Genomic DNA, 124,730 nt, shown 5'->3' on the forward strand with positions numbered 1-124,730 from the left:
TAAAGTGTCGGGACTGGGGTGAGAGAGTCCAGGACAGTGTTGGGAAGATTGGCAGGGGGCAGGGGCTTTAGAGAATCTTGGTTGACTTTTTGGGGGTTTTTCTTGGGAGGGGAATTTCTGGTGCGAATCAATGTGGGGATTCTGAGTCAGGGGCAGATGGTATTGGTGTTAGCGGGGTCGAGTAGGTTGGGGGAGGGAGGTTTCAGACAGAGGGAAGGATAGAGAGGTGAGCAGAGTAGGAGGAGAAGGATCCAGAAGGATGGATTCATGGAGGGGTGGTTGGTGTGTGAGAGTCTGCAGCAAGGGGGAGTAGGGTTGGTTGAGGAAGGAGCAGGGGAACTTAAATTAAGCTGGCTAAGTACGGGGCCGAGAGAAGGGAGGAGAGGCTTTTTTTTTTTTTTAGGACTAAAGGGGGGCTATATCAGTAAGGACAATTAGCGGCTAAGCGCTTTACATGTGGTGCCTAGAGCGGAGAGACTTGGGGCAGTAAATGGGTAACAGGGGGATTGCACGGTTAAGGTATGTGTGTAGCCCAGGATGTGCTAGGGGAAACGGGGCAACCGAAAAGTGAGAGACTAGTAAAAAAACTTTGGCAGAGAGTACAGTTTGGTTCAGAACTGAGCAAAAAAAACAGAAAAAGTTTAGCATCAAAACATGAGCAAATACAATAGTAAAATATGGTGCAGAAACAGGGGTATAAACAGTGGTAAACTTTGACAACGGGCAGAGTCCGGGTTGGATAAGGGGAGCTGAGAGTCTGGAGGCCCTCAGTGGACCTTGATGGCCAAGGAGAGGGGAGGGCGGTGAGGTGAGGTGAGGCAGAGAGGAGCCCAAGTTGCAGGGGCTTCGGCAGCTCTTGGGTGGGCTGTGGGGGCAGAGTTTCTAGTGAAGAGCAGGTCCGCACACTCCTGCAAGAGTGGCGTCGGGTGGAGGAAGGAGGAACAAGATGGAGGAAGCTTCCTCCTTCCTCTGCCTTGGAGGCGCTGGAGCGGAGAAAAAGCTTTCAGCGGCCCGCAGTGGGCTGAAGAGGAGCCGGGACACGCTGGCCTTTAGCAGCCCTCGGATGAGTTGGGGAAGAGCAGGTTAGCAAGTCAGCAGGGCAGGGCAGATCCCTCCTGCACGAGTGGCGTCGGGCGGAGGAAGGAGGGACAAGATGGAGGAAGCTTCCTCCTTCCTCTGCCTTGAAGTTGCTGGAGCGGAGAAAAAGCTTTCGGCGGCCCGCAGTGGGCTGAAGAGGAGCCGGGACACGCTGGCCTTTAGCAGCCCTCGGATGGGCTGGAGAAGAGCAGGCTAGCAAGTCAGCAGGGCAGGGCAGATCCCTCCTGCACGAGTGGCGTCGGGCGGAGGAAGGAGGGACAAGATGGAGGAAGCTTCCTCCTTCCTCTGCCTTGAAGTCGCTGGAGCGGAGAAAAAGCTTTCGGCGGCCCGCAGTGGGCTGAAGAGGAGCCGGGACACGCTGGCCTTTAGCAGCCCTCGGATGGGCTGGAGAAGAGCAGGCTAGCAAGTCAGCAGGGCAGGGCAGATCCCTCCTGCACGAGTGGCGTCGAGCGGAGGAAGGAGGGACAAGATGGAGGAAGCTGCCTCCTTCCTCTGCCTTGAAGTCGCTGGAGCGGAGAAAAAGCTTTCGGCGGCCCGTAGTGGGCTGAAGAGGAGCCGGGACACACTGGCCTTTAGTAGCCCTCGGATGGGCTGGAGAAGAGCAGGCTAGCAAGTCAGCAGGGCAGGGCAGATCCCTCCTCCTCCAACTTTAAATCCCTCGGTGCATTCGGAATAACATGTGGAACAGTAGCTGATGTGAAAAGCCACCACACCAAAGTATTGTCTTCCTGGTCGAGGGCAACTATTGCTTCTTGATTCCCGGTTCCTGACAGGAAACCAGAATCCTCCAGGAAAGCAGCTGAGTCCTGGGACAATAAAGGTATGGAGTCTGACCTCCAGTCCTCCCAGCCCTGTTCTGCTTGGCCACTTAGGTTGGGAGCCAGCTTTCTCCATGGCGGGGAGACCTGCAAAAGAGGAATTTCTCTCTGGCTCACTGCCAGTGCGCCTTCAAGTAGCACAGCACATCCCGGACCCATCAAATAAGCTTTCCATAGGAAATTCACAAACTTTGGATAATATCCTTGAACAGGAGGCCCCATAGACCCCTGCAAGACCTCTGCACTTGTGTTTCGCATCTTCGCAGTTTGAGGTCTCCAGGAAGGATTTTCTCTCTACCACTCAGACCCCCTGCATTTCCCCAGCTCTAAAGGACTCAGAGGAGGTTAAGCCAGAAGCTCCCGCCCCTCCCTTGTGTGCCCCATGGCATATGGTGCACAGCACTTAGTCAACTATCCAGCGTATAATTAGCATGATATAGGGGCATGGTATAAGATAGATACTGATGTTTTGATTTTGATATTCTCTACTTTTGTAGTTGGTTTTTCAACTCTAGTTTGTGGTAGCTCTGTGTCTTTTTTTCTTTTTCTAATGATATAGGTGCAGAACAGCCTGAAGAGTCCATCCCAGTCATTTTGAGTCAAATCGAAGGGTTTTGAGGCAGATGGAGGCTTTAGAAAAAAAAGATTGTTTAAAATCCATGATAGTCACTGCCAGCGAGTTCATGCCAAAAACTGCCCGTGGGGGATCCCTGAAATTCAAAAATTTCAGGGAAAGGAGTTTTAGAGAAGGGAGACCCTAGCTCAGGCCCTTGAAACCCTTAAAATTAACTTTTTCAGACCTCCCTCCCTTCCATCCCCATTTTCCCCATAGGGAGTATTGGACTGTACTTACTATGCTTTGCTGGTGCCTGCCTGTGTCAGCTGTCTAGCCAGACTGAATGGGGAGGACTTTCTGCCTCAAATCCTTGTAGCAAACAGTTCACAACTGGAAATCTTCAGGCTGCCAGTCAGATAAACTGAGGACTCCAGCCCCACAGATCCTCACAGCACAATGGGGGGAGATTGAACCACAGCCTGCTCCCTGAAACCCAAAGGAATTCACAGGGGATCCCCACAGTCTGTGCTCAAGCCTCTGATACATCAGAAGGTGAGCTGACTCCCAGGGGAACAGACTCCAAGCTTTGAAGAAGCACAAAGCAGGCTGACTCAACAGGTACACCTGGGGGTTGCCTTGTGAGCCTGCATCCTCTCCCAGGCAAAGTAGCCCCCAAAATGGGGTTTTCTGGCACCAAAGCCTCCCAAAATTGAAGAAAAATACCCGAAAATAATAAAAACCAAAAAGAGCAGATCAGAAAACAACTTCAGTTTGCTTGCAGAACGATAAACTGAAGAGGGCACTATAGTCCACTGGTGATGGAGGAGCTGAAAGATGTAATTGACGCCCTTCTGCAAACAGTTCATGAGCATGGATTCCTATCATACAGATTCCTGTAGCGCACACTAAACTTTAGCAAAAAGGCCCTACTATTAATAGACAAGTCCCTTAATTTGGTGTTTTAAAATTGTCCTCTTTCAACATGGTTAGAAATTTCAATATTCTTCTGCAACATGCACTGTTTTAGCCAAACTGATAAGAAGCATACAAGAAAAGTGCATTTTCAACCATATGGACATACTTTTCCAGTTATTTCAAATATCTTTTATTGATCAAACAGAGCAAAAAACAAGTAACAGAATAGAACAGTACATTAATCTGTTTGAACAAATTGTATTCACAGTCCAAACCCCCCCCTAACCCCCCACCCACACAAAAAAGAACCTTTTCCAGTTAATAAAATCTCTACCCACTTTTTTCTCTATTGCTGGACCTTTTCTTTCACACATTTTTGTTTAATAAAACAAAAATGTAAATCCATGTTAGAACTCTTTAATGCATGCTAATCAACTTAATGCATGTTAATGTGCATTAATTCATGATTAATGTGCATTTTATTGATTTAGGACTTGATTCTGTAAACAGCGCCTAAATCAGCACCGGCTGTGTCTTAGGCGCCATTTAATAATCATGGCTAACAGTACCCATCACAAAATTTAGGCACGATGGTAATGTAGGCCAGGGTGTTACTGGCCTACTTTGCAGACACCTGAGATCTTTTGAGAATTGCACCTAACAATGCCTAAGGTAATTTCCGCCTCCTAACCATGCCTACTTTGACCTTAGGTGCCTTGCTGTAGACGCGATTTCAACACCTACCCTAGTAGGTGCCTCCCAACACCTACTTTTTTTCTAACAGGTTTTTCTTTGGTTTTTAATGGCACGGTCAATTATCACACCGATTAACGCCAATTAAAACAAGTTAGGCAGCAGTAGGGTGCCTACTGCTGCCTAGCTTACGGTGCAGTTTATAGAATCAGGCCCTTAGTGCATACTCCAATTTTTAAGACGTGCTGAGGAATCTTTGCCCGCACCCTAATGAATGCACATTTCCAGTGGTTAAATATCCCATATTTAGAACAACTGAGTACCTGAATGTAAATCATGTGGGCTATAAGTGGTATATAAATACTATAATAAATAAATAATAAAACTGCCCACACTAGTTCACAGAATGCACATGCTCGTTACAAACACAAGCCTCTAAAAGAAAGTATGCAAGAATATTTGTTTCAAGGGTCATGAATGCGAGAACATATAGACATATCCTACTGCTTTTCCAGTGAGTGGAATGTTGGTGAAAAACTATGCACCTATATTTAAAAAAAAGTCATTCCCCCATCTTAAAAATTGGAGAATGTGCTAAAATGCATGTTAGCCATGAATTAACATGCATTAAGTTGATTAGCATGCGTTAAATAGTTCTAACATGGATTTACATTTTTTTTTTAAAATTAAAATGGCAGTGTTCAAGGCCCAATTAAAAGCCCACCTCTTTGAGAGTGCTTTCAACTCCTCCTAACTCCTGCATCCTAACTTCTGCATCCCAACCCATGTCTGTCCGTCCAAGTTAGATTGTAAGCTTTTCTGAGCAGGGACAGTCTATAATGTCAAAATGTACAGCATTGCATATGCCTTTCAGCGATAAAAAGTAGTACCGTAGTAGCAATAGCAGTAATAACATACCCAAGGAATATACTCTTAGCTAGGGTTACCATATGACTCCAGAAAATGGAGGATGGATTAAAACATCCAGGTTTTACTTCCATTGCTTTCACTGAAAGTAAAGCTCGGATGTCTCAATCCGTCCTCCTTTTACTGGAGCTAAATGGTAAGGCTACTCTTAGCCCCTCCCAATGTGGTCAAAAGCATGTGTAGAATTTTAGCCGCTGTACTGAGGGAGGGACATTTTACCAAAGTGTTTTAACCCACCTATAACACTTTGAAAATTGTCCTCCTTTTCAATATTCAAGAAAACATAACATATTAGCTGATATTTGTTTTTTGGAGAAGTGTCAGGGGTGAATCATCTCTAGTTGTTGTTTGTAGCTGAAAATGAAATTACAGATGGAAATATTCAGCAATATAGACACTGGACTGCGAACATTACTCTTCTGCGAAATACAGGTAATCATATTCAGTATACTTACATGTAGACTCTTGAGAGAACAGCATGTTAGCTATGAAAATATGCTGTGTGTATATGACAGGGGGAATTTTCATTAGAACATGAGCGTTTAGGACTGCAAGTTGCACTCTCAAGTAGACTTTTATGAAATTGCATGGGGTTATATGCGTATGAAAAGCAAGTGCACTTAAAGACAGCGTGCGCTTTTACGCAGTATGCAAGGAATTCCATAAATAGCGCAGTAAAATCAGTGCCAAAAAAAATCAGCACAGAGCGCTATTCTATACAGACTGCTCTGGGTTGAGTGCCATTTATAGAATAGCGCTTAAAGCTGATTCCTGGGCCAAACACTGGGCGACGGTATTTATGCCAGCTGAAACCTGGTGTATATGCTGACGAAAACTAGGCTATTCTAAAACCCCAAGTGAAACTTTTCTGAATGTCCCTAACCTTTCCCTGGCCATAAGCCTTTTTGAGTGGCGCGCTAGGATATTTAGGTGCTCGGGGTTGTAGAATAGTTTGCAGGCAGATGCGCACACAAATCCCAATTATTACCAATTACCGGTAACTGTAATAATTAATTGTTAGTTAATGGCTTGTTAGCTAATTAAGGCCCCCTTTTACAAAGCCACGTAGACGAGTACCATGCAACAAATGCTCTGACGCCCTTTCAATTCCTTTGGGCATTGGAGCATTCACTGCGCTGGCCCACGCTGTCAGCTTTAGCAAAAGAGGGGGTTTAGATGCATGTGCACCAAGGGTATACGCATATGTGTATATCTGCTGGAAATGCCTCTTTTATGTCACATATGTGCCTGTTGTTACTGGCATTTGCATACAGAAAATGACTCTTGCCTTGGAACAAGTGTAACTGGACAGGGGCTTTTGGGGCGGCAATTTTGTAAAGGCTTATAGACACATATGTTGTCCTTATAAAATAGGGTGCAGCATATGTACCTGAGTACCTTGATAGTGTGTCTAAGAATCAAATACACTGTGAGCAAATTGTCTGGAAGAAAGCACCCTATTTCTATTAGGAGCATCCATTGTCTGGTCCAGCAGCAATGCAGAAATGGTTGCATGTTCTGCAATCATATTGGAAGTTAGGAACTGACTGGCTGAGAGCAAGAACTGTAAACAAATCATCCAGTGAAAGCAAGGGACACTAGCAAGTCTTCAAGCATTTAAAAAAAAAAATGTAAAAGGCTCAGTTCTATGCTGTGAAAACCCCCTTCTCTCCCTCCCCCACCCGCACACATAAATCCATACATCCTTTAAAGATAATGGTGGTCAAGTTAGCAGAAATGGGCTAAAGATCAGATTGGTAATCAGAAATCTGCCTATAATTTGATTAGTTGCCCATTGGCAGCATTTATAAAAGGTAAAGCTGGCAAAGGGGCCCTTTTACTAAAGTTTAGCATGCACTAATGGACACTAGCTTGTGCTAAATGCTATTCATCTTATTTTATACCTATGGGACATGCGTCACTTTTAGCGCATACTAAAGTTCGTTAGCCCATGCTAAGCTTTAGTAAAAGGGCCCCAAATTTTGCTGATACTGAGCGCTCTCATTTTTACCTCTCTTTTCCAAAGTTGTACTGTCATTATCAGCAATCATAACCTACGGAGGAGAATGCCAGGAATGTGGGTGGTTAGCAAAACCAATTACTGTTTGTGATTTTTGGACTTTTCTCCACAAGCCTAGTGCACAACATTAATACTGACATTTTTCTGTTCCTCACTCTCTACCAAAATGCTACCTGTTAGTGTTGATAACCGAAAACTAAAACCCAAGAAACTAGAATTACACTTCTGATTTTGCTTCTGAAAACTGTTCCATTGCATGTCCATAAGTGCAGAGAAAACTTGATATGGTGATTAATTGTCTGTGTGATAGCTACGATGATTCTCTCCAATTAGTTGGGTTTTCTCACTTGCGTTGGTCGGCTGAAGTACAATTGGACTATCTCCATCTGGAAATAAAAAAAATGTAAATATTTTTGGATGTAGGAAACAGGCCTAATTAAGGAGAGAACAGCTTGGCAGCATAGAAATATTTATTGCAGGAAGCTTCCAGTTAGATAAAGTAGTGCAGTCGATTTAGCTGAAAAAAAATTCAGCTCTTCAAATTTAGCTTTCAAAATATTCTATATTAAAAAGTAAATAAGCAGTGAAAGGAAATTAAATCAACATCTGGCCTAGTGTAAAAAGTAAATAGCTTGCCATGATTATTAACGATTTATTTATTTTATTTAATCTAAGTGAATGCATTTATTTATTATTGATTTATTTTGGCTTTTAAGACAGTGCCCTAAAGCAAAGCACTGCACAACAAATCAGACAGAGGTATAATGAATCTCTGCTCTGAATAAGGTAATTAGCTACCTAACAAAGCAATGTAGGCTACAGCCATTGGTCAAAGTCTAAAAAATTGTTAGAAATTGCACAGCAGAGAAGTGGCGTACCTAGTCTGATCGGTCGGGATACACCCTGAGGCAGCATATTTGTGAAACGCTGGCCACCGTTGGTGTACCGATCAGCTGAAGATAAGTTGAAAAATTTTCTTCTATCTTTTATTTTTCATTAGTGAAGTACAGCATAAGGCTTTGATTCACATTGAAGGTTTTTTGCCAATGAGGTGACCACTCGGCCACCTTTAACAAACCACTCTGGTGGAGGTGGGAGGGCCCTTTTCTGAGGCTTTTTCCTTCATTTTTGAGTCATTTAATAGCCTATGCTGTTCTTATATCATATTATATGACATTACAGCATCAACCACTATTGAAAGTGTTTATTATTTTACATATTGTACCTAGGGTATGTGACACTCGGGGCCCATTGTTTTTTGACACCCCTGCCATCATTTTTGACACCCCCCCCAATGTAAAAAAAAAATATTTTTAGTAATGTTCCCCCATGTGCAAGCCATGAGGGGGGTGTTCCCGGCCTGGGAGTCATGGTCTGGGAACTTCCCTTCTTACGGCTCAGTGCCAAGGCTCTGGATAGTCCCCGTGGCCCAGCATGTTCCCAGCCTTCTCTCCTGTCCGATGGCCCTTTACCTTCCATGAAGCTGAAAAAACTGCCGGTCTCGGCAGTGATTCAGCTACGTCGCCCGCGGCTCCCCTTCTTGATTACCATGTCTGCCTCTGCCGCAATCCACCTGGGCGGAAACAGGAAGTTGCATCATTGGCAGACACGGAAAGCATAAAGGGGAGCTGCGGGCGACGTAGCTGAATCACTGCGGAGGCCGGCAGATTCTTCAGCTTTACAGAAGGTAAAGGGCCATCGGAGAGGAAAGAAGGCTGGGAATATGCTGGGCCATGGGGACTATCCAGAGCCTTGGCACCAGGCTGTGAGAAGGGCAGTTCCCGGACCATGACTCCCAGGCCGGGAACACCCCCCTCATGGCTTGCATCTGTGGTGGACCCCCCCCCCCCCAGCTCCCCCCTTGGTATGCCACTGCAGCAGAGGCCTCTAGTGCTTCTGCCAGTTTTAAGAGTGTGAACTTCTGACTTAGAAAGCTCCGTTTCCAGAGAATGAGCTGCCCTCCTGCCTGAGAGGGCCATGCAGAAAGCTTTGCTGTAGAGCTTGTACTCTATTATAGAATTACTGCAAATAAAGAAAGAAAAAATACCACAATATATTATATTCAATGAGCATGCAAAATACTGTTACATTAAAATTGTGGCAGTAATCTGTGGCTTATCAGCAAATGTCATCATCCTATGACGCCTTTAGAAAAGCCATAAAAACTGCCTTATTCGACAGAAATATCACCTAAAAAGTATCTACACCAATCACTAAATCAAATTCTATTATTTCTAATATGTCCACTCTTGCGTATAAGTCTGAAATTTTTAACAAGTTTTAACAATCTGTATATTGTAATTCGCTGTGTATAAGTCTGAAATTTTTAACAATCTGTATATTGTAATTCGCTGCTTTTTAAGATTCTGCATACTGTAATTCACTGACTATCTGCATATTGTAACTCGCTGACTGTCCAGCTCTCTTCAATGTGAACCGCCTAGAAGTCACACGACTATGGTGGTATAGAAGAATAAAGTTATTATTATTATTATTATCCTGTCAGTGTCTGAGTGGTGATTGGAAGGGCTGAAATAATACAAAACCCACAAGCATACCGCAGAATGCATCAGCCCCTTAAACCTACCCCTCAACCAGAGACCTCTTACTACCACTCCCAAAATATATCTCTGGTGTCTTGTAGCACCCACTCCATAATCAAATGAGCAACACACCCTCCTTACCCAATCCCTCTCTTAATATTTAAGAAAAAAACTGCTATGGAAGTCTAGTGTCCCCCCAGCTCTCTCTCACTCTCACCTACACACACATACACATATACAAATAGACACACCAAAAAGACCCGTCCATCCGGCCAACTTTCAAGGTAAGCCGGGGGGGGGAGGGGTTTCCGGGGAGGTGGGTTGTGGGGTGTGCTGGGGGGTCCGGGAAGGGGGGGATCCAGCAGGAGGGATTTGGCCCCCTCCTACCAGCAATCTTTGGGGAGGGGTGGGGGGTTTCATTGAGGGGGGTCCGGCAAGAGGGATTGGGCACCCTCCTTCTGGTGTTCTTCAGGGAGGAGTGGGGGGTTTTGTTGTTGGGGATCCAGCAGGAGTGATTGGGCACCCTCCTGCCGGCGATCTTCGTAGGGGTTGGGCGGTCTTCGGGCAGGAGGGGTTGGGCCCCTTCCTGCCATGATCTATGTGGGGGGTGAGGGGTGTTCTGGCAGGAGGGGATTGGCCCCTTCCTGCCGTGATCTATATGGGAGGGGCTGTCTTCGGGCAGGAGGGGTTGGGCTCCCTTCTGCCACGATTGTTCAGGGGGGTGGGGGGACTGGCAGCCACAGCCACAGCCGCTATATTTATCGTGGCAGGGAGATCCCTTGCCGCGATATATGTAGAGGCCGCGTCTACTTACAATGTAGGCCAGCATTTTGGTGGCCTACATTGTACGCGTCTCCCACTGGCCTAGGGAGACACGTACAGCTGCCTAGGTTCGCCTAAGGCTATGCCTAGCCTTAGGTGAGCTTAGGTGGTTTTGCGGGGCTCCCTAGGCTCCCAGAAGCGACTTCAATATAGGCAGCCTGCCTAGGGAGCATTTTTTTTTTTTAAACGTGTGTCCCGATTGGCTGGTTAGACAGCTGTAGGATGCCTATAGCTGCCTACAATCGGGACGCAGTTTACAGAATCCGGGCCATAGTGCCCAGCTCCATGAGGATGATCTACTACAAACCAGCCCCCTCTGTGAATAAGGTTTGAGAAACAACAGCTGTAAAGGTGCTATAAACCTCTATCAAGATAGAGGGTTCAGGCAAATAAATACTAACGGCTCCTTTCACGAAGCCGCGTTAGCGACTTTAGCGCGCGTGACTTTTAATCACGCGCTAACCCCCGCACTAGCCAAAAAAACTACCGCCTGCTCAAGAAGAGGCAGTAACGGCTAGCGCAGCCGGCAGTTTAGCGTGCGGTATTACGCGCGTTAAACCGCTACCGCGCCTTCGTAAAAGGAGCCCTAAAAGACTGGAAGTTTGGGATATTACCTTTATTCTACTAATGACTGTAAATAGAAAGTGCTGAAATTATTTCTTTGGGTTTCCTGCAATCATCCAAGTTTAAGTAAACCTTTGGTTAGATTTTAAGGCTTCTGGCATGAATTGACATTGGATGAAAGTGAGTGAGTAGATCTGTAGTGCCTTTTGGCCTCCCAGCATCTGATCCTATCTCCTTCATTCACAAACAGGTCTAAAAAAATTACTTAAAAATAGCTTGCCCTGCTTTTCACAAAATCCATGAAGACTAACTAACACTGTATGAAACATTTCAAACCTCTGAAGCAACCTGCTCTACTCTATAACACCTCTGGACATGTCCAGAAATCCTCTTCTGTAATCCGCCTTGAACCGCAAGGTAATGGCGGAATAAAAATCACTAATGTAATGTAATATTAATTGGGCAAATTAATGCTACACAAAAATACTGAAGCATTTAACAGCTACAAGAATCTTACTGTTTTCAACATGAGGATAAAACATTTTATTTCAATGCATATTCTATGCCATTGATTTTGTGATGGGGAGAGAATACATTTTTATTTATTTGGATTTCTATCCCATTCTCCTGGGAGCTCAGAACGGGTTACAAATGACATTCACAGTTAAATACAGGACAGGTTACAATTGAAGCTATAAACCCAGCTAGTGATATCCAGTCACCATCAAGAATAGCAACTAGTAGGGTTTGAACAAGGGGCTGCTCAGAAAAGCAGACAATGCTCTGGCTACTAGGCTAAAACTCTCAATGCGCTCCATGCCAGGTTTGATTATCAAGCCCTCAAGGAACTTAATAAGATCATTAGCCTTATAAAAGGTTGCTGTGAGCCAAGAAACTGTTCCTGATAATTTTACACTTATCTGGCCCAATTCTCAGAGCTAAGAATCTGACTCCGTATTCACTCATGAATTAATGTTACTTTCCTATTGTTTTATGGAGTTCTACTTTTATCCTTTAAATATTTTTATTGCTAACCGATTTGATTTGTCTGACAACTAAAGTGGTATATTAAACTCATTAAATGATAAACACATAGAAGTGTTTTGTAAAGAGAATGACTTGATCAATTCCAGTACAGCGAGAGATTACAAGTCTGGGGGTATTACTAGATTCAAATCTCCACCACCCTTGAAAAAATCACTATCACTCTTCCTATGTAAGAAGTAATCTAAGCATTAGTTAGCTCACAACTCATTACCAGAGTAGATACTGAGGAATCCACAAATCACTAAAGATATGTGAGGATTTTCTAAAGGAGGAGGAAAAAGCCTCAGACTCACGCATGCACCCAGGCTTTCAAACAGAGCTACCTTATCGGCATTAAAAAAACCCCTCCTCCGTCCATTCCTCCAAATTCTTTTTCTATAAATATGTATTTGTATAATTTTTTATTTTATTCTATTTTAAATGTTGAAATACAACCAAAACTCCGCAAAGTTGAGAGCCAACGGTATTACTAGATTCCTCTTTGCCTTTTCGAAGAAGGAGCCGTATTTGCCGGGAGGCGAAAGGCTGATATGCACAGATGGGGAGAGGGACCTTGGAGTGATAGTATCCGAAGATCTTAAGGTGAAAAAACAGTGCGACAAGGCAGTGGCTGCTGCCAGAAGGATGCTGGGCTATATAAAGAGAGGCGTAACAAGTAGAAGAATGAAGGTGTTGATGCCCCTGTACAGGTCGTTGGTGAGGCCCCACTTGGAGAAGACTTGAAGCGGTCCAGAGGAGAGCTATGAAAATGATAGGAGGTTTGTGCCCAAAGACTTATGAGGAGAGACTGGAAGCCCTGAATATGTATACCTTAGAGGAAAGAAGGGACAGGGAACACATAATTAATATGTTCAAATACTTGAAAGGTATTAACATAGAACAAAATCTTTTCCAGAGAAAGAAAAATGGTAAAACCAGACGATATAATTTGAGGTTGAGGAGGTGGTAGACTCAAGAGCAATGTAAGGAAATTCTTCTTTACGGAGAGGGTGGTGGATGCCTGGAATGTGCTCCCGAGAGAGGTGGTGGAGATGAAAACGGTGACAGATTTCAAAAACACGTGAGATGAACACAGAGGATCTAGAATCAAAAAAGAATAGTAAATATTGAAGAACTAAGGCCAGTACTGGGCAGATTTGCCCAGTCTGTGTCTGTATATGGTCGTTTGGTTGCAGATGGGCTGGGGAGGGCTTCAATGGCTGGGATGGTATAGATGGGTTGGAGTGAGCTTTGACAGAGACTTCAGTAGTTGGAACCTAAGAACATTATTGGACAGAGCTTTGAATTCTTTCCCAGAAATAGCTAAGAAAAAAAACCAACAACAAATTTTTAGACTGAATCAGGTTGGGCAGACGGGATGAACCATTCGGGTTTTTATCTGCCGTCATCTACTATGCTACTATATTGCCTCTTCTTTAAGATTCTTCTAGTACTGAGGCTACGTAAGTTACTGTCTCAGGAAAATTTTCGACAGGTTATGCAATGTTTTGTGTTACATCATTTGGATTATTGTAATACTCTTTTTTGTGGACTGCCTAAAAAGGCATTGAGGGTGTTGCAAATAGTACAGAATGTGGCAGCGAGAGTAATTGGAGGCATTCCTCGTAATGAACATGTAACTCCTTTGTTGGTCAAGTTACATTGGCTTCCAGTTTCTTGGAGAATTCAGTTCAAGAGTCTGGTGTTAAGTGTTTACAGCCATACAGCATAAACCTTAAACCAAGAATAGACAACCTTAAACCAATTCGCGCCCTATGCTCGAGCCTAGAATAGCTTTTGGAAATACCCTCCTTCAGAGACATCAAATACAAAAGCATCAGGAAAAGAATGTTCTCAGTGATGGTTCCAATGTGGTGGAACTCCCTTCCGAGGGAAGTAAAACTAGAAAAGGACACCAAAAAGTTCAAGAAAGGAATAAAGACAATACTCTTCACAGAACGCTTTAACAAATAAAGAAACAATTAGGGGAATGGGAATAGCAACATGGAGGAAACAGCAGGCTACTACCTACTTGGAACATGAAAGGGTGAACTCATAAATAATACAAAGAAAGAGGAGATTGAGAGGGGACATGATCGAAACATTCAAGGTACTGAAGGGAATAGACTTGGTAGATAAGGACAGGTTGTTCACCCTCTCCAAGGTAGGGAGAACGAGAGGGCACTCTCTAAAATTGAAAGGGGATAGATTCCGTATGAACATAAGAAAGTTCTTTTTCACCCAGAGTGGTAGAAAACTGGAACACTCTTCCGGAGTCTGCTATAGGGGAGAACACCCTCCAGGGATTCAAGACAAAGATAGACAAGTTCCTGCTGAACCAGAACGAACGCAGGTAGGGCTAGTCTCAGTTAGGGTGCTGGTCTTTGTTAGAGGGCCGCCACGTGAGCAGACTGCTGGGCACGGTGGACCACCGGTCTGACCCAGCAGCGGCAATTCTTATGTTCTTATGATGAATATATGATATACAGAAACTATAATAATAGTATATGTACACAGATGGTATAAATAGGTAAGATATACTTATATTTAACTCATGTATTGTAACACCTTTACTGAAGCTCATGCAAACCACTCTGAATTGACTCTCCAGTCATTAATAGCAGTATAGAAGTTTCCAATAAACATTGCCGAAAGCAATCTCTAATTCAAAAGTACAATATGTGCCCACACGTACACTACAGTCTGAGTCACAGCATTTGTTGGAAGTTCCTTCATTGTGGTCTATTGTCAAATCCTCAATTTGTGCTAGGGTCTTTAGTGTACTAGGTCCACAAATGTAGAATATACTACCTGATAATATTCATCAGATTTCAGTGTTCCTATCTTTTCATAAGTCTTTGAAGGCTTACTTTTTTTCAGGAAGCTTTTGGAAATATATGAAGGGGAAATGGTGGTTTGTGTATTTAAAATTTTAGTTTTGTTTTAAATTTTGTACTATAATCTAAATTATTTTAGTGATTGTAATTTATTTGGAGAATGAAGTTATTTTATGTTGTTTGTCTATTAACTCATTTGTGTGTATATTGTAATCCACATAGATTTTTGTGATATGTGGGATATAAACTTCTTATGATTTAAAAATATATCAAAAAGTAATTGTAAAGTGCTCTGAGCACTTTACAATTACTTTTTGATATATTTTTAAATCATAAGAAGTTAGAGCTGTGATTTGTGGCGTAAAGTTAAATAAATAAATAAAATAATACTTGCTTATACTCCAGCTTGGACTGGACTTATTACTACTGAACTCATTTGCTACTCTTTGCTACTGCCAGAGTGACCCTGGCCTGGTCTGACCCTCCCCCTCCCCATCAAAAAAATAAATCCCAAAATCTATAACTGGTTCCTTTCCATACCTGAAAACCCTCTGGTTGTCATTCAAAACTCCAAGATTCCAATTACATCTCCAGCTTTTCTGGAGAATACCACCCCAAAATCTCTGGCTACTCTACATTTGACTGAACAGAGATTTGGGCAGCAATCCAGCACATAAGATGGAAGCAGCAGCATTGGCGTCAGCACCGGAATCAGCCATGCAAGAGACATTAGCTTGCACAAATAAAAGGAAGCAGCAGTGGTGAAGGTGGCAGCTAAATCCACAGGGCATCAACATTAAATTCACTTCTGATCTTCCCACCCAAATCCTATTTTCACCTTATGCTGCTCCTGTGTTTTTTAGCAGCTCACCCTCACTGAATGGGTGAGATATGATTGAAGTTACAAAATCCTGAGTGGAATAGAATGGGTACAAGCGGATCCATTTTTCACTCTGTCAAAACTTACAAAGACTAAGGGACACTCAATAAAGTTACAGGGAAATACTTTTAAACCCAATAGGAGGAAATATTTTTTCACTCAGAGAATAGTTAAGCTCTGGAACACATTGCCAGAGGTTGTGGTGAGAGCGGAGAGCATAGCTGGTTTTAAGAAAGGTTTGGACAGTTTCCTGGAGGAAACGTCCAGTCTGTTATTGAGACAGATATGGGGAAGCCACTGCTTGCCCTGGATCGGTAGCATGCAATGTTGCTAAGCTTTGAGTTTTGGCCAGGTGACTTGGATTGGCCACCGTGAGGTCAGGCTACTAAGCTAGATGGACCATTGGTCTGACCTAGTAAGGCTATTCTTATGTCCTTATGATTATCCTGGCACCAAAGTAACCCTGTTAGTACAATCATGCACTGCTTATAGAAGGTTATTTCATAGAGCAAGTCATTCTCACCTCCCATAAGCAGATCAGAAATCCCATATTTACTGCCAAAGAACAAAAACATGATCTACCACAAAGATGTGCTTTGTGCTTTCTTGACATGACCAGTGGACATCTAGCCTCTGAAAGAGAGGCTCCCACCCCATCCTGCTATCAGAATCAATCAGCTCTTCTATATGGTTTTGTTTTGGTTTTTGGTGGTTGTTTTAACTGAATATGTTGGACATTTGTTTTTTTGTTTTACAGCACCTCTTTCCATATCTGTCCTGATTTCTTCCTCTAAATCCTCTGGGGACACGTAGCAATCATCATCTCCCGGGGCTTTGGGTTTGCATTTTCCAAAGCAACAGTTGCAGCAGCAGCAGAGGCAGCAGCAGAAATAGCAGCCAGTCAACAGACCACAGATGGCAAACAAACCCTACACAAAAGAGAAAAAAGGGACATAAGTAAATAAATACAAGTATCACTAATAGGAGATTATGTACTTACCCTGGTAAGCTCTTTTTCAGTAGATATTACTAAGATTTAGGTCTCCTTTTACTAAGGTGCGCTAGCATTTTTAGCGCGTGCTGAAGATAAGCGCACACAAACCACGCACTAAACAAAAAATACTAACGCAAGCTCTATGGAGGCATTAGCGTCTAGTGCGCGTGGCATTATAGCGCTAAAACCGCTAGTACACCTTAGTAAAAGAAGCCCTTAGTTTGCCTAATTTCAAGTTTACCTCATTGATTGTATTTTATGCTTATATTTGGTCAATTTACTATTTTTATGCAGTTAATACAATGTACATTCATGTCAAGCTACACCTGTTGTATGAACATCGCCATGGGTGTATCTCTTCAAAGAGACAGTTAATAAAACCCAATAAATACACGAATAAATAGCAATTCAAATAGTCTGCAACTATCTGGCAGATTGCTGATTAATATAACAGAAAGAGGAACGGCCTTAATGCCAGCCGAGGCTCCAGAGAGGAAGCCCATGTCTGCTATCATTCCAAGAGGCTTAGTTTTCAGTAATAAAAGTCACTCTCCAGAGTGCAGCTCAGCTGTAGTATTAAACACAAGGAGTTATATTGATAAACAGAAGCAAATAATTGGTGGAGCTATAAAAGGAATACAAACCAAAATTAACATTTTTTTCTAAGACACAAGTTACTGTGAGTGCATGCAGAACAGTAGTATTCAGGAAAACACAAAACATGGAGTCTCAACAATGCTTCAACCAGGGAAGTGAGAGAAACTAAAAGTTGTAACTATTCCTAAGAAGGAATCTTTTTTTTTTTTTTTAATGCAAATTGATTTGACCCAGGAATCTTTACTCTTACAAATTAATTTGACCCCACAATGGCCATGTTTTGGCTCCACTGAGCCTATATCAGGGGTCAAGAAGTTAAGAACTACAAAAAATAAAATTATATATATATATATATTTATATATTAAATTGTACATCGCTTAGAATTACGATTAAGCGATTAATCAAATGAACTATTAAACTTGAAACTTGATATATATATATATGAAAAAAACAGCAAATAAATATATATTAGCACCTTCTGATCTGTAGCAGCCAGGAGAAGTTGGGAGGCAGAAAGAGAAGGAAGAAAATCAAACGAAGAGAAGCAACAGAGCTAGAAGGGAAGGGCAGGAGAAGGCAGGTGAGTGGGGCAGCGGCAAGAGGTAGCTCCGCCCACCCCTCTGACGTCAGCGCTCAGATCTGGAGCTACCCCTTAAAAGGGGAGGGGCCAACAGTGCTCAACCATTCGGCGCTCATCGAAGGCCCGAGCCACCACTAAAAGAGAGCAGAAGGAGACCGCAGCAGGCGCAGAGGACACACAACCAGGCAAATGCAGAGGATACAGCAGGCGCAGAGGGCACACAACCAGGCAGGCGCAGGGGACAACCACAGCAGACACAGAAGACATCCACAGCAGACCGGCAAGCGGGCAGCAATGGAAGCAGCAGACAGAAGCAGGACGTTGAGCTACCCAGTTTTCTGCACCGTCTGCCATATGTATAACTATCTCCCCTTTGGGAGGCGGTCTTACATATGCACTCGATGCAGAGAACTGGAGAACCTAAAGAAACAAGTCAGACTCCTAGAGGGCTAAATACTGAAACTGGAGGCACTTCAAGCAATGGAGGAGGAAGACAGAAATGCAGAGAACATCAAGACAGAGGAAACCATCGAGGAAGAAGTCCGAGAGCTGGAGAAGTTCATAGAGAAGGCATACAGGGAGGCCGTGGAAAATCACCAGCAACAGTGGAACTGCCGAGATACATCTACAGAGAGTATGGACCAACTGACGGACAACCACCAGGAAGAAATGGGTGACACAGCAGAGAGATCTGGAAATAGCAGAGGGAACCCACATGAAGATGAGTCCGGGGCAAGCCAATGCCAGGATGAGAGAAAATGGATGGGAACAAAGGACACGAACCTATGGCTGGAGAATCAAGAGAACATAGAGAGGACAGCAATCGTTGTGGGGGACTCCATCATCAGAAAAGTTGACAGCCACATAGTGGGAGGAAGACAGGATCGGCTGATGACCTGCCTACCGGGAGCCAAGGTAGAAGACATAGTGAGCCATATCAATAGGATCATCGACAGCATGGAAGAAGAAGATACGGCGGTGGTGATCCATGAGCAACGTGAGCAACAGGAACTACAACAGGGAAATACTGAAGGACCAGTTCTGGATGCTAGGAAAGAAGCTGAAGACCAGAACACAGAGGATAGCATTCTCGGAGATCCTGCTGGTACCCAGGGCCGACGAGAAGAGATAGATGGAGCTGCAAGCAGTCAATGCGTGGATGCGGCGCCGGTGTGAGGAAGGATTCCACTTCGTGCGCAACTGGACGACGTTCTGGGGGAAGAGCAAGTTATTCAGGAAGGACGGACTCCACCTCAGCAGAGATGGAACAAGGCTACTTGCATGCAACATCAAGAGAGAAGTTGAGAAGTTTTTAAACTAGGAAGAAGGGGAAAGCCGACAGTCGACCAAGAGACAGAGTCAATGGTTCGGGAACCGGTATACCCAGAGGATACCGTGCAGGAAGATAGAGGGGAAGACTCACTGGATCACAGGCAAGAGAGATTGAAAGGGACACAAGAGTGAAGGAAATGCAAGAAAGGAACAGGCCGCAAACTCAAGTGAATGTACATGAACGCAAGGAGCCTAAGGAATAAGATGGTTGAATTAGAAGCTATTATGCAATAACACAATAACTGCAGATCCATCAAGTACTAGAAGAAATCCCTATGTTTGCCTTTAAAAAGGGCAAAACGATTGGACAGACCTTGATTCAACAAAAGCTTGGCAATTATAGGGATTTGAAGATGGGAAACCATAATGAATGTGGACACTGCCAATGGTGTTCCACTACTATTAAGGGATCCACTAGGAGGGACCCCCAATCGGGTAAAATTGTAAAATCTTTCCAGGATACAAATTGCCAGTCCTGTAATGTAGTCTATATGATTATGTGCTCGTGCAGCCTGGTATATGTGGGTCGGACTTCTCGTCCGATACATATCAGACTGAATGAGCACAAATCACGTTTGAAAACCAAAAACGTCCAAGCTCCTATGGTTGAACATTTTCTAAGCATGCAACATAGTATGGATCAGATTCAGTGGCGGGTGATAGAGAGTCTGGAGATGGGGAGGGAGGGAGGTAACAGTGAGGAAAGGTTGAATTATAAGGAGCAACGGTGGATTTACCATTTAAACACTGTAATACCCCATGGTCTGAATGGTGAACTAGAGTGGGGCTCCTTGATTTAGCTGGTCGTTCTGGGCAGAGGGCTTTAGTAAGATTGTGAAGTGAGTTAGTATTTAAACTGATGAATGTAGTATTTCCACCTTAAAACCGGCTTCTGGTCCCGTGACGCTGTTGCCACGTATTCACGTGAGTACAGTGCTCCCGGGGCCGGCTGTATATAATGTTTGCAGAAGACGACGATGCCATCTCTTAGGACTGAGTGGTCGTATGCGCTGGCGGTTTAATATTAGGTTAAGAGGTTTGCGGTCTGGGTGATTTTTAAAGGGATGTGGATCACTTGGAGAGCAATAGTGGGATGTATTTATATTAATGTAACTTTTGCTGTTTTCGTAGGGGGTATTCCTTGATAAAGCTATCTATAGCGAAACATGTCGGTATGACATTCCCCTTGCCAGAGACCACACGAAAAAGCTAAGTAACAGCTTTTAAATACTGATTATAAAATATATAAACTTCAAAAAAAATGTTTGATATGATGCAAGAGTAAAAAATAGTATTTGATAATTAATATAATAACGGGACCCGATGACAAGTAGACACATAAAGCTTGGCGCAATGAAATGTTATTGAGCTCCAAGTGGTGCCACTGAGGATCCCTGAAACTTTGACTAAATATTGAATACATAAGGGTATTCCAATGGTGGTGGAGTTTTGCTACCATTTGAGCTATATTGGTGAATTAGAAGCTATGGCACAAAAAGATAACTTTGACATCATCGGCATCATGGGAACATGGTGGACTGAGGAAAACGTCTGGGACACTGTGCTACCGGGATACAAACTATACCGCAGAGACAGAGTGGCTCAAAAAGATGGGGGCATTGCCATATATGTCAAAGAGGGAATTGAATCTACTGGAGAGAACACGCCACAACTGACGAATAAGTTAGAGTCTCTATGGGTCAAACTTCCAGGAACAAATGGACTGGAAACGAAGATCGGCATCTACTACCGACCTCCAGGGCAGTCCAAAGAAATTGATGGAGAAATGATGGATGAGATTAAACGCAACTGCAAGGGAGGCAAAGCAGTTATCATGGGTGACTTCAACTATCCAGGGATAGACCAGTGGCGTACCTAGGGTATGTGGCACCCGGGGCCCATCATTTTTTGACACCCCCCCCCCCCCCCCTCATGGAAAAAAATTTTTTTTTTTTTTTGCAATAACCATGAAATGGAATAAATGGTCAGAATAGAAACAGGCAGTGAAAATTTTCTTTTATTGAACCTCATTTATGTAACCATTATTCCAAACATAACATAACATAAATTATGTCGGAATTGTCATGACATCAGAAGTACATATGGAGTAGTTGCAGGTGATGCTTGGGACAGTTCTGATTATGTTAGTTTGGTTTTATGTGTTTTTTGAATAGAAGGGTTTTTATTTCTTTTTTTAAGGTTTTGTAGTTTGTGGTCGAGGTCAATAGGTTGTAGAGTTGGGGGTCAAGTGTTGCAGCTCGAATGGCTAGGAGGTTGTCGAACAGTTTTTTTCTTTTGACGTTTTTGGTTGGAGGGTGTGTGAATGGTGCGTGAGTTCTCCTATGTCTGTTTGAAGTGGATTGAATTATTTAGCTGAAGAAATTAGTTACCCCCCCATTCCACACACATTAATTCTCTTCCATTTTTGTTCCCATTATAAAAAAACACTGATAAGTTCCCAGGAAAAAAATACATTAAAATAAGAAGTGAAAACAAAGGCCCCTACAGATGAGAACATAACATAAGAATAGCCTAACTGGGTCACACCAATGGTCCATCATGCCCAGTAGCCCATTCTCATGGTAGCCAATAGTGCTGCCCGATTCAGAGAAAAATATTTCATTCGATTCGATTCACCCTGTTGAATCGATTTTTCGATTAGATTCACTGTTAATGACACCGCTTTTTAAGTTTAAACAAAGTATAACAATAAATTTCACAACAACAATAAATTTCACAAAGTACTTAAAAAAAAAAAATCACATTTTTCCATTAAAGCAGTTCTGGAGACATTTGCTTGAACAGTCTTTTTTCCCAGTCCATAAGCAAGCAATATGAAAAAGATTTCCTTAATTATCTACTCAAACATTTTTGCTATTTACTTTCATTGTACCTAGACTATTATTCAGTAGAAAAAATTTAGTTTGTTCAATCAAGCAGAACATTCACTCATAGAAGTCCAATGTCCACACAGGATTTGATTGAACAAACCATATTTTTTCTACTGAATAATAGTTTAGGTATACTGAATAGCAAAAATGTTAAAGCCACACAGAAAAGCAGTAAAAGTCAATAGGTTCTCCAAGTGGGAACAACCTGATGTCTCAGCACTTGAGGAAAAGACCACGTAATAATGTTTATAAGATAAATCATATAAATGATTATACTGAAGCAGGGTGTCCTCAGCGTGAGAGGTAAGCGAGAGGAGAGAATTCTCCAGTGCTTTACACAATAAGGCTCCTCTGCCTGCAGTGCACACCATCATAGGACACCTCAGGTGTGCTCAAATTAATCAATGTGATAAATTAAACAGTGATAAACAATTGGTCAATCACAAGAGTGCAAGATCAAACAGGTTGTTCCCACTCAGAGAACCTATTGACTTTACTGCTTTTCTGTGTGAGTAGATAATTAAGCAAATTTCTGATAGCCTACAGAACTGATTCTCACCTTCCATCCCCAGCCCCCAAGACTTACCAGACCCCCCCTGCCGATGCATTTACTTACTGCCTGAACTGGATATTAAATCGTGGGGAAGAGAGGAGAAATGCGGGGAAAGAGCCAGCCAAAACTAGTATTTGTTGCTGCTGAGTGCACCAATCCAGGGCAAGCAGACGCTTCCCCCATGTCTTAATAACAGACAATGGACTTTTCCTCCAGGAATTTGTCCAAACCTTTCTTAAAACCAGCTACGCTATCTACTTTTAACATAACTTCTGGCCACTTCATTTTTAAGCTTAGATCTTTCCTTCCAAACAGAGACCTTGCTAGATGTCAAATACAGCACAAGGTAACTTCACATGGACTTAACTGTGCAGGAAATGAATCTCCTCATACACCCACCATATAGTGCAAAAATGTGCAAAGGTCTGTTTTTTTCTTTCGATCACTACATAGCCTAATGCCACACAAGCAGCGCTGTTACAAACATATTCTGAAGGTCAATGCTAAGGTTGACAAAGTTTCCTTCCTTGGACCAGAAGGAGATACTGACAAACCACTGGAAGAGATTCTAAAACAACTACCCAGAAATAACACCCAAAGACCCACTCAGTGTGTGAACCAGTTGAGTGGAGTGGACTAACTGGGGGTGGAAATGGGCCCAGAGTTTGCTCAGCAGAATTTCCCAGACTACCTCTTCCTCTCAACACACTGACATGCTACCACCACCACCAACACTAGGAACACCTCACCGAGTATGCCAGCAATGCTTATAAACTTTATAAAACACATTATTATATTTTCTTATAAAGCATATATTTTAACTGAACTCAGCCTTGCCATTCACAAAAATAGAAAAGTTCCCATTTCAAGCTGTCTCATGTACACTTTTCAAATCTAACATATTGTAATCACAAAACAGAAAATAAAATTATTTTTTCTACCTTTTGTTCTCTGATCAATATTCAAATCTTGTTGGTCCCAGGCTCTTGTTGTCTTGCTTGCCAGGGTCTCCTTTCTCCGTGCTAACCATCCGTCTGCCATCTCTGTTCTCCCCTTCCGTTTCCCTTCCCTCTCCCGGAGATCTGGCATCTTTCCTTTTTTTTGTCTCCATCCACCGATTCACCTTTTCTCAACTCCCCACCACCCCAGGATCCACCATCTCTCCCTTTCTGTTCCCAACTATCCTCCTATCCAGTATCTCTATCCCCCCTCCACACCATCCCCTGTTTCCAAGTTCTCTCCCTTTCTGTTCCTTCCCTCCCTAAATCCCATTATGCACCATCTCTCTCCCACTCCTCTGTTTTTAGACCCATTATTTCTAACCCCCAAAGTCTGGCATATGCACGTATCTTTGAACCCCCCCTTCCCTCTCTCCCTCTGTGTACTTTTACACCAGGACCCCCCTCCCCCGAAGGTCTGTCCCCCCTCAGAAGGGCTACACCCCACCCCTGAAGACCTGCACCCCCCGAAGGACTTTACCTCCCACCCGAAGGTCTGTCCCCCTCTGAACGCCTAAACCCCACCCCTGAAGGCCTGCACCCTCCCCGAAGGATTGTACCCCCCACCCGAAGGTCTGTCCCCCCCTGAAGGCCTGCACCCACCCCGAATGCCTGCACCCACCCCGAAGGCCTGCACCCACCCCGAAGGCCTGCACCCCCGAAGGCCTGTCCCCCCCCCTTGAAGGCCTGACCCCCCCTTGAAGGCCTGCCTGCTTGTCCCCCCTTGAAGGCCTATCCCCCCTTAAAGGTCTGCCTGTCCCACCCCCTTGTAGGCCTGTCCCCCCTTAAAGGTCTGCCTGTCCCACCCCCTTGTAGGCCTGTCCCCCCCTTGAAGGCCTGACCCCCCCTTGAAGGCCTGCCTGCTTGTCCCCCCTTGAAGGCCTGTCCCCCCCTTGAAGGTTGGCACCCCCCCAAAGGCCTGCACTCCCTTGAAGGCCTGTCCCACCCCCTTGTAGGCCTGTCCCCCCCTTGAAGGCCTGCCTGCTTGTCCCCCCTTGAAGGCCTGTCCCCCCCCCTTGAAGGCCTGCACCCCCCCTTGAAGGTTGGCACCCCCCCCAAAGGCCTGCACCCCCTTGAAGGCCTGCCCCCCCCCCTTGTAGGCCTGTCCCCCCCTTGAAGGCCTGCCTGCCTGTCCCCCCCTTGAAGGCCTGCACCCCCTTGAAGGTCTGCACCCCCCCCCCCCGAAGGCCTGCACCCCCCCGAAGGCCTGTCCCCCCACTTGAAGGCCTGCCTGCCTGTCCCCCCCTTGAAGGCCTGCACCCCCTTGAAGGTCGGCACCCCCCCTGAAGGCATGCACCCCCCCTGAAGGCCTGTCCCCCCTTGAAGGCCTGTCCCCCCCCCTTGTAGGCCTGCACCCCCTTGTAGGCCTGTCCCCCCCCCCTCGCAGGCCTGGCCCCCCCCCTTGTAGGCCTGTCCCCCCCTTGAAGGCCTGCCTGCCTGTCCCCCCCTTGAAGGCCTGCACCCCCTTGAAGGTCTGCACCCCCCCCCGAAGACCTGCACCCCCCCTTGAAGGCCTGCCTGCCTGCCTGTCACCCCCCTCCCCCTTGAAAGTCTGCCTGCCCGCCCGCCCGCCCCACCCTGAAGGCCTGATGCCCCGACCCACCCCGAAGGACCATTCGCCCCCCTGGCCTCCCCGCACTACCTATGAAGCAGCCGCAGCAGGATCGCGACGTCAGCTATCTTTGCGCTGCTTAGGAGCTGCTTCCTGCGCCGGGCTACCTTAAGCTACTGCCCCCCCCACGCCCGAAGGACCGCTCGCCCCACTGACCTTCCAGCACACCTATGAAGCAGCCCGCAGCAGGATCGCGACGTCAGCAATCCCTCAGCTGCTTGGGCGCTGCTTCCTGCGCCGCGGTCCCACCCCCTCCTCTGACGTCAGAGGAGGGACGGGACCGCGGCGCAGGAAGCAGCGCCCAAGCAGCTGAGGGATTGCTGACGTCGCGATCCTGCTGCGGGCTGCTTCATAGGTGTGCTGGAAGGTCAGTGGGGCGAGCGGTCCTTCGGGCGTGGGGGGGGACTGAGCGGCAAGGCCGGGAACACCCCCTCAGGGCTGGTACCCGGGGCGGCCCGCCCCCCCCCGCCCCCCCCCTAGGTACGCCACTGGGATAGACTGGAACCTAGGCAGCTCCGGCTGCGCTAGAGAGACCAAGTTCCTGGATGTTGTAGGCGATTGCTTCCTAGAACAACTTGTCAAGGAAAATACAAGAGAGAATGCAATTCTGGACTTAATTCTAAATGGATTGCGAGGACCGGCACAAGGTGTAGAAGTAGAAGGGATGCTTGGAAACAGTGATCACAATATGATCCACTTCGACCTGTACGCAGGAGTGAAACATCGGTCCAAAACGACCACTATGTCACTGAACTTCTGAAAACGGAATTACGAAGGGATGAGATTCATGGTGGGGAAGAAGAGCTAGAGCAAGTATGGTCCCTTTTTAAGGATACAGTCACTGAGATGCAAAATCTATATATACTGCGTATCAACAAGGGATCCAAGAAGAAAAAGAACAAAGAACCGGCGTAGCTCACCGTAACAGTGAAGGTAGCGATCAGAGACAAGAAAACTTCTTTTAAGGAATGGAAAAGGTCAAGAACGGACGAAAACTGGAATAAGCACAAACATCAACGCAGGTGCCATAAGGCAGTAAAAGGGGCCAAAAGAGACTAAGAGGAAAAAATAGCCAAGGAGGCAAAAAATTTCAAGCCGTTCTTTCGATATATTAATGGGAAACGACCCGCGAAGGAAGCGGTGGGACTGTTGGATGACCATGGAATAAAGAGAGTGTTAAAGGAGGACAAAGCCATCGCCGACAAACTGAACATATTTTTTGCGTCTGTATTTACCGAAGAGGATATACACAACATACCGGAACCCATCAGGCTATATGCTGGAAATGAAGCCTGGAAACTGACAGGGTTGATGGTCAGTCTAGAAGAGGTATGCAGGCAGATTGATAGGCTTAAGAGTGATAAATCCCCGGGACCAGATGGCATTCATCTGAGGGTCATCAAGGAACTGAAAAGGACTATAACTGAACTGCTTCAGCTAATAGCCAATCTGTTGATCAAATCAGGAAAGATTCCGGAAGACCGGAAGGTGGCGAATGTTACGCCGATCTTCAAAAAACGTTCAAGGGGAGATCCGGGAAACTACAGACCGGTGAGACTTACCTCGGTACCGGGAAAGATGGTAGAAGCGCTGATAAAGAACCGCATCATTAATCATCTTGACAGACACGATCTGATGAGGACCAGCCAGCACGGCTTCAGCAAATACAGGATGTCCGGGGTGGTACTTGGAGAGACCTCCCAGGAAAGAGACTTAGGAGTTCTGATCGACAAGTCGATGAAGCTGTCCGCACAATGGATGGCGGTGGCGAAAAGGGTGAACAGAATGCTAGGAATGATTAAGAAGGGGATCAATTTTTCCAGATGTTTCTAGAGCAACGCAATTAAGAAGGAAAGAATTTATGGAATTAAAAGTTAGAGTTTTAGCTCTAGAGGCATCTTTTTACCTAAAATTTCCATGTAAATGTCTTGTTAAGTTACAAGACATTGAATATGTTTTCTGGGATCCCATTCAATTGCAACAATTTTTAATTGCTCGAGAACAGAAATGAATTAATATTTAAGATATTTAAGTTTCACTACAGAGGAATAAGAGGGTCAAATCAAGAATCCCTATTAGAGTAAGGAAAAGTTTAGGATTTGTGTGGACGAATCATGAATTATTTCCTTTTTCTCTTTCCTTATAATTTTGTTTATTGGAAATAGTGTCATGTCTTCCCATTATAGTGGGCTTAGAAAGGAATTTTGTATGAATGATTAAATACTGTTAATATTTAAGGAAGATCCTTTTTTTTCTTTGTATCATCTGATATTGTAACTATTAAATTTATAAATTAAAAAAAGGGGATCACAAATAGATTGGGCCATGGTGCTCCCTCACTTGGAGTACTGCGTCCAGCATTGGTCGCCGTACATGAAGAAGGACACGGTACTACTCGAAAGGGTCCAGAGAAGAGCGACTACAATGGTTAAGGGGCTGGAGGAGTTGCCATACAGTGAGAGATTGGAGAAACTAGGCCTCTTCTCCTTTGAAAAGAGGAGACTTAGAAGTGACATGATCAAAACTTTCAAAATACTGAAGGGAATAGACTTAGTAGATAAAGACAGGTTGTTCACCCTCTCCAAAGTAGGGAGAATGAGAGGGCACTCTTTAAAATTGAAAGGGGATAGATTCCGTACGAACATAAGGAAGTTCTTCTTCACCCAGAGAGTGGTAGAAAACTGGAATGCTCTTCTGGAGTCTGTTATAGGGGAAAACACGCTCCAGGGATTCAAGACAAAGTTGGACAAGTTCCTGCAGGTGAGGCTGGACTCATTTAGAGCACTGGTCTTTGACCAAAGGGCTGCCGCGTGAGCGGACTGCTGGGCACGATGGACCACTGGTCTGACCCAGCAGCAGCAATTCTTACGTTCTTATGTTCTATTCTGTTTGGGTGCTGTGGGGTCTCTGTGCCACAGGAGTGCTGTTGACTTTGTTAGTAGATACTACTACTAGCAATCATTTCTATAGCGCTACTAGACATACGCAGCGCTGAACATCCAAAGAGCTTACATTCTAGCAGTGGCGTAGTAAGGGGGTGCAGGGAGGGTGGACCCCCCTGGGCGCCATCTAGGTGGGGGCTCCGTCACCTCTTCGCCCCCCCATGCCATGCTCGCACCCTCCGTTTCCTGCCCTCCCACCTCTTTAAAATCTTCGCCAGCGTGAACAACTACTCCAGCTTGCTGCTCGTGCTGGCCTGGCTCCCTCTGAAATCACTTCTGGGTCACGGGCCCAGGAAGTGACATCAGAGGGAAAGCCAATGCAAGCATGAGGAGCAGGCCAAAGAAGCAGCTTGTGCTGGCAAAGATTTAAAAAGGTACAGAGGTAGGAAGGGAAGGTGTGAGCGTGGCATGGGGGTGCAGAAGGAGCGGGGGTGGAGATGAGGCCACAGGGGGGTTGACATGGAAGGAGGGGGCGGAGATGAGGGCACAGGGGGGTTGGCATGGAAGGAGAGTGCTGAGAGGAGGGCGCGGGGGGGTTGGCATGAAAGGAGGGGGTGGAGAGGAGGGCACAGGGGGTGGAGAGGGGGGGAGGGGGCACCACTGTCCTGGGTGCCTTCTACCCTTGCTATGCCACTGCATTCTAGTCAAGACAGATAAAATGGACAAGAAGGTGCATCAATACACAGTGCTCAGGTGGGGGAATTACAGAGGGAATGATAAGATAGATATTGGTGCTTAAAAGATGAATTGGAGTTTGCAACTGAAAGGATCATCAAAGGAGTGGGCTTTGAGTCTGGATTTGAATACTGCCAGAGACGGAACTTGATGCATTGAGTCAGGCAGTTTGTTCTAGGCATATGTGTAAGTCCCTTTCCTCCTTTCTCACTGAATTTGACTCCTGGCTTTTGGGCTTCTTTGATTCATCTTCTCCGTCCCTTATTCTTGGGGATTTTAATTTTCACCCTGATGATCTCACTGACAAGTATTTTTCTAAGTTTCTTGCCTTAACCTCCTCATTTAACCTCCAGCTTTGCTCCACAACCCCCACTCACCGAGATGGCCACTGCCTTGATCTTGTCTTTTTCTCCAACTGCTCTCTCTCTAACTTCTCTACCTCCCTGCTCATCTCTGCTCATCATCTGATCACCTTCACCATTATTCCCCCTCCCCCTCCACCATGCCCAGTTACCTCCAACAGGTTTTGAAATCTTCAAGCCCTCGATCCTTCCATGCTCTCAACCACTGTTTCGCCTCGCCTTGCATTGCCTCCTCTATGTTATCCAAGTCTGTCCACGAGGCTGTCTCGTCATACAACTCTTTTCTTTCCTCTGCTCTGGACATCCTTGCTCCCCCTGTTCCTCGCTCTGTCAGGCATACCAACCTCAACTTTGGCTCACTCCCAGTATCCGTTACTTAAGCTCCTGTACCCGCTGTACCGAGCGCCTTTGGCTCAAATCTCGCACACATGCTGACTTTTTTGACTTTAAATTTATGCTGACCTCCTTCAATTCTGCACTTACAACGGGTGAAGCAAGACTACTACATCTAACTAACTAACTAACTAACTAACTCCCTTATCTGTTTTCACTGCAACTGTCCCTGCAGCCTTCAAACATGTGGTGGTTAAGCTGCTTCTCAAAAAAACCCTCATTGGACCCCCACCTGCCAGTCCAACTATCACCTTGTCTCCCTTCTTCAGTTCCTATCCAAGATACTCGAGCGCACTGTTCTCCGTCGCTGCCTGGACTTCCTTTCAATTTTCCCCCAACATTCCACAGACTACCCTCACTAAAGTCTGCAGTGACTTTGTTCATGGACAGATCTAAGGGCCTTTACTTGATCCTCATCCTTCTTAACCTGTCTGCTTCCTTTGATACTGTTAATCACAGCTTACTTCTTGATACGCTGTCCGCGCTTGGATTCAATGAATCTGTCGTCTCCTGGTTTGCCTCCTACCTTTCACAATGCACCTTTAGTGTATGTGTTGGTGGGTCCTCTTCTGCTGTTACCCAGGATTCTGTCTTAGAACCTCTTCTCTTCTCTCTCTACACCTCTTCCCTCGGTGCCCTGATCTCCTCCCATGGCTTTCAGTATCACCTATGAGCTGATGACTCCCAGATCTACCTCTTTACACCTGAAATTTCACCTAAAATCCAAGAAAAAGTCTCTATTTGGCTGACATTGCTGCCTGGATGTCCTGCCATCATCTGAAACTAAATATGTCCACGACTGAGCTGCTCCTCTTTCCTCCTAAACCCTCCACTCCTCTCCCTCTGTTCTCCGTCTCTGTAAATAATACTGTCATCGTTCCAGTCTCCTCTGCCCGCAAACTTGGAGCCATCTTCAATTGTGACCTCACATATTCTATGCACATCCAACTAACTACTAAGGCCTGTTGCTTCTATCTCTACAACATCACCAAAATTCACCCCTTCCACTCTGAGCACACTACCCTGACCCTTGTCCACACTCTCGTAACCTCACGCTTAGATTACTGCAATCTACTTCTAATTGGTCTCCCGCAGTGTCACCTCTCCCCCTTGCAATCTGTGCAAAACTCTGCTGCATGACTCATCTTCTTCCAACCTCGCCACACTCATGTTACCCCTCTCCTTAAATCACTTCACTGGCTCCCTATCTGCCATCCCATATAATTCAAGCTCGTATTGCTAACCTACAAGTGTGTTCATTCTGCTGCCCCTCAATATCTCTCCTCTCTTCTCTCTCCTTATACATCTTAGCTGTACCCTTCTCCTCCATTGCCAATTCCAGACTGTTCCTTTCATCTAGCTGCCCCCTATGCCTGGAATAAATTAACGAGTTTGTCCGCCAAGCCCCTTCCCTTCTCTTTTTTAAAAGCAGACTGAAAGCCCACCCTTTTGATATAGCCTTCAATCCTTAACCCTACTCCTCTGCCCTCCAACCCAGCCAACTGATTAACCATTCCCCTTAACTGTATCTATGACATCCTGTTTGTCTTTCTTGGCTGTTTAGATTGTAAGCTCTTTCGAGCAGGGATTGTTTCTTCTTCTTTGTGACTCTGTACAGCGCTGCATACGTCTGGTAGCACTATAAAAATAATTAATTAATAGTAGTATGGTGCAGCAAGGTAGAAAGGATAGAGTCTGGACTAGGCTGTAGAGGAGAAGGGTACAGATAAGAGAGACTAATCCAATGAGCAGAGTGCCTGGGAAGGAGTGTGGGGAGAGATGAAAGAGGAGAGATACTGAGGAGCTGTGGAGTGAATACGCTTGTACGGCAGTATGAGGAGTTTGAGTCTTACATCGGTTCCTGGGAAGATGGTTGAAGCACTAATCATGGATAGCATAGTGCAACACCTGGAAAATCATGACCTGATGAGCGCAAGTCAACATGGCTTCAGGAAGGGGAAATCATGTTTGATGAATTTACTTCAATTTTTTGAGAAGGTGAACAAACAAATCGATAGTGGAGACCCGGTGGATATAATTTACTTGGACTTCCAGAAAGCGTTCGACAAGGTCCCATATGCAAGGCTTATGAGGAAACTACTAAGCCATGGAATAGAAGGAGACATACTCAGATGGATAGGCAAATGGCTAGAGAATAGATTGCAGAGGGTAAGCATTAATGGGAATTTCTCGGACTGGGAGAAGGTGACAAGCGGCGTACCCCAGGGCTCGGTTCTTGGGCCCACCTTATTCAATATCTTCATAAATGACCTGGAAGAGGGAACAACAAGTAATATAATCAAGTTTGCAGATGACACAAAACTATGTCGGGCAGTTGTGTCACAAAAGGACAGCGAGGATCTCCAGAAGGATTTGAACCAGCTGGAGGAATGGGCGGAAAAGTGGCAGATGAAGTTCAACATAGAAAAATGCAAAGTGATGCACCTGGGTAGGAAAAACAAGGAACATGAATATAAAATGTTAGGTGTAATATTGGGCAAAAGCGAACAAGAAAGGGACCTGGGGGTACTGATAGACAGGACCCTTAAACCGTCGGCTCAATGCGCGGCGACGGCAAAGAAGGCAAACAGGATGTTGGGCATGATAAAGAAGGGAATCACGAGTAGATCGGCGGACGTCATTTTGCCGCTTTACAGAGCAATGGTCAGACCACACTTGGAATACTGTATCCAACACTGGTCTCCATACCTAAAGAAGGATATAACCCTGCTGGAGAGGGTACAGATGCGAGCCACGAAACTAGTAAAAGGAATAGATAATTTGAGCTACAAAGAACGCCTTGGAAAACTGGGACTATTCACCCTCGAAAAGAAGAGACTGCGAGGGGATATGATAGAGACTTTTAAAATACTAAAAGGATTCGACAAAATAGAGCAAGAAGCACCGTTATTCACATTGTCAAATGTGACACGAACAAGAGGTCATGGACTCAAACTGAGGGGCGGCAGGTCAAGGACAAATGTCAAGAAGTTCTGTTTCACACAGCGAGTGGTGGACGCTTGGAATGCTCTCCCAGAGGAGGTTGTGACGGAGACTACCATTTTGGGATTCAAGCGCAAGTTGGATGCATACCTTCTTGCAAATCACATTGAGGGATACGGGTAATCAAGGTCTCCATCAGGGAGCACCTAGCTTGGCCTCCGCATGTGCGGGTCGCCGGACCAGATGGACCTAGGGTCTGATCCGGTGAAGGCGTTTCTTATGTTATTATGAACTGTATGCAGAAATGGATAGGGAGCCAATGAAGTGACTTAAGAAGAGGGATAATGTGGGCATTGTGACATTGACAGAATATGGGGCATGCAGCAGAGTTCTGAACAGATTGAAGGAAAGAGAGATGGTTTAGTGGAAGGCCAGTGAGAAGCAGGTTGCAGTAGTCTAAGTGAGAGGTGATGAGGGTATGGATGAGGGTCTTGGCAATGTGCTCAGAAATGAAGGGTCTAATTTTAGCGATATTTTAGATAAAGAAAAGACAGGTTTTGGCAGACTGTTGGATATGTGAAGAGAAGGAGAGAGATAAGTCAAAGATTACCCCAAGGTTGCAAACTGACGAGACAGGGAGAATGAAGGTGTTGTTCACAGAAATAGAGAACAGGGGAAGAGGAGAAGCAGGTTTAGGTGGAAAGGTAAGGAGCTCAGTCTTGCCCATGTTTAATTTTAGATGGCATCAAGACATTCAGGTAGCGATGTCAGACAAGCAGGTTGAAACCTGGGACTGGATGTAGAGAGATAGATCTGCAAGTCATCGGCATAGGTGATACTGAAAGCATGAGAGGAAATTAGAGCACTAAGGGAAGAAGTGTAGATAATAATAATAATAACTTTATTCTTTTATACCGCTATAACCAAAAGTTCTAGGCGGTTTACACTAAAAAGAGCTGGACAATCAGCGAAATACAATAATACAGTAAAAATTACAAATATGTGTAAAACAGAATTTCAATAATAAAACTCTCATTAAGTAATAAACTTATCAAACAAAGTGATCTTAATTAATTTCCGAAAACAGCAAAAAGATAACATAGCTTGCTGAATACAATTATCTAACCAAAATTGTTGCCTACCAGCTTGAAATGAAGTGGTCCTAGGACAGAGCCCTGAGGTACACTGACTGACAGCGGGATGGTGGTGAAAGAGGATTCACCACACCATACACTAAGCTGTGATAGGAAAGATAGGAAGAAAACCATGTGATACCAGAGCCTTGAAATCCAAGCTAGGACAATGTATCAATGAGTAGGTGATGATTTACCGTGTCAAAAGTAGAAGTCTGCAGAAAGCCCTCTAATAATGAGGCTTTATGTAAAACCTTACTATTAGAGAGCAAAATTGTTTGTTCCACTGACTTTAATGGACCAGAATAATCTGAAAGACCCAAGAAATTCAGCATCTGAAAATGAACTGAAAGGGTGATTGAATTGAACCCAAACTGAATTTAAACTGTTTTCTTCTCTCGTAAATTTTGCAATCATATCCATACACATTTAATATTAAAAATACAGAATGAAACTTTAAGAAATCTTGCATTAATTACTTTCAGCTGGAGTTACTAACCTATGCTACTGTATCATCTCAAGCTAATGCTGCTATTGCATTTTATTAATATCTTAGTCATAAGAACATAAGAATTGCCTTACTGGGACACTGAAGGTCCATCAAATCCAGTATCCTGTTTCTAAAAGTGACCAATCCAGGTCACAAGTGCCTAGCTAGATTCCAAGTAGTAAAACAGATTTTATGCTGCTTATCCTAAGAATAAGCAGTGGATTTCTCCAAGCCATCTCACTAATGGCCTATGGACTTCCCTTTTACTAATTTATCCAAACCTTTTTTAAACCCCGCTAAGCTAACTGATTTCACCACATTCTCCTGCAAAAAAAATCCAGAGTTTAATTACACATTGTGTGAAGAAATATTTTCTCCAGTTTGTTTTAAATCTATTATTAGTAGCTTCATCGCTTGCCCCCTAGTCCTAGTAGTTTTGGAAAGAGTAAACAAATGATTCACATCTACTCTTTCTACTCCACTCAGTATTTTATAGACTTCTATCATATCACCCCTGAGCTGTCTCTTCTTCAAGCTGAAGAGCCCTAGCTATTTTAGCCTTTCCTCAGAGGGAAGTCATTACATCTCTTTTATCATTTTCGTCACCCTTCTCTGTACCTTTTCTAATCCGCTATGTCTTTTTTGAGATACGGTGACCAAAATTGCACACAGTATTCGAGATGAGGCTGTACCATAGAGCAGTGTTTTTCAACCTTTTTACACCCGTGGACCGGCAGAAATAAAATAATTATTTTGTGGACCGGCAAACTACTAGGACTAAAATTTAAAGCCCCCGTTTCCGCCCCATCTCTGTTAGCTCGGTCACCTCAGTAACTATAGAAAAATAGACAAATATAGTGCAAAATAAAGACAGCAGATATAAATTCTCAAAACTGACATGTTTTGATCACTAAATTGAAAATAAAATCATTTTTCCTACCTTTGCTGTCTGGTGATTTCATGAGTCTCTGGTTGCGTTTCCTTCTGTCTGTGTATCCTTTCTTTCATTTCTTTCTTTCTGCACTCAGACCCAAGAATTGTCTCTTTCTATTCCCTCCCTCTTTCCTTCCTATGTCCTTAGTGCCCCCAGTGCCTCCTTCCCATGTCTTAGTGCCCCCAGTGCTTCCTTCCCATGTCCTTAGTGCCCCTTCCAGTTTTTAGTGCCCCCAGTGCTTCCTTCCCATGTCTTTAGTGCCCCCAGTGCCTGTTTCCCAAGTCCTTAGTGCCCCTTCCTATGTCTTTAGTGCCCCCAGTGCCTCCTTACCAAATCCTTAGTGCCCTTTCCTATGTCTTTAGTGCCCCCAGTGCCTCCTTCCCATGTCCTTAGTGTCCCCAGTGCTTCCTTCCCATGTCTTTAGTGCCCCCAGTGCCTCCTTCCCATGTCCTTAGTGCCCCTTCCTATGTCTTTAGTGCCCCCAGTGCCTCCTTCCCATGTCTTTAGTGCCCCCAGTGCCTCTTTCCCATGTCCTTAGTGCCCCATCCTGTCTTTAGTGCCCCCAGTGCCTTCTTCCCATGTCCTTAGTGCCCCTTCCTGTCTTTAGTGCCCCCAGTCCATCCTTCCCATGTCTTTAGTGCCCCCAGTGTTTCCTTCCTATGTCCTTCTCACTGCCTTCCAGACTTTGTCCCACCCCCACCCCCGAAGCCTGCCTGCCTGCCTGCCTGTCTACCTCCCTGGCCAAAGCCAGCCTGCTTGCCTGCCTACCTCCTTCCCTCCCTGCCGCATAAAAAAAAGCCTCCCTCCTTCCTTTCCCCGGTCCGCTGCTATCTTACCGCCCTGCTGCTGCTACTGCTACTGCTAAAGCCGACACGAAGTCTTTCCGAGGTCAATTCTGACATCGGAGAGGACGTTCTGGGCCAGCCAGGCAGCGATTGGCTGGCCCAGAACGTCCTCTCCGACATCAGAATTGACGTTGGAAAGAAGACTTCCTGTCGGCTTTAGCAGCAGCAGCAGCAGTAGGGTGGTAAGATAGCAGTGGACCAGGTGAAAGGAAGGAGGGAGGCTTTTTTTTTTTTTTGCGTGACAGGTAGGGACAGGAAATGATCGCCTGTCCCATTGTCCCCGAACACAGCTTCGGGACGCTGTCCCTGAAAACGGGACATTTTGGCGTCCCGAAGCTGTGTGTGGGGACAACGGGACAGGAGGTCTGAAAACGGGACCTATGGTCACCTTAATCTTGCCGGCCCTGCGCAGACCGGTAGAAATTTCCTGCGGACTGGTGGTTGAAGAACAGTGCCATAGAGTGATACAAGGACATTATAACATTTTAATCTTTGTTTCCATTCCTTTCCTGATAATTCCTAACCTTCTATTTGCTTTCTTAGCCGCTGCTGCAAATTGAGTTGAGGTGTTAATGTATCCTCAACAATGACACCTAGATCCTTTTCCTGGGCAGTGACTCTTAACATAGAACTTTGCATCACGTAGCTATAGTTTGGGTTCCTCTCTCCCACATACGTCATTTTGCACTTGCTGACATTAAGGCCCTTAATGTCAGCAAGTGCAAAATGACGTATGTGGGAGAGAGGAACCCAAACTATTGGTCCCCGTCACCGCCCCGTCCCCGTCTCACCATCCCCGTCACCGCCCCGTCCCCGTCTCACCATCCCCGTCACCGCCCCGTCCCCGTCTCACCATCCTCTTCACCGCCCCGTCACCGCCACTGCCACCCCATTCACCGCCCCGTCACCGCCACTGCAATCCCATTCACTTTTCTTTATTTACGTATAAAGGAAACATTCTTTAAAACTTTAAAACTTAGTTAAATATTAGTTAATAACTATACAAAAACAAAACACGCAGAGAAAAAATTAATTAATATAAATTCCCTGACTTCCCTGCACTGTCCCCCCTTGAAGGTCTGTCCCCATCCTGAAAGCCTGATGCCCCCCCCCCCGACGTCCGATACATCCCTCCCCCCGAAGGACCGCCGACTCCCCAACAATATCGGGCCAGGAGGGAGCCCAAATCCTCCTGGCCACGGCGACCCCCTAACCCCACCCCGCACTACATTACGGGCAGGAGGGATCCCAGGCCCTCCTGCCCTCGACGCAAACCCCCCTCCCCCCAACGACCGCCCCCCCAGCCAACCCGCGACCCTCCTGGCGACCCCCACGACCCCCCCACCCCCCTTCCCCGTACCTTTGGTAGTTGGCCGGACAGACGGGAGCCAAAACCGCCTGTCCGGCAGGCAGCCAACGAAGGAATGAGGCCGGATTGGCCCATCCATCCTAAAGCTCCGCCTACTGGTGGGGCCTAAGGCGCGTGGGCCAATCAGAATAGGCCCTGGAGCCTTAGGTCCCACCTGGGGGCGCGGCCTGAGGCACATGGTCGGGTTGGGCCCATGTGCCTCAGGCCGCGCCCCCAGGTGGGACCTAAGGCTCCAGGGCCTATTCTGATTGGCCCATGCGCCTTAGGCCCCACCAGTAGGCGGAGCTTTAGGATGTATGGGCCAATCCGGCCTCATTCCTTCGTTGGCTGCCTGCCGGACAGGCGGGTTTGGCTCCCGTCTGTCCGGCCAACTACCAAAGGTACGGGGAAGGGGGGTGGGGGGGTCGTGGGTCGGCTGGGGGGGCGGTCGGAGGTTCTTGGGGGGGGCGGTCGTTGGGGGGGGGGGGGGTTTGCGTCGAGGGCAGGAGGGCCTGGGATCCCTCCTGCCCGTAATGTAGTGCGGGGTGGGGTTAGGGGGTCGCCGTGGCCAGGAGGGTTTGGGCTCCCTTCTGGCCCGATATTGTCGGGAAGTCGGCGGTCCTTCGGGGTGGGGGTGCGAGTGGTCCTGCCGGGGGGGGGGATGTATCGGACGTCGGGGAGTCGGCCGGGCAAGAGGGCTTGGGCTCCCTCTTGCTCCGATCGCGGGTGTGGGTGGGAGCGCGTGCGAGCGGTCGTTCGGGGTGGGGGTGCGAGCGGTCCTGCTGGGGGGGTGAATCGGGCGTCGGGCGGTAAATAGCGGTTCCTAGAAGGGGGTACATTGGCCCGCGGGGACAAACCTGTTCACCGTTTCCGCGGTCGGTGAATGGCCTTGTCCCCGTCACCGCAGCGACTGCTAGTTTTCTTCCCCGTTTTCGGCGGTGACCCGCGGCTTAAATGCGGTGGCCGCGGGTAAACCGTCACCGTGTCATTCTCTAATTAAGGGCTCCTTTTACTAAGGTGCACTAGCGTTTTCAGCGTGCGCTGAAGATTAGTGCGTGCAAACCCTGCACTAAACAAAAAATACTAATGCAAGCTCTATGGAGGCATTAGCATCTAGTGCGCGCTAAAACCTCTAGCGCACCTTAGTAAAAGGAGCCCTGAATGTCATCTGCCAATTTGATGCCCAGTGTCCCAGTGTCAAGAGGTCCTCTTGCAATTTTTCACAATTCTCTTGCGATTTAACAACTTTGAACAACTGTGTGCCATCAGCAAATTTAATTATCTCACTAGTTATTCCCATCTCTAGATCATTGATAAATATGGTACAAAGCACAGACCCCTGGGGAACCCCACTTTTTACAACAAACCTATCACCTTTTTTTTTTTTTTTTTTTTTAAATATACATCTATACCCATGAGTGCATATTTTTTTTTAAAAAAGTGATAGGTTTGTTGTGATTATTTTGTACCTTTTTCCTGCAAAGATTTTTTTGAACCCCACTATTTACCCTTCTCCATTGAGAATATTGACCATTTAAACCTACTCTCTATTTTCTGTCTTTTAACCAGTTCTTAATCCATGATAGGACATTACTTCCTTTCCTATGACTTTCTAATTTCCTCAGAAGTCTTTCTTAAGGTACTTTGTCAAATGCCTTTTGAAAATCCAAATATATAATATCAACCGACTCACTTTTATCCACTTGTTCATTCACTCCTTCAAAGAAATGCAGTAGATTGGTGAGGCAAGATTTCCCTTGACTAAATCCATGCTGGCTATCTCTCATCAATCCATGCTTATGGGGTCCATAATCAAAAAACATAGATGTCCAAAAACCATCCTAAATCAGCACTTGAATGTTCTAATTGCCAGGACATCCAAGTGCTGATAATCAAAACTGTCTTTCTCTACGTCTAGCAAGGTGTTCCAGCCTCTGTACGTTCAGAGAACTAGATGGGCATGATGGAAGCATGTTATGGGTGGGCTTTGGGCAGTCTCAACGGCGGGTTAGACATGGACGTTTTGCAGTAATAAACATTTTGCAAGACTTCCTGGACAGAACTTAAGACATCCCCACACTCCCCCAGTGCTCATGGACCCCCTCACACCCACAAAAATCAGAATACAAATGTACACACCTATCTCCAGAACATCAGCACCTGGTATAGGAAAGTCTAGTACAGTTGAACACAGGTATCTTAAGTAGCCTGGTGGGTGGGCTAGTGAACCATAGAGAGGAGTAGCAAGTCCCATAAGCCACTCTAACCATTACATTCATGGTGGAAAATATGTGCCCACCAAAACCCTACTCTACTGCCATATAGGTGCCACCTGCAGCCATAAGGGTTACTGGGGTTGTAGACAGGTGAGTATAGTGGGCTTTGGGAGCCTCATCTGAACCTATACGGAAGTTATGGTGAGATGTTTATCTGGTACCCTTTATGTGAAGTTCACAGCACTGCCCTCTAAGGTGCCCTATTGCTCTGTTGCTATGTCTGGGTGGCCAGTCCATTACAGGATTGGCTCCTCCCATGTTCAGATGGTCTTGCTATGTGTGTTTGGGACTTGGATTAAATTTTGGTCGAAAATGTAGTATAAAGGTAGACATTCTGGCGGTCTGGGCGTCTCAGTGGCCTGGATGTACAGATGGAGAATTTAAAAAGGAATTATTATTATTATTTCTAGATGAATGGTTGTTTGCCTTTCAAAAATAGGCATTTTCTTACTGCCAACTTTGGACATCTAGTACCATATGTCCATATCAGACTTAGACGTATGTTTTGAAAATGCCCCTCTATGTATATGTTTTATCATTTTGTTCTTTATAATAGTCTCTACCATTTTGCCTGGCACAGACATCAGATTCACTGGTCTATAATTTCCAGGATCACCTCTGGAACCCTCTTTTAAAAATCGGTGTCATATTAGCCACCCTCCAGTCTTCTGGTATTATGCTGGATTTTAAAGAAAAATTACAAATTACTAACAATAGCTCTGCAAGTTCACTTTTCAATTCTATCAGCACTCTGGGATGTATACCATCTGGTCCAGGTGATTTGCTACTGTTCAATTTGTCAAAATGACCCATTACATCTTCCAACGTTACAGAGATTTGTTTGAGTTTTTCTGATTCATCAGAATGGAATACCATTTTTGGCACCAGTAATTCCAACACATCTTACTCGGTGAAGACCGAGGCACAGAATTCATTTAATCTCTCCGCTATGGTTTTCTGAAAGTCCCTTTTATTCCTCAGTTGTCTAGTGATCCAACCGATTCTCTTCCTGGCTTCTTGCTTTTAAAATACCTAAAAAAGTTTTTACTATGTGTTTTTGCTTCCAGCGCAATCTTCTTTTCAAGGTCTCTCTTTGCCTTCCTTATTAGTGCTTTGCATTTGACTTGCCATTCCTTGTGCTATTTACAATTATTTTCAATTAGATCCTTTTTCCACTTTCTGAAGGATTCTTTTTTAGCTCTAATAGCTTCCTTCACCTCACTTATTAACCATGCCGACTGCTATTTGGCCTTCCTTCCTCCTTTTTTAATACATGGAATATATGTAGTGTGGGCTTCCAGGATGATATTTTTTAATAACATCCACACCTGATGTATATTTTTGACATTTGCAGTTGATCCTCTAAGTTTCTTTTATATCATTCTCTTCATGTTATCATAATCTCCTTTTTAAAGTTAAATGCTGTTGTATTAGATTTCCTGTGTGAACTTATTCCATAAAAACGGACCTGAAGTATAATAACAAGTTAATGGCATGTGCTAATACGGTAGCACATATTAATAACTACTGTCAGTAAAACGTAAATTAAAATGGAAACAAATGGTTTACTAGCTCTTACCTTTGCCCACCAACTTGACAGTATGAAGTATGTATTAACATTTTCCTCTCCAAACTGCTCGGCTACATATAATCCCAGGGATCCATATTTATCATATATATTTCTCTTTGTCAGGTCTGTCAATATTGTATGTGCATTGTTAATTTCCTTGAACTTCTCTGCAGCCTCTGGATTTTCAGGATTCTTGTCAGGGTGATGCTTCAGAGCCAGTTTTCTGCAATACAAAGATTTCAAAGAAGAGAAAAAGAGAGAGAGAGAAAGAATAAGACAGTGAACAAAACTGATCTAATTTTCATATAAGGAGATCCCTTTTTTTCCTGTGAGGGCCATTTTCAAAAAGGACATCTAAGTATGATTTGGATATTTCCTGCAATACGTCCAGATTTGGAGGTAGGGAAATGTCCATTTTCAAAAGGTTAACTGCTAGAAATCCCAATTTTTTTTATTTTTTTTTATTTTTTTGGGGGGGGGAAATTGCCTTCTTGGATATCTTGGCTCACAGGACATCCAAAGGATGTCCAGTCTTAACATACTTAACTTTATACCTCATTTTCAACCACAGAAACAACCAAGTCTAAAACATCCAAACCCAGACCATTTGGACATGAGAGGGGCCAGCATTGTAATGAACTGACCACATTGACATGCCAAGAGAGCAGTGATATATGTTAAAGGGTACTGCTGTGAACTTCACATAAAGGGTGCCAGATGTACTGTACATATCACTATAACCCCCTTATAATTTATGGTGAGTCCCCCAAACTCCTCTGAAACCTACTGTCTACCACCCCAATATCCCTTACCGCTACAGGTGGTACCTGTATGGCAGTAGAGTAGGGTTTTGGTGGCCTCACACGTTCCAGCATAAATGTAGTGACTTATGGGCCTGGGTTCTCCTCTCTATGGTTAACTAGCCCACCCACCAGGCTAATTAAGACACCTGTATGATGCTCTACTAGGCTTTCCCATACCAAGTGCTGCTGTTCTAGAAACAGGTATATACTGTTTCATTGAGATCTTTGTGGGATGGGAGCTGGATTTAAAAGAAAAATTACAAATTACTAACAGCTCTGCAAGTTCATTTTTCAATTCTATCAGCACTCTGGGATGTAAACCATCTGATCCAGGTGATTTGCTACTGTTGAATTTGTTAAACTGACCCATTACATCTTCAAGCATTTCAGAGATTTGTTTGACTTTTTCTGGTGTGTATGTGTGTGTGTGTGTGGGGTGGGGGGGTATCTTTACTTAATCTCTCCAGTGGTAATCTAGTAAATTTGGGTACCTTTGCAGCACTTAGACACTTCTAAAATGGGTCTAACCTAAAATATTTAAGTTTCATCTAGGATGTCCTGGGAAGAGTTTGATTATCACTGCAAGAAGTCCAAGTCTAAGCCACCAAAGCCCACCCATAACATGCCTCCAAACACACATCCTGGAATTCTGAATGCACAGTGGGTAAAAAACCTCACTAGATGTCCAGAAAGTCAGCTTCAAAAATTGACACTTGGACATCCTGGCTATTAGGATGTTCAAGTGCTGACTTTTATCAGTTATTTTTAAATTATGAGTCCCTGTGTCTCTCCACTGAAAAGCACATGGAATTTGTTTATTTATTTAATACGCTATATCAAAACATTTCTAGGCTGATTCCAGCTCAACACACACAATTTAAAGCTGTACAATCTTATCTAAAAGCAATAGACATCACAATTATATTTTTTTAAACCCCGGTTCAAATCCCACCCTCACCTTCACTCATTTTAACAGCATCCTAACAGCTCTTATAAGTGGTGGACGTTGCTGTTTTTCATCAGCATTCTACAGTTTGCAGGCTCAGGTGCATTATATACATTCATCTGCTCTCAGCTACAAGCCATTGTCATAGGAATGTGTTTATTTTTATGCAATATCCACACAGGGCAACAGGTAGAAGAGCTTACTAAAATTTCAGAGGGCTTGGACAGGTATTGAAGGAAGGTACATGTTTTTGAGATGTATCCTAGAGACATTCCTGTTGGCAAATTCAGCTTGGCTGGTTATGGTACGTTAGATAGATTGTGAGCCCACCAGGACAGATAGGGAAAATGCTTGAGTACCTGATTGTAAAACCGCTTAGAAAACTTTGATAGGCGGTATATAAAATCCTAATAAACTTAAACTTAAACTTAATGGTTTCATGCTTAAGGAGTGTGTGTTGGGGTGGGGGAGGGGGTTTAGGATGAGAGAGAACAGGCTACTTTAGACATCTGAGTTTTGCTGCAGATCATTTTAAAGATCAACTCAAATATGTTTAAGCAAAGGAATGGCTAAAGAGTTTGAAAGTTTTCTGGTAGAAAATGAACATCAAATATTTGCTAACCGCACTCAAGACTTGAACCCCTGACGTATGGAAGATAAAAGCAGTGCTTTAAAGCATAGAGCTACAGAGGGAACTTTATTTAGAAGTTGTTAACAGAGCCTCTACAGACTAAGCAGATGAGAAATGGCTTCTAGTAAAAGCTTTGAGAAGTGAAGGAATTGATTAAAAGTCAGTACAGGTGTGTTTGCCCAAACCATACCTAAAGCACACCCAATCAGATTTGAATGTTTTTTGGTGGGAAATCCTAATGGTGCCTATGATGTCAGACGCTACTTAGACATGCTTAGTATACGAAGGTCCATCAGAGTAGTGTTTTCTCTTTTAGGACTCTTATTCTGTGTTATTGCTTATGCTGATTTCTGATACCTTACCTTTCTTGATTATCTTTTAACCTTTTCTTTCCTATATCTGCCACAACTCTCTCCATTCTACAGAACTATTAGCAGCTATAATAATTTGCAATTTTGATGTCTTTCTAACCTTTTTCATCTTTCCAGGAACTCCTTGCTAGCAGCTAAGATAACAGATCTAGGTAAGAATGATATATTGCTAGCTACTTAGGTGTCTTTATTAGATAAAAGCTCAGGCTGACTGATTTCTTCTTTGGGACTCCCATTCTGTGTTATTGCTTATGGTGATTCTCCATTAACTTTTTCTCCCCCTGATATCTGCCACAACTCTCTTCATTCCACAGGGTCATTTACAGGTCTGAGAATTAGTGATGATAAAAATTGGTTCCAAGAGTGTTGGCTGAAAAAAAACCCATGTTGTTTGAGACTTTGGTGCCAGCAAAATGGATATGCAAGTGACATGAATATGTGGAACCTATGATGTTGTGAAGATGGAAGCAGTGCTTTTCCTCATAGAGCTAAAGGTAAATCTTTTAAGAGTCATAATTGTTAGGTATCATTATTAAAAAGGAACAGTGTTTTTTCCTTCTGTTCATTCTAGCTGTTATTCTGAGACTGTGGTGTGACATATTCTCCCAAGACCTGTGTTTGTTATTTTTCCCCCTTTTCTTCTGGTTTCAGGTTCCCAGAGTGGCTAATGACTCCCCTTGTGTTTCCCAGAGGCTAGAGTAGGTCTGTTCAAACTGGGTTCAGCACACCAGCTTGCACCTGGCCAAAGCTCAAATACCAAAACAGAAAGAATAGCTGAGAATGATGTACTGCAATCTTTCTTTGCCCTTGTGATGAATTATCTACATTTTCACAATACTAACATGTTTCACACATTTTTTTCGATGAGATGAGATGGATGACAGATATGCAGAGGAATCCACTCTTAGGTCCAAGTTGTTACTGTGGTAGAATTGTTAAGATCATAGAATCTGCTCCTGGTAGGAGAGGGCAGGCTGAAGAAAAAGGAAGATGGATTGAGACAAATTAGGAGTTGAATGGTGAGTTTTAGGCTGTCTTTTACAAAGGTGTGCTAAATCCAAGCATGCGCTAACCACTAACGCATGTATAGGATAACATGCATGCGTTAACATTTATCGCGCGCTTATGTAGCACAGTTTAGGTGTCGTTAGCGTGTGCTAAAGGTTAATGCTTGCTTGTTATCCTATGGACGCATTAGTAGTTAGCGCATGCGTGGATTTAGCTCACCTTTATAAAAGACAGCCTAAAACTCACCAATCAACTCCTAATTTGTCTCAATCCATCTTCCTTTTTCTTCAGCCTGCCCTCTCCTACCAGGAGCAGATTCTGTGACCTTAACAATTCTACCACAGTAACAACTTGGACCTAGGAGAGGCTTCCTCTGCATACCTGTCATCCATCTCATTGAACTGCAGTTGCCTGATATTTCACTTGCATGCTGCTTTCCTGGACTGTGCAATAAAAATCTTATACCATTTTTCGCTTTGTGCTTATTTACATTGAGTAGCAGCCAGGAAGTAGTGTTTCCTTAATAAGCACCATTTCAGCTACTTCGTCACAATGACCTTTGTCTTATCTAGTGTTCCATGAGGCCCAGGCTGCAAAGGAGAGAAGTGGGGAGGCCCTTAGAGGGTGGCAAACAGGGTAGCTGACATGTCTCCTTCCTCACAGCCTGCAACCAGCATACTATTTGAGAAAATGAGATTAAATGAGAGCTGGAGAGGATGAACAAGGTGCAATGAGGTGCCTTAACTTGGTGACTTCTTTCAGTCAGGGGAGAGGTTTCCTACCCTGACAGCTTGAGATATGCTTAACTGCAGCCATTTCGGCAGGCTTTGGATGCTCCGTTACGGAGCTGCAAGCACGCCAAAGCTACTGCCCAAACGACGCCTAAATGGAACAGTATAATCAAACTAGAATTGCTATGATTTTATGCCTTATTGTGTAGCAAAGTAGTTAGAATGAAGGATGGGGTGTAAGTCTGGTCTGGGTTTGACTCCGTCATGTCCCTCAGCTGACACAATACTCATTTTAATAAAAATTACAAGCTACAGACCAATCCAATCTAATTTTCATCTCAAACAGCACAAAATTAGCAATACTAGAAACAATCTATTCCAAAAGTTGAGTTGGCATTTGATAAGAACAGTAGTATTTGACTCCATGTCACATTTATTGAACCATACTTGAGATTCTGGCTTTGACAGACAATGAAAGCAATGCTTTAATCCATTGAGCTACCAGTATTTTGTCTCAGCTAACTGTGATATGATAGCTAAGCAGAGTTTACCTTAGCAGATCACTAAACTATGATATGACAAGGGAGTCAGAGCAACTAGAGTGGAAGATGGTGTAGCTCAATGAGTAAAAGCGCTGTGCTGCTCTTATAGAGGTTGTGAGTTCAACTCCTAGACCATCTTTTACTTGTGGCATTCTACTTTGCAGATGCACTTTGATGATGTCACAATGAGGTCAGCAATGTGCAGCTGCATACCTCCATTTGCAATGAACTAGAAGCCACATTCAGATCTGTTCTGTGTTTTATTCTGTTTTTAAGCTTGGCCAATTGAAGTAATGGACTTTCTCTTTGCTTTGAAGAATGAGCTGATCGTAGCAATGTTTAATGAGAAAGTGAGTGTTATTTAGAGCAAGGAATCACTTCTAAAAACACCTCTCAAATAACGTCTATGGGATGCCTAGAGAAAGCTGATTGGATGAACTAGGCTGCCTAAATAGCATGTATCCTGCTAAAGCCTTTCTGGAGTTTAAACCACATCTATCTAAAGCTTATACGATGCTCAAAGTCCTATGCTTTACACTTCTTATAGGAGCTAATTATACCATCCCTATACAGGTTTATATGTAGCACAGGAGTGAGGCTTCCACCCTTCTATGCCGATTTTTCCAGTTCAACTCCCAATCAGTACTTCTCGGTTAATAAGTAATCTTATACTTCTCCTTTTAAACATGGTATACTATGTTTTTATTATCCTTTTAATGCTGGTATACTTTGGGTTTATTATATTAAAGCTTACAGTCCTGAAATAATGATAACAAATCAGTAAAAAACATTTTTATATATAACATCGTAGGGACATCTATCTGGCATCTATATGAGGAAAAAGTGGATTTTTGAAAACGAGTATCAGACGCCTACTCGACGCCTAAGTAACGCTGATTGGCACTTGTGCTGCGAGGACATCTAAAACACGCCTAAAAATAGACATAGTTTATAGAATCAGGGGCTTAGTGTCTTGCAATTCATTTTGTAACAATTCTTAACTTCTCTATAAGTAACTGAAATTGGAAAATCTGGTAGATTGTAACTACTTAGCAGCATAATTTTTGTCTTTTCCACATTTAGTTTTAATCGATTATAGTGGCGCCATTGACATATCATGTCCAAAGATATACCGGTATTCAAAATAGCAAGTGTTTCTTTATGAGACTTTTTAATCCTGAAGATAAATTGAATGTTATCTGCATAAATTCAATATTCCACTCCCAAACTATCCAGTAAGATACAAAGAGGTTTCAAAAAGATATTAAACAATGTTGCAGAAAGGGCCAAGCCCCAAGGCACTCTGACTCATTGTCATATATTCAGATTTATCCATCCTATTAATTACAGAAAATTGACATATACACAGAAATGATTTAAACCATTTATAAACCTTTCCGGTAATCCCAATTGCATTCAATCTTTGCAATAGAATTCATGATTAATAATGTGAAATGCTGATGACACATCTAAAGACACCAAAATAAAACTTTCTCCCTTATCAAATCTTGTACGCACTACATCCATAAGTGTTTCAATGTCATAACCATTCCTAAAACCAAACTGGAATTTATATAAGACATGATTTGCATTTAAGAAGTCTGTCAATTGGCGAAGAACTCTTTTTTCAAAAACTTTTGCCATAAGAAGTAAATTAGAAATAGATCAATAGTTGTTCACAGAAGAAGGATCTATAGATAGACCTTTCAAAATACAATTAATTGCCACCTTTTTTCAGCAACTGACATATTTCCTTCCTCAAATATCTTAACGATCTCATGTATAACATTTAAAGAAATATTCTTCAAACTTTTAGCCAAAGTTGGATGGCATATATCCAAAGGACAATAAGAATTACACTTTTTAACAGGCAAGATACCTCTTCTCAACAGAGAACACTACCCCCCTCTTTTACTAAGGTATGCTAGCGTTTTTAGCGCACGCTGAAGATTAGCACGCGCTGCCTCCCATGCTATACGTAAAAACTAACGCCAGCTCAATGGTGGCGTTAGCGTCTAGTGCGCGATAAAACCACTAGCACAGCTTAGTAAAAGGATCCCTATATTCTGACTAAGTACTATCCAGCTCAAAACTTTGTTGAATTTCCAAATGAAAAGGACGTTTCTCAAATTGAGTAACAATATTCTCAACTTTTTGAACTAAACCGAGCGGTAATAGAACATTCACAAGTTTTGTTTAAGTTATCATGAGATGTTAACTACTGTTTTTTAAAAATTCTCTTGTTTGAGATGGGGACTCCTCAAGTTTCTTATTATAAAAAATTTTTTCTAGTCATCAACACTTCAGTTCAATAAGATTTCTTACATTCATTATAAATATCTAACTCCTATTTTATCAGGCTGCACTGCCAAGCAGTGCGAGCTAAATGCAGAACTGCCCATTCTATTCCTATAGGCGGCTCAACATTTAACTCATGCTGTGGCTTGATAAAAGAGGGGGAAATTTGGCTGTCAAGAAACCCTATGCCAATCCCTTTCAACTTTCCTAACAACACACTTCTTCTCTCTTAAGTTATCATTAAACTAGGGTGAAAAATTATTCCTCCTTAATAACACTTTTTTTCTTTGGAGCAATTTCATCCAAGGAAGAAGTTAAAGCTTCATTCCACAAATTTATGGCATCTTGGATGTTGTTCAAAAATACCATCCTGGAAGCCCCCCCCCCCATATGATCGCTGGCAGGAGAGATGCTCAATCTCTCCTGCCGACCCCCACCCAAAATCTTCACCAAAATCTCTCCTGCTGCGATCCCCTGAACCCTCCCACAAGCATTGGCGGCAGAAGGGATGCCCATTCCCTCCTGCCACGATCCCCTGAACTCTCCCGCAATCTTCCCTGGCAGGAGGAGCCTAGAGTATCTAGCAAATCGGAATCTTAGGCCACTCCTAGTGCATCCCAGAATGCACTAGGAGATGGGCTTAAGATTCTGGTTGGCCCAGGAGCCCTTAGGCCCCTCCCCAGTGCATCCAGAGAAGGTGTACCTGCTGAATGCAGGCAGGAGCCGTCCTGCTGGCCAACTAAACCAGGTTAGGGGGATCCAGGTGGAGTTAGGGGGTCCTGGTGGAGGTGGGGCAAACCTTTTGGGGGGGTCGGCAGGAGAGACTGGGCATCCCTTCTGCCATGATGCTTGTGGGTGATTCATGGGGGATTGCGGCAGGAGGGATTGGACATCCCTTCTGCCAGGGAAGATTGCGGGAGGGTTCGGAGGATCGCGGCAGGAGGGATTGGGCATCCCTCCTGCCGGGGAAGACTGCGGAAGGGTTCGGAAGTTTCAGCAGGAGAGATTGGGCATCTCTCCTGCTGATGATCATTTGGGAGGCTTCCAGGATGGTATTTTTAACAACATCCATACCTGATGTAATATTATTACCTTCACAATTGCTCCTCTAAGCTTCATTTTTACCATTTCAGTCTTATTTTTTAAAGTTAAAGCTATTGTATTGGATTTCCTATGTGTACTTACTCCAGAGATTATATCAAATCTGATCATTACCTCATGCATCAATTCATGCACTCCACTGGGTCTAGAATTGCTTTGCTTCTTGTCAGTTCCTGAACCAGCTGCTCCATAAAGCAGTCCTTGATTTTGTCAAGGGATTTTATCTCCTTAGCATATCCTGAAGTTAAATGTACCCAGGACCCGAGGCAACATGGATTAACTAGAGGCAGGTCTTGTCAGAGAAATCAATTTCTTTGACTGTGTGACTAGAGAATTGTATAGAGGGAGAGTGCTAGATGTGGTGTATTTAGATTTTAGAAAAGCCTTTGACAGTATTCCACATAGGTGCCTAATAAACTGAGTGCCCTCGGTAAGGCCCCAAAGTTTCAGACTGGGTCAGTAACTGTTTGAGTGGAAAGCAACAGAAGGTACTGGCAATGGAGATCACTCTGAGGAAAGTGATGTTATCGGTGGTATGCCTCAAGGTTCAGTTCTTGGGCCTGTTCTTTTTAATATTGTTGTAAGCGATATTGCTTAAGGGCTGACTGCCCTTTGTGGATGATAACAAAATCTGCACTAGAGTAGACACCCCTGATGATATGGAAAATATCAGGAAGAACCTAGTGAAACTTGAAGAATGGTCTGAAATTTGGCAGCTAAAATTTAATGCTAAGAAATGCAAGGTCATGCATTTGGGCCACAGAAACCTAAGGGAATGGTACAGTTTAGGGGGTGAAAAATGTTTGTGTATGAAAGAGGAGCAGGACTTGGGTGTGATAGTATGTGATGATCTTAAGAAGACCAAACAGGTTGAAAAGGCAATGGCAAAAGAAAAGGCAATGGCAAAAGCTAGAAGGATGCTTATGTATATAGGAAGAGGAATGGCAAGTATTGGAAAAAGAAGGTATTGATGCCCCTGTATACGACTCTGTTGAGGGACCTAATTTAGAATATTGTGTATAATTCTGAAGATGACTCCTTTTACAAAGGTGCGCTAGCGTTTTTAGCTTTTTAGCGTTTTTAGAGGAGCACAAGATTAGCGCGTGCTAGCTGAAAAATTACCGCCTGCTTAAAAGGAGGCGGCTAGCACGCGGGGCAATTTAGCGCACACTATTCTGCACGTTAAGGCCCTAACGCACCTTTGTAAAAGGAGTCCTATACTTTGAGTGCCACAGGGATTTATACTGTGACTGGTTCTATTTAACTTATTTATAAATGATCCTGAAATTGGAACGAGTGAGGTAATTAAATTTGTAGGTGACACTAAACTGTTAAAATGCATGCAGATTGTGAAAAATTGCAGGCAGACCTTATGAAGCAATCAAATGGCAGATGAAATTTAATGTGCAGAAATGCAAAGTGACACACATTGGGAAGAATAACCCAAATCATAGTTACCAGAAGCTAGGATCCACCTTGGGGTTTAGCGCCTATGAAAATGATTTGGGTGTCATTGTAGACAATATGATGAAACCTTCTGGCCACGGTGTGGCGGTGGCCAAAAAAGCAAACAACATGCTAGGAATTATTTTTAAAAAAGGGATGGTTAACAAGACTATGAATGTTATAATGCCTCTGTATTGCTCCATGGTATGACCTCACGGAGTATTGTGTTCAATTCTGGTCACCTTATCTCAAGAAAGATATAGCGGAACTAGAAAAGGTTTAAAGTAAATTGAACTCCTCTCATATGAGGAAAGACTAAAGAGGTTAGGGCTCTTCAGCTTGGAAAAGAGACGGATGAGGGGAGATATGATTGAAGTCTACAAAATCCTGGGTGGTGTAGATTTTTTTAGGTGCTGCTGAATATTTTGTGTGGAACTGATCAGTGCTATTTAAGCAGCTATGAAGCACTCCTACCTGGTTAAATAGTGCTGAATATTGACCCCCATTGATTCCATATACATCTCTTAGTCTTCTATATTAATATATCAGTCCTTGCACTTAAAAGTATTAATGAAATAATGTGCAGCACAGGAAAGTAGTTTTATGACAGTCTTTCAGATCCTTAAAAATAATTAGCATATGCTGATGGATTAATTAGAATAAATCAACGACCATGAGTCACCATTTTGTCTTGCAAATATTTACAACTAGTCTACTTAGTGTGAATTCCTCTGACACTTCCATTTTATTCATAAGTGGTTTCTGTTTTTTATTATAATTACTAATAATGATGGGTAAAACATTGCTGTCTCTTTTACCACAGATTGCTATGTAAATTTTCTTTATTCATCTTTTATGTGCAACTAAATTCAACTCACTTTGCATTTTTTCCATGACAACTCTCCTCTTCTGGGACCAAATATGTTTTGCTTTTTTTTCAGGCATATGAAAAGCTTGAAAAATAAAGCAAGCCTTTATATGCAAGACACTTGATGATTTAAGGAAGCAAAATGTACCATACTACTATTCTATGTCAGAAGTGATAGAAGAAATTATTCTACTTGCGCAAACATTAAGGGCTTTGTGAAACACAGACCAGGCACAGTTAGAAGAGCTTTTTCTATCCCCCTCTTTTACAAAGCCTGATAGCGCAGGCCGCTGCAGTAACTGCTCCGAAGCCCATAGGGATTTTAAAGGCTTCGGGGCTTTAGTAGCGCAGCAGTCGCTAGTGCGGCTTTGTAAAAGAAGGGATATATTTTCAAATATAATCAGACTTACTTTGATACCCAAAGCTAGTGCTTCATACTGTCTTTTAAGGATCACGTCCACCTTGCGATCCTAAACATCCTTCAGGATCACCCCTCCCTCGCTAGGAAGGGAGGTACGCTTAGTCACTTGAGCTACAGTGGAATCCATATTTGGCTATGGACACAGCTGTTGGAATTCTGGAGCCATAAGATAAAACCTGGTCATAGCTTTTGCCATTTTTAATGAACCCTCTGGGGACTCCCACTGGTCAGTGACTAACGAGGTGATGCCCGGAAGTGCCAGAAAGAAGATAGTCTGTGTGTTTGTGCCACTCATAACAGGGCTGTTGAGGGTCCAAGTTCAACTCACAGAGAGTGTCCAAAATGACATGTGAAACAGTTGTGGTCATGAAAATACGGTGCACTGAGGGATCATCACCCTGATCAATAGCCGCGGCAGCCTCCTGACCTCTGGTCCCAGACAGGGACCCCCAAATCCTTTAAGAACACAGCGGATCCTTGAGATAATAAAGGCATGGTTAGGGGCTTCCATTCCTCCCAGTCTTGCTCCAAATGGTCACTGATGCATGGAGCCGACTTGTTCCAAGGCAGGGAAGCTTGCTTAGGATGCAACTCTCCTTGTGTCTGAGCTGGCGAGCTCGCAGTCAACGCAGTGCTCTCCGGGCCAATTAAATAGACTTTGCAAAAGAGGTTGACAAAATCTTAAAACCCCTGGACAGGAGGCCCAAAGAACTCATGCAGGTCCCCCAACTGGGATAACTGGACCTCCGCCGCCTCCACACGTGTTTCGCACCCTCATTGTGTGCGGCATCTGAACAGGATCTCTTCCCTGAAAGCTGGGCTTTTGGGGGTTCTCCCGCCCTGGAGGACTTTAAGGAGGCTGAGCCCAAAGTTCCTGCCCCTTCCTCCTGTATCCCAAGGCACATGGAACACGGCCGCTCATCTGCCGACAAAGCTGCACAAAAAGGCATTAAACTGTGGTAGATTGGCCTGAGAAAACCATTACAGATGATCCCTGGGCAAAACAAGGATTTTTTGATGACATTTTATGTTTTTCAGAAAAGCTGTCACAGGCCTTTTTTGATGCCTGTCTCTCAGCATGGAGCAGCCTGCCTACAGAGAAATTTCTGGGAATGAATCCACAGCTGTAAACTTTCTGGCTGCTGGTCAGAAAGGCTCTGACCAAAAACTCAGAACCCCAAAAATCCATGCAGCGCATCAGGGGGAAATAATTTGCAGCTGGCTACTTAATACCCAGAGGGTTGTTACACAGGGGCCCCACAGCCTACGTTCAAGCCTCTGATAAATCAACAGATGAGCAAGCTCCCGGGGAATGGACCCTGAGCTCACGATGGACCACAAGGCTGGCTCCACAGGTGCTCGAAGAGATTTCTATGAGCGTCGGGGGGTATTTATTTATCTTTCTGTATATTCTGTTTATGCTGTAAATATAATTTATATTTAGCTTAGGGCTCCTTTTACAAAGCTGCGTTAGGCTTTTTATTGCTGGCTGCGGTGGTATTAGCTCCAATGCTTATAGAATTCCTATGATTTTGTCGGAGCTAATACCACTGTGGCCAGAGTTAAAAAAAGCCTAACGCAGCTTCATAAAAGAGGAGGTTAATTTTTTATATGTGGTGTCATTCTTATTTATTACTTTTGGTTCATTTCTATGTTATATTTATTATAGATGTTTCTGGACCCCTGAGGCAGACCCATGTCCAAACTATGGCCCATCTTGGGTCTGTTAAGTGAGAATAAAGGGCCTGTTTTACAAAGCCGCACATAACGTCCCCGAAGCCCATAGAGATTTAAAGGGCTTCGGGGCTGTTGCCACACGGCAGCTGCTAGTGCGGCTTTGCAACACAGGTCCAAAGTGTTTCTTAAGATGTACACTGCTCCTTTGTAGGTTCTTTTTGTTTAGTTTCCACTGTTGGTTCTCCTTTGGATTTTCTTGTGGAGTGTTCACTTCCTGTTTTTTAGTTATTCACATTAGCCTAAAATTACAGAACAAGCCATCCCCAAATGGTATGTTCTTTCCAAAGGTGTTTTTAACTTTAAAAATACATAAATATAAATAACCTTAAATTAATCCTCACCACCCAACCACATCCCCAACTCTCCTGCTCTCTGCTACCCTTCCCTGCAGTGCGAGCTCATGGTTTTAACCCGCGGGTTTAAAGCAGGTTAAATCCACGGGCTCGTACTGCTGGGAAGGGAGGCAGAGAGCAGGTCGCGGCAGAGAGCAGGAGAGCCGGGGAGGCAGAGAGCAGATCGCGGCAGAGAGCAGATTTATTTCAGGGCTGCAGGGCTGGCAGGACAGTCGGAAAGGACGTGAGCGACTGGTCCCCAGTAGTCGCTTCTTGTTGATCGGCCAGCCCAGTCGGTGTTCAAGATTTTTGTTTAGTGAATCGCTGCCTGCCTAGTTTGCATGCCGTTTCCTCTCATTTGCATACACGGATCAGAATCAGATTGGCACAGAGGTTAGTGAATTGGCTCAGAGGAAAATCGGGTCGCAAAGGGGTCGCAAACCAATCGGTACATGATCGGCTTGCTTAGTGAATCTAGCCCATAATCACTTTTTCCAGTGCAATAGGTGAGACATTCTAGATATGTGGGACGTACAAAGGCAGTCCCAAAAGGCTAGGATGGGCTGACTATGCTGAACCTCAAGATTGAGGACCCAAAAGCAGAGTCCTGTCTTGCTGCCACATCCACTCTGTAAAATTTGGCAAACGTGTGCAGAGTGGATCAAGTAGCTGTTCTATAAATCTCCTCAGGGGAGATGGCCCTAACCTTGGCCCATGAGTAAGCCATACTCCTGGTAGAACATAAACACCACCCCTACAGTATCCCCTAGCCAAATTCTTCAAACCTTCCCCAAACTCATACTCAGAAACCTAAAAATACAACCTCCACCCGGGATCAGAATATTGCTTCCCTTATCACTATGTAAACAACCTCCATCTGTAACCAGAATATTCCGTCCCTCAACGTTATGTAATAATCTTCCTAATTTGTATGTATTGCTATTGTTATGTAAACTTGTTATGTATATGTTATATACCTGATATGTAAACTCCCTGGAAATGTCCAGTTTTCACCCAATTTTGTAATCCGCTTAGAACCACAAGGCACAGGCGGAATAGAAATCTCTAATGTAATGTAATGTAATGTAACCTTAACAGAAACAGGAGACTGTAATGCTCTCCTCCCCCCTATACTCATCCTCCAAACCCAATGTTGTTATTTCTTCCTTTATTAAGCTCTTGTAAACCGTGCCGAGCTCTATAATTATGGAGGGGCCATGGTATATAAACTTAAGGTTTAGTTTAGTTTAGTTTACCATAAAGAATGTAGGCTGACGAAATTGCTTTACAGATCAATCTGGAAATAGTGGCCTTGGAAGCAGGTGCGCCCCGCTTGGAAGAATGAGTTAGCACGAATAGATGGTCAGAGAGACGAAGCTCATTCGTGACCTCGAGATAACACAGAACTCTGCATATATCCAACTTCTTCAAAATGTGATGTTGCTTCCTAGAACCAGTAGGCTGAAAATCAGGCAAACACACTTCTTGATTAACATGGAATGCAGACACCACCTTAAGCAGAAACAAAGGAACTGTGCGGAGAGAAATCCCCATTTCTGAAATCCTCAGGAAAGGGTCTCTATAATACAAAGCCTGGAGTTCCAAGACACAACTCGCTGATGTAATGGTGACCAGAAAAACTGCTTTTAGTGTCAGGTCCAAGAGAGAAGCATCTTGCAGAGGCTTGATAAGATTGCTGCAGATCTTATCATCAGGCAATAATAAAGACCTCGTGATAGTGACAGTTACAGTAAGATAGATTTATTAGTAATAAGCAAAAGGCAACTCACATGAAATAGCAAAGTACAGCATATTGGCTACAAAGGATAGCATACATACGAAATTGCAATCTGATGTTCTTTTGGGTCTGACTCCTCTCCTCCTTCTTCTTCCTCTTATGCCATCCAACATGTCACTTATATACATTACTAGCTGATGCCCCGGCGTTGCACGGGTATTTAATTATAGCAATAACACTGTAAATGGATTCAAATAAAGATACTTTATAGTGGTGAATGAAATTATTTTTTTACAGCTTTATAAAAAGTACAATATTCAAATTATAATGTGAAATATTTGACAAAATGAATACAATACAACTAACACAAAACTTGATTATAAACAACATTTTTAGTTTCACCTCCAGGAGCAAGAACATATAAATTCTTGGGTGAACCCACCCTTGAGCAAGCAACATAGAGTTGACCATGGGAAAAACAGGGGGATCTTAAATCCACTCCACAGTATGTAATAGTCTGTCCCTGTGATTTGTTGATTGTGATAGAGAATGCAAGTCTCACTGGACTTTGCAAGCTCTTAAACTGAAAAGGAAGATGTGTTGCAAGTTTCGTTCAAATCGGGCAAGCCGTTTTTGCGTTGGCAGCTTTTTACAATTTTTCCATTGACATGAATGGGTGAAATCTGATTTTCTGTTTGTAGCTCCGCCCACGTGTGCAGGTGGGCCGCGAGACCCCCAGAACATATCACCCCAGGTAGTGAGGGATCTGCATACCAAGTTTAGTTCAAATCGGGCAAGCCGTTTTTGCGTTGGCAGCTTTTTACATTTTTGCCATTGACATGAATGGGTGAAATCTGATTTTCTGTTTGTAGCTCCGCCCACGTGTGCAAGAGGGCCGCGAGACCCCCAGAACATATCACCCCAGGTAGTGAGGGATCTGCATACCAAGTTTCGTTCAAATCGGGCAAGCCGTTTTTGCGTTGGCAGCTTTTTACATTTTTGCCATTGACATGAATGGGTGAAATCTGATTTTCAGTTTGTAGCTCCACCCATGTGTGCAGGTGGGCCGCGAGACCCCCAGAACATATCACCCCAGGTAGAGAGGGATCTGCATACCAAGTTTCGTTCAAATCGGGCAAGCCGTTTTTGCGTTGGCAGCTTTTTACATTTTTGCCATTGACATGAATGGGTGAAATCTGATTTTCAGTTTGTAGCTCCGCCCACATGTGCAGGTGGGCCGCGAGACCCCCAGAACATATCACCCCAGGTAGTGAGGGATCTGCATACCAAGTTTCGTTCAAATCGGGCAAGCCGTTTTTGTGTTGGCAGCTTTTTACATTTTTTCCATTGACATGAATGGGTGAAATCTGATTTTCTGTTTGTAGCTCCGCCCATGTGTGCAGGTGGGCCGCGAGACCCCCAGAACATATCACCCCAGGTAGTGAGGGATCTGCAAACCAAGTTTCGTTCAAATCGGTCAAGCCGTTTTTGCGATCGCGGCACATACACACACACATACATACACACATACATACCTCCGATTTTATATATATAGATTTCAGTAGCCTAGGGTACCTCCTAGTTACTCACTTCTCATTGGTTTGTCACATATGTCATTTTTATTGGCTGAATGGAGCCATACTGAAGCATGACATCACCTGGTGCCAAAACTGACCTTTCTATATTTCCCTTACACCAAGCCCCCCCTCCCCACCTTCCTGAGTTACACTGTCCTTCACTAGCACTTCTTAGGAGGACTTCTTATCATGTACTGTACTGTTCTGAAAAGTGATGTCACAGTCAGGAGATCTGACTGCTAGTTTCTGGAGCAAAGGTGAATCTCTCTCTTACTGGCAGAGAGGAAAATGACTGCTTAGAAGTTTGAATTCATATGCACAATGCATTGTTTTCACTGTGGATCATCAGGTCTCCCCATTTTTCTTTGCAATGCCTCTCTTAGAAATATAACTATTTGTGGTTCTCAGGGGTCTTCGCCTACAATATATGCAGGTCTTATGCTTGTGTCTTCTTCTGCCTACATTTTCATGCAGGTCTTACTCCCGATTCTCCTCTGATTTGTCCTCAGGCTCAAATGGAGCTTTGGTAAGGCCAGACAAAACCAACTTAAGGTCCCATGAAGGGAATGACGGTTTGATTGAAGGTCTAATGCGAAGAGCACTTTTCTGAAATCTGGCCATATCAGCTAAGGACAATAGTCCCGGGCTCTGAAACAAGAACCCAGAAATCTGGACTCTTATTGAGACCAGCCTGGTGAAAGGCTAGCACCACTGAAACCAGAGCAGAACATGGCTCAACACTGGCCTGGTCGCACCAATGTTGGAAAGTCTTCCATGCCTTAGTGTAGGCAGACACAGTAGTCGACTTCTTAGATTTCAGAAGAGTAGAAATGATTACATCAGAATAGCCTTTATGCTCTAATGCTTTGCGTTCAATAGCCATGTCATAAGAACAAAGCAATTGGGATCATCCATGCAGATTGAACCCTGAGAGAGAAGGTCTGGAAGGGCTCGCAGCCAAAGGCTGCAACCTATGCAAAGATGCATCAGATCTGTGTACCACGGTCTGTGAGACCAATCTGGAGCCACTAGAATAACCCTTCCCTGATGGTGAAGGACCTGACCTATTATGGGCCAGGAGGAAAAACTTACAATAGAACTCCCTGCGGCCATGGTTGTACTAGAACCTTTAGGCCCTTGCTTCTGGGCTCAGATCTTCGATTGATATTTGATACATGATTTTTATTATGATTCTATGTGTTTGAGCTGCTTTCTGTTTATAATTCTTATAATATTCAATAAAATTATTGAACTAAAAAAAAAAAAGAAAAATCGGGCAGCTTTGGAGTTCTTCACCAACGTCATGAGGTCGAAGTGAGGCTGACCCCAGCACCGCACAATGGCTTAAAACACTGCCGAGAACAGTGCCCACTCGCCCATAACCAATGACTGTTTGCTGAGGAAATTTGCTTGAACAATGTCGACTCCCAAAGGGCCTGGAGATGGAGCTCTGCCCGGAGAAAGAGCAGATGGACTTTCTGAGCCAGAGAAGCACTCTTGGTTCTTCCCTGGCAATTGACATATGACACCGCTGTCGTATTTTCAGAAAAGACTCACACCACTTGGCCCTCCAGAGTCATCTACAGTTTCAGCAGAGCCAAGCGAATGGCTCATAGTTCCAATCAGTTGATTGACCATTTCCTTTCAGAGGGCATTCAATGCCCCTGAATGGGATGACAGTTGCAATGGACTCCGCAGCATAATGCATACCATTGGGTTTTAATAGGAAATGCTTTAGAGAAAAAGAAAACCTTAATAATTGTCTAATACTTTTGAAATGATATTTGTAGAGGTAGTTGAATAGAAACGATATTCTAGAATGAAGGAGCTACAACAGAGAAGCAAGATGCCCTGGCAAATGTGACTGAACTTGAAAATGGGAAGGTACAATATTGTTGGGAAGAACGTAGACACAGAATTGGGGATAAGGGATCTGTACAAGTAGATGATCTGTGATAATCCAGAATTAAGAATTTTAAAATTTTAAAATTCAGAACAAGAAATTTTAAACAATCTGATGATGAAAGGAAAGAGGTAACACTATTAAATTTCTTAGTACCATAGATTAGTTTAACAGCAGCATTTTGAACACGTTGTAAAATCTATAGCCAAGGATAATTAGTGGAAGATGTCAGCCTTCTGGTACTATAAGATAAAGCAGAATTGCAGTAATTGCTGTAAATAGGTTTTCTAATACAAGTGACAAAGTAATTCCCAGAGATTATAGTCAGGACTTCTGCCTCTTTTATAGAACTGTTTCCTTGTCGTCTATTCCTGATGGGTACATTGGCCGTCCTTAACATTCATAGACTCTCACTCAGTAGCAAGGTAATCACTTATCAACACTGAGTTGTAAAATCTTAACTACAGTGCATTAATAAGGTGCATTATTATATTCCAATCAGCTTTAATTTGCTATGATGCCTATTGCAGCTTACAATACGATCTCTGGATAGGTGAATGACATTTTCAGTAGGATTTTATTATGCTTAAACAGACTGTAACTAAGGAATACAAATACATCAATTAAGCAGATCTGAAAGCTCTGTATAGCATACAATTGAACTAATCTGCAGAAAAAATATTTTGAGGTGTTTAAAACTAAATTAACTGTGATATTCTGATTCGTGAAAATGTTTTAGACTATGGTTTATGGTTTATCGTTAATGATGTGCATTTTATTGAATGAAGTCATGACCTCTTTTTATTTATTAGGATTTATGTACCACCTTTTTGAAGGAATTCACTCAACACAGTGTACAGCAAGAATAAGTCAACAACAGCAGTAAAAATAGTCAAATTATAATCAAGGTATGGTATAGTATGCTGTATTACAATGTCAACACAATATATTCAACCATTTTAATAGCATAGGGCAGGGGTAGGCAATTCCGGTCCTTGAGAGCAGGAGCCAGGTCAGGTTTTCAGGATATCCACAATAAATATGCTTGAGATAGATTTGCATCTCAAGGAGGCAGTGCATGCAAATCCATCTCATACATATTCATTGTGGATAGCCTGAAAATCTGACCTGGTTCCAACTCTCGAGGACCGGAATTGCCTACCCCTGGCATAGGGTGTAAGCAAAGATGAAGCATATAGATCAGGGGTGTCAAAGTCCCTCCTCGAGGGCCGCAATCAGGATTTCTGCAATGAATATGCATGAGATCTATTAGCATACCATGAAAGCAGTGCATGCAAATAGATCTCATTCATATTCATTAGGGAAATCCTTAAAACCTGACTGGATTGCAGCCCTCGAGGAGGGACTTTGACACCCTGATATAGATAGATAAGATAGGGTAGCAGGAGTAAGAAAATAAGGGAACTAGTTTAAAGTGGTTGCATATGAGGTCAGATTGGTGCTTGAGAATTCTCAGCTAGGATAGACGTGGATAAACATGTCCTGCATTAGTATGTGCAGTCACTGCCACTCGTGTGTTTGTGTGAGTGTGTATGTGTTTGTGTGTGTATGAGTGTGTTGATGAAGTTAGTTATGGTTCTTCTTCCATCAAATGCCTGGTTGGAGAGACAAGCTTTCACCTGCTTCCTGACATAGAGATAGCCTCATGTTGTGCATTCCAGAGTGTGGGGGCTTCTCCAGAGAAGGCTCACTTGCTGGTATTATATCATGTGATGTCCTTTGGGGAGAGTGTAGTTAGGGATAATCCCTGGGATGACCTTAGTGACCTTGGAGATTTGTAGATAGAGATCCTGTTCTTCAAGTACTCTATACCATTTCCTTTGAGGATCTTAAAGATCAGACAAAGAGTTTTAAATTTTGCCATATATTGTACTGGCAGCCAGTGAAGTTTTTAAAAACTGATGTGATGTGGTCACATTGCTTACAACTTTCTATTAGTCTTGCTGCAGTATTCTGAAATAAATTGTAGCTGGTGCAGACCCTTTGCATTCATACCAGTGCAGAGAGCATTACAGTAATCTAGTCTTGATTATATCATGGCATGCATAAGGTGACCATACGTCCCGTTTTCAACGGGACAGCCCCATTATTGGACCGACTGTCCTGTTGTCCCGAGCCACCGCTTCGGGATGCCGAAATGCCTCGTTTTCAGGGACAGTGTTCCGAAGCTGTGCGTGGGGACAAGGGGACGGTCGTTCCAGCGCCAAACCCCAGCAGTGTTCTCTGTACCTGCTTGCCACCATATTCTCCGCGCCCTAATTCTGCTGCTGCTGTCTATGTTCCTTCCCGGGCTGACTCCAGAATTCAAATGGAACCCACGCTCTGGGGCTCTAACGTGTGCATGCTGGCTTCCCTTCTCTTCCCTCCGAAATTGGAAGTTATGTCCCGGGGGGGGGGGGAGGAGAAGAGAAGGGAAGCCGGCACGCACACATTCGAGCCTCGGAGCAGGAGTTCACTACAGGCAGCGACGGAGGGAAGCTAAGGGAGACACGGAGAAAGCTTACAACTTGCTTCGGGCCTTCCTCGCTGCCGGGTCCGACTCCTGCCTACTTTCTGTTTCAGCGAAGGCAGGACCCGGCAACGAGGAAGGCCCGAAGCAAGGAAGAGCAGCAAGTTATAAGCTTCCCTCCGTCGCTGACCTATGGAAGATAGGTCAGCGATGGAGGGAAGCTTGCGACTCTGCTTTGTTTTGTTTTGTTTGGGAGGGACGGGAAAAGAAATGATGCTGCTGCACCTAAGTGGGGTGGGAGGAATAGAAAAGCTGCTACTGCTGCACCCAAGGGGGGAGGGGGAAGAGAAAAGCTGCTGCACCCGAGGGGGAAAGAGAAAAGCTGCTGCTGCTGCACCCAAGGGGGGGAGAGGGGAAGAGAAAAGCTGCTACTGCACCAAATTGGGGAGGGGATAGGGGAAGAGAAGTGCTGCTGCTGCACCCAATTGGGGAGAGAGAGGGGAGAAGGAAGACCAGGGAAGGGAGAGGAGAGGAAAGAGATGCCACTGTGATCCTGAAACAAAACAGTAGTCCATGTTTCATTAACATAACTAATAATTCCAAAAAGATGGCACCAGCTCGCTGAAAATGCTACAAAATCAACTTGAAAGTGTCCACTCAACGTCATTTCTCATCAGCATTCAAACATTTGGGCACCCATGGATGACAGCTTCTGAATACCCAGCTGTTTATGGATTATACACACCCAACATGTTCCCTGGATATCTGGAGTGTCTCAACAATTGTTTTAGCTGATATTCGCCGATCTGCCAAAATCAGGTCATGGACATGGTCAACAATTTCAGGAGCTGAGCAGCAAGAGCAATTCCCAGTTGCTCCTACCCCGTCCAGTCTTGTTACTTCCATGACGGATCAGGCTGCTCCTTAGTTTAGATCCTTTGCCAGTCTAATTGCTCTTTCTGGATCTCTTTGATTCTCTTGGTAGTTTTGCGCATCTTTTTCTTACATGTTTCTTCTGATTTTGGAATACTGTTATCATTGTTCTTATTTTTTTGGCCCTGTAAGGCAGCCTGATCCCTAAAAGTACAACTTTAAAACTACCTCTGTTGCTCCTGCCCGCAATTTCCTCACTACCAAGAATTACTTCAGGTATGCCCAGGAGGACATATGGGGGGGATGGGAAGTTTTTGGGAGCCAGCCCTTCAGGCCTAATGTGTTTTAGGGGGCTGGGGAGTTAGGGGTATATTTGTGTGTGTGGGTTACCTGAGGGAGAGGGGAAACTTTGGACCACACATGTTTTAAAATGGCTATGAGATGCAGGTCAAGATTTGGTTCGGCTAACAAGCCGCCTTCTGCTTGCCAGATTACAGAGGACTTACAACATGATTCAAAAGCAGAACTCCTGCTCTTTAAACAGGCAGATTCTGGGTCACAACCAGGCCAAGCTTACTAGTCAGCTTACTTAAAGTCAGAAAATTTATTCTTAGATGGATATACTTGCAAAAATAGGAAGATTAAAAAGGTAATAGTAAGAATAAAGAGATTATGGGGTCCTTTTATCAAGGTACGGTAGGCGGTTAACGTGCGGAATACCGCGCGTTCAACTGCCTGCCTCGCTAGTCGCTAACGCCTCCATTGACGAGGCGTTAATTTTTGGCTTGCCGCAGGGTTAGCGCGTGATGAAATGTCCGACATACTAACCCCCATAGTGCGCCTTGATAAAAGGAGCCCTATGTACTTACCCTCATATGTTCTCTTCCAGTAGATAGGTAAGACATTCTAGACAGATGTCCCCATGGCCACGTGCCATCTGTAGAAGGAATCCACTCTGAACTTGATTGCCATAGATATCTCTACTGCACATTTATTTAGTGGCTCTTGGTGCTTGGATACTAACTGTAGTTAGAGTTAAGGAGCACAGTGAAGTACAACAATTGCAGATGGGAAGGCTGGCATCTGCTGATGTCTGTTGATTTTTCTGTAAATGTTTTTTTTGTACTCCGCTTTGGAAAAAGCGGACTATAAGTAAATAAACTAAACTAAACCATGATCTAGGAGGCAATCCGCTGTGGACCTCCCTTAGAGAGTGACTGCGGGAGAAGCCACCAATCCATGCTGGCCCAAGCCTCCAGTGAAGACAGGTCTATAAAGCATCCCTGTGTGGAGCCCAGCGAGAGAGAGTAAGGCATGCTAGAGAGGACACATGTGAGCCCTCACCCAAGGAACCATATCCAATGTGACAACCATGGACCCTAGGACTTGAAGATAGCCAAGCTGAAGGATTCAGCTGTTCCAGAAGGGAAGAAATCTGGGCACACAGTTTCTGTCTGAGTACTTCTGGAAGATAGATATGGCCCACAGCCTTGTCGAAGATAACGTTCAGATATTCCAAAGACTGCATGGGCATCAGATTGCTCTTTCTGTAGTTCACAATCCAGCACCTGGATCACTTGATCCACCAATTTTCCATAAGTAAGCTGCCATGACCACCATCACCTTGGTGAAGGTAAGGGGAGTTGTTACCAGCCCAAAGGGCAGAGCCAAGAACTGGTAATGATGTTCCAAAACATGAAACCACAAGTATTTGCAGTGGACCGGATGTGCAAGTAAGCTTCTGTGAGATCTAGAGAGGCGAGGAACTCTCCTGGGGCTGCCGCTGCAATGACTGAGTGTACCATCTCCATGCGAAAGTGCAGAACTTTGAAAGCCACATTCACGTGCTCAACATCCAGTATAGGCCTCCAATCTTCGAGCCTTTCTTTGACACAATAAAGTGTATAGAGTATCTGCCTGAGCCTGAAAGTTCGGGCGGCATCGTCTCTTTAGCTTGAATATCCAGCAAGCATTAAATAGTGGCTTGAACTTGAGCGCCTTGTTCAGCTGACCTGCAGGAGAGTTCACAAACCAATCCGTCAGAGGCTGGGTAAATTCCAGCTTGTAGCCCAACCAAATAATGTCCAAGACCCACCAATCGGATGAAATTGAACCTAGGCGGGCAGGAATGTTGAGAATCTGTCCTCAATATGTAGAGGGGCATCCCTCAGCTTGCGCACCATTGCGTCTTTTTGGCAGAGGGCACAGAACAGGAGGCAGAGGGCTGGAATCGTCTTTAGCCAGCATACCGTTGCCAGGAGCCCTAGGAAATCTCTGCAACTTGGCACTTGCTTATGGGCGAGATCACCAGGAACAACGAAAATTAGAATGACCAGAACCTCTGGAGGCCCTGGGTCTGCTATCAGGCAGGGTCTTAGGGCGACGGTCCACCACAGAATTCATGAGGTTGTCCAGGCCCTTGCCAAACAATAACTGCCCCTTAAAGGGAAGTCTACCCAAAGTAGCTTTGGAAGTGGAATCACCAGCCCATTGTCTGATCCATGGCATCCTTGGGCAGAAATGGAGTACGCTGACACTTTTGCCAAAACCCGCAATTAGGTCATACAATGCATCAGCAACATAAGCTGACCCAGCCAAAAGAAGCTGAGGAGGAGGATCCACAGCCTCACTTTATGCTTAAAGCAGCTGCATCAAAAAGAGAAGAGAGTTGGGGAGTCACACCCAGGTACCACTGGCTCATGGACCTTATAATAAAAAAAACACTAGAATAGTGCAATACCTTAAAGCAGGGATGGGTAACCTGTGGCCCACAGGCCAAATGCATTCTGTCACTGAATTTTATGCAGCCAGTGAGATCATGGGAAGTATACACAGAAAACATTAGTAACCAGAGTTCTGGCAAATATTTTCAGAATATCCACTCTAGCAGTTTGCTTCCATCACTTTTAGTTAAATACAGTATTTACTTATCTATCTATCACAGAAGGTTTATGGAGCTCTGTGCCTTTCTGGTTCCAACCTTACATAATATTGCTGCCTACTAGGGATAACACTGGCACTTATGTGGTCCTCTGCATATACAGGTTGCTCACCCTTGTGTTAAAGCCAGGGCAATAAGGAATAAGGATCCCCAAGAAGATCCTGCCATAAAGACAGTAAGTAGCTTTAATGTGTTTTTTGTGTGTATGTGTATATATATATATATATATATATATATGTATGTATAGATTTAAAGCTATTGTCTCTGTGGCTATATAGATGTATGTATGTATGTATATATATATATATATAATATTATATATATATATATATATATGTATGTATGTATATACATATATTCAAGTATATATATACTGTATATATCTCTACCTGTAGGATTTCTTGATTTCTTCATGTGTTGACCCCTTTTCTAGGCCCAGAATTTGATATAATGCTTCTCCAGATGTAGACAGAGCACGTTGCCTTTGTTCAGCCATCTTATTTCAGACACTTCTGAGGTAAAACAGAAAAAAAAAAAGCTAAAACTACAATATACATTTAAAACAAGCATGGATAATTTCCTATTTTTCTGAGTTTAAAAATCTGTCTGCCTATTTCCACCTCCACATCCTTCCCATTGGCTAGATCCAGTTTCTGTAGCTACTGTAGTTTCTCTGAAAACAGGCAGAAAGTGGGGAGGGAGGAGGGGGGAGGTTGTGGGAAGGCAGAGATTGGAGGTAGGCAGAGAGAGTTTTGAGACTCTGAAAACTGTCCAGACACATTATACTTTGTTCTGGCTTCTGGATATTAATGCAACAATCTACTGAATCCTGAAAATGTCAGACAATTATCATTCCTAACCCCCTGAGTCTTGGGCATAATTGAGCAAGCCTCCCTAGGTATACAGGGCTACATACAATTTCTTAAGATGGCCCTGACCATGGCAACAAATATCAGGGGTCCTTTTACTAAACCACAATACAATTTACAGTTATGGCAGCATAGGGTTACCATAAGGCTCCAGAAAAAGGAGGACGGATGACTCGATCTATCGTTTGCAAGAACAGCAGTATAAATTTCTCCTTTGACTTTGTTTCACCCTACCGGGCATATGTCTCAGGGTATGCTGTTCATGCTCAATATCCTAAGTGTTAGTACACCCCTGCAGGTTTACTTCATATGTTTTGGTCCTGTGCAGGTCTTTTGTTGGACTTTATTTACAGACTGTTCTGCATAGGCAGATTCCTATGAGGGCAGATGTTCTGTTCTTCTCGCAGGTCACCTCTTTAGGATTACCCAGAGGGGGAAATCTGTGGCTGCAGAAAGTTTCTCTCTTGGCTAGAAAATGTATTCTTTCCCTGTAGCGCCAGTAGCATGTGCCCAACATTACTATGTGGAGAAATGAAATGTTTACTTTGCTTAAATTTGAATATATGGTTGTCAAGAGGGCCGGGCCGGATCAATGGAGGAAATTTAAGGCTATCTGGGCTCCTGTTTGGGAGGGCTAGAAGTTCTCTTCTGAACTTCTGACACTGGAGTACAGGGAGAGGGTTGGGTTGGGTAGGGAGGGTTGGGGTTAGAGGTTTCTTTCTGACTTTGTATGGACCTTTTAGGTCTCCGTGAAGGACGAACACAGATGATCTTATTTTGTCATGTTTGGTTGTATTGTTGTGTTTCGTATGTTCTGCTGTTTCAATAAAGAACTTTAAAATGAAAAAAAATAAAAAGGAGAACGGATTGAGACGTCCAGGTTTTACTTTCATTACTTTCAATGGAAATAAAACCCAGGTGTCTCTATCTGTCCTCCTTGCTGAGAGATAGAGAGGAGAAGTAGAGGGAAGGGCATGATGAATGGAGTGATAAAATCAGAGGGGTGATGGACAGGGAAGGCCAGATAGAAGGCTATAAAGATCTCTACCAATATTGACTCGGCATCTTTATAGCTCTGGAACTGCTGATTTGGAGGTGAAAGGAATGAGGGTGAGAAGCTGAACTAGGGAAAGAAAAAGAAATTGAATAGATAGACATGGGTGAAGATAAAATTATAAACAATGAGATGGAAAGAAGAAAGTTATGAGAAATAAAAATGAGAATAACTGGCAAAGGCAAGAAGGAAATAGAAAATAAATTTTAAAAGAAAAATAAATAAAAAAGAAACATCCTTTACAAAAGGGTTGCCAAAGAGTTTTTATTACTCTTAGTTATAATTGTATATTTTCTATGTTACCTAATTAAGGACCGCTTTTATCAAGCCGCGTAAGTGTTTTTATATCGCAGGGGCCGCTGTGGTAGTAGCTCTGACACTCATAGAATTCCTGTGATAAAAAAAACCCTTACGCAGTTTGATAAAAGGGGGCCTAAATTAGGCTGTCAGAACTATGCTAGACTCCTTGACTCAGCAGGCTCATCAAATTTCCTGGCTTGCCCACCCCTACTCTTTAATACCATATATGACTGTTTAAACCTAAAAGAAAATGTATGATGGAATAAGAATGTTACAAGCCATTTAAAATAATTGAGGAACAACAGACACCATGCCCCAAGGTGAAAAGAGTTAATAGTTTTATTGATTTCCCTACTACTGTGGCAAATTGCAATTCAATGCTAGAACCAAAGCTGTATTTGCTTTGAAAATATAACAGGCTTACATCTCCTGAGAATTCTTTATGGTAACTCAGCAAACATATACCGTAATACAGCATGAATCATCAAGAAAGACAAATAAAGATATAATATCAGTAAGCTCAAGAGATTTATTTTACTTATGATTATAGCCCTCCATTTTCTTTTTGACAAGCAGTAGAAAACTCTGTAGCAAAGTTTCAGAAATTCTGCAGGATTTATAAGGCTCATTTCCATAAATTTGAATTGTTTTGCATAGTAAATAATGCTACTTATTTTAGAATTAAATGAAATATTCAACCCTTTGGTTTCTTAATAATTTAACCCCCCCCCCCACACCTTTTTTTTTTTTTTTTTTACAAAACCGCACATGAGGATTTAGTGCTGGCCAGCGTTGCTCTGACGGTCATAGAGTTCCTATGAGCATCAGAAAAGCGCAGAGCATTCAGCATGCCAGCCGGCGCTAAAACAAACTCTTGTGTGGTGTTATAAAAGGAGGGGGAGGGGAATTATTTTGTTGTTGTAGGACAGGGGTGTCAAAGTCCCTCCTCGAGGGCCGCAATCCAGTCGGGTTTTCAGGATTTCCCCAATGAATATGCATGAGATCTATTAGCATGCAATGAAAGCAGTGCATGCAAATAGATCTCAGTCATATTCATTGGGGAAATCCTGAAAACCCGACTGGATTGTGGCCCTCGAGGAGGGACTTTGACACCCCTGTTTTAGGAGGCTTGTTGGTGCTGAATTTCAGGCATCAGTGTGGAAGAGAAGAGGAAAAGGAGATCTCAACAATAAGAACGGAGAAGTAGGAGGAAAAATAGGCACGTAAGAAGAGAGTCAGGAAATTCTGGGACATTATGAGGAGTCCTGGGAGAGGAGAAAGGTATATCACTCCTCTGGCACCAGCCCTTCTCTTCCTCTCCTCATCTTGTGTCCTAACTCCTTCTGTTCCCCCTTCCCAATCCATGTCCATGTATTATACTTCCTATCCCAGTTCTTTTCCTCTCCTCTCATCCTTTCCACACCAGGTTTTTCTTTCAATCTTCCTCTCCAACCCCCTCTCCTTTTTTTAAATTTTCCTTCCAGTAGTAAGAAATCGATAACATTTTTCAATTTAGCTCTAAATGAGATATCCATCAATTAAACAATTATGCTTTAAAATATAGAATGAAAAACTCATATACATTTCAGGCTGCTACAGTTTGGAATGGCCTCGCACATTTGAGAAATGTGCCTTCTTATTCTCTTTATAAAATGTTAAAGGCCATCTTTCTTTCAAATAAAATGAACATTAAACTTTCTAATATTTGATGTATTGTTCACCGTACTGTGCTGATTTCTTGTTTGTAAACTACTCAGAATCTATATAGAAATTGGGTGGTGGTGAATTAAGCATCCAGAACAGAATAGAAATAGAAAATTTCTTCCCCTTAGCTTCTCTGCCACACACATTCCATTTTCTTGCATCTTTTTCATGCCCCCAGCAATGGCGTAGTAAGGGTGAGTGGTGTTTGGAGTAGTGGCACCCCTTCCCCTTCCCCTGCCACGCGCACACCGTTCCTTCCCTTTCCCCGCACCTTTTTAACTTCTCCAGCATGAGCAGCATGCCCACTTCAGTGTCGGCTCGCCCTTTGATGCCACTTCCTAGGTGCGGGTCCTGGAAGTGACATCAGAGAGAGTGCCGGTGCTGATGTGGGCAGCAAACTCGCACCAAGAAAGTAAAAAAGGTACAGATGGCACGAACGGCAAGGAGAAGAGGAGTGGTGCCATACCCTTAAAAAGACTGTGCCCTTGGGAAGACCGCCCCCACCTCTTTTACTATGCCACTGGCCCCCCCAGCCCTTTTATTAATAACTTTCCTATGCCTCACAACTACATAGAAAATTCATGCTAACAGAATCCCTTGGGCACACACACAAAACACAAATCCAAATACACAATTGCTGACCAAAAATGATAAATATAAATGAAACCAAAATCCCCAAAAGACATACCTTCCTCGTAGTACAACACCAAAGAAATAGAAAGATCTGTTTCCTTCTATACTGTTCAAAATATAAAGCCTACACATGCCAGGGATGGTGCTTGTTATGCCCCCTGCAACCTTGCCAGGGTTGTAACAGGGCTCTAGATATGCCTTATGTAATTCAGTACTGTCTTAGAACCTTACTGCTACAGTCATTTCCTGCCAGGACATGTGAGATAAGCATTATGGGCAATGTAGTCTGACAGATGTTATAGCTTCCATGCGTGCCTTTATAAACTGTGTTTCTATTGCTCTATATTCCAAAAGACCTCTCATCTCTCTCTCTCAACTAAACTTGATTCCTTTGATTCTTTGCTGTACGTCCTGGCTATTTCTTACCTCTGCCTGATAAGGTCATCAAGGTGCAACCTTTCCTTGGCCACCTAGGGCTTCTCTATTGCACCCCTCCCCTTATCTGGGTAGGTTCCCTTTAGACTAGTGGTCTTAATCTCGCGGCCCAGGGGCCATATGTGGCCCGCCAGGTACTATTTTGAGGCCTTCGGTATGTTTATCATAATCACAAAAGTAAAATAAAACAGTTTCTTGATCATATGTCTCTTTTGCTATAAATTACAATATTATTATTAAGACTTAGCCAAAAGGAAAGATATATAAACTATAAAGAGTTTTACCTCATGCAAAATTGTCATTTCTTTCGTAAGACATTAGCTATTTTTTTTCTGAGGCCCTCCAAATACCTACAAATCCAAAATGTGGTCCTGCAAAGGGTTTGAGTTTGAGACCACTACTTTAAACCCTTTGTGTCTTTTCAACCATACTTGAGCTCTGCTGAAAGACTCTCTTAGCTGCATGGTCTATGGCCGCATGGCTGGTCGGACCACCCTAATGTCCCTCTTTGATTAGAGGAATATCATTCTCACCCTTATTTATCTTACCTCATGCAAGAATCATCCTGCTATCCTCTCTGGCTCCAAGATTGTTCAGTACCTGTCTCTGTCTCTACCCCTCCTCCTGCTCTCCAAACCTTGTCACCCCTGCATTACAGGGCCGCCATCAGGGCAGTACTACCAGTCCTGCATTCAGGGGCCCAGAGCTGACAGGGGGCCCGGGCTCCCCCAAGGTCCTAGGCCACAGTTCTTCAACCGCCGGTCCGCGGACCGGTGCCGGCCCGCAGGAAATTTTTGCCGGTCCGCGCAGGGCCTGCAAGATTGACTCCCTTCAACTTCCTGCCGTTCCGCGCAGGGCCAGCAAGATCAACAGCTGAAGTCTGCGCTGGACCGGAGAGATCTTGGGGAGCCTCCGACAGTAGCTTTCTCCCCTCTCTGCAGCTCTCCTTTACTTCCCAGTGCAGCGATTCACGAAGGCAGCCTCGGGGCTTTTGCTGAGTCACGGCTGCCTCTGATGATGCAACTTCCTCTTTCCTCAGAGGCGGCACGACCCAACAAAGGACCCGAGACTGCCTTCCTGAATCGCTGCGCTGGGAAGTAAGGAGAGCTGCTGGGAGGGGAGAAAACCACTATTGGAGTCTGGGAAGTTGCTGGGCAAGGGGAAACAGGGACAGCTGCTACTGGAGAGAGAGAAGGAAAGATGCTGCTGGGAGGGGAGGAGGGAAAGGAATCTGGGAAGCTGATGGGCAAGGGAAAAAAAGGGACAGCTGCTATTGGACCTGGAGGGAAGGAGAAGGAGAGATGCTGCTGGGAGGGGAGGAGGGAAAGGAGTCTGGGAAGCTGCTGGGCAAGGAAAAAAAAGGGTCAGCTGCTCCTGGACCTGGAGGGAAGGAGAAGGAGAGATGCTGCTGGGAGGGGAGGAGGGAAAGGAGTCTGGGAAGCTGGTCAAGGGAAAAAAAGGGACAGCTGCTACTGGACCTGGAGGGAAGCTTGTGGGCAAGGGAAAAAAAAGGGACAGCTGCTACTGGAGAGGGAGAAGGAGAGATGCTGCTGGGAGGGGAGGAAGGGAAGAGAGTTACTGCTGGACAGGAGGAGGAGGGAAGGGAGAATGAAAAAAGAAAGGAAACAGCTGGCAGAGAGATTAGAGGAGGGGAAGGGGAGACACAGGCATGAGAAAGTAGAGAGATTGATGATAGGAAGGGGTCAGCAGAAAAATAAGCAGAGAGGGACAACGATGATAGATCTGGTGTAGGAGAGATAAAAATGAAGAGAGCAGTGAAGCTGGAATGAATCATGTAAAAAGGAGAGAGGGGGCACAAGCTGGATGGAAAGGGGAGAGGGGCATAGAAAGAAGACAGATACCATATGGAAGGGGGAGAGGACAGACAGTGGATGGAAGGGGCAGATGCTGGATTGAAGAGACAGAGAGGGCAGGCGCTGGAAGGAAGAAAGTGAAAAGAAGATTGAAAGCAGAAACCAGAGATGACAAAAGGTAGAAAAAAATAGTTTTATTTCTATTTTGTGATTAGAATATATCAGATTTGAAATATATATCCTGCTAGAGCTGGTGTTAGACATAACTTGGGACTGCAAAACCCAGGTAGTGCTTCTTTAGCTTCCAGCTGGCTTAGGGCGCTCTCTGACCAGGGGGCAGTTGCCCTAGTTGCACTCCCCTAAAACTATTCCTGTCATGTGTGACTGCAGTATTCTGTTAGCATGATATTTCTGTGTAGCATTCTGTAATAATTTGGCTTGTTCAGTTTTCTTGATAGTAGAGGGGATATATGTGAAGGGGAGGGGAGACAGGGGTTTTGTTGATCCTTGCTCTGTATTATTTGTATTTATAAAATGACAATTGTACAAAATATTGTTTCTTTTTATACTTTAATAAAATACATTCAATATAAAATCATAACTGAGGCTTGTGTGGATGGGATCAGATGATTTGTGGGGGAAGGAGCTCGCAGAGATGGGGCGGAAACGGGGTTTTAAAATTTTAGTCCTAGTAATTTGCCGGTCCACAAAATAATTATTTTTTTTCTGCCGGTCCATGGGTGTAAAAAGTTTGAAGAACACTGTCCTAGGCCACCATAGCACAAATTCCTGTATTATGCTTCTGCTGTGCACAACAATAAACAATAAACACTGCTGTCATACTTTTTTTTGTCCCCTGCCAATTTCCTGATAGCACCCCCCCCCGGACAAAATTGGATCAGTCTACCTGGCCTGCAGCCGCAGCCGGCGATATACTAGGTGCGTGCCTCTCGTCTCCTGAGTCCTTCACCAAGGCCCGCCCTGTCTCCACTCCGATTGGCTTGGGCTTAGGGTGCCTAGCCAATCAGGAGACACATCACTTGCCTGCCACTGAATCTGCGAGAGCGGGTCGACCGGATGATGTCACCACGTCTCTAGGAGGACAGGACGAGAGGAGCAGCACGAGGAGCTGCAGAACTAGTAAGGCAGTGATCAATTTAAACATGCACCTTTCTTCCTCCATCCCATAACACACACAGCCTGGTGGTGATGATTATCAGATTGATTCATGAATATATAATGATGTTATGAGTGTGCACCTCTTCCTTCCCATCCTCCTTAGCATGTCACATACAGCATGTTACATTACACAAAAGCAGAATTGAGGCGGGAATGCAAAAGCGGAAATGTGATGGTAATGGGGAATTTTAACTATCCCGGGATAGACTGGAGTATTGGAAGCTCCAACTGTGCGAGGGAAGAAGAATTCCTAAAGGCTGAGGGACTGCTTCATGGAACAGCTTGTCAAGGAATCAACGCGAGGGGATGCCACTCTCAACCTAATCCTCAATGGGCTAGGGGGTCCTGCAAAGAATGTGGAAGTAGTAGGACCACTAGGAAACAGCGATCACAACATGATCCAGTACAAATTGGAAGTAGGAACATCAAAAGTGAAGAGAACCACAGCGACAATGCTCAACTTCAAGAAAGGGAACTACCGTGCTATGAGAAAAATGGTGAGGAAGAAATTCAAAAACAGCTCAAAAAGGATGGAGACCGTAGAGAAAGCCTGGACCCTATTCAAGGGCACGGTGCAAAAAAATATTGAACAAGAGACCCTGTATGGATAACAAATGAAGTGAAGAAAGCAATAGGTGAGAAGAAAAAATCGTTCTGAAAATGGAAAAAGGACCAAAACGTGGAGAACTGGAAGGAGCACAAAAAACACCAAAAAGAATGTCACCGAATGGTTAGGAAAGCAAAAAGAGAATATGAAGAGAGGCTGGCTGGGGAAGCAAGAAACTTAAAAATGTTCTTCAGATACGTTAAAGGGAAGCAACCGGCGAGGGAGGAAGTAGGACCGTTGGATGATGGAGGCAGAAAGGGAGTGGTAAAGGAGGAAAAAGAGGTGGCAGACAGGTTTAACAAGTTCTTCTCATCAGACACATCCAATGTACCAGAACCCGAAGAGATCATAAGTGGAGATCAAGAAGAAAAATTGTCGAAATTAGAGGTAAGCCATGAGGATGTCCTCAAACAGATAGACAGATTGAAGAGCGACAAATCACCAGGCCCGGACGAAATCCACCCAAGGGTACTAAAAGAACTAAGAAACGAGATAGCGGAAACACTCCGACAAATTTGTAACCTATCCTTGAAAACTGGGGAGATCCCGGAGGACTGGAAAATTGCAAACATCACACCTATCTTCAAAAACGGATCGAGGGGTGACCCGGGGAACTACAGGCTGGTAAGCTTGACTTCAGTTCCAGGCAAGATGGTAGAAGCACTGATAAAAGACAGCATCTGTGAGCACATAGAAAAAAATGGACAACTGAAAGCGAGCCAGCACGGCTTCTGCAAGGGAAGATCGTGCCAAACAAACTTACTGCACTTCTTTGAAGGGATAAACAGCCAGATGGACAAAGGGGAACCCATAGACATCATTTATCTCGATTTCCAAAAAGCCTTTGACAAGGTACCTCATGAGCGGCTACTTAGGAAGCTGTGGAACCACAGGGTGGAAGGGGACGTATAGAGATGGATTAAACACTGGTTGGCAGGCAGAAAGCAAAGGGTTGGTGTGAAGGACCACTACTCGGACCGGAGGAGGGTCACGAATGGTGTCCCACAGGGGTCGGTGCTCAGACCGCTGCTGTTCAATGTATTTATAAACGACCTAGAAACGGGGACGAAGTGTGAAGTTATAAAATTTGCGGATGACACGAAACCCTGTAGCAGGGTTAGAACCATGGAAGATTGTGAAGACCTACAAAGGGACCTAAACAAACTGGAAGAGTGGGCAAATAAATGGCAAATGAGCTTCAATATAGAGAAATGCAAGGTCATGCATATAGGGAAAAAGAACCCGATGTTCAGCTACAAAATGGGGGGGGGGGGGCTCAGTGCTAGGGGAAAGTACCCTTGAAAAAGACTTGGGTGTGCTGGTGGACACAACAATGAAATCGACAGCACAATGTGCAGCAGCCTCAAAGAAAGCAAACTGAATGTTGGGCATTATTAAGAAGGGTATTACAACAAGGATGAAGGAAGTCATCCTGCTGCTGTAACACGCGATGGTGCGCCTGCATCTGGAGTACTGTGTCCAAGAAAGACATGGTGATACTTGAGAGGGTCCAGAGAAGAGTGACGAAAATGATAAAAGGTATGGAAAACCTTTCTTAGCCAGACAGGTTAGAAAGGCTGGGGCTCTTCTCCCTGGAAAAGCGGAGACTCAGAGGAGACATGATAGAGACCTTCAAGATCATGAAGGGCATAGAGAAGGTAGAAAGGGACAGATTCTTTTGCCTACTGGGAACCACTAGAACAAGGGGGCACTCAGAGAAATTGAAAGGGGACAGGTTTAGAACCAATGCTAGGAAATTATTTTTCACTCAGAGAGTGGTGGACACCTGGAATGCTCTTCCGGAGGTTGTGATAGGACAGAGTACACTACCGGGTTTCAAAGAAGGATTGAATAAATTCCTGAAGGATACGGGGATTGAGGGATAGAGATAGAGATAGGTTATGATAGGGTATGGATAGAAGGACAAGGGGGACAAAATGATTTGGACAAGGATCACCTTACAGGTCATGGACCTGATGGGCCGCCGCGGGCGCGGACTGCAGGGCGCGATGGACCTCTGGTCTGACCCAGCGGAGGCAACTTCTTATGTTCTTATGTATATATTTAATGATAACTATCATGTTTCATGAACTTATATAATATATACAATTGAATCAGATAAAATAGCACATCCCTATTAATTGACCTTTTAAAAATCTCTGCATCTTGTTGATTGTTCATGTCATTAAAAGAATGGACAACCTGTAAAGTATAGGAAGTTGAAAACTGCTGATTTATAATTTTGCAGTCCTTTGTTTGAAGCCACAATCCTTCTCTATCCATTCTCTCACTACTTTTTCTTTTGCTCTGTTATGCCACACCTAGATAGATAAGAAAAAGAAGAAGAAAGGCTTTCATACCTCCTGCACTGTGTCCCCACACGGCTGCAGCTGCTTTTCATCTTGCACACGTGGACTGAGCGATCCAGTAAAGTTGTGTTGCTTTGTTTTTGATTTTTTTTTTTTCTGTTTTTTTAGCATCCTGTATCATCTGTCACTCTGGAAACCCGAAGAAGAAAGAATGAAACATTCATGAGCTTGCAGGTTGCCATTACACAGTGGCTGATGACGGCAGAAAGGGCACTGCACCTGTTTCGGAAGCTGTTTCAGGCCCGGTTCAGCTCTGCACAGTACAGCAGGGTAGTTTAAGCTTAAGTCTTCTGGAATAATTCCATTTACATGCCACATCGCATGCAGCTCTGTTTTCCTGGCATTGCTATGAGTTCTTACTGGTGCAGACTGTGAGTACATTTGTCTTAGCAGTTGATACACATAAGACTGAAATCTCAACTCACTGAAAGGCAATAACTTAAGGCAAAGAAATGACAGAATTTATTACTGTACAGCATTTGATAAAATATTTGGCACTAAAGCTTGCACAAACTGAGACCTGGCTCTGCCCTGAAGGCTCCGTTTCATCTGCCGCCCTGTGTCATAGAGGCAGTGGCGTAGCGAGGATAACCAGCGCCTGAGGCGGTGGTGCCCCTCTCCCACCCTCCTGCCGTGCACGCCTACCCGCTCCCTTTCCCCGTACCTATTTAACTTTGACACAAGCCGGGAAGAACTTGCTGCCCGCTCGGCTTCGGAGCCATCTCTGATGTCACTTCTTCCCAGAATTGATGTCAAAGAGAGCTCCGAAGCCAGCGTGAGCAGCAAGTTCTTCGCTGCGCGCACCAAATTAAAAAAGGTACGGGGAAGTGATGAAGGCACGCGGGCGCATTAGGGGGAGGAGTGGGAAGGGGGGCAGAGAGAAGGAAGGGTATCGACGCCCCGAGGAAGACCGTGCCCAGGGCGGGTTACCCCATCGTACCCTCCTTACTACGCCACTGCATAGATGTTACCTTGTCTCCCATACACCTTGCCCAGTTGGTCATGGCGGTGGTGTTGGGCTGTTACTCTCTCCCTCTTGTACATTTCAACCTATTAGGAAAAATCAACTAAATGTTCAGTAGTCAAATTGTCTTAAAATTCAAAAAATGCTCATGTAAAGTGCGTGACACTGGTCTTTTGAGTGCATGCTCTTTATGTAAGCATTTTTTTGCATTTTAGGACAATCTGTTTACTGAACATTTAGTTGATTTTTCCAGAGGCCCTGAAACAGTTGTGTTTGCCATGAAACGATTGTCGGTCCTGCGATCATGTTGTTCGTAGTGACTACTCAGAAATATAGTTTTCTATTACCACTGACTTGTTTATTTTTTCACCTAATCCACTAGGTTTTTCACCTCGTTGTCTTCTATCAACAAAAGGTTTTTTTTGCCTGTGATATATGCAGTGGCGTACCAAGGGGGGCGGACGGGGGGGGGGCGGACTGCCCTGGTGCATGCCCCAAGGGGGTGCACAGCTGGCCACACTCCCTATTCTGCTGCTGCTGCTTTCCTTAAGCAGCAGCAGTAAACAGGGGTGTCCGCAGGTGCTCACTCCGGCGGCTCTTCAGCTTCTGGCCAGCTCCCCTGCTCGAAGCTGTCGGCGTCGGATCCTTGTGTAATCCGCGGCTGCATCAGAAGTGTTCCCTCTGATGTCACAATGTCAGAGAGAAGGCTTCCGACGCAGCCACGGATCGCGTGAGGTGTAGTCGCCCGTGACTTTAAGCAGCAGGGAAATATTGTTGCTGCACAGGGAAGGAGGGAGGGTAGAAATGCTGCACAGGCAAGGGGGGGAGACATGCTGCTGCTGCTGCACAGGGAAGGGGGGGTGGAGAAATGCTGCTGCTCCACAGGGAAGGGGGTGGAGAAATGCTGCACTGGCAAGGGGGCACACATGCTGCTGATGCACAGGGAAGGGGGGGTGGAGAAATGCTGCAAAGGCAAGGGGGTGGAGAAATGCTGCACAGTCAAGGGGGTGGTGGAAAAATGCTGCACAGGCAAGGAGGAAGACATGCTGCTGCTGTACAGGGAAGGGGTGGGAGAAATACTGCACAAGCAAGGGGGAGAAATGCTGCTGATGCACAGGGAAGGGGGTAGAAATGCTGCACAGGCAAGGGGGGTAGAAATGCTGCACAGGCAAGGGGGGGAGAAATTCTGCTGTTGCTGCCGCACCAAATTGGGGAGAGAGAGGGAAGGAGGGAGAAGGAAGATAAGGGAGAGGAACCAAAGATGCCAAGTCCATGGGAAGGAGGGAAAGGAAAAAAGGAAAGGAGAAACCAGACCATGGAGGGGGAGGAAGAGATGACATGGTATGGGGGGAGGGAAGGGAGGAGATAGAGATACCAGACCATGGTGTGGAGTGGGAAGGAAGGAAAGGAGAAGAGAAAGAGAGAGATGCCAAAGCATAGGGGAGGGGTGGAGATAGAAAAATGGAGAGGGGGTGAAGCCGAAATGAATAATGTGCAAAGGAGAGAAGGGACACAGGATATACAGTTTATTGAAGGGACATTGGGAAAAGGCAACCTAGAAAAGGACTTGGGGATTTTGGTGGATAGAACAATGAAACCGGCAGCACAATGCGCAGCGGCCTCAAAAAAGGCGAACAGAATGTTGGGCATTATCAAAAAAGGTATCACTACCAGAACCAAGGAAGTTATCCTCCCGCTGTACAGGGCAATGGTGCGACCGCATCTGGAATACTGCGTCCAGTACTGGTCGCTGTATCTAAAGAAAGAGATGGCGATACTCGAGAGGGTCCAGAGAAGAGCAACAAAAATGATAAAGGGCATGGAAAACCTCTCATATGCTGAGAGGCTGGAGAAGCTGGGGCTCTTTTCCCTGGAAAAGCAGAGACTTAGAGGGGATATGATAGAAACTTATAAGATCATGAAGGGCATGGTGAAGGTAGAGAGAGACAGATTCTTCAGACTGGCAGGGGCAGCAAAAACTAGAGGGCACTCAAAAAAATTGAGGGGAGATAGATTTAGAACAAATGCTAGGAAGTTCTTCTTCACCCAGAGGGTGTTGGACACCTGGAATGCGCTTCCAGAGGAGGTGGTTGAGCAGAGTACGATTTTGGGTTTCAAAAAGGGATTGGACAAGTTCCTGAAGGGAAAGGGGATCCAGGGGTATAATTAGAGGGTTACTATTCAATACAAAACGCCCTTGGGTAATAGATCACTACAGGTCCTTGACCTGGGGGGCCGCCGCGGGAGCAGACTGCTGGGCGTGATGGACCTATGGTCTGACTCGGCAGAGGCAATGCTTATGTTCTTATGTTCTTATGACATAGAAAGAGGGAAGATGCCATATGGAAGAGAGAGAGGGTAGACAGTAGATGGAAGGGGCAGAGAGACTGTGGGCAGTAGATGAAGAGGTAGAGAGAGAGGGCAGAAGCTGGGTGGAAGGGGCAAAGAGAGGGCAGATGTTGCATGGAAGGGAGAGAGGACAAATGCTGTATAGAAAGAAGAGAGCAAAGAGAAGATGATTAAAACAGAAACGACAAAAGGTAGATTTTTTGTTGCTTTACTTAGAATCAAGTAGTATTGTAACTGTATTGATAAAAGTTTTATAAATAGTAAATGGAAAATAAGGCAAATTTTTGGACTAAACCCCTTTCCTCAGGTGAGGACAGGATACCATAACAGCATACTGTACTGTTCTGAAGAAAGATTTGGCCTCTGAAAGCTAATTGAAAAATGGATTAGTCAAATAAAATGATATTTTCTTATTTCTCATTATTTGTTTTATTTTTATTTGTTAATTTGTAAAAGTGGTGATTGTTATGTATCAGATTTTTCAAATTTACATCTACTGTCTTTATATTTTGCACAGTATTAGGGGACATGTGTCACTGTTTTTGTGGTGTTGTGGTGTTGCATTGTATGCAGAGTCTGGTTTCTTGGCGGTTCAGTTTAACTTTTGTCTACATATTTCAATTTTTAGTTTGTGATTATTCCATATTGGGCGAGGGTGTATCTCTGTTCTGTGTGTATGAAAAGGACATAGTTTTCAGTTGGCATTGCCTGCAGGATCAATTGACTGTGCGGGATCTGGCTTGTTTAGTTTTACATTGTATGTGTTGGTGTTCTAGTGTTCACTGCAGTGTTTAAGATGCTGCCTTTTCCTAGGTACACTCTTGTTGTGCAACATGTAGATTGTTACTAAAAATCATATTTTTCATATAGATGGGGGGTGTCAAAAAATGATGGGCCCCGGGTGTCACATATGCTAGGTACTGCTAACCCAGATTTGATGAAAACATAATATGTAAAAGAACAAACACTTTCAACAGTGATGATGATAATGTCCAATAATATTAAGTGAGAACAGCATAGGCTATAAATTCAATCAAAAAAATGAAGGAAAAAACCTCAGAAAGGGCCCTTCCACCTCAACCAAATGGTTTTTCAAAGAAGTGGTCGAGCGGTCACGTCACTGGCAAAAAACCTTCAATGTGTATTAAAGCCTTATGCTGTATTCTATTTCGCTAATGAAAATTAAGTGATAGAAGAAAAATTCTCTAGTTATCTTCGCTGATCGGTACACCGACGATGGCCAGCGTTTCACAAATATATGCTGCCTCAGGGTGTATCCCGACCATTCAGACTTCTAAAACACAATAGAAAACAATATGAATAAGTCTCTTTCTCTCTTTCCAAAGTGTCCTAGACAGCTTAAAGCTCATATAGCATAGATATCTTTTTTGGATGTATTAGTCACCAAGAAGGAAGGGATAATTAAGACTATGATATTTAGAAAGACTACTGATAGGAATACGTTCCTTGATTTTTCCAGCAACCATCCACTGCCTTTGAAACGCAGCCTTCCAACTTCTCAGTTTTTCAAATATCGCCGCCTGTGTTCAGATTTTAATGATTACAGATCTAAGAGTAAACATCTATATGCAAGATTAAAAACAAAAGGTTACCCTGGTCCAATACTTAAGAAGGCCTACAAAAGGGCGAAGTTTCTCAATAGGGACCTCTTATTCACTCCAAGAGTTAAAGACACTAACGATGATGTGGTCACATGCATTTTACAATATTCTCCCAGAATGAATGCAATCACGAAAATCTTACGGAATCATTGGGAGATCATGGAGTTGCATCCTCTGTTTAAGGAATCACATTTTAGGATTGCTTTTACATGCCAGAAAAACTTCAAGGAGATTTTAAGTCCTTCTGATGTTAGTTATACACAAGCAAGCTCTTCTAAGACCACCAACCTATTAACGTGTGGAGCATGTATGACTTGTGAAGTAACCATTGAGTTAACAAACTACTTTATACATCCTGGCACAGGTCAAAATTTTGGTCTTAAACATCTGACTTCCTGCATAACCACTTTTGTTGTTTATGTAATTATCTGTCCTTGTTTAAAGATCTATGTTGGACAGACCACACGCTCATTTAGAAGACACATGATGGAACACAAAAGTTGTCTACACAACAACAAAATTCAAGTCCCACTTGTGGTTCACTGCTTAGAGCACAACCATAATTTCAGTGATTTACGTTGTTGTGTTATTGACCATATTAAAGAAGATGCTAATAATAGACCTCTACATTTATTACAAGATGAACAACTTTGAATTCATCTTTTAAACAGTGAGGAGCTTGTGGGCCTGAACCAGAAATTAGATTGGAGTGCGTTTTATTAACACCGAAGCTTTTTGCTTGATGTATTATTTACAGTTTTGAAAAATTTTTTGTTTGTCCTGTCCCCTTAATGATTCAATGACACACTGACAGCATTCTTTAGTCTCAGCGAATAGCACCATTGTTGACGCACTTCCAGTGCTGACGTTTCACCACCGGGACTATTCAAATCCAGAGTCTTCCTGCGAAAGCCATTTCGGATGCGTGAGACACTTTGGCGTCCTTCTTTTGAAAGGCATGTCCTCTCTACCTATGCTATATGAGCTTTGAGCTGTCTAGGACACTTTAGAAAGAGAGAAAGAGACTGTTATTTATTCATATCGTTTTCTATTGTGTTTTAGAAGTCTGAATGGTCGGGATATACCCTGAGGCAGCATATATTTGTGAAACACTGGCCATCGTCGGTGTACCGATCAGCGAAGATAACTAGAGAATTTTTCTTCTATCACTTAATTTTCATTAGCGAAATAGAATACAGCATAAGGCTTTAATACACATTGAAGGTTTTTTGCCAGTGACGTGACCGCTTGACCACTTCTTTGAAAAATCATTTGGTTGAGGTGGGAGGGCCCTTTCTGAGGCTTTTTCCTTCATTTTTTTGATTGAATTTATAGCCTATGCTGTTCTCACTTGATATTATTGACATTATCATCATCACTGTTGAAAGTGTTTGTTCTTTTACATATGCTAGGTACGCCACTGGATATATGGGTGGCAGAGGGTGGGTTCACGCCTCTAGTTATCTGAGGCTTTTCCTTTTGCTTGAAAGACTCTTTTGCTGCACAGCTGGTTTGGCGTAATTTTAATGGAGAGTTTTATTCATTGTGTGGTTATTTTCCCTCTGTTCCCTATTTTTAAAATTTGGGGTACAAAAAACATACATAATAAAATTACAACAGGCTCTTTATAATTGTGCTTCTTTTCTTTTTTTGTTTAATTTCTTTTCTATATGGTTTATTATACTTTCTTTGTATAATTCAAACTATTAATAAATATAAAATAAAAAAACAAAAGATGATATATAGGAAAGAAAATGTAAAGAAGCACAAAAATCCACTGTAAAATATCTGAATTGGTATGATCACAATGCCTTGATATAGGGACTCACAGGAATGGTATAATATGCCATCATATCATTGTACTACTCTATATTCATGAATTTGGAAAAAGATATGTAATCAATTCCTGATATAAAATTTACCCAGCATATCATTTTCCAAATATAATTTTACATATTCAATAGAAAAACAAGCTTTTGCAATGAAGACAAAAAGCCAGTTTCTATTGAAATTATGGGAAAGTAATTTTGCTTCTCTGTCTTATTGCAGTGAATTTCTATTTGTTTTTAGATTGAGTCTTCATCTTACCTTGCAACTAATGGCATTGCCGAGACTAAAAATAACAGTACAATGAGCCCAAGAGCTTTTTAAGCAAAGTGCTATAATAGCCTTCATCAGTTCACAAAGTGCACACAAGATTATGTTTTATGTCATGTGAATTAATGCTTCTGGGATGTGCCTTTATCTCTTAAATTACTCCTCTCTTGAGGGTAGAAGATTTTCAAGTGTTGAACTGTTTTCAGGCTTTGGGATTTTTTTTTTTAATTTGTGCCAAAAATGTTGCCAATTAACTTAAGGGAACACATACTGGGGCTAACTTGTTCTCTAGGGTCTTGGTCTATTTCTTTCCCACTTCTTTATTAATACTGAGGTGCAGGATAAAAATTATTACATATTACAAAAACATTCTTCTCTTGGTTATGGCATGGCATCGTCTCAACTTCATTCTCAGTCCAAACAGCAGTCCTTTTGATTCTGTTCTAGACAGCATTGCCAATGTTCCCCTAATTCTACCTCCCACTCTCTATATCAGAGGCAGATTGCTCTATTTTTTCCAATGTTGGATTGTTATCATAATAAATCATGGGTGTTCAAGTTGTTACTCAGGGCTATGCCCTATTACTGATCAAAAAACCTCCCATCAGAAGAGTATCTTTTCAGTTCCCCCCAAACCAGTCCAGACACTTGAGGTATGCTTTCCTACCAACAGGTAGAGAACAAGAAGCACTGAAATATATATCATCTGTTAAGAACTGTATGAAGCCCCTTGGTCAGTCAAGTTTCAAGTTTATTCATGGCTTGATATACCGACCATCACATGTATTTGGGCGGTTTACAATATTAAAAATTAGAGAGGTCTAATAAAATTTTTGGTTTAGGTGAGATGAAATAAAAAGAGGGTAAATCTAAAACTATGATGAATTAAGACTGATTAGAAATGAGAGGTTTTAGGGGATAGGGAAGTTTTAATTACAATGATAAATAAAAATAAAAGGAAGGGCAGAGGGAAGGGGAGTAACGAGAGGGAAACAGGGATGTCGTAATTCTCAGTCTCTAGTAGTGGTAGATGAGCTAATTATTGCAGTCTCTTCTGAAGTATGGTAGAAAAGCTGTTTGTCAGGATTTTTTGGCGAGAAAGAGAGAATGCTAGTAAGTGAGGCTCAGACTTGAGGAGGTGGCCATTCTAGGAGCCTCAATGTGTTATACCTGGAGATCTCGGGTTCTTCCCCCGTTTCTCCGCCAAGTACTCTTTTTTTCCCCCCTTGGTACGGTATTTAAAGGGTACTTGTATGCCTCGGTCCTTTCTTCACAAAAAGGGAACCTTGATTGCCCAAGCAAAGTATTTCTGTAACACACAAATAAAAATTTTTTCAAATAGCATATAGTCTGCCTCTGTCTAGTCTCTATTTTCTTTTCTATGAAAACAAGAGAATTTCAGTAATTTGGGTAGCAGCTGAGTGTTTTGTTCTTTTGTTTAATTCTGTTGTACTGCCTCCCCGGTGGCATGCAGTGAGAACTTTCTGGGAATTCAGTGAATCCCCAGCTCTACAGCGCTGATTTTTTATTTCTTTGTTTACTTTTTGCTTGATGCAGTTTGATTTGTTGAGTAGACAGCATGCTCAACCAGTCAAACTATATCAAACAAAAAGTAAACAATTTAAAAAAAAGCAGGGATCTTGGGCTGGGGATTCACTGAACTCCCTGAAGGCTCTGACAGTACTGATCTAAATTTGATTGACTGAGCAGTATCTGCCTGTTGCCTGCTCAACCAATCAAATTCAGAGCAGTGCCCTCAAGGCCTTTAGGGGGTGGGGCAAATGCCCTGAAGACCCCAACCACACGCCACTGCCCTCCTTCCTATCATATGATACCTGCTCGGTTCTATTTCTTTCTCGGTGCAGTCAAGATAGTATAGCCAGAAAAGTTGAAGCACTGTGCGTGAGAGACGCCAACAAGCATAGGTTTATCATATGGCTCCAGAAAAAAGAGGATGGATTTTGACATAGGCAGCGGAACACTTTTTTGTTTGGGGGGACCCGCAAGCTCTGCCCCAGACCCCACCCCCCTAATAGTACTAATTGTAATACCATTTTTTCCTTTCATTTTTCATATATACAAACAATATAATGTTATTAACAATACATAATGGTTAACCACAAATTTAAACGACGCAAAGCACATTGTATGTTTCTCAACATTCATTCCTACCGGAACACCTGGCCTTGGTCACACATGCAGAACAGAGATAACCCCTATCAAATATAGGACCACAAACTAAAAGTACTAATATATACAAACCAAACCCTAAGATGCAAGACTCTGCATGCAGTACAACCCCTCCCCCCCAGAAATAGAAACAAATGCATTTCTTCCTGAACAGTGCAAAATAGAAACAGCAGATGTAATTTCTGAAAACTGATACAATTCAATCAGTAAATTAAAAATAAAATCATTTCCCCTACCTTTGTTGCCTGGTGATTTTGGTTTTCAAACCATCTTTCTTAGTCTCTGGTTGCACGTCCTTTTGTCTGTGCTCTTAACTGTGTATCCAGGGCCACCTTATCCATTTGCTGTTTTTCTCTCCTTCACTTTCTGCCATACATCCATCTTTAGCATTAAGTTTTAACATTCAACTTTTCTTCCATTTTTCTGCTTTCTTCTCAAAATCTACTTTTCCATGCCTTCCCATCCCATCTATCCATGTGTACCATCTCCTCCCTCTTTATTCTCCCCTATTCCCATCTATCCATAAGAAGCATTTCTTCTTATTTCTTCCCTGCCGCACCCATCACTGTGCACCATCTCCTCCCTCTATCTCCCCTTCCCCTCCATCCCTATGCACCATCTCATCCCTGTCCCATGATCAGACATCTCTGTCTTCTCCCTTCCCCCTTATATGGTCTGGTATCTTTCTCCTCTCCTTCCCATAGCCTGAATATCTCTTTTCTCCCATGCTGTGGCATCTCTCTCTCCTTCCCTCCCTCTTCCCGAGGTTTAACATCTCTCTCCTCTCCTTTCTGCAGTCTGGCATCTCTCCCTCCCCTTCTTCCCTTCCATTCTGTGCTCTGGCATCTCTCTCTCTCTCCTTCCCATTCCAGTGTGCAGCGGCCGCTAAGAAAGCGAATAGAATGCTAGGTATAATCAAGAAGGGTATTACAACCAGGACGAAAGAAGTTATCCTGCCATTGTATCAGGCGATGGTGCGCCCGCATCTGGAATACTGCGTCCAATATTGGTCACCGTACCTTAAGAAGGATATGGCATTACTCGAGAGGGTTCAGAGGAGAGCGACATGTCTGATAAAAGGGATGGAAAACCTTTCATACGCTGAGAAATTGGAGAAACTGGGACTCTTTTCCCTGGAGAAGAGGAGATTTAGAGGGGATATGATAGAGACTTATAAGATCATGAAGGGCATAGAGTAGAGAAGGAAAGATTCTTCAAACTTTCAAATAATAAAAGAACAAGAGGGCATTCGGAAAAGTTGAAAGGGGACAGATTCAAAACAAATGCTAGGAAGTTCTTCTTTACCCAACGTGTGGTGGACATCTGTAATGCGCTTCTAGAGAACGTAATAGGGCAGAGTACGGTACTGGGGTTTAAGAAAGGATTGGACAGTTTCCTGCTGGAAAAGGGGATAGAAGGGTATAAATAGAGGATTACTGCACAGGTCCTGGACTTGTTGGGCCGCCACGTGAGCAGACTGCTGGGAATGATGGACCTCAGGTCTGACCCAGCAGAGGCATTGCTTATGTTCTTATGTTCTGCAAGATGGTAACCCTGATGTTGAGGTTCCAGAACAATTTCATAAATTAGAAGAGGTTCTCTGAGGATTAGGAGGGTCCTCCTAGACAGGATCCCTCAATATTGTGCCTTTTTTGCAGAGATGAATTAACCACCTTCATTTCTCAGGTGTTAGCAGCCCTTTATGATTTCAGTGGATATGGCTTCAAATGATCCTCTTTTGACTGTGAAATCTAATTATTTTCCTATGCACAGAGTCATTAATGATATATCTGTGGAATGGGAAGTTCCAGATGTAGTATTTCATGTCAGCAGGTCCATGCCTAGCTAATATCTGGTTTTGTCTCCAGATAATGATAGGTTTATGTTACCTAAGATAGATGTCATGGTTTCAGTGGTGACTAAAAAAACTACAGTCCTAATAAAAAGGGGTGTGGCTTTGAAGGAACCACTAAATGGTAGGACAGAAGCAAACCTTTAAAGTTTCAACATTTAGTGTTATAGGTGACAGTTTGTAGAAGTTATATTGCTCGTTCATATGCAGCTAGCAGAGGTTACATATACTGTAATCTTCATCAGTAGTTGCTATTTCTGAGCATTTGGATAAGGGAACAGCTTAATGGCAGACCTCTGATATGATTTGGTTAGAGCTTCAGCTAAGAATATGGTGACAGTGATTCAGATAAGTTTTGGTGATTTTTTGATCCTCATAAATCTTCCAGTACTTTGAATATTTTTGAATTTATTATAAGGGGACGGGGTTTTTGAAGCACTCTTTAGTTCCTTCTTGCCCCTCTCAGTACTAACGCTGAGCAGTGGCGTACCAAGGGGGGGCGGGAGGGGCGGTCCGCCCCGGGTGCCAGCCCTGAAGGGGTGCTCCCGGCCTTGCCGTTCAGTCCCCCCACACCCCCAAAGGACCGCTCGCCCCACTGACCTTCCTGCACCACCTGTGAAGCAGCAAGCAGCAGGATCGCGAGGTCAGCTATCCCTGAGCTGCTTGGGCGCTGCTTCCTGCGCCGCGGTCCCGCCCCTCCTCTGACGTCAGGAAGCAGCGCCTAAGCAGCGCAGGGATAGCTGACATCGCGATCCTGCTGCGGCTGCTTCATAGGTGGTGCAGGAAGGTCAGTGGGGTGAGCGGTCCTTCGGGGGTGGTGGTGGTGGTGGGGACTGAACGGCAAGGCCGGGAGCATAGGTAGTGCTGCTTCATAGGTGGTGCGGGGAGGCCAGGGGGGCGAGCGGTCCTTCGGGGTGGGGCAGGTGGGCAGGCAGGCAGGCATTCAAGGGGGAGGGGGGTGACAGGCAGGCAGGCCTTCAAGGGGGGGGACAGGCCTTCGAGGGGGGGGGGTGCAGACCTTCAAGGGGGAGGGACAGGCCTTCAAGGGGGGACAGGTCTACAAGGGGGGACAGGCCTACAAGGGGGTGGGCAGGCCTACAAGGGGGTGGGACAGGCCTTCAGGGGGGTGCAGGCCTTCAGGGGGGTGCAGGTCTTCGGGGGGAGTGCAGGCCTTCTAGGGGGGAACAGGCCTTCAAGGGGGGGACAGGCCTTCAAGGGGGGGACAGGCTGGCAGGCCTTCAAGGGGGGGACAGGCCTACAAGGGGGGGACAGGCCTACAAGGGGGTGGGACAGGCCTTCAAGGGGGGGACAGGCCTTCAGGGGGGTGCAGGCCTTCGGGGGGGTGCAGACCTTCAAGGGGGGGGGACAGGCCTTCAAGGGGGGGACAGGCAGGCAGGTCTTCAAGGTGGGGGGACAGGCCTACAAGGGGGAGGGACAGGCCTTCAAGGGGGGTGCAGGCCTTCAAGGGGGGACAGGCCTTTGGGGGGGACCCTGGTTTAGAAGTACACGGAGGGAAGGGGGTGTTCAAAGAGACGTGCATATGCCAAACTTTGGGGGGGGGATGAAGAAATAATGGGTCTGAAAATAGAGGAGAGGGAGAGAAATGATGGACCATGGGATTTAGGGAGGGAAGGAACTGAAAGGGAGAGAAATTGGACACAAGGGATGTTGTGGAGGAGGGATAGAGATACTGGATAGAAGGGTAATTGGGAAAAGAAAGGGAGAGATGGTGGACTCTGGGGTGGTGGGGAAGGAGGGAGAGATGCCGGATGAAAGGGTAGTTAAGAAAAGGTGGATCTGTGGAGGGAGATGAAAAAAAGGAAAGATACCAGACTTCCTGGGGAGGGAAGGGAAATGGAAAGGGAGGACAGAGTTAGCAGATGGATGGTTAGCACGCAGAAAGAAGAAAGAAGGAGACCCTGGCAAGCAAGTTATCAGAAGAAAACCAGAGCCTTGGACCAACAAGATTTGAAATATAGCCAGACAACAAAAGGTAGAAAAATTAATTTTATTTTCTGTTTTGTGATTATAATATGTCAGATTTGAAATGTGTATCCTGACAGAGCTGGTGTTGGACTGCAAACGTGAGCTAGGATTTAACAGAGAGAGGAAAAGTCCTTTTTGTTTCTTTATTTTATTTACACCACAGCGCCAGTGTGGTTAGGAGAAGCCAAAGGGGGTGAAAAAGCTATAAAACCCACCAGGAGTTTTGAAAAAAATCACCCAACTGGGCAGGAAAATCGAATTGAAAAACCAATTCAATAGGCTGAATCGAATCAAAATTTTTTTTCCTGAATCTGGCAGCATTAGTTTGCGTTACTGTCTTAGACTTTAGGACCTGGGATTGGGGAGAGATGGCATCCTCAGTACTTTATAATGCAAGTGAAATGAGGATTTGGTCAGACTTTTGAAGGGTCTGCAGAAAAAAAATATTGTATAGGCCGGGAAATGGGAACTTTTCTTCCTTCTATTTTTGTGAATGGAAAGGCTGAGGATGTCAGAGAGTTCAGTTAAAATATGTGCTTTATAAGAAAATATAATAATGTGTTTTATAAAGTTTATAGCATAGCTGGCCTACCCAGTGAGGTGTTTCTAGTGGTGGTGGTGGCAGCGTGTCAATGTGTTAAGAGGAAGAGGTGGTCTGGGAAATTCTGCTGAGCAAACTCCTGGCCCATTTCCACCCCCCAGTTAGTCCACTCCACTCAACTGGTTCACACACTGAGTGGGTCTTTGGATGTTGTGTTGGGATCTCTTCCAGTGGTTTATCAGTATCTCCTTCTGGTCCAAGGAAGGAAACTTTGTTATCCTTAGCATTGACCTACAGAATATGTTTGTAACAGCGCTGCTTGTGTGGCATTAGGCTATGTAGTGATCGAAAGAAAAAAACAGACCTTTGCACATTTTTGCACTATATGGTGGGTGTATGAGGAGATTCACATTTCCTGCACAGCTAAGTCCATGTGAAGTTACCTTGTGCTATATTTGACATCTAGCAAGGTCTCTGTTTGAAAGGAAAGATCTAAACTTAAAAATGAAGTGGCCAGAAGTTATGGTAAAAGCAGATAGTGTAGCTGGTTTTAAGAAAGATTTGGACAAATTCCTGGAGGAAAAGTCCATAATCTGTTATTAAGACATGGGGGAAGTGTCTGCTTGCCCTGGATCGGTAGCATGGAATGTTGCTACTCTTTGGGTTTTGACCAGGTATTAGTGTCCTGGATTGGCTACCATGAGAATGGGCTACTGGGCATGATGGACCATTGGTCTGACCCAGTTAGGCTATTCTTATGTTATGTTCTCATCTGTAGGGGCCTTTGTTTTCACTTCTTATTTTAATGTATTTTTTTTTCTGGGAACTTATCAGTGTTTTTTATAATGGGAACAAAAATGGAAGAGAATTAATGTGTGTGGGATGAGGGGGTAACTAATTTCTTCAGCTAAATAATTCAATCCACTTCAAACAGACATAGGAGAACTCACGCACCATTCACACACCCTCCAACCAAAAACGTCAAAAGGAAAAAAACTGTTCGACAACCTCCTAGCCATTCGAGCTGCAACACTCGACCCCCAACCCTACAACCAATTGACATCGACCACATATTGCAAAACCTTTAAAAAGAAATAAAAACCCTTCTATTCAAAAAACACATAAAACCGAACTAACACAATCAGAACTGTCCCAAGCATCACCTGCAACTACTCCATATGTACTTCTGATGTCATGACAATTCAGACATAATTTATGTTATGTTATGTTATGTTTGGACTATAAGAAAATTTTCACTGCCTGTTTCTATTCTGACCATTTATTCCGTTTCATGGTCATTACAAAAAATATTTTTTTACATAAGGGGGGAGGGGTGTCAAAAAATGATGGGCCCCGGGTGCCACATACCCTAGGTACGCCACTGATGCTGAGCATTTACTTATTGGCAATTTTGATTATTAATTTAGGGACCATATGATGTACGGGGCAGGACTTATTTAGGTTTGCTAAATTGGTGCTGGTCACCCATAAGTTCCCTGCCTGGGGCCTGAACAGTTATAAGTTATAAGCTATAAATGAATTTTTGGCCAGTATTGATGTGTCTCTTTATATAAAAACAGCTACCTGCTGGCGCTGGTTTTTCAAGGGGACTTGAAGTGTTTTGCTAATTGTTTTTTTGCTGTTACACTAGTATTTTTGGCAGTTTTGTTTGGGTTTTTTGGTGGCCTACTTTTACATAAGAGCATAAGAATAGCCTTATTGGATGAGACCAATGATCCATCTAGCCCAGAATCCTTCTTCAAAGTGGCCAATACAGGTCACAAGTACCTGGCAAAAACTCAAATAGGAGCAATATTACAGCTTGTCTTAGAATATGGTCTGCTAATGTTGCTTCTAAAATGCGTCTCAACAAAGGAATCTCTTGTTTGGAGATGTGTTGGAGAAGCTTGTCAAGAGTGTCTTGGATTCTAGATTACCAGATCTTTCTAGGGCATTGACTAGGGTTTATCTAACAGAGGTCCCTACAGAGATTCTGGGAGATTTAGATCTGCTAGAGTGAGTAATGCTCAGTGATCCAGATTCTATTTTACAGGTCAGCCCAATCATAGGAACAACGAGGATGCCAACTGAAACTGAAGACTTTTGGCTGAAACTGAAACAACAGCTGAAACTTAACATCTGGCTTCGGTGGAACTGAAACCAAAAATTAAGTTTGGTTGTTTGAATGTAAAAAAAAAAAGGGAGACATAGAACAATGAAGGCAGATGAAGACCATATGGCCTAAATTGTCGGTCTAACCATTATCCCCTCCTTTCCCTTAAAGATCCAATGTATTTGTCCCAAGCTTTCTTGAATTGAGATATACTTTTTGTCTCCACCACCTACACAGGGAGGCCATTCCAAGCATTCACCATCCTTTCTGTGGTTACTTCTGAATCTATTGCATTTCACTTTCATTCTATGTGCTCTCATTCCAGAGTTTCCTTTTAATTGAAAGAGATTCACCACTTGTGCATTTAAAGAATGAAAAAAGGATCCAAATGAAGAAATAAGAATAGACATTAGCAGTGGCATAGTAAGGGGTGAGGGGGTAGTCTTTCCCAGGCGCTGTGTTGGTGAGGGCGCAGGCACCCGTCCTCCTCTCTGCCCCCTCCGCTCCTTTCCCACTGCCACTTCCCTTCCTCCGTACCTCTGTAATATTCCTGGCGCTAGCAGTAGCCCACAACCTGCTGTCGCGCCAGCATCAGCACTTCCTTTGATGTCACTTCCTGGACCCGCACCTAGGAAGTGACATCAGAGGAAGAGCCAATACTGGCGTGACAGCAGCTTGGGGGTTGCTATTCATGCCAGGAATGTTAACAAAGGTATGGGAGAAGGGAAGCAGTGCACTCATGGTAGGAGGGGGTGGGGGGCAGAGAAGAGGGAGGGGCACAGGGACTTGTGAGAACTGATGGCAGCCATTCAGGGAGCAGCATGGGACCAGGCTGGAGCACAAAAAGCTCGCTCCTGCCTTGTGCCCCCCTGGCCCCGACATAATAAGGAGGGAGCCATCCAGCGAGGGAGGGCAGAAGCACAGAAAACTCATTTCTACTGATACACCACTGCACCAGCAGAATTTAAAGGTGCTCAGGTGGGGGCTGGGACTGCCTACTACTTAGACCTGCCCTGTACCCTATCCTGAGCTACTACTAGACCACCAGGGAGGGTACAGGGTGGGGGGGGGGGCAGGGGGCAGAGCCTGGCAGGGAGAGGGGCTGGTTGCATAGCCTGGTAGGGCAGGGAGGGAAGGGGTCTGGGTGCAAAGCCTGGTATATATTAGTATACAATTTTGTTCAGAATGTTTTTTTTCTTGTTTTCTTCCTCTAAATCTAGGGTGTGTCTTATGGTCAGGTGCGTCTTATAGTGTGAAAAATACAGTAGGCGCCTTCTTGCATTCTCAACACAGGTGACCCGCTATAAAATTACCTCCTTGCAGGCCAATTCTAAGTGTTAACAGTTACACACTGATTATGTGTGTGTATGTCATTAGAATAATAGTGTATGTATATATATATGCACAAATTTAAACAGACACCCCCCTATTACAAAGCCATGCTAGTGGCTGCCACTTGACAATTGCTTTGAAGCCTATTAATTCCTAATGGCAGTAATTATCTTAGTAAAAGAGGGTCTTATATAGGTTTATAAGATCTTCCTGAGATACACAACCCCTCCATCCTGCCTTTTTCTAGCAGGATATAATTTCTTTTATTTATCAAACTTAGAAAATTTCTGTCGGAAAAATGTTTGCCAATTCCTAAACATCGGTGAATTGAACCTAAAGGGCAGGATTCTAGTAATCATGCCTGCATCGGCCAGCACGTCCAAAACTGGTGCTGGCCGCATGTCAATCATGCATAGGCGCTGTTAAGAGAATCACAGCTTATGTCTAACATAGGTGCTGGTAATGTGGGCTAGGGTTTTTCCAGGCCTACGTTACCAGAGCCTATATTTGATAAGAATCACATCCACACCTACTTTGATCTTAGGCATTGTTAGGTTCCTCTGTACACGCGATTATGGTGTCCTTTTTTGTAGGTGCCTACATTTTTTTAAATGACTTTTTAATTGGTTTTAAATGACATGGTCAGTTACTGTGCTGATTAACACCAATTAAATTAGGCGGTGGTAGGGCGCTTACTGCCGCCAAACTTATTGCATTGTTTAGAGAATTTGAGCCAAAATATATAAGCTTTGTATAATATAGTCAGAATACAGAGGAGTAAGGCATGATCTACTCCATCAGGAGATAGCATATTCTGCACAATAGCCTCTAAAATATTCAGGCTCTGATGCTCAAAAGCTTACCATAGAAGCCAGTCTTACATGCAAGTTAACTCAAACTCAGATGCACATAAGGGTTCTCGGAGGCTTTTATAGATCATGGTAGCAGCCAGCAATAATCCTATGCAAATGTATTACAAGAAGCTCATTAGTATTAAAATGAGCACAGAAAGGAACATCCATCTTTTACCATGCAAACTTTTCCAGCAGGTCTTGAGTTGTCAGTGCCTCGGCAGGAGCATTTTGTTTGAATTTAGGAACTATTTTTGTGTGTGTGTATGACCCACAATAGAGTTTTCATATTTTTTCAGTGAAATCCTGGATGCCTGGCCCTGCCCCATTCTGCCTTCAGCCTAGAGGTCTGCACGGGAATGGGGATCGCGGGAATCCCGCGAGTCCCACGGGGGTCCCACGGGAATCCCCTCCTAACCCACGGGACTCCCATGGGGACCCCCCTCTGGGCCACGGGAATCCCACGGGGACCCCCCTCTAGCCAACGGGACTCCCACGGGGATGGTAGACTTTGGAAGCAGGGTTCGTCCATATAATATAATGGACATGTCAGTCTTAGTAAAAGAGGGGGTTTATAAGTTAATTACCTGAACAGAAAACAAAAAAAAAGGTTCCACCACAGAGATTCCACAAGGAAAACAGCAGCGCAAACACAGTGCAAACTGTGGAACTGATGATCCTGTCAGAAGTAATTGCTGCTTTTTATAGGGACGGGAGGGGATGGAGATAATTCCTTGAGGGGACGGGTGGGGATGGAGAGGATCCTGACGGGGACAAGTGGGGACAGAGAGGATCCTGGTGGGGACGGAGAGGATCCTGGCGGGGACGGGCGGGGATGGGTGGGATTTCTGTCCCCGTGCAACTCTCTACTTCAGTCCTGCCTCATTCTGCTCCAAGATCCACCCCCTGAAAGCCTTGTCTCATTCCTGACCTCCAGGCCATGTGCAGGGGCCTCAGAGCATGCACGGACACGTGTGATGTCGTCCATGCATGCTCTGACAGCTGCTGAGTATTGGAAAGCCCATCCGGGCACCCAAACATTTTCTAAAAGGAGGGCATGTCCGAGTTTTCCCGGATGTCTGGTAAACCTATCCCACATTAACAGTTGTGTCCCGGACACACGTGCACATAAAACACGAACAATAGCTGTGTCCAAAATCACACTAAAAAAAATAAAGACTTCTGAATCACAGCCGAAGCTTCTTGGCTACAGCAGTAACTGAAAAGTTGTAGTATTTTTCCACTGGCTACTGCTTGCTTCAGTTAGGAGCTCCGGCAATCAGAGCCCTGCAGTCTGTTGGGCCTGCGCACAAGAGCTGCACCTACCACTCAGCTCTTATGCGCAGGCACCAGGCACAGTTCCTCCCCCTTTCACCATGGTACTCAGCACAAACAGCGTCCATATACTTTGCACACTCTTTGTGTTGAGCATTACCCGAAAAATGAAAGTCACTCCCAACTCTGTTTTCCACCGGATTGCTGGAGTTCTGTGCATCTAGCCCTCGGTCATTCAAAGGTCTGCTGCTATCCTACACGCCGGATGGTGTGAATAACATGAAGAAAGACCTGACGAAGCGTAAAGAATGGTCTGAAATTTGGCATCTAAAATTTAATGCTAAGAAATGCAAGGTTATGCATTTGGGCTGCAAAAACCCAAGGGAACGGTACAGTTTAGGGGGTGAAGAACTTATGTGCACGACAGAAGAGCAGGACTTGGGTGTAATTGTATTTGGTGATCTTAAGGTGGCCAAACAGGTTGAAAAGGTGATGGCAAAAGCTAGAAGGATTCTAAGTTGCATAGGGAGAGGTTTGGATAGTAGGAAAAAGGAGGTATTGATGTCCATATATAAGACTTTGGTGAGACCTCATTTAGAATATTGTGTACAATTCTGGAGGCCACACCTTAAAAAAGATATAAAATGGAAGGAATCGGTCCAGAGGAAGACTACTAAAATGGTATGTGGTCTTCATCATAAGACATATGTGGACAGACTTAAAGATCTCAATCTGTATACTTTGGAGGAAAGGCAGGAGAGGAGAGATATGATAGAGACGTTTAAATATCTGCGTAATGTAAATGTGCATGAGTCGAGTCTCTTTAATTTGAAAGGAAACTCTGCAATGAGAGGGCATAGGATGAAATTAAGAGGTGATAGGCTCCGGAGTAATCTAAGGAAATACTTTTTTACAGAAAGGGTAGTAGATGCATGGAATAGTCTCCCAGAAGAGGTGGTGGAGACAGAGACTGTGTCTGAATTCAAAAGGGCCTGGGATAGGCACGTGGGATCTCTCAGAGAGAGAAAGTGATAATAGTTATCGCGGTAGGGCAGACTAGATAGACCATTTGGCCTTTATCTGCCATCGAGGAGTGTGTGGCGCAGTGGTTGGAGCTACAGCCTTAGCATCCTGGGGTTGTGGGTTCAAACCTGCGCTGCTCCTTGTGACCTGGGCAAGTCACTCAGTCCTCCATAGCCCCAGGTACGTTAGATAGATTATGAGCCCACCGGGACAGATAGGGAAAATGCTTGAGTACCTGATTGTAAAACTGCTTAGATAACCTTGATAGGCGGTATATAAAAACCTAATAAACTTGAAACCTAATAATAATCAGGTATATAGGCTTTTGTGCGTATTTGGAGCTCTTTTGTGTGCCTGCAGCTCCCCCTGGTGGTATAAAGTAAGTTTGATATAAAAATTAAAATATTTTCTGGCTGATATTCAAAACTATTTAACTGGCCTGGAACAGCACCTGGCCAGTTAAATAGTGTTTTAGTATCTAACCACAGATATTCAGTAGGAAATAACTGGCTATCTCCCACTAAATATTCACAGTTAGTGGCTAGCCACTAACCACCTATATCGTGCAACATAGCCAGTTAGGCGTGGATATTCAGCACCAAATTGCCTGTCAGTGGTTTAGTAAGGGGGGTGTGGACTGCTCTGGGCACTATCTTCATGGGGGGGGGCCACCAGCGCCTCTCCTCCTCTCCACCCCTCTGTGTACCTCTTTAAGTGTTTGCCGGCACGAGCAGCATCTTCCACTTGCTGGTGTAGAACGGGTACAAGTGGATTGATTTTTTTTTTACTCTGCCAAAAATTACAAAGGCACTCAATAAAGTTACAGGGAAATACTTTTAAAACCAATAGGAGGAAATATTTTTTCACTCAGAGAATAGTTAAGCTCTGGAAAACGTTGCCAGAGATTGTGGGAAGAGCAGTTAACATAGCTGACAATTTTTTGGAGGAAAAGTTCATAATGGAGCCAGTGAGTTATGAGGGTCAACTTTCATGATGATAGACAGAGCTGGTTTTGAGCACAGAGAAAATATGGTCAGGATTGGAAAAGGTCCTTGGTACAGATCAGTGGTCTCAAACTCGCGGCCCGCCAGGTACTATTATGAGGCCCTTGGTATGTTTGTCATAATCACAAAAGTAAAATAAAACAGTTTCTTGATCATATGTCTCTTTAGCTATAAATTACAATATTATTATTAAGACTTAGCCAAAAGGAAAGATTTATAAACTATAAAGAGTTTTACCTCATGCAAAATGTCATCCTATATAATAAAATGTTAGCCGTGCATGCGCACTCCTATCGATGTGCTTCCGTGATCAGTAGGTCTGTGGCCGCAGGAGTGCGCATGCGCGAATCCCCAGCACCTACCTACACTCGCCGGAAGGATTGGACCCTAGGCTGGACATCCTGCTCTCCTGTCGGCTCCTCTCACAAGCCGCACCAGTGTTACAATGGCGGCACAAAGTTTTTCGCGGTGGCGGCTCCTCAATCTCGGCAGTCGGGCGGCGAGGGAGGTGGGGAAGGCAGCCGCTGCTCCTGGAATCCACTGTTGTTGCCATTGCCGCCACCGCCTCCTCCCCGGCCTGGGCGCGCAGCGCGGGGAGCAGGCCAGCAACGGATGCAGCAGTAGTGGCGGCTCAGGGGGGTGGTGATAGCGGCGACCCCCCACGCAGGGAGTCTCCGGGTAGGTTCAGGGTGGCTATATTTGGCTGTTTGTCAGACCCCTATTAGTTGCGCCTAGAGGACTGGCAGGAGAGTGGCGGTTGCGGTGGTGGTTTCACAATGGCGGCGCCAGCAGTTTGCCCACTGTTGGAGGTTTGTTAAGGTCATCTCGCTGGGAGGGAGACATAAGATAGTTACCGAGGGTTGGGCTGGGAGGGGAGAGAAGCGATCTGCCTTGGGTGATTCAGGCAGCAGCAGCGTTTACAATTTGCTGTTATTACCGGCTTCAGGCCTTCTTCTCTGGCGGGTCCTGCCTACTTCCTGTTTTCATGAAGACAGAATCCGCCAGAGAGGAAGACCTGAAGCCGGCAACAGCAATGAATTGTGAATGCTGCTGCTGCTGCCAAGAGGAAAGGGAGCAGAGGGGGAGTGAATGGCTTGGAGGGAAGAAGACATGGCAGGGCATGGAGGGAAGGAGGAAGGTATGCCAGACCAAGGGAAAAGGAAGGGGGAAAGGAAGGAGGAGATGCCATATGGAACAGATAGAGAGAGAATGGACAATGGATGGAAAGAGAAGAGAGGGCAGTGAATGGAAGGGGCAAGACAGAGGGTGAATAGTAGATGGAATGGGTAGAGAGAGGGAGACAGACACTGAATGGAAGTGTGGGGGGCAGGGGGAGCAGACATTGGAAGGAAGTGGAGAGGAGAAAGAAAAAAGGTCACATGCAGGATTGAGGGAAGAGCATAGAGTTAGAAATAAAGATAGACAGACAGGGGGCCAGGGACAGACACAGACAGAAAGAATGACAGACAGACAGAGAGCGTCCAAGGAGAAAGAGACAAATTAAAATAAACAAACAACCAGACATACAGACATCTACTCTAGCACCTGTTAATGGAAAGAGAGTCAGGGAGGAACTGGAGGGGGAGAGGGAAAAGGGGCTGCTTTCTAGCACCCGTTAATGTAACGGGCTTAAATGTCTTTAATAAGACATTAACTATTTTTTCTGAGGTCCTCCAAGTACCTTCAAATCCAAAATGTGGCCTTGCAAAGGGTTTGAGTTTGATATCACTGGTATAGATCTACTACTACTTATCACTTATATAGCGCTGAAAGGTGCACACATCACTGTACATTATGACATTTATAGACGGTCCGTGCTCGGAAGAGCTTACAATCTAACTTGGCCAGACAGACATGACATATAGGATTGAAGAATGCAGAACCCAAGGTGAGAGGAGTTAGGAGTCGAAAGCACTCTTGAAGAGGTGGGCTTTTAACTGGGCCTTGAACACTGCCAGAGATGGAGCTTGTCATAGGGATTCAGGCAGCTTGTTCCAAGCATACGGTGCAGCGAGATAGAAGGGATGAAGTCTGGAGTTGGCAACTGAAGAGAAGGGCACAGATAGGAGGGACTTACCTGCTGAGCGGAGCTCATGGGAGGGGGGGAGGAGAACACAGGGGGAGATAAGCGAAGAGAGATGGTGAGGGGCAGCTTATTGAGTGCATTTGTAGGTCAGTAAGAGGGGTTGGAATTATATTCGGAAACAGATGGGAAGCCAATGAAGTGACTTTAGGAGAAGGGTAACGTGATGTACCCATGTGTATACAAAGTGGAGGGAAGTTTTAAGTCTTGGGAATTTACCTAAACAACTAACTACTTATCTGAGCAAATTCCTTTGAAAAATATCTCAGTACTGCCTTAACTTTGTTAATATCCTTTCAGAAAGTTAAACATTATTTTCTGTTGTTTCTTAGTAAATGTAAACTGCTTTAATTGTACCACAGTAAAGCGGTATACCAAATCCACGATGACATTTAAACTTTGAGTTAAATAGCCATTTTTCTCAGTGGAGGAGAGTAAATAGCAGAATGCCACTGGCATCTGTAATAGGACTGGTGCTATTTAATATATTTATAAATGATCTGGAAATGGGAACAACAAGTAAGGTGATTAAATATGCAGTTGACATGAAACTTTTCAAAGTTGTTAAAACACATGTGGTCTGTGAAAAATTATAGGAAGACCTTAGGAAATTGGAAGACTGGGCATCCAAATGGCAGGTGAAATTTATTGTAGACAAATGCCCTCGTCAATGTGGTCAATGCACCGTCTGTGCATATGTTATAGAGGTATCAGTGCAGCACCCTCATTGTCGAGCGGACACGGACTGCAACACTGCAGGGGTTCTGTACCTAATCAAATGCCCTTGTGAGTTATTCTACATCGGGCACACCACACGGAGTGTTAAGACTCGTATCGTGGAGCACTTGAGCAGACTCTGGAGAAGCAATTTGATAGCTCCCCTTACAGCACATTGGCAAGCTCTGTCGCATGAAATTACTGTCCTGAAGTACAGAGTGTTGGAGGCACCCACATTGCCCAGGGGTGAGAATGTTGCAGAATTATTATGGAAGAGGGAGTAGCAATGGATTCATAGGTGGGAAACAGTCACACTGCTGGGGCTAAATAGGGAAATTGAGTGGTGGGCTTTTCTCAACCATTCATAAAATTCATTCACAATCAAATTTATTTATAATTACCTTGGTTTCCATTGTACTCAGCAAATGGGGAGTGATGTCACTTCTGGTCTGGGATCTTTAAACTCTGATGACGTTCTTTGTCAGTTGTCTGCAAGTTTTGAAAGAGTTCCAGGGACAGGTACCATTTTGGAATCCCAAAAGCTTATTCTAATGTTTTGTGTCAGAGATAACAACTAGTGTAACATGTTTTTCATTTACTTCATAGACCTTTCAAACGTGGACAGCCACTTAAGCTATACGGGCTTTCTGAGGCAGCAATTCTGTGAAACGCATTAGAACCCAGAACACGACCAAAGATAAGTGTGCTGTTTAATATTCACTATTTGTGGAGCCTCTGGGGACGGAGATTGACCAAGATGGCGGTCTTCGGGGAGACACCGTTGTGGAGAATCTCATAGATTTTCATTGCCTACCTGATGGTATAAAGAAAATCGAAGGTCCGAGTGTTCCCGGATGAAACTGTCTTGCAGACCAGCCTAATGGACATCTTCGTCGAACGTGGCTCAAGAACACCACAATCGGGGCCTTTCTCGGCTAGAGAACAAGCGCAGGCTGAGGCGCAGGAGTTCTCCTTCGAAGGTGCTACTTTGTCCCCGGATGAGCGCAGTCCACCAACCCGCCCGAGGCAGCAGAAGAGGCGTTGGCCTGGGACGTTCTTCTGCCGGTTGTGCAGAGCGGGGGTTCCGGCTCTGGTATGAGGCAGGAGAAGCTGTCTGACTTGTCATCTCAGCGATCGATGGGGGGAGCAGGGCCGGCTCATGAATTTTCTGTGGCAACTACCATGGATACAGGTACTTTGTTGGCAACAGGGGTTTTAGAACTGAGTTTCTGTCCCTACAGAGACCTGAGGTAATCAATTTGGAACGCTATCACTAATTTGCAAGTTTCACTGGGGAACCAAATACAGCAACTTTCTACACAGTGTACTAAAGTACTTTCAAAGAATTTGGAACTTAAAAATAAAGTAACAACTTTGGAAAATAAATCTGATGAATTGGAAGTCCGGATGAAATCTTTGGAAGCACAAGCTTTAACTTGGGTTAAAGATAGTGCGAGCCTACATTTCAAACAAGAAATGTTGGAAAATTCCATCAGGAGATGTAATCTGCGGATCATCAATTTTCCCAAAGTTTTCCCAATAACTGCTTTAGTTATGTTTAAAAGATATATGAATGAAATTCTGAAGGTGCCAGAAACCTCTTATCCACCTCTCTCTAAGATATATTACCTTCCAAAGAGAGTTAAGTCTCAAAGTCCAAACCAGCAGAATCTATCTGCTGATAGTTTGGACTTAACTAATTTCCTTGAGAAGTCAGAGACTGAGGTTCAGGTTTCTGCAACATTGATGGTACAGTTCGATAGAGAATGGATGCTAAAGTTGTTTTTTAAATATAAAGGTGTTCCATTTTTGACTAACACTATCAGAATGTTTCCAGATGTATCTCGTTATATCCAGAAAAGACGAAAACAGTTTTTTATTTTGAGACCACAGGTCATTCAGTTGGGGGCAACTTTTGTTCTACGATTCCCCTGTAAATGTGTATTGGTTTATAAGGAGGACAGGTATGTCTTCTATGACCCACAGCAGTTATCTAAATTTATATCTACTAAGAGTAATTCTTGATTAATTATGAGTATGGCTGGCTCTTAGATAGCTCAGAAAGAATAGTTTAAGAGCAATCAGACTGCACCTTCATTTTCCTTTTTACTATTTGCTTATTTGTTTAAAAATTTACTGTGTAATTTTTTGTTTAATTCCTATATTTTTGATCCTAGGTTTGATGGTGGTTACATTGTATTTTTTCTTTTCATTTGAAATTTTAAAATTGTCAAATGTTAAAACCAATACAAATTTAAACTCTAATATTCACTATTTGAGCAAGTTCTGCTTTAGCATTAAGTGCATATTTAAAAATATCTCTCTTCAGAAGGGCAACATTACAGTGCAATGATTAGGAGCCTGAGATTTCAGACATGCTAACACTCGGGCTCGTCCCGAAGTCTTGTCTGAGAACAAACAATACCTTCTGAGCACTGTTTTCATAAGCCCGGTTTATGTGTTTGAACAGCATTGCCAGTCCCTTTTTTTTGGTTCTGATAGTTAGCCTACTTTTGGATCTGGTTACTTGGTGTACCAAGTGTATTCCCCTTGTATTTTGTGGGTTTGAGCACCATTTATTGAATCTAGCCCAATGCCTCTGTTGTCAATCCCTCATGTTGCCAAAAGTACTGTAGTAGAATATTTACTGCTAGGATGACAAGACCTAGGATGGCCCTTCTTGAACTCATTTCCTCCATGTCCTCATGAAACATGTCTAGATTTCTGTGATCTGAGTCATACTGTCCACTCTTGACACTCCAGTAGGTTTTAATACTGATCTCATCTTCAATGGCTGCCTATTGCTCCAGTGCTCAAGCACTGGGTAGATTTTTTTTAATGTGGGTATTCAGCAGTAGTAACAGTTGCTGCCACTAAATACCCAGATGCTATAGCAAGTGTCTAGCACTATCTGGGCAGCAATGATATTTAGCCACTATCCAAATAGCATATCCAGATATACTTAGGACATCTTTTTTACTGTCCTAAGTTATCTGGATTGTTATCCAAGTAGCCTCTACTCAGATAATTTTGTTCTTTATCCCAACTCTACCTGCAGACTACCCCAAGACTCTCTAGATCAGTGGTTCCCAACCCTGTCCTGGAGGACCACCAGGCCAATAGGGTTTTCAGGCTAGCCCTAATGAATATGCACGGAGCAGATTTGCATGCCTCTCACTTCCATTATATGCAAATCTCTCTCATGTATATTCATTAGGGCTAGCCTGAAAACCCGATTGGCCTAGTGGTCCTCCAGGACATGGTTGGGAACCATTGATCTAGATAGTGCTGTACTGCTCTATAAAGATTTTCAGTGGTGCTATCTGAATAGGGCTGAAGTGGTCAGAGAAACATGATGGCAGATAAAGGCCAAATGGTCCATCTAGTCTGCCTATCCACAGCATCCACTATCTCTTTTTCTCCCTAAGAGATCCCACATGCATATCTCACACTTTTTTGAATTCAGATACAGTCTTTGTCTCCACTACCTCTACCGGGAGACTATTCTATGCATCTACCACCCTTCTTGAGACTATCACCTCTTAACTTCATCCTATACCCTCTCACTCTGGAGTTTCCTTTCAAGTGAAAGAGACCCACCTCATAGTAACATAGTAGATGACAGCAGATAAAGACCTGAACAGTCCATCCAGTGTGCCCAAAGATCTTAATATATATACTTTGGAAGAAAGGCAGGATAGGGGAGATATGATGGAGACGTTTAAATACCTCTGCGGCATAAATGCGCATGAGTCGAGTCTCTTTCAATTGAAAGGAAGTTCTGGAATGAGAGTGCAGAGGATGAAGTTAAGAGGTGATAGATTACTCCTGAGCCTAAGGAAATACCTTTTTACAGAAAGGTTGGGAGATGCATGGAACAGTCTCCCAGAAGTAGAATTCAAACAGTCTTTCTGTTTAAATTCAAGAAGGCATAGGATAGGCATGTGGGATCTCTTAGAGAGAGGAAGAGATAATGGTTACTGCGGATGTGCAGATTAAATGGGCCATTTGGCCTTTATCTGCCATCATGTTTCTATGTTTCTATAATAAACATATTTTTGACCATTTTCATAGCACATTGACCAGTTATTCACTTAGAAAAGCTTATAGTTTGGGTAGGGCCGGATGCTACAAAGGCAGCTGACATCCTAGGGAAACTTTCAGCCATGCACCTCCCCCCCCCCCCCCCCACTACCACCACCACCATCACCACCAAAGGCAGCTGATATCCTAGACAAACCTTCAGTCATGTGCCCCCACCACCACCATCTCCAATAGTTTAGCATATGCCTTTTCCCTCCCTCCCCCTCTCCCCCCAGGTGTCCAACATATCTCCTTCAATTCTCATCCCTTCTCATTCTTCACCACTCTCCCAGTATATCCTCGTCCTCCCTACATCCTCCCCCAATCTCCTACATCTCATCTTCCCTTTCCTATCTACCTCCTGATTCAGCAACTCATCTTCCATACCCTAAACCAGGGGTGTCCAATGTTGGTCCTCGAGGGCCGCAATCCAGTCGGGTTTTCAGGATTTCCCCAATGAATATGCATGAGATCTATTAGCATACAATGAAAGCAGTGCATGCAAATAGACCTCATGTATATTCATTGGGGAAATCCTGAAAATCCGACTGGACTGCGGCCCTCGAGGACCGACATTGGACACCCCTGCCCTAAACCTACCCTGCGTCCTCCCCCCCTCTTCTCTTCCTCCTTCTGCACCTCCTGTTGCCACCATCACTCCACCTCCTCTTGGACTAGGCTTGAAGCTGTGAGAGTATTGAGTGCTGTGCAGAGCTTTTAAACACAGGCCTGTGCTCAAGTGCTGCCATGTTCCACCCCTTTCCAACAGCAAGTCTGTAGGGAGGCAGAACATAGCTGCGACTGAACCTGGGCCTGCACTTAGAGGGCCCAGCAGTGTTCAATACTTTCACAGCTTCAGGTTCAGGAGGATGTAAAATAGCAGTGGAAGCAGGTCCGGTGGGATGAGGAAAGAGGGGAGAGGCTCTCTCCCATGCCAGAGTTGGGTCACCCTCCTTACCTAATTCTGTCATTCTGATCGAGGCACATATCTAGTCTACCTAGGGGCAGGGCCGGCTTTGGGTTTGGGATGGGGCAAGTGTGGCAAAATCATAAGCATGCAGTGGCAAAATTCAGCCTCTGAATGTATGTTATCTGTCCAAATAGGGAAGGTAAATCGCTTGTCTATCCTTAATTCGCAATGACATTTACCTTCTCATGTCCCCCCCCCCCACACATTTTTTTACAAAACCGTAGCATGGTTTTTAGCACTGGCCATCGGAGCTGTTACTGCTGCGGCCAGTGCTATAAACCATGCTGCAGTTTTGTAAAATGGGGGGTTAATTTGTTATATACAGTCTACATATAAAACCAACTAAAATGAACAGGGGAATGGAATGTCTTTTATATGAAGAAAGGCTAAAGAGGTAAAGGCTATTCAACTTAGAGAAGAAACAGCTGAGGGGAGAAATCATGGAGGTCTTGAAGATCCTGCGTGGAGTAGAGTGGGATGGTAGATATAAATCTTTTGTTTACTCTTTCAAAAAGCACAAAGACTAAGGGACACTACATGAAGTTATATAGTCATATATTTAACAAGTAGGAAATAATATTATTTCACGCATGCATAATTAAGCTCTGCAACTCATTTCTAAAGGATATGGTAAAAGCAATTCATGTAACTGGAAAGCTACTACCCATCCCTGGGGATAATAGCATTGAATCTTGGTACTTTTTAGGATTTTGCCAGGTACTTGTGACCCAGATTTGCCACTATTAGAAACAGGATACTGGGCTATATAGACTTGCTACTATTATTAATTATTTCTAGAGTGCTACCAGACATATGCAGCGCTGTACAGAGTCATGAAAGTGACAGTCCCTGCTCAAAAGAGCTTACAATCTAAACAGAAAGGACAAACAAACAGGATGCTAGGGGCGGGATACAGTTAGGGGGGGGGGGGATGTTTAATCTGCTGGTTAGAGTGGTGGGCAGTAGGGAGTGACCCACTATGGTAATGTTTATGTTCTTATAATCTGCCAGAAACAGGCATTGTATACTCATCATTTGGCATATTCACCTCAGCTTCATCTTGAATCAATCTGGTTAAACGACCCACAAAATGAGAGTCTCAGTTATACTGTTTCAGTCATGTTATTGGGTTTTGTGAAGATAGTTTGGTTTTAGTACTACCCAGTGCTACTTGGTTCGTATTTGATTTTCCAGAAGATCAGTATTCTTTCACTCTGGCTGAGATGGTTGTGTCTGCCCAAAGTGTGCCTTGAACAAGGAATAGTGCTGCTACTGGAAATTACCGTATTTTCATGCATATAACGCGCGCGTTATACGTGTTTTTACAAACCATGCATACCCTTGCGCGGTATACGCATGAGCGCGTTGTACAAATTTTTTTTTATATAGTTCCAACCCGACCATGTGCCTCAGGCCCCGCCTATTCTGATTGGCCCAGGCGCCTTAGGCCCCACCAGTAGGCGGAGCTTTGGGACGGATGGGCCAATCCGGCCTCATTCCGTCGTTGGCTGCCTGCCGGACAGGCGGGTTTGGCTCCCGTCTGTCCGGCCAACTACAGAAAGGTACGGGGAAGGAGGGTGGGGGTGTCATGGGGGTCGGCCAGGGGGGTCGCGGGTCGGCTGGGGGGGCGGTCGGAGGTTCTTGGGGTGGCGGTCATTGGGGGGGAGGGGGGTTTGCGTCGAGGGCAGGAGGGCCTGGGATCCCTCCTGCCCGTAATGTAGTGCGGGGTGGGGGTAGGGGGTCGCCGTGGCCAGGAGGGTTTGGGCTCCCTCCTGGCCTGAACAACTAGGGGGGGGGGTCGCCAGGGCCAGGACTTGGGCTCCCTCCTGGCCCCGATATTGTCGGGGAGTTGGGGAGTCGGCGGGGCAAGAGGGCTTGGGCTCCCTTTTGCCCCGATCGTGTCAGGGAGTCGGGGGGGCAAGAGGACTTGAGCTCCCTCTTGCCCCGATCGTGTCGGGGGTGCCGCGGTTGGCTGAGGCAAGAGGGCTTGAGCTCCCTCTTGCCCCGATCGTGTCGGGGGTGCCGCGGTTGGCTGGGGCAAGAGGGCTTGAGCTCCCTCTTGCCCCGATCGTGTCGGGGAGTCGGCGGGGCAAGAGAGGAAGCAGCAGGACACCGGTAGGAGCTTCTACATGATGGGGGGGGTCGGGAGGCTGTGGGGGTGCGAGCGGTCCTTCAGGGTGGGGGTGCGTGCGAGCGGTCCTTCGGGGTGGGGGTGCGAGCGGTCCTGCGGGGGGGGGATGAATCGGACGTCGGGGGGGGGCATCAGGCTTTCAGGGTGGGGACAGGACTTCAAGGGGGAGAGGAGAGTCGGGGCGGGCGACTGGAGAGTCGGGCAGCATGCGCGGTATACAAAAATTTCTGTACATAATTTTGTGTTTTCCGCGCGTTATACCCGGTGTGTGCGTTTTACACGGGTGCGCGTTATCTACGTGAAAATACGGTAGTTGTGGGTGGGGGAGAAGGGGAGGGGTTGTAGGAATATCCCAGGAAGATTGAAGTTAGACTGCAGCAATGCTTGAATAAAAGGTCCATAATGGATTCTAAAGACCCAGTTCCATTGCTAGTGAGTTATGTGGATGGCCCATTAGGAAACATCTGCAATGTCCCATTTTCTGCCTATCAGATGGTTGTTTCCTGAGGGAGCTTTCTGCTGTGCTACCTTCTTCTTCCTACCACAAGGTTGCTTCCTCAAAAGATTCTTTAATCTTCATAGCTAGTGAACAAATGTAGCACCAACGGAGTATGCTCAATCCAGGGATGAAGCATTCCGAAAAGAAATCAAAACACTTCTATTCAAAAAGTATATTCAATCAACTTAATCTCCCCCTCATTCCCATCCCATCTTTATTCTTTTTTCTTCTTCAACGTCCCAAAAAGTACCGGATACCCAAGTAATCAACCAGTATCCTAATATCTCCAGATATCTACCAATATAAGGAAGCCGGATATTCATCAATGTAACGCAACCCGAAATTGTCCCCAATGTAATGCTAATCTGAATTATCTTTGTAATGTAACCTGAAATCTTTCCAATGTAATATAATATGAATCCTCAATTTGTAACCTGTAACAGCAATTTTCCAATGTAATGCAACCTCCTGGAAATGTCCAGCTCTCTTCCAATGTAATCCGCTTTGAACCGCAAGGTACAAGCGGAATAGAAATCACTAATGTAATGTAATAACTCCCCAATCAGTTCCTTCTCATGTGCTTGCTTGATGGAATTAATTTGCTCCAAGGATGACACTGCTCATGGGACTAGCACATTCAATGATGTAAGGGCTCTTCCAGCAGAAATCCTTCCATGAAGGCTTAGGAAGCCCTGCAGTGAAAAACATCTTCTCAGCCTGCATGCAAGAGGAAGAAATTTTTACAGTGAAAGTAGTTAAATCCAGAATAAGATCCAGTGAAAGTTTCTTAATTGCAGCAATTCACCAATGTAATTCTGAAGGCACTACTTAAAGGTATGATGTCCCCCATCCCAACACTTTAAAACAGGAAATTTCCCACTGCTGCCTAAGCTAGCTGGGAAGGTGAAGCTGGGCATGCCTCCAATTTACTGTCAGCTCCCATGCAGGGGGGAGCTCTTAATTCTGCATTCTTACGCAAGGATTTATTTTGCTAAGTAAAAGGAATGGAGAAAACAAAGTTATTTACAGCCAAGTCCATGGAAGCCAAAACACATTTTAATGAGTCATAAATAAAAGTCAGACATCATTTTTACATATGCACTTGAAAATGGTTCATTGAAAGCCTATTTAACTTGTAAAGTTTTATAAGTTTTGTATATAAAAATGCTTTTACCTTCCATTTATTATCTTATTTAATAAGTAAAGTGCTTTACTGTCTAATTACAACTATTTAACTAGCTTGCTGGTGAGGTCTAACAGTAACAGCCTCAGCTTCTGTGCAGTGAATGTAAGGCAACCAATTTTCCCAACAGTTATTTTAAAGAGGCTTCTTGGAGCATGAGTGGAGAAAGAGGAACATGTACACTGAAACGCATTAGACTGAACTACCGGTAATGTCTTTACAGAACAGTGTATGAAAATATATCAGAAGGCCAGCTGATCATTTCATTGAATGACATATTTATCAAGAACACTTGTGAATCAGTTGGATGATGTTTGTGACATCAGTTCTCTAAGTTTAGCTCTGTTTTGCTGCTTTAGTCATCAGCAAGGGCAGTAGAACAGTATGTTTCACTGATCCTTGTTACAAGGGTCTGTCTAAAGTATGACATGACTGACTAAATCAGATAATACATTTGTGGATAAATGGAATAAAATCCTTAATAGATGCTCCTTAGATTTAATGCTATTGTTAAAAGCAAGAAGGAATTACAGCAACAAAAAGGATTATTGGAAGAACACGTGCAAAACAAAGAAAACTACATAGGCACAGAGATGACAGACAAAAAAATGGAAGAAATAAAGGAAACCATCAATAAATACCGTGATCATATCAAAAAGCAAAAACAGAATAGAGATGCCAATGATTATTCCTCCAACCAGGTATATAGATGGATGTATATTACAGACAATAAAAACAAACCGAAAGATTATTCTTCAGACACAAGCTCATCCATACTGTACTAATCTTTTATGTTCTTCTCTACTATTATATATTGTTCTTCTCCCCTCTTCTCTGGCTGTTTCTTTAAGTCCTGTTAGTGCTTAGAGGGGCATAATCTAAAGGAACGTCTAAGTCTGTTTTCGTCTAAGTCACAAGTCGTCCAAAGTAAAAAACAGCATAGGACACATTTTCAAAAAAATACGGCCAAAAAAATAATTGTTTTTGAAAATCGTCTATCTATACGTCCAGCCGCCTGATCGTCCAGATCGCTAAATCGTCCATCTTTATACCACATTTTCATCCAAGTCCAAAACTCCTAGAAACAGACCTTTTGGACGTGGGAGGGGTCTGCAAAGTGATGGACAGGACACCCACACATGGCACTTAAACAGTGGGCTACCATAAAGGGCACTACTGTGAACTTCACAAAAAGGATGCCAACTAACTACAGCTCTTTTATAGGTAATGGTGAGCCCCCCAAACCACCTCCAGAATCTCCTAGACCCACCTATCTACCAATAGCCCAATAGCCCTTATGGCTGCAGGAGCCACTTATAGGGCAGTACAAAAGGGTTTGTTTTTTTTTAGGCGAGTGCACATGTTTCACCATCAATGCAGTCATTACAGTGGCTTATGGGCATGGGTCCTCTTCTCTTCTCCATGGGTCCCTAACCCACCCCCAAGACCACTTAAGATGCCTCTGTGCAGCGCGACTAAGCTTTCCTATTCCAGGCTGCCAGGTGCTGATGTTCTGGAGGCAGAATTTAAAAACTGTGATTACGATTTTTAGGGGGGGGGGTCGGTGATCACTAAGGTAGTGTGTGAGGGTCTGTATTATGTGTTTGCAGTGCTTATCTGATCACTTTAGGTAGGTTTTTGTCCCACCCAATTCCCGTCCTTGACACTCCTCCTGAAATACCCCATTTAGCTCTGGTTGTTGAGCGGCACTGTGAAAGCCTAGGTCGTTTATAAATACGTCCAAAACCCAGTTTTATTATCAGCACTTGGACGTATTTTGACAATGTTCGTCCAAGTGCTGACTTAGGCCGTTTTTTGGATGTTTTTCACTTTCGATTATGAGCTCTTTAGTCTTAAGTATGTTCCCCTTAGATTTTAAAATTTTGTAAATAAGTTGATGTTAACCGCTTTGACAATTTTTAGACAGTATATCAAATTTTAATAAAACTTGGAATTTATCTAGAAGCGAAGGATCGGAAGGGGATTTTTTTTAGACCTGAAGAAAACGGACCATAGGAGAAGAAGAGGGCGATTGAGAGGCAGGGGCAGAGGACATTGACTCCATTGTCTGAACACCAGGTCGCAGAGAAGTTGCAAATAGTCATTCTTATCTCTAACAAACCTTTAACAGACATTTTCAATTAAATCCTGGATACAATAGGTATCACAGATAAAGTATACACATGGTTTGAAGGATTCCTTAAATCAAGAACCTATAGAGTAAAATCAGACAAACAAAAATCTGAACCTTGATCAAACCCCTGCGGAGTTCCCCAAGGATCCCCTCTATCCCCGACTCTCTTCAATCTCTATACATCCTTCCTCAGCTCTCACCTGGACAAACAAGGCATAACCTCCTACAGCTATGCCGATGACATTACCATTCTCATACCCTTCAATCAACCTGAACTCTCCATGACGAACACAATATACCAAACACTAAAATCAATAGCAACCTGGATGAAAGATCACAAACTGAAATTGAACCCAGATAAAACGAAATTCATCCTTCTAGAAAACAACAAAATACCAACCATAACCAACATTGAAATCAACGCAATCAACTACCCCATACAAACCACCCTAAAACTGCTAGAATAACTATCGACAGATGCTGCACCATGAAACCGCAAATCAATAAAACAATACAAAAGTCATTCTTAGTCATGAGAAACTTAAGACAAGTTCGGAAATTCTTCGAGAAAACTCAATTCCAGCTCATAGTTCAGTCCTTAATACTAGGCCTACTTGACTACTGTAATATCCTCTACCTCCCATGCCCTACAACCATAACAAAACAACTACAAACTATCCAAAACACAGCACTAAGACTCATCTACTCATTAAAGAAACATGATCACATTACAGAAGCATATCTCCAATTGCACTGGCTTCCGATTCCAGCAAGAATACAATTTAAATTCTACTGCCTACTATTTAAGACTTTATACGGAGACAGTCCAAACTACCTGAATAACCGCCTCATCCACAACACCGCAACCAGACATAGGAAAACTCACACCCCATTCTCATACCTCCCAATTAAGGAGGTCAAATGGAAAAAACTATATGATGGCCTCCTGACCACTCAAGCAGCCAAACTAGACAACCAAATCGCCAATCTACTGACGGCATCCATCGACTACAAGACATTTAGAAAAGAAATAAAGACCATATTCTTCAAGAAAACTCTGAAAAAAGAAATAATACCGCAAGTCTCAAACTCCACCTCTCATTAAAGCCAACTACCCCAAACAAATAACCTTACCCATTTCTTACTCTTTTTGAAAATGACCAATTTTTTTTTTTGTAAGTTCTTGTTGTAATACATCTTAGATAATTCTTTTGTAATCCGCCTTGAACTGCAAGGTAATGGCGGAATAGAAATCCCTAATGTAATGTAATAATCCATTTCTTTTCTGCACCCAATCGCCGCCAAGAGTGCAGCATGCCCCGCGCTTACTACGGCCCCACGCGCAGCTGAGTCCGGCACGGCAGTTTCCCCAGATAGGGGAAGTCGAACATCTCACTCCCGACGCGCAGCTGAGTTCGGCACGGCGGTTTCCCCAAATAGGGGAAGTCGAAAAACTCACTCCCAGCTATCCTCGGCATGGCGGTTTCCCCAGATAGGGGAAGCCGAACAGCTCACTCCCGCCTCATGGTCCTGCCGCCGCTCCTGTTCACAGCGGCCTGCACGTCAACGACTCCCCCCCCCCAATCCTCCCGCAACAGCCGCTACCGATCATGTTCAAAGCGGCCTGCTGAGGTTCGCGGCCGGCTTTAGCGAACCTCTCAGGCCGCTCTCCACATGGTAGCACGTTCCCTCTGACGCGATCGCGTCAGAGGGAACATGCTACTGAGGTGGACAGCGGCCTGAGACACTCACAGAAGGACAGGGGGCTAAAGAGACAGATTGAAAAAAAAAAATAAAAAAATACAGTGGACGAGGAGAGAGAGAGACAAAGACACTCAGAATTTCTGGACAGGGATCTAAAGAGACATTGAAAAAAAACCCACAAGAAACACTGGACAAGGAGAGAGAGACACACAGACACTCAGACTTATACAGATTTGCAGAAAAAATGGACAAAAAAACAATTTATTAAGCACAAAGTATGCAACAAATAGGAAAAATATAAAAACTTTAAATAAATCAACCATACGATGGATATTAAAGCTCTCACATTAAGTTTTCAGTAATTTTCACATATATTCTAGCACCCGTTAATCTAACGGGCTTAAACACTAGTTCTATATAAGTGGCTAAATGTTAGCCACTACTTCCACGCTGAAAATTTGCCAGGGAAAATCATTCTAACAGACGCAAGGCACCAAGGCAGATTCACACAAAAACACACTGCCAAGCCCATTTATAGAACAGCACCTAAGCGTTTTCATGTGGAACTGCAAAGGGGGCATGGCCATGGGAAGGTCATGGACAGTCCCTTAAAATGTATGCAGTGCTTTTGACTAGTACAGATCTGCATCCAACTTTCACACCAGAATTTATGCCTGGTTTCAGTTGGTGTAGCTCTTCATGCTCAAAGTTGGATGTGGATCCTTCCTGGTGCTACATGTTATTCTGTACAGGGCACTGATCCTGGAACACCATTTATAGAATTCCACTCAGTGCCAATATTTTTTGGCACTGAATTGTGAACACCGTTTACTGAACCCAGCATATTATCCACTGCAGGCCTTAAATTTTCTGTCCTTAGCCATTAGCAAAATACCCCCCCCCCCCCCCAATACATAGAAGAGTTGTTGAGCCTCTATTTTACCTTATGCTAAGGAAGGTCCCATTCCCTTTTATGATATAATGGGGATTTATATACTGCCTTTTTGTGGCTTTGGTATTTCAAACTGACATTCACAGTGGTGAGCACTAGAAGATTGAGTGACTTGCCCAGGGTCACAGAGAACAGCACTGGGACTTGATCTCGCAATCTCTGCGTGGTGGGGCAGCAGCTCTACCAGTTAGCCACACCTTCCCCCTGCAGTCAACAAAATTGCCACTGCATTTATCCTTGGTCCTATGCATTATAACAGGTCACCCGCATTTACGCACCACTTTTGAGTGAGTAAATATACAGAATACCGCTACTTTAGCAAAATGATGGCTGCTGGCAGCTAAACATTGACTGAACTGGTTTTAACCTGTATTCATCTGAATTTAATTTTACATATTTGAAACCATTGGACCTTTTGTCAACACTTAAAATGAGATACATACAGTTTCCAGAACGTCAGAACATTTATATTTCAGAGAGGTTATTTATCCTCTTTCTGCACAGTTTGTTTCACATCATTTATACCAGGATGTGAATTTTAGTTAGGAGAAGACATCAAATATGATAACTTTCAGTCAAAAAAAAGGACTAAATTGAGGATGGGAGGCAATATTCTGTTGTGGATTAGGGATTGGTTAAGAGACAGTAAAAATAATTCTACAGTCATTCTAAAGTTTTTCAGATTCTATATTTTTGGATTGTACTTGGAACACCATATTCTCATGAACCTTTCAGCTGTTGTGAGTCATCTGTAATGTGACACAGGTCTTATTTCCAACGGAGCCAGTACTTTGACAAGACATCTATTCTTTTCTTTTTGTAATTTATTCTTTATTGAATTTCAAATTTTTATGATATCACAAAGCATATTGGAAATAACAGTATCACTGGAAATAAATTCCTAAGTACAAAGGAAAATATAATGGGCTCCTTTTACGAAGCTGCGTTAAAGGCTTTATCGCACGCACCTTTTTAACGCATGCTGACCCCCGCGCTAACCGAAAAACTACCACCTGCTCAAGAGGAGGCGGTAACGGCTAGCGCGGCTGGCAAATTAGCACGCGCTATTACGCATGATAAACCGCTAACACGGCTTCGTAAAAAGAGCCCAATGTGTTTCTACCATACATTAGTCCACAATCCTTGGAGAAGGAGTGTACAAAAAGTCAGATATTATTTACTTCGTCATAATAAAGAAATCAAAGGAATAAAAAAAGACAGCCTGAAGTGGACCCAAAAATTCCTAATTACGAGCGTTATACTTGGCTACTAGTAGGTGTGCTTGCTATCACCACTCCATGATCTACAATAAGTCTAGATAACTATGTGGAATCCAAGAAAATGTACCTAATTCCTTTAAAATTAACCAAACATTTACATGGAAATCTTAATACAAAAGTAGCTCCCAGTTTTTGAACCTGGGGTCTCAAAAGCAAAAATTGTTTCCTCTTTTTTTGTGTTATTCTAGAGACTTCTGGGTATATTCTAATTTTTTTTTATTTAGAAATGTGACATCTTTATATTTAAAAAAAACATTTATAATAACCACTCTCTAGACATCTATTCTAATGGTAGTTACAGTTCTATAGCCATAGTTTTGATCTGTGCTTAAGTCTTTGATCACTTCACTACTGAGCTGAGGAAGATCAGGGTCAACAGAGATCTTGGTAAAATCAGATTTATTTCCAATTCAGTAGCAGAATCCAGCATTTTTCCAATGGGATCTGTCCATTTGTTGTTGCTTAATGTCTTGCCATCTAAAGCAATGTATCAAACAATACAAAGGAAAAGTACAACCCCACATGTATATGTGGAAACAAAAAAAAAAAAAAAAATGGGGAAGGGACACTAGTCAAACCGCTGCAAGGACAATCAGTTTATTAAAGTATCAACAAATTTCAAAATTAAAACTACAAGTACACATATCTAACATATGCACAGGATGTGGCAGGCATAAACAAGTCCTTTATAATGAAATATATACTGGACCCCAGTCCTTCGGATTGTAATGTACACTGCACCCTAACACGGTCCCTGTTTCGGCCAAAAAGGCCTTCCTCAAGGGTGTAAAGAGTAGCCCAGTAGATGGCGCCAGATTTCAAGAAAAATCAAGTCAGAATCTGAACTTGCGGTGCACACTAAACAAATCCTACTTACTGCCTGGCACAAATATTCAAAAAAACGCAATCTTGAAAAATGCCACAGGAATTCTATGAGTACCAGAGTATTTAGCACTCCGGGCAATGGTAAAAAAAACCCTCTACTGTTGCTTAGTAAAAGTGTGTGGGGGGAGAGGGGAGGAGGGGGGTTGCCTATAGAACAGATTCCACTAATTTTGAAGTATAAAATATTATTTGTAAACACCATATATGTTGCTATATATTAGCGCTCAAAGCATTTCCAGCAGTAAAAAAATTTTTTTAAAAGAATTAAATCACAGATTCTTTTATTACTGTAGAAAAAATAAAAAAAATGAACCCCACAATTTGGGTGTGTGCACAATTTGCACATGCAATTTAATTGAATGATGAGCCAATTAACAACAATAACCAGGATCTTAAGGAGTCATTATTGGTGCTAATTGGTTTTAATTAAAATGTGCATGTGTAAATTTAGGCATGGAATCCACACCTAAATTATATGTACATCCCAAATGGGTGTTCAGAAATGGGCATGTGTAGCTATAGAACAAAGGGGGTCCGAGTTTAATCTAGATACAGTACTCGTATATCAAAGCGAGTTTCCCCATAGGAAATAATAGAAACTCGCTTTGATACGTTCCTACCCCCGAGGCTAGCAGCGCTGCTCTATCCCCCCCCCCCCTCACGAGAACCGGCATTGCTCCCCCCAAAAGCCCCTCCCCCACGATCCGGCATCCCCCCACCGCGATTCAGCACCCCCCCACCGCAATCTTCGAGAATCTCGGAGAGAGCGTGAACTCGCAGGCCTTGAGCATGCGCAGATGCTCAAGGCCCAGCAAGAAGAGGAGGCCGATCTTCGGGCACCGGCACCAATGCACAGGACATGCACAGGACATGCCGGTGCCGGTGCCGAGGTCAAGATGACAGTAAGAAGCGGGTTCGAGTGGGTCTGGGGGACTTCATATTGCATTGGGGGGGTGCCGAATCGCGGCGGGGGGTGCCGGATCACGGGGGGGGGGGGGGTGCCGGATCGCGGGGAGCGCCACTCGCAAATCGAGGCACGCTCGGTTTCCGAGGCACCAATTTTGCGAATGTTTTGCTCGTCTTGCAAAACACTCGCAAACCGGTGCACTCGTAAACCGAGGTACCACCGTACAGGGAATTGCATTGTTAGTATAAGTGCTCATGCCTATAGTTAGGTATGGGTCCTAGCACTAAGTGCTATTCTATAAATGACGTGTAACTTTGACGGCCATTTGTAGAATATCGCTCAGAGGGGAGGGTTTTGGCACCAGTGTTTATAGATGTCATACATACAGTATATAGAATCTAGTCCAAAGCTTCTTAAAACATAAAGCCCCTGTTCTCTTTCGGGAGATTCATATACAGTACCTAACCTATTGAGTTATCAGACGCAGGACAGAGATATGTTTTTGTGACTTCTTGTTGCTACATGTCTTGTTTATTCTGGATCCGATTTTGACCTTATACGTGACTGAGATACAGACCTTTATCAGCAGTGTTTTTACAGCCACATTCTGGCTGTGTAAAAACAGAACTGAGCACTTTGTGTTTCACAGTACAAAGGAGGGCTTGTAAAACAGGTTTATACATGTGCCAACCCATATAATATGTGACAGCATTCAAGTATTTCTCTTCTCCTTTCGGCTGAACTCCTGCTTACTGGAATCCTACACGGAGGAATGCCAACATTGTCACCTCTAGCAAGCCCCCATCCATCTCACATCACCAGACTTGCACAGAACCTTCTGTTCAACATATGCTGGTTAGAGTTTTACTGAACAGTCTTTACCATAGATTTCACTGAAACCTCCTCAGGTTTTGCACTGAAAAACAGAGACTCCCCACGGGCCAAGCACTGAAGAACTCACTGGATCCCTTCAGTTTAACCCTTACTTCTGTAACCTTAGTGTTACTTCTGTAACCGTACAGCCTCTTTTACAAAGCCGCGCAGCAACAGCCCCGAAGCCCTTTAAATCTCTATTGGCTTCAGAGCCATTAGCGCAGCGCAGCCACTAGTGCGGCTTTGTATAAGAGGCCGTTAGTGTTATCAGTCAGAATCTGTAGTTTTTTTTAACTTTCTTTAATAACTTGAAGTAAAAAATAAATACTTACAATTTGATGATTTCAAGGCAGTCCAACTTTATGTACAGAATCTTCTTAATCTACCAGCACATCCTATCCACATGAAAGCTGGGAGTGTGTCCACATACCTTGTGGGAAATACCACTGTGCTTCAGGCTTAGATATTGAACCTAAATTGTATTAGGCTAGTGGAAATAAAGGAAGGAAATCAGGTGAGAGGACAGTGTTAGACCCAGGTTTTCAGGCAGCCATGCGGTCTTACAAAATTAGGGTTACCAGATTTTCATGAAAATCCGGACCCATGGCCCAAGCCCCAGCCAGTTCAGCCCAGCCCTATTCCACCCAGGTCATGCCCTGTTCCGCCCCCAGCCTCACCCTCTCATCCTGTTCGCTTGTTGGGAAGGCATCTGCGTATGTGCAGATGCCGTCCCAACATCGCTGCTAGCTGGAAGCTTTTCATAACCTGGACAAAGTGTTGGGTTTTGAAAAGCTGTCCAGACCCCCGGACATGTCCTCGAAAAGGAGGACATGTCCGGAGAAATCTAGACGTCGTAACCCTATACAAAATGAATACTGTTCGCTCCCAGAAGCTAAAGAAGGACAGGCTTAAGCTCTCTGATTGCAGCCTGGCTCTCTGGGAGAAGCAAAGCTTTCTGAGGATTTGAGTCCACAGAGCATACTTTGTTTACATATCATAGCATAAACACTCAGATACAGTACTTGATTTATACAAAAACTGATAAAATGCCGACAAAATAGTTCAAAGCACATACAGTCAAACCAGAGAGATTTGTGTCAGTTAGCGAAATGGGCAGAGAAATGGCAGATGAAGTTTAATGTGGAGAAATGCAAAGTGATGCATTTAGGCAATAAGAATATGGAACACGAGTATAGAATGTCAGGTGCAACTCTGGGTAAGAGCGAACAAGAAAAGGACCTGGGTGTACTGATAGATAGGACCCTGAAACCATCAGTAAAGAAAGCAAATAGAATGTTGGGCATGATAAAGAAGGGAATCACAAGTAGATCAGAGAGGGTCATAATGCCGCTTTACAGAGCAATGGTCAGACCCCACTTGGAATACTGCGTCCAACATTGGTCTCCCAACCTAAAGAAGGATATAAAACTAGTAAAAGGTATGGAGAAACTGGAATACGAGGATCGACTTAAGAGACTGGGATTGTTCTCCCTTGAGAAAAGGAGACTGCGAGGGGATATGATCGAGACCTTCAAAATACTGAAAGGAATCAACAAAATAGAGCAGAAAAAACTATTTACATTGTCAAATTTGAAATGGACAAGAGGACATGGAATGAAGCTAAGGGGGGCAAGTTCAGGACAAATATTAGGAAGTTCTGCTTCACGCAGAGAGTGGTTGATACCTGGAATGCTCTCCCAGAGGAGATTATTGCGGAATCGACCGTCCTAGGATTCAAAATCAAACCAGATGCACATCTCCTTACGAGAGGCATAGAAGGATATGGGTGACTAAAAATTACGCCAGGTGTACACCTGACAGGGCCTCCACGTGTGCGGAACACCGGACTTGATGGCCCGAAGGTCTGATCCGGAGATGGCGCTTCTTATGTTCTTATGTTGGTTTACGAGTGCACTGGTTTGTGAGTGTTTTGCAAGATGAACAAAACATTCGCAAAATCAGTGCCTCAGAAACCGAGCTTGACTAGATTTACGAGCGCCCCCCGTGATCCGAAATTCCCCCCATTTGCATCACCCCCACACCACCACAATCTGGCATCCCCCACACACCCACCACACACCCAAATACATTGGCTTACCCTCATCTGGCACCAGCACCAACGCACAGGACATGCCAATGCTGGTGCCCGAAGACCTGCTGTCTTCCTTTTGCTGGGCCTTGAGCATCTGCGCATGCTCAAGGCCTTCTAGTCTCACTCTCTCCGAGACTAGAAGGCCTTCAGCATGAGCAGATGCTCAAGGCCTAGCAAAAGGAAGACAGCAGATCTTCAGGCACCGGCACCGGCATGTCCTGTGCGTTGGTGCTGTTACCAGGGCCAGATGGGGGTAAGCCAATTGTTTGGGTGGGTGGGTGAGTGAGTGCGTGGGGGATGCCAGATCGCGGTGGGGGGGGGCAATACAAGCGGGGGGAGGGGATGCCAGATCACGGGTGGATGTGGAGCAGCACCGGTGGCCTCAGGGAGGGTTAAGGTAGAGCAGCGCCGCTGGCCTCAGGGGGTGGGGTGGGTGGGAAAGTATCAAACGAGTTTCCCTTAGTTCCTATGGGGAAACTCGCTTTGATATACGAGTACTTTAGTTTAAGAGCATGCTTCTGGAACAAATTATGCTTATAAACCAAGGTTCCACTTTTTTTTGTAAACAATAATAAGTTAATGGACTTTACAAAGAAAGTATGGCTTAAAAATAAAATCAACAAAGAGGAACAGCAGAAGCAAAACAGTGGATTAATTATTAAAGCATCAATTAGCAACATCAAGAGCAAAAGTACCGTAAACCTCTTAAAATGACCTTTCACATCAGAGAACAGAAATATAGCTCTAACCTGTAAGCCTCTGTTTTATTATGATTATGTAGTAGAGGTCTCAACCATGTGCCCTCTAGCTACTGGGATTATTTTGGGCTCCCTGCTCCTTAGAGACCTAGTTGCAAGGATGATGTAGTAGGGCAGAGTTCATATCTGGGGTTGTGACCTGGGTTGGCTGTCCATATAAAGGTCATAAGCCTGAGCATCTAGGGATTCAAGTGCTTTCTGTGGCCACAATAATTGGGTCATGATTATAAAATGTTTGATAAGTGTTGTAACAGGGTATGACCTTCCCTATCAGTCATAGATAAGGAGGAATCACATACACAAATTTGGAGGGAACTATAAAGAACTTGGTAAGCCAGAGTTCAGGAGATTTCTTTTTCCTTCCAGAAGGAATCTGAGAAATGGGGAGAGGCTCCTGGAGCACAAGTAAGAACCCAGCCTGGATGCGCTATCCTTTGTGATTCACTCAGTCACTAATTATAGGATAACAGTCACCCCAAAGTCAACTAAGCTTGATAAGCAGCACACTGCACAGGGGGAAAGGCTAGCGAAAGAGATGAAGATTGTATACTAAAAGAAAAGGAGGTTAACTTGTAGCAAATGAGTCAGTGTACCCAGGGATAGATAACCAGCTGGTTATCTGTTGGGGAAAGAGGACGAAAATAATTTTACCCAGGGCTCAGGGAGGAACCTAACACCCAAGCACATACGTATATGTAGGATGACTGACTATGGTATAAATGTGTCTGTATTGAAAACCATCTCAAAAAATACTGACTCTGTATTGTAACACCTTTACAGAAGCTCATGTAAACTGCTCTGAATTGACATAACATAAGTTTTTATTTATATATCACATAAGCTTAGCAGTTCTATGCAGTTTACAAAAGAGGAAAAGCTGACCAAAGTCTGTGAGCTACAACATAAGATGACAGAAGGAGTAAAAGTGATTGAAGTCAATGAGCTACAACATAAGAGGGAATTGTAGTTAACAGGTTTACAAAGATCAACAATTGGGGTTGGCAAGGAGGAAGGGCAGGGCAATAGGCTGAGTAGTAATTTGTAGAAGAGGCAGCCAAATGAGGTATAGCCGACCAGTGTCAGTGATCTATACCAATATTTGGCAAGATTGGACAGTAATTGGGGTTACATCTCTAAAGTCTCTTTAAGAAGGACTGCAGCATTTAGAGAATAGGAGGGGCATAATCAAAAGAAACGTCTAAGTCTGTTCTTGGCCTAAGTCACTAGGCACCCAAAGTCGGCTAAGGAAAATGTCCATTCCCGAAAAATATGGCCAAAATATTTCCCCCCCCCCCAAAAAAAAAAAATTGTCTAGTTGGACGACCAGCCGTTTGATTGTCCAGACTGCTAAGTCATCTATCATTATGCCCCATTCTTTTCCAAAAATTTGTCCAAGTCAAAAACGCCCAGAACAAGACCTTTTGGACATGGGCGGGGGTCAGCAAAGTGATGGACTGGACACCCAAACATTGCACCAGGGTAGTGAGGTACCTTACAGGGCACTGCTGTGAATTTCACAAAAAGGGTGCCACATAAACATTTCACCACAACTTCCTTATAGGTCATGGTGAGCTCCCCAAAACACCCCCAGAACTTACTAGACCCACCTGTCTACCACCCCAATAGCCCTTATGGCTGCAGGTGCCACTTATATGGCAGTACAAAAGGGTTGTGGGGGGTTTTGAGAGGTTCACATGTTTCACCATGAATGCAGTGATTACAGTGGCTTATGGGCCAGGGTCCTCCTCTCCATGGTTCATTAACCCACCCCCAAGACCACTTAAGCCACCTCTACAGCTCTACTAGGCTTTCCTATGCCAGGGTGCCAGGTGCTGATGTTCTGGAGGCAGATGTGTATGTTTTTATTACAATTTTTATGGTGTTGGGGGGAGGGGTCAGTGATCACTGGGGCAGTATGTGGGGGTCTGTACTTTGTGTCTGCTGTGCTTATCTGGTCACTTTGGATACCTTTTTGCCACTTAGATATGTTTTTACATGGCCTAAATCACAATGTACAACTTCCGTTCAGGCAGCCTCATTAAAGTTTTGGTTATACTTGCAGTACAACTAAGTTTAGATCAGCCCATGTCCTGCCCAATTCCCACCCTCACCACTCCTCCTAAAATGCCCCTTTTAGCTCTGGTCATACAGCAATACTAACAAGGCCTAAGTCATTTTTAGGTATGTCTAAAACCCGTTTCGGTTATCGGCACTTGGACGACTTGTCTTTTAGATCATCCAAGTACTGATTTAGGCAGGTTTTTAGACTTTTTTTAAAATTATTATTATGAGCCCCTAGTTGTGTTTTTAGGAGCCTTCTGAAGTGCATGTAAGAAGCTGATGCTTTAACCAGTTTGTTCAATTCTGGGTCTCTGGAGGCAGCTTGGTATGATAGGAGTCTGTTGATGAATCTTTTTTGAGAATATCCTTTGACTGAGGGGAATGAAAAAAATGACTGTTGACGAGTAGGTTGACCAGACTCAGTAAAAGTGAACTGATTAGTAAAGTAGTCAGGTAATAAGTTTTGTAATGCTTTATAGAAGAGGCAGCCAAATTTGAAGAGTACTCATCCCTCTATTGTTAGCCAGTGCAATTTCTGATAGAACAAGGTTATCTGGTCAAATTTTTTCAGGTTGAAGATAAGCCTGGCTGCAATGTTTTGAATAACGCTTAGTCTTCAGAAGTGTTTGCATAAGCCCGCTAAGTATATAATGTGGCAATAGTCAAGAGTGCTTAGGACTTGTGCTTGGACTAGGAGCTGGAATGAAGTCAGTTCAAAGTATTTTCTTATGGATCTGAGTTTCTATAGTGTGCTGAAACCTTTGCACACAACATGATCCACTTGGGCTGACATGAAAAGTTGTTTGTCTAGGTGAATGCCCAGGATTTTAATCCTAGGTACGATTGGAAATTTGGATCCCCTCAGGATTATGGAGTTCGTTGTGAAGTTGTTGGAAGTGGCTATGAAGAATTTTGTTTTCTCAGTATTTAGTTTTAGTGTGAATTGGGCCATCCAGTCTTCTATGGTGGACAGAACGGAGTCTATCCTTTGTATTTCTATGTGTGTCAGGTAGGTGACAGGGAAGACAATAGTGATGTCATCAGCATAGCTGTAGTGGGTGATGTCTAGACTACTTAGGTGGTCCCCTAGGGAGGACAGATAGACGTTGAAGAGGGGATAATGGAGAGCCTTGGGGTATACCACAGTTGCTTGCGCATTTGTCAGACAGGGTGTTTTCAAGCTGTACTTGGTAGCTGCAAGATTTCAAAAAGCCTTGGAACCAGTTGAGAACATTTCCTGATAATCTGAAGGAGTCTGGCCATAGTAATAGTAGGTCATGGTCCACTATGTCAAAGGCACTGCTGAGATCTAGTTGAAGTACGAGTGCATTTTGTCCTTTTCTCAGTATA

The 124,730-nt window shown here is 44.0% G+C and overlaps 1 protein-coding gene across 2 annotated transcripts; it reads right to left on the reverse strand.

Moving 5' to 3' along the window:
* Window positions 1-7,295: 7,295 nt before the first annotated feature.
* Window positions 7,296-68,410, reverse strand: DNAJC5B (DnaJ heat shock protein family (Hsp40) member C5 beta). 2 transcript variants are annotated; one of them, XM_033934694.1, is made up of 5 exons: window positions 68,395-68,410; window positions 66,295-66,397; window positions 41,178-41,391; window positions 16,460-16,628; window positions 7,296-7,413 (listed from the first exon to the last, which is right to left on the reverse strand). In XM_033934694.1, exons 1-5 carry the CDS (start codon window positions 68,408-68,410, stop codon window positions 7,319-7,321), a joined length of 597 nt encoding a protein of 198 aa, XP_033790585.1. In that variant the 3' UTR covers window positions 7,296-7,318. The 2 variants fall into 2 exon arrangements, with proteins under 2 accessions (XP_033790585.1, XP_033790584.1); XM_033934693.1 differs by lacking the exon at window positions 68,395-68,410 and having other exon boundaries at window positions 66,295-66,417.
* Window positions 68,411-124,730: the final 56,320 nt, after the last annotated feature.

The sequence above is a fragment of the Geotrypetes seraphini genome, chromosome 2 (genome assembly GCF_902459505.1).
Source record: "Geotrypetes seraphini chromosome 2, aGeoSer1.1, whole genome shotgun sequence".
In the NCBI taxonomy this organism is placed as follows: Eukaryota; Metazoa; Chordata; class Amphibia; order Gymnophiona; family Dermophiidae; genus Geotrypetes; species Geotrypetes seraphini.

What these genes read in the sequence shown, in the direction of transcription:
- DNAJC5B (XM_033934694.1), bottom strand. An exon ending in GAAATCAAGAAATCCTACAG is followed by an intron (nt 41,392 to 66,294) that starts GTAGAGATATAT and finishes TTTGTATTGCAG; the next exon opens with AAAACTGGCTCTGAAGCATC. An exon ending in CAGGACAGATATGGAAAGAG is followed by an intron (nt 7,414 to 16,459) that starts GTGCTGTAAAAC and finishes TTTTATTTCCAG; the next exon opens with ATGGAGATAGTCCAATTGTA.